The sequence below is a fragment of the Eleutherodactylus coqui genome, chromosome 13 (assembly GCF_035609145.1).
Source record: "Eleutherodactylus coqui strain aEleCoq1 chromosome 13, aEleCoq1.hap1, whole genome shotgun sequence".
Taxonomy (NCBI): Eukaryota; Metazoa; Chordata; class Amphibia; order Anura; family Eleutherodactylidae; genus Eleutherodactylus; species Eleutherodactylus coqui.
In genome coordinates this window covers 76,888,367-77,030,094 of record NC_089849.1, presented here as the reverse complement: position 1 = coordinate 77,030,094, position 141,728 = coordinate 76,888,367, and the positions used below count along the sequence as shown (strand labels likewise).

General features: G+C 44.2%; 1 protein-coding gene across 3 annotated transcripts; it reads left to right on the top strand.

Annotated features, from left to right (window-relative positions):
• Positions 1–45,516: 45,516 nt before the first annotated feature.
• On the top strand, positions 45,517–123,091 carry FASN (fatty acid synthase). Of its 3 annotated transcripts, none has more exons than XM_066587710.1 (44): positions 45,517–45,632; positions 57,510–57,643; positions 58,682–58,834; positions 59,859–60,032; positions 60,671–60,871; positions 61,628–61,750; positions 63,150–63,265; positions 64,679–64,813; positions 67,286–67,748; positions 68,187–68,374; positions 69,434–69,623; positions 73,661–73,755; positions 73,852–73,986; positions 75,556–75,759; positions 77,838–77,953; positions 78,529–78,704; positions 81,373–81,564; positions 82,109–82,189; positions 84,645–84,830; positions 85,567–85,746; positions 89,559–89,762; positions 90,571–90,893; positions 92,265–92,654; positions 92,835–92,999; positions 93,095–93,213; positions 95,592–95,725; positions 96,490–96,693; positions 98,225–98,375; positions 100,986–101,164; positions 101,987–102,106; positions 102,189–102,311; positions 102,703–102,926; positions 104,728–104,923; positions 105,017–105,168; positions 105,249–105,359; positions 107,931–108,022; positions 108,169–108,320; positions 109,634–109,879; positions 110,437–110,625; positions 112,690–112,914; positions 114,993–115,213; positions 116,382–116,480; positions 116,566–116,817; positions 121,680–123,091. In XM_066587710.1, the coding sequence occupies exons 2-44, from the start codon at positions 57,517–57,519 to the stop codon at positions 121,815–121,817; spliced, it is 7,644 nt and encodes a 2,547-aa protein (XP_066443807.1). In that variant the 5' UTR covers positions 45,517–45,632; positions 57,510–57,516; the 3' UTR covers positions 121,818–123,091. The 3 variants fall into 3 exon arrangements, with proteins under 3 accessions (XP_066443807.1, XP_066443806.1, XP_066443808.1); XM_066587709.1 differs by lacking the exon at positions 45,517–45,632 and adding an exon at positions 50,152–50,245; XM_066587711.1 differs by lacking the exons at positions 45,517–45,632; positions 105,249–105,359 and adding an exon at positions 50,152–50,245.
• The last annotated feature ends 18,637 nt before the right edge of the window (positions 123,092–141,728 follow it).

Sequence of the window (141,728 nt, the reverse complement as noted above, 5' to 3'; positions counted from 1 at the left end):
CGAGTTCAATGAGTCTGGAGATTGTGCAGGCCATTCCATTCTTTGAAGCCTGCTGGCTTCTTCTTGTCTTCTTAAATAGTTCTGACATAACTTGGAAGTATGTTTTGGATGATTGCCTTGCTGACCAGTTGGGTATACACAAGAGGGTATTGCATGGCATATCAAAATGCTGTGGTAGCCCTTTTTGTCCAGTATGCCAGTGACCCCGTGCAAGTTGCCAACTCTGGATCCAGCAAAAGGGTCCCAGACTATCACGCTTCATTTATGTTTGACAGTTAGGATGGTTCCTGAGTGTGTGATACCATCACCTACTCAACAGCGTACAAAGCCCCTGTGTGATGTACCAAACGTCAAATTTTGATTCATCAGTCCGTAAGACCTTCTTCCACTCTTCAGTAGTCCACCGTGGGCTGCTGCTTGGCCCAGGCAAGTCATTTTTTTTATTTTGCAACCTTAGAAGTGGCTTTCTTACTGATTCTCTACCTGTCAAACCTGCATATAAAATTCTCAACTCCACAGTTCAAAAGGAGATTTTTGCTGCATGAGGGCTCTTTCCCACGAGCGTATATCGGCCGGCCGTTGTCTTTGGATTCCAATGCATTAGAACACGTGGCCGTATTCCTGAGACGTAAAAGTGACCGGCCAGGCGTTTTTACATCAGGCCAAAAAGATCGTCCTGGAACTATCTTTTGGGCCGGAATACGTCGGCCGCTGCATGGACTCCTATGGGAGCCCATGGCAGTGGCCAGAGGTGGGAGGGAGTTTAGCAGTGTGGCTGCTAAACTCCCTCCCTCTGCTCTTCTTCCCCCGTGCAGGCTCATCTCTGCTCGCCTCCTTGCTCGTTGTTTGCAATGGGAAGGGGCACGATAGGGGCAGAGCTGAGCGCCGGCCTGTCCCGCCTCCTCCCATTGCTGGCTGCAGGCAAGGGTGGTGGGGGTTTGGAGGAGCTAAGTTCATGGCCATCAACCGGGAGGAGGAAAGATGGGCCGGCACTCAGCTCCACTCACCCCCACCCCCCCACCCCCATCATATTGCAAACAATGAGTGGGGAGGAAAGTGGAGGTGAGCCTGCGATGGGGAGGGAGGGGAAAGGGGCGGCGGCGTGGTGACCTCAACTCATATGCACCGGGGCCCATGCCATGTGAACGGGCGCACAAACGTTAGATTTGTGCGCCCGTTCACGAGCTTTTACGCCCCAGATGATAACGCCGGACAATATACGCTTGGGGGAAAGAGTCCTTAAGCTGTAATTGAAGATTTGATGTGAGACAACAATGATGCAAACTGTTGACTCTCAAATCTTGTCATTTGATTTTGTAGTGGCCTTTGGACTGCTAGACTTCTCCCTGTTTGTTTCCTCTAGTTTCCAATTGCCTTTTGACAGTATCGGAAACTGTACTGACTGCCACCTTGGCTTTCTGGCAATTAGTCTGTGGAACAGACCTATACTTCTGAGGCTTCTTTCACACGAGCGCATATCGGCCAGCCGTTTTCACGGCCGATATACGCTACATTGGGGGCGAAAAAGTTAGTGAATGGGTGCACAAATCAAACGTTTGTGCGTCCGTTCATATGGCCTGGTGAGACCGGCGCAAATGCGCCAACCTCACCAGGCCATCGCCCATTTCCCCTCCCACCCCATCGCAGGATAGCTATCTTCCTCCCCGCTCAGTCTGTGCAATGGGAAGGGGCGGAGCTAAGCACAGGTCCACCCTGCCCCTCCCATTGATGGCTATGAACAAAGGGCATGGACAAGGTGCCCGCTTAGCTCCACCCACATCCCGTCCCTTGTCCATAGCCATTAATAGGGGGCGGGGTGGATCGGCGCTTAGCTCCGCCCCTCCCATTGCACAGACCGAGCGGGGAGGAGAGGTAAGCCTGCACAGGAAAGCCAGGCTGCTAAACTCCCTCACACCTACGCCCGCAGCGCTATATTGGCCGGCCGGGCGTTTTTATGTCTCGCAAATATGCCCATTGTCTGCCTTCTTTGGTTAATTGCATTTTTCTTGCCATTATGATCGTAATTTGCTCTGTCCTGAAGAGCAAAACTGTCTAAATCCTGTCCTAAAGGATGTTGTAATGCAGTCTGTTCCAACACTGGTTTTATAGAATTAGAGGGTTTGAAAGTAAACTGCAAAGGTTGAGACACCTGTAGGAATAGTTTGCATCCAATTTCAAACCGTAATTTGCTTTCTGTGCTGTCCTTGATGCGTTCCCTTAGAAAAGCCCTTTGGCTAAAATCATAAATTTCAGATTATTGTTGTGCTTCATATTAAAATTTCGTAACACTTAATGGGTAAACGTTTGAACCATTTCATGTTATTTGCTGGACTTCAACTGTGTTAATGTAAAAAAAACTGGAAAAATTGAGATGTTCTAAAACTTGACCGGTAGTGTAGGTGAATCGACATTTATATTATTTCAACCTTAAGGGCTTATTCAGACCACCGTATATCAGCCGGATATTCACGCGCGGCCGATACACGGTGTCCCACTCTGCAGGGGATGGAGGCTGGAAGACCCGGGAGCACTGCACTGAGCTCCCGCCCCCTCGGCACTATTTGCAATGAGAGCGGGTGGGATGGGGGTGGCGCTAAGTTTCCCTACTCAGCTCTGCCCCTGTCCTGCCCCTCCTATTGCAAATAGAGCCAAGGGTCGGAGAGAGGGCGGGAGCTCAGTTCCTGCTCCCGGCTCTTCCAGCCTCCTCCCCTGCAGAGAGGGACACCGTATATCGGCCGGGCGTGAAAACCCGGCCGATATACGGTCATCTGAATAAGCCCTCAGATAGATGGCACACGGTTGCAGGTGTATTTTGTTGCATTTTTTTCAGTAAAAAAAAAACCTGCAACCAGATTTCAACTATAAGTCATTATTATACTTAAAAGCCCAACAAAAATTGCATTTTTTTGTGGTATTGTTCCTCACTTTCCTCATTTGTTTTTTGGTATATTCCATTTTTTTCTAAATAGCAGCATGCTTTGGCATTTTTATTGCCTCTTTTTCCAGAGGCTTCCATATAGTAAAAAACGCAGGGAGCGTCAAAAAACTGGGAAAAAAATCCAGGAAAAGACTGTGCAGGAAGCCTTACAAATAACAAAGTAAAAATTGGTCTGAGAAGCCACTAAAAAGCAACAACAAATGAGGCTGTGGATCCGGGTGTCACAATTGCAAAAATAGCAGTCACTATGGAGTACAAAAATGTCAATATGCCTGTAAGTTTAAAAAATAAAATAAAAAAAGGAATAAACTTTTGCTGTTTCTCAAACATCATACATATTACATGGCTCTTGGCTACAAATCTATTGATGGATCTGTTGCAGTGATCAAAGCTACAGCTAGATGGCGACATGGGATGTAATGTAGTCATATAGTTTACATCCCAGACAGGGTAGATGCAATGTACAGCTGTAATCAAAATTATTGAACCCTCCATTGCAAATTAGTTTTTATTTGCCAAATTTACCAACTTTCAGCTGTCCACAAAAGACAATCAAACAAGAACGATTTAAACATCTCAACTAATATTACAAGTGGTTTCTCCACATTCAACACAAAATGCAACTTTAATGACTACTGCAGTCCCAGCATTATTTAACCCTCTAAATAGAATCCCTCGTAGTAGCACACATTTGCAAATTGTGTATTTTTTTTCTCAAGCACACGTGATGCAACTAATCAAGGTCTTCCTTAGTTGTATCAGGTGTGCTTGAGATAAAACACATTAAGTACCTGGGGTTTTGTTGACTGATGTAATTCTATATGGGACCATTAGACCACTGGATTGTTCTAATTTGAGTGATAATTTGTTCACAAAAGGGAAGTTGTTCACTTATCATTCATTTCATGCAAGCACCGATCTTCATTTTCATTCACTGGTACCCACCTCTACTGACCCAACAGCCCAAGAAAAGTCAGTTTCTCGTATGCTGCAAACCATATAAACAAACCACAGAAGTTCTGAGATTCTGTTCTGTGCAGCGATGAAACAAACCTGGAACCTTTCAGGCTTATGGATCAGCGGCATGTCTGATGGAGGAGGAAAGAAGCATATGCTGAAAAGTCTGCAGCGAAGCATGGTGGTGGCTCAAGGATGCTCTGGGGCTACTTTACTTCATCTGGCACTGGAAACCTGCAGTGTGTGGAAGACAAGATGAATTCAAGTTTGGGCATCATTAGACCTTCCAACAGGACAATGATCCCAAGCCTACTGCAAAGTCCAGCAAGAATTGGTTCCAGAACTCCTGACAGATTCTGGAGTGATTGTCACAGTGTGCAGTTTGTAAATACAATGCAAATCATTCTAAGTCTTTTCCCACACATTAGGGTAATCATGTTGCAATCACAGTGTTTACTAATTGTAGAATGAGGTATGTTCATTGTATTCAGTGTATCATTTGTAACATCACATACATTGGGTGCATGATCCGTATGAAGATCAGAATATCAGAACATTTATTATATATCCAGAAATATTCTACAACCAGTGCACATCATTTTATACACTTGCATGCACAGTATATAAAGTCATTCTTTTTTTTTTTTTTATCTTGAAAGGGTTAATAATAGAGATGAGCGAGCACCAAAATGCTCGGGTGTTCGTTGCTAGAGTCGAACTTTTCGCAATGCTTGAGAGCTCGTTTCGAGTTACGAACCCCATTGAAGTCAATGGGCGACTCGAGCATTTTTGTATATGACCGATGCTCCGGATAGGTCTTCACTTGTGAAAAACCAAAAAACATCCGAAATCCATGGGAACACCACAGAAACGGACAGGGCAGGGGCAGCATGCAGGGCTGCATCTCAGGCTCCCAGGTCCCACTATTAAGCCACAATAGGGGCAAGAGTCTGCCCCCACCCCACCCCCTAACATTTTTACTTTGGACAAACCCTCATTAGCCAGGCACACCTTAGCAAAGCACCACACTACCTGCAACCAAGGACAATCACTGCCTGCGGGTCACACCGCTGCCTCTTCTCCTGGGTTACATGCTGCCCAATCCCCCGCACGACCCTGCGTCCACAGCGCACACAAAAGTTTCCCTGCCCAGCCTTCAGCTGCCCTCATGCCACATGCTCACTTCATAGCTACACTACCCTTATGTCTATTTCCAAGTTCGTGTGCGATGAGGAGGAACTGGAGGCACACACTGCAGAGGGTTGGCAGGGCCAGGCAGCGACACTCTTCAAAAGGGGTGGGGGATAGCCCACAATGCTGTTGAGAATCAATGAGAAATTGACGTTCGATCTTCACGTGAGCGGGCCCAGGGTCAAGCTCGTTCCCAGCCTTCATCTTGTGTGACCCAAGGTGCCGCGAGTTACATAGCAATGGGGAATCCATGTGCACACACACGATTTATTCTGTGTTGGTGTCGGATAGCTCAATCGACACCGCAAGGGGAAAGCCATCTGCACTCTGCCCCCTACCCAAGTCAGTCAGTGTCTTTGTGCCAGACAGGTTAATCACCGCAATGGGAAGTCTGTGTGCACCCACAGCATAGGTGGGTCCTAGGCGAACCAAGACATGAACCATGAAGAAATCAGAGTGCCCAAACATGGCAGACTTTCACTGCGCCGAGGACATAGGCCTCTGCACCAACCCTCAGCAATCGCGGGCATGAAGCAGACTTTGATGCTAGTTCAGCTGCGAAGGTCTCAGTAAATCAGTTACGTTTTCTTTCACCGCTCCAATGACTGGATTAGCCAGGAAAAAGTTCCACAGGCCCAACCTGGCGCAGTTGCAGTTCCCCCGGGACATAGGCCTCAGCCCACACACTCAGCAATCGCGGGCATGAAGCGGACTTTAATGCTAGTACAGCATTGAACGTCTCATTAATGCAGTAACGCTCCTCTTCTTTGGCCCAAACCAGTGTATCAGATAACTGTGGTAACACGACAGCAAATACATGATGCCCAGTGCTGATCCCCTGACCCCAAGCAGGAGGAGGAGGTGGCCTTACAGGGCCAAGAAAGTATGACCAAGACCCGCTGTAGCCTGTGTGGGAAGTATTTGACTGGGCCCTTGGTCCGGCTCGGTCCCAGCAAACACACTCTGGTACCCAAGGTGCCGCGAGTTTCATAGCAATGGGGAATCCGGGTCCCCTCACACTATTCATTCTGTGTTGGTGTCGGATAGCTCAATTGACACCGCAAGGGGAAAGCCATCTGCACTCTGCACCCTACCCAAGTCAGTCAGTGACTTTGTGCCAGACAGGTAAAACACCGCTATGGGAAGTCTGTGTGCACCCACAGCATAGGTGGGTCCTAGGTGACCCAAGACATGAACCAAGAAGAAATCAGAGTGCCCGAATAGGGCAGACTTTCACTGCGATGAGGACATAGGCGTCTGCACAAACCCTCAGCAATCGTGGGCATGAAGCGGACTTCAATGCTAGTTCAGCTGTGAACGTCTTATTAAGGCAGTAACGCTCCTCTTCTGTGGCCCAAACGACTTTCTCGGATAACTGTGGTAACACGAGAGAAAATACATATTGGCCTCGGCCCACAATTGATGCCCTAGTCAGTGAGTGTTTTTGGGCCAGATAGCTAAAACACTGCAATGGGAAGTCTGTGTGCACCCATAGTATAAACAGACCCCTGTAACATTCCAGTAGAAAAGATAAAGGCAGACCCCAGTAACATTTCGGTTGCAGTAGTATAGGCAGACCCCAGTACCATTTCTGTAGTAGAAGTATAGGCAGACCCCTGTAACATTTTGGTAGCAGGAGTATAGGCAGACCCCTGTAACATTTCGGTAGCAGGAGTATAGGCGGACCCCAGTACCATTTCTGTTGTAGAAGTATAGGCAGACCCCTGTAACATTTAAGTGGCAGCAGTATAGGCAGACCCCTGTAACATTTACGTGGCAGAAATATAGGCAGACCCCAGTAACATTTGTGTAGCAGCAGTACAGGCAGACCCCAGTATAATTTCTGTAGCAGCAGTATAGGCAGACCCCAGCACCATTTCTGTAGTAGAAGTATAGGCAGACCCCAGTAACATTTCTGTAGTAGAAGTATAGGCAGACCCCTGTAACATTTATGGAGCAGCAGTATAGGCAGACCTCTGTAACATTTACATGGCAGAAGTATAGGCAGACCCCTGTAACATTTAAGTGGCAGCAGTATAAGCAGACCCCAGCACCATTTCTGCAGTAGAAGTATAGGCAGACCCCAGTAACATTTCTGTAGCAGCAGTATAGGCAGACCCCTGTAACATTTACATGGCAGCAGTATGGCAGACCCCTGTAACATTTCTGTAGCAGCAGTATAGGCAGACCCCTGTAACATTAACGTGGCAGCAGTATAGGCAGACCCCTGTAACATTTATGTCGCAGAAGTATAGGCAGACCCCTGTAACATTTTTGTAGCAGCAGTGTAGGCAGACCCCTGTAACATTTACGTGGCAGAAGTATAGGCAGACCCCAGTAACAATCTTACAGCAGAAGTATAGGCAGACCCTAGTAAAATTTCTGTAGTAATAGTATAGGCCAACCTCTGAAACATTGGGGTACCATGAGTGTAGGCGAAGGCCGGAAAAATAAGTTGGATAAGAGTGTAGGCGTGGGCCCAAAAAATTAGTGTACCAAGAGTACAAGTGTACCTCTGAAAAATTTATCAACCAAGAGGGCAGGTAAAACCCATAAATATTTTTTGAAAGATACAGCTGTCTGTTGCTTAATTTGTAACAGAGCCTGGAGGCAGCCCTGTGAAAAAAAGTGGTTCATGTTAAAGTATCAATACTTTTGAAACTTTGAAAAATTGTAAAAACATTGTTAGATGTAGATGAGCCTTTTGGGCCGCAGAAAAATTGGCAGTTCAGCGCAATTACATGTTTCTGGAGGAGGAGTAGCAGGAGGAGGACTAATATCAGACTTAGATTGATAAAGCTAAATGCCGCGTTTTTCCGGTGATAGAGAAGAGTGCTTTTATCTGCGGTTGCATCGAAAAGAATCTTTAGGTTCCGCTGCTCTCCACCAGTGGAGAAGAGAAGTCTGGGGAAATCCAGGCTTTGTTCATCTTTATGAGTGCAAGCATGTCAGCACTGGCAGTTGACAGGCAGGTACGCTTATCCGTGATGATTCCCCCAGCTGCACTAAACACCCTCACTGACAAGAAGCTAGCGGCAGGGCAAGCCAGCACCTCCAGGGCATACAGCGTAAGTTCGTGCCACGTGTTCCGCTTTGACACCCTATAGTTGTATGGAGCAGAGGCATCACGGAGGACGGTGGTACGATCGGCTACGTACTCCCTCACCATCTTTTTACAGTGCTCCCTCCGACTCAGCCTTGACTGGGGAGTCGTGACGCAGTCTTGCTGGGAAGCCATAAAGCTGGCAAAGGCCTTGGAGAGTGTTCCCCTGCCTGCGCTGAACATGCTGCCTGAGCTCTGCGCCTCCCCTGCTCCTTGGCCCTCGGAACTGCGCCTTCTGCCGCTAACGCTGTCAGATGGGAAGTTTAGCATCAGTTTGTTACCAGGGCCCTGTGGTATTGCATCACTCTCGTACCCCTTTCCTCTTCTGGAATGAGAGTGGAAAGGTTCTCCTTGTACTGTGGGTCGAGAAGGATGTACACCCAGTAATCCGTGTTGGCCAGAATGTGTCTAACGCGAGGGTCACGAGAAAGGCAGCCTAACATGAAGTCAGCCATGTGTGCCAGGGTGCCAGTACGCAAGACATGGCTGTCCTCGCTAGCAAGATGACTTTTAGGATCCTCCGCCTCCACACCCCATACATGCTGAACAGATGAGAGGCAAGCAGCATGGGTACCCTCTGCAGGGTGCCCAGCTGTCTCTTCCCCCTTCTCCTGCTCCCCCTCCTCCTCCTCCTCCTCCTCCAAAATGCGCTGAGATATAGACATGGGGGGGGGGGGGGTCTGGCAATTAAGCGACATACTGTCATCCCCCAGTAGAGAAGCAAATGGCAGCATCAATGGTGTAGCAAAAGAATATAAAGTTTTATTGCTCCATACAGCAGGCTGTATGGAGCAATAAAACTTTATATTCTTTTGCTACCCCATTGATGCTGCCATTTGCTTCTCTACTGGATGTACTACGCTGGGGACTAAGGATCCGTGGTCCCTTGAAGGGGTTGTCCCACGATAGCAAGTGGGGTTAAGCACTTCTGTATGGCCATATTAATGCACTTTTGTAATATACATCGTGCATTAAATATTGGCCATACAGAAGTTATACACTTACCCCCTCCGGTGCTGGCGTCCCCGTCTTCATGGCGCGGACCAAAGCTGCCTTCTCCCTGGATTAGACGCGCTTGCGCTGTCTGCCCTCTACTGTCCGGCTGCGGCGCGAGCACGTCTAATCCAGGGAGAAGGCAGCTTTGGTCGGCGCCATGGAGACGGGGACGCCAGCACCGGAGGGGGTAAGTGTATAACTTCTGTATGGCCAATATTTAATGCACAATGTATATTACAAAGTACATTAATATGGCCATACAGAAGTGCTTAACCCCACTTGCTATCGCGGGACAACCCCTTTAAGTGGCTGTTGCATCACGTATCTACCGTGGCCTCTGCACTTTTTTGTGCATACGGAGGTGTGCTGTTGGACTCTCCTTTTGTTATACTGTCATCCCCCGTCTCCTGTTCCAACCGCAAAGCGTCGGCCTTTATGCCCTGCAGCGAACTTCGTTGGAGGCTCAGCCGCGAAAGCCAGAGGTCGGTCTGCTCTGTCAGACCCTGCAACAGTTTGGGGGCCGTGTGCCTCTTGTCACCTAGGCTGAGTAGTTTCAGCACGGCCTGCTGACGCTTGCCCACCGCTGTGCTGCCGCACTACACCGACTGCTGGCGACGTGCTGCTCACGTTTCTTAATTGAGAGGTAGAGGTTGTGTAGGAGGGGGAGGGTTTAGAGGAGGTGGCATAGACCGCCGCAGATACCAGAACCGAGGAAGGACCCGCTATTCTGGGTGTGGGTAGGTTGTGTGCGGTCCCAGGCTCTGACTCGGTCCCAGCCTCCACCAAATTCACCCAATATGCCATCAGGGAGATACAGTGGCCCTGCCCGCCAGTACTTGTCCACGTGTCCGTGGTTAAGTGGACCTTCCCAGTAACTGCGTTGGTGAGGGCACGATTGATGTTGCAGGAGACGTGGTGTGGCTGGGACAGCACATCGGGAAAAATAGTGGCGACTGGGGAGCGAGTAGCGTGGGACCGCCGCCGTCATCATGTTTTTGAAAATCTCTGTTTCCACAAGCCTGTACGCCAGCATCTCCAGGCTGATTAATTTGGCAATGTGCACGTTTAAAGCTTGAGCATGTGGGTGCGTGGCGGCATATTTGCGCTTTCGCTCCAACACTTGTGCTAGCGACAGCTTGACGCTGCACTGAGAGACATTGCTGGATGGGGTCGAGGACAGCGGAGGTGAGGGCGTGGGTGCAGGCCGGGAGGCGCTCATGCCTGCGTCCTGAGAGGGGGGTTGGATCTGAGTGGCAGGTTGGGGCACAAGGGAAGAGGCAGTGGTGCGACCCGGAGGCGGTGAACGGCCTTCGTCCCACCTTGTGGGGTGCTTGGCCATCATATGCCTGCGCATGCTGGTGGTGGTGAGGCTGGTAGTGGTGGTGGCTCCCCGGCTGATCTTGGCGCGACACAGGTTGCACACCGCTATTCGTCGGTCGTCCGCGCTCTCACTGAAAAACATCCACACCCTTGAACACCTAGGCCTCTGCACGGTGGCTTGGCACGAGGGGGTGCTTTGGGAAACAATTGGGTGATTCTTCGCTCTGGCCCTGCCTCTACCTCTGGCCACCCCACTGCCTTCCAACCTGTCCTGCTGCTGCACTTGCCTCCCCCTCTGAAGACCTGTCCTCAGTTGGCTTAGCAAACCAAATAGGGTCAGTCACCTCATCGTCCAGCTGCTCTTCCTCCTAATCCTCTGTGCGCTCCTCCCTCGGACTTACTGCCCTTACTACTATCTCGCTGATAGACAACTGTGTCTCATCATTATCGTCCTCCTCACCCACTGAAATCTCTTGAGACTGTTGCCGGAAGTCCCCAGCCTCATCACCCGGACCCGGGAACTTTCCAAAGGTTGGGCATCGGTCACGACAAACTCCTCAGGTGAGAGAGGAACCATTTTTTCCCAATCAAGGCAGGGAACCAAGAACAGTGCCTGCTCATCAGAATGTGTCATTTTCATGGAGTGAGGAGGCTGGTAGAAAGGAGGAGCAGCAGCCAGAGGATTCAGAGTTGCAGCAGTGGACTGCGCAGAAGACTGGGTGGTCGATACATTGTTGGATGCATTTTCTGCCATCCACGACAGGACCTGCTCACACTGCTCTGTTTGTAATAAAGGTCTACGACGTGGACCCATAAATTGTGATATGAAGCTGGGGACGCCAGAAACTTGCCTCTCTCCTAATCCTGCAGCAGCCGGCTGTGATTCACCTGGACCAGCAACTCGGCCTGTGCCCACACCCTCACTTGGAACTCTGCGTCCTCGCCCGTGTCCACGTCCACGTCCTCGACCCCTACCCCTCAGCATGGTGGATTACGAATAGAGCAGACACAGAGTGGTGTAAATAATTATGGAATTATTTACGTACACTTTTACGCTGACAGTGGTATTGTAACGCTAACTCCAGACTGCAAACCGTCCTAACTGTGCAATAGTGATGCACTACAACTCCCACCAGACACCCTGTAAATTTCAGACGGTCAGAGCTTGCGCAACGATGGAGTTTTTTTTTCTTTTTGAAAAAGAATACAAGCTATATAGCGTGTATATGACTTTCCCTCTATCAGTGGCTGTGGCCGTACGCTGTGTGTCAAGTTCACTGCAGACACAGACCGGTGTAAATAATTATGGAATTATTGTCGTACAGTTTGAGGCTGAGAGCGGTATTGTAACACTAACTGTAGCCAGAAAAAAATTATACGGAAGGCTGCAAACAGGCCTAGCTGTGCAATAGTGATGCACTACAACTCCCAACAGACACCTTGTAAATTTCGGACGGTCAGAGGTAGCGCAACGATGGAGTTTTTTTTTCTTTTTGAAAAAGGATACAGGCTTTATAGTGTGTATATGACTTTCCCTCTATCAGTGGCTGTGGCCTTATGCTGTGCGTTAAGTTCACTGCAGACACAGCCCGGTGTAAAAAATTATCGAATTATTGGCGTATAGTTTGACGCTGAGAGCGGTATTGTAACGCAAACTGCAGCCAGAAAAAAATTATACAGAAGGCTGCTGTGCAATAGTGATGCACTACAACTCCCACCAGACACCCTGTAAAATACAGATGGTCAGAGTTAGCCCTAAGAGGGACTGTTGGGGTTCCTCTAGACAGGATCCTACACTACCACTGTCCCTATCTCAGCAGCACTTTCCCTATACTCTGTATTACAGACTGCAGACTTAGAACGCTATAGCTGTAATAGCCTGCAGAGCCCGAGATTTTAAAAAAAATTGTGCAAAACTGCTCCCAGCCAGCCACACAGTTATGCACACGGTCAGATGTGGCCCTAAGAAGGCCCGTTGGGGTTCTTGAGGACAGGATCCTACACTACCACTATCCCTGAATAAGCAGCAGCACTTTCCCTATGCTCTCCCAGTGTGTGTCTGAGGCGAGCCGCGGGCGGGACCGCTTTAAGTACTCGGTGGTCACTTGATCTCGCCAGCCACTCACTGCTGGGGGGTGGGATAGGGCTGGCACGTCACAGGAGGAAGTGGTAATGCCTTCCCTGCATGTCTATTGGCTAAAAAATGGCGCTAAACATGCGGGGAAGGAAATGGAATTGACTTGAGTGCCTCGTGGTGCTCGTCTCGAGTAACGAGCATCTCGAACACCCTAATGCTAGAACAAGCATCAAGCTTGGACGAGTATGCTCCCTCAGCTATAGTTATTAAGCCCAAAGGAAGAGTTGATTTGCAACCCCAGTTGTATTCCTGCGAGGCATACTGGATCTTGCATTGCAATACTAAAGCATCTAACGGAATTAATTGGAAGCAAGAGTTATTACATATTCATTTATTCTTCCATATCAACATTGACATGTTTTTAAGGGGTATTACCTTTGCAATCATTTTATCTGATGCTCATGTATATTGTATGGTAAGCTAATTATGATGGCGTTTTATGGGTTAAAGGGGTTGTCTCGCGGCGAAAGCGATTTTTTTTTTTTTAAATGGACCCCTGCATTCTGCCCTGTGAAAAAGAAAGCATGTGTTAGTTTTTAACAAGCACATTGCACTTACCTGCATCAGCGTTCTGCAGCTTCTTCATTTCTTCTTTTAAAGATGGCGCCGCTGGTCTTCTCCCACGGTGCACCGCGGGTCTTCCCATGGTGCACCGTGGAGTTTCTTCTTCTGTCTTCCGCGTTCCACTGCCGATACAGCCACCTCATTGGCTGATCAGCACCACGTGACAGAGGCGGAGCTACGATGACGACGCTGTGACCAGCTCTCCGGCACGAGCGGCCCCATTCACCAGGCAGAAGACCGCACAGCGTAAGCGCGTCTAAAAAAGCAAGAAACCAGCGAAATTAGACGGATTCATGGAGACGGGGACGCTAGCAACGGAGCAGGTAAGTGAATAACTTCTGTATGGCTCATATTTAATGCACGATGTATATTACAAAGTGCATTAATATGGCCATACAGAAGTGTATAACCCCACTTGCTGCCACGAGACAACCCCTTTAACTTCTGTATTTCTTTATGTTCATGCTTTGAGTTCAAAACTGGTTGGAATTGGGATCTGCATGCCACATAATATGGTTTTATTTGTAATTTGAATAAAGTAGTGGATTGTATTCCTTGGCTGGGATATCATCGTCCCATTACATTCTGCAAACCGCTAGAGCTGACGAATCATCAGTGAGGACAATATGACCAAGGACTGACTACATATAAGGCATTATGGGTGAGAAGTTTGTCTTTTTGATTGGTTGGGATAGAAACAGAAAGTCAGTGAGGCCGTCTTCGGCTAGCAAGCAGACACAGCTCTCACCCAGCTCTTCTGCTGCTTTGTTCTAGCGATCGGTGGGCGTCTTGCCACTTTGGACCCCACTAATCAAACTTTGACATTTCCCTATAACACAGCAGTAGTTTAAATGGTAAATAGTAGGAGGGTGCCCTGGTACAGATTCTGTATTGAGGCTCATGCTATAAATGATGTATTTGTATGTAACGTAGGATACAAGGTTATAAACTCTGATCTTCCTGATCTGAAAAACTCTCACTAATGTTTAATGACATTCAGATACATAAATTTGATATCAATGGAAACAGAAACTGAAAACGTTTTGTTGCACAATATCAAAAATGTTTTCCACATCAGAGAAGTTCAATGTGAGCCGCCTTTGTTACTCTACACACCTCGAGACGTAGTCAGGTTCCTCCTATACATGTTGTAGCGTATCATGATTGACTGATGCAATGACTGCTGTGATGCCTCCTCACAGATCATGCATGGTGGGTGGTAAGGGGGGCATGTAGACTCACTAGATGGAAGGTCTGGGGCATGTGGAGGCCAAGGAAGAAGTTCACCATCTTCACGACCTGCGCAGGTTATCCATCTGGTTGGGAGTCACCTATTGAGCTCACTTCTGACTTGATTGTGAAAATGGGGGGTTGCCCTGTCCTGTTGGAAGATGAAACCTGGGATTTCCTATTCCAGCCTTATCCATAGCTTCCAGGTACAAAATCCCTGAGATTGTTTCCTCATGGGAACGATTTTTGAGCGTTAGCACAGCTTTTTCTCCCCAAAAAATAGCTGCCACTTGTGATTTTCTTTTGTGTTTTTTCACGCAATTTTGGCACGCGAAAGTCAATAGGACCTTCTAATGTTAAAACGCATCGCATCACAAAAAAATCGCAAGTTTGTGCTTTGCGATGCGATTAAAAAGGAGGCTCCATAGGGAAACATGGGAGATTTCAAAAAAAGGCAAAATGCATAAAGATAGGACATGCTGCGATTTTTTTTTCCTCGCAACATCGCATGAGTGAAAACATCGCAAATATTTAATCATGTGAATGAAGAAAAGATGCGCTCAAAGTACCAAGCTTAATTAGCTTTTTCTCGTCCATTCACACAGCATTGATTTCAATGAGAGCCGAGTCTGCCCAGAACCTTCCTCAATCAGCTGTTCACCAAGCCGACACACTTGTGCACTGAGCTGATTTCTGCAGGAATCAGACGGCTCCATCCTTACTGCAGTGGCGAGGCTTGATACTGCAGGCCAAGTTCCCATTCAATTCAGTGCCTACAATACAGTAAACCCTTGAGTAGCATTGCTCTTAAGTAAAGCTGTTTTCAACTTAAGTCCATGTGTCAGGGCAGCAGCGGTCCCTTAAATAAAGTTGCATTCCTCAGATAAGGGCGCCGACCGCTCCATGACCCCAGGCGCCGCTCAGTGAGCCGGCGCGCAGCTGATGCCGGTCACTTCCTGCTTCTCCTGCATCAGCGCGCGCCTACTCCTCCCCCTCCCCTCTCCACAGTGCACAGTGCTGGCTAAACGTTGCTGTGTCTGCCTGCCTCCTGACACAGTACAGCAGCTGAATCCCCAAAGTGCCGGCTGAACGCTGCCTGCCTCCTGAATCCCCACTGTACTGCAAAATGTAAGTACTGTACAGATGAGTACAGTACAGTAAAGAAACGTTTGCAAATAAATACTGCAGTCCTATGTCAAAGCACAGATAACTCAGTGATGCAGACTGCTAATGATGTTCCTGCAGTCCTATGTCAAAGCACAGATAACACAGTGATATGTACTGCTATAATGATGTCCCTGCAGTCCTATGTCAAAGCATAGATAACACAGTGATACGTACTGCTATAATGATGTCCCTGCAATGTTAATTTATTCTTTACAGTTGTGCTTTATATTCATTCAGTATTGTTATTGTTTTTGGTATTAAAGACCAGAGTTATTCTCTATTAAATGGGGATTGGTGTGTTTTTTGGAACATCTAGAACTAATTAATTGGATTTACATTAATTCCTATGGAAATAATGTCCTCAACTAACATTGACTTCTACTTAAAGGAGATGTCTCGAGGCAGGAGTGGATTTTTTTTTATTGCCCAGTCCCCCTTCTTAAGCATATATAGCAATGCACACGTGTAAATGAGTTTTAAAGCTGGTATGTACTCACAGTTCTTGTCTTTCAGCAACTTATATCATGTTTCCCAAAGATGGCCGCCGGTTCTTTTCCCTTCGCTTGCTGTAGCCCGACGTGTGCACTCCCGAGACGCTACCAGCTGTGTCTCCCTGACAACCAGACGCCACGCAGCCGCCGACCGGACCCCTGGATTCAACGCGGCCGACCACGGCACACAGTCACCCACCGCCAGGCAGCAGGTAACCGGCGCAGCCCCCCCGGCCCAGCGACAGCCCCCCCCCCAGCCCAGCGACAGTTCCCCCCAGCCCAGCGACAGTTCCCCCGGCCCAGCGACAGTTCCCCCGGCCCAGCGACAGCCCCCCCCCGGCCCAGCGACAGTTCCCCCGGCCCAGCGACAGCCCCCCCCCTGGCCCAGCGACAGCCCCCCCCAGCCCAGCGACAGTTCCCCCCGGCGCAGCGACAGTTCCCCCCGGCCCAGCGACAGTTCCCCCGGCCCAGCGACAGTTCCCCCGGCCCAGCGACAGCACCCCCCGACCCAGCGACAGCCCCCCCCCGGCCCAGCGACAGCCCCCCCCCGGCCCAGCGACAGTTCCCCCGACCCAGCGACAGCCCCCCCCCGGCCCAGCGACAGTTCCCCCGGCACAGCGGCAGCCCCCCCCCGGCCCAGCGACAGTTCCCCCGGCACAGCGGACCTGTGAGGGGAGCGCAGCATGCAGCCAATGACAAACCGGGGGCATCACCTGGCTATCAAACAGCCTTTCCATTGTGCACACCCACCAGTTCCGGTGGCGTCAAGGTACCAGTCCAGTGTGTTACATACGTTTTCTAACAGATACGTCCTCTTTTTTTCTCTTTTGGCAGAGCGGGTGGGGGTGATGCCTGTTTTTCAGGGCTTGTGTACATAATCTTATAAAACTCTAGCAATGTCCCTTGCGGTTAGTACTGCATCACTGACCCAGCGATGCAGCAGAATGTTTCAGGCAGACCACAGCCAGCAGCCATTTAAAGGGAGGGCGGAACTTCTTGCATATGGGCCCATGAACCTTTATGTATGCCCCTGCTCGGATAGTTTACAGAGCACCCTCCCCAAAAAGGCGACCCTGTTCAGAACCTAACTTTAGGGGGATGCAATGCTAAATTCAGGATTTGGCTAGCAGCAATTAAATATAGTACCCATAGAGAAGTAACATGTCTTATATTATAGTCAAAACAATAACACAAATCAGACTACTATATATTGGTTATCCTAATTGATTTAAAATCCTATGCCTTTCAATTCCAAAGGCTCAACAGGGAACTCAGCAACTCTGTGTCATGGCAATAAAAATAGTAATATATTTCAGGGAGTATTTATATGTGTTAGCTATTCCAAATACTAAAGAAACACATAATGATGTACCCACTGCAATGCCAAATAATCAATACCTATAATGGATATATCACACAAAGATGAGTTCACGGTTGGAGCAATAGTCTATTCCCAGCAAATCTTAATTATCACAAAAATCCCTGAAAAGCTCACCTCCCTAATTATGGAGGTGCTAGTTCCACATATAAGCACATCCTTCCTTGTTTATGGTAAAGACACAGATCAGGAGTAAAACAGCATGTCTGGAGGGGGTTTCTGAGTTCTGATGAGCCATTGAAATTGAAAGGTGAAACGTGTAGGTTTTCAATCAATCGAGATAACCTATATATAGTAGAGCTACTTGGTGTTTTTGTTTTTAACTGTAATATAAGGCGTGCTCCTCTATAGGTATTATATTTAATTGGTGCTAACTAAATCCCATATATAGCCTTGTCCCCCCCCCACCTTATATAGGGTGTAATAGGGGAAGTTAGGGTTAGGTTCTGGACAAGGTCACCCTTTTCAGGGCGGGTGCTCTGTAAACTATCTAAGGCAGCAGTTCCCAAACTGTGCTCCGTGGAGCCCCGAGTGACAGTCAGGGCCTCCGACTGAGGGTCTCCGTAGTGAGCAGTCGACGGCTGCTCACCACTGTAGTGGTTACCGGTGGGGTGCCACACTCTGATGTGAGTGTGCACCCGGGATCCTCCTCCCCTGAGTCCTCTCCTCCTCAGTTCCGCAGAAGAGAACTCCGGGAGGAAGCGTTCCGGGCGCCCACCCTGCTATCAGTGTGCACTGGGATCAGCGCTGAGCAGAGGAAGAGCAGCTCTGACTACAAGGAGAAGGTAAGTATATGGGTTGGGGGGCTATTATTACTGGAGCTACCGACTGTGGGGTTAATATTATTAATGTGGCTACTGTGGGGTTCTTATTTTTACTGGGGACACTGGGGGGTCACTATTATTACTGGGGCGAGTGGGGGGGGGTCACTATTACTACTGAGGTCACTGTGGGCGTCACTATTACTATTGAGGCCACTGTGGGGGATGCTATTACTACTGGGGCCACTGTGGGGGTCACTATTACTACTGAGGCCACCAATATAGGGGGTCACTATTACATCTTGGGCCACTGTGGGGGTCGCTATTACTACTGGGACCACCAATATAGGGGGTCACTATTACTACGCGGCGTGGATTTGCTGCAGAATTTACAGTAGCTGTAGCATCAAAGTGGATGGGATTTGCGGACGTGGAAAAAATTTACACAAAACCCGTGAGGATACTGACATGTGGTGCGGGATTTAATTCTGCAGCATGTTAATTTAAATATAACGTATAGCAATAGCCCATCCAGTGCTTCAGCGTTACTCCCTGTTTTCTTTTTAAATAGCCCTGTCCTTTTTATAATTAAGGAGGTAAAAATTATATGTTGTGATAAGCCACGCCCTTAACCCCTCCCCTGACAACACTTTGGGGCTCCACAAGAAACTTTTGCTTCAAAAGGGGTTCCATGGCTGAAAAAGTTTGGAAACCACTAATCTGAGATTAGTATATAGGGTCTGTTAGGGTTTAATAGTTTTTAAAAAATTAAAAAAGGTTATGTTTTAAAAGAAAGCCATTTTTCTGTGAGATTGCGTTCTTCCTAAGTTTGTGGGGTGATATGGGAGTTGAACTGGGGCTCTTACACCCAGGTTTGTCTGTGAGAAATGTAAGATTTTTTGCAGAGATGTATGATCCTACTTTTATAGCTAAACCTCCAAAATAATGAACCTTGAATAGGGGTGCACCGTCACTGAGAGGAGCTGAGAACTTTGGTCAGGCAGTTCCCTTCCAGAACTGCAGAGGGCGTCTTTTTTTTAAAGCCTACATTTAAGGGTGTTTTCCAGTGAAATACTACTGAGGATCTATCATCAGGATAGGTCATCAATAGAGATAAGCGAACGTACTCGTCCGAGCTTGATGCTCGCTCAAGTATTAGGGAACTCAAGATGCTTGTTACTCGAGACGAGCACCACTCGGTACTCGAGTCAATTCCATTTTCTTCCCTGCATGTTTTGCGCCATTTTCTGGCCAATAGATATGCAGGGAAGACATTACCACTTCCTCCTGTGACGCTCCAGCCCTATCCCACCCCCCTGCAGTGAGTGGCTGGTGAGATCAAGTGACTGCCGAGTATTTAAAGCAGTCCCGCCCGCGGCTCGCCTCACACACACGCTGGCAGAGATTAGGGAGAGTGCTGTTCCTGCTATAGGGAGAGTGCTAGGCTACTGTTTGCGTCTTCAAGAACCCCAACGGTCCTTTTTAGGGCCACATCTGACTGTGTGCATTACTGTTGTGGCTGCTGGGAGCAGTTTTGCACCAATTTTTTTTTTTCATCTTGGGCTGGGCAGACTATTGCGTTCTCAGTCTGCAGTCAATTATACAGAGTATAGGGGCAGTACTGGTGAGGCAGGGACAGTGCTAGTGTAGAATCCTGTCAACAAGTACCCTAACGGTCCTTCTTTGGGCTACCTGTGATCGTGTGCATTTTACTGCGTGGCTGCTGGGAGTTGTAGTGGCTCACTATTAGCCAGCTAGGCCTTTTTGCAGCCTAGCGTATAATTTTTTCGGCCTGCAGTGTGCGTTACATAACCGCTGTGATCCTCCAAGTGCAGGCCAATAATTGCCTAATTTTTTACACCGCTCTGTGCGTCCTGTCAACTTCACACACAGCGTACAGCCACAGCCGCTGATAAAGGGAAAGACATATACATGCTATCTAGGCTGTTGGCTCTTTCAAAAAAATCTGAAAAAAAACTCCTTCTTAGGGCTACCTGTGACTGTGTGCATTTTACTGCGTGGCTACTGGGAGTTGTAGTGGCTCACTATTAGCCAGCTAGGCCTTTTTGCAGCCCAGCGTATAATTTTTTACGGACTGCAGTGTATGTAACATAACCGCTGTCAGCCTCCAACTGCACGCCACTAATTGCATAATTATTCAGACCGCTCTGTGTCTGCTCTATTTGTAATACACCATGCTGAGGGGTAGGGTAGGCCTAGAGGAGGTGGCCGTGGACGCGGACGAGGACGCAGAGGTCCAAGTGAGGGTGTGGGCACAGGCCGAGTTCCTGGTCCAGGTGAATCGCAGCCGGCTGATGCGGGATTAGGAGAGAGGCAAGTTTCTGGGGTCCCCAGCTTCATATCACAATTTTTGGGTCCACGTGGTAGACCTTTATTACAAAATGAGCAGTGTGAGCAGGTCCTGTCGTAAATGGCAGAAAATGCATCCAGCAATGTATCGACCACCCAGTCTTCTACGCAGTCCACTGCTGCAACTCTCGCTGCTGCTCCTCCTTTCTCCCAGCCTCCTCACTCCATGAAAATGACACATTCTGATGAGCAGACAGACTCCTAGGAACTGTTCTCGGGCCCCTGCCTTGATTGGGAAAAAATGGTTCCTCTCCCACCTGAGGAGTTTGTCGTGACCGATGCCCAACCTTTGGAAAGTTCCCGGGGTCCGGGTGATGAGGCAGGGGACTTCCGGCAACTGTCTCAAGAGCTTTTAGTGGGTGAGGAGGTCGATGATGATGAGACACAGTTGTCTATCTGTGAGGTAGTAGTAAGGGCAGTAAGTCCGAGGGAGGAGCGCACAGAGGATTCGGAGGAAGAGCCGCTGGACGATGAGGTGACTGACCACACCTGGTTCGCTAAGCCAACTGAGGAGAGGTCTTCAGAGGGGGAGGCAAGTGCAGCAGCAGGACAGGTTGGAAGAGGCAGTGGGGTGGCCAGGGGTAGAGGCAGGGCCAGAGCGAAGACCCCCCCCCCAAATGTTTCCCAAAGCACCCCCTCACGCCAAGCCACCCTGCAGATGCCTAGGTCTTCAAAGGTGTGGATGTTTTTCAGTGAGAGCGCGGACGACCGACGAACAGTGGTGTGCAACCTGTGTCGCGCCAAGATCAGCCGGGGAGCCACCACTACCAGCCTCACCACCACCAGCATGCGCAGGCATATGATGGCCAAGCACCCCACAAGGTGGGACGAAGGCCGTTCACCGCCTCCGGGTCGCACCACTGCCTCCCCCCCTGTGCCCCAACCTGCCACTCAGATCCAACCCCCCTCTCAGGACACAGACACGAGCGCCTCCCAGCCTGCACCTACACCCTCACCTCCGCTGTCCTCGGCCCCATCCAGCAACGTCTCTCAGTGCAGCATCCAGCTGTCACTAGCGCAAGCGCAAATACGCCGCTCAAGCTTTGAACGTGCACATTGCCAAATTGATTAGCCTGGAGATGCTGCTGTACAGGCTTGTGGAAACGGAGGCTTTCAAAAACATGATGGCGGCGGCGGTCCCACGCTACTCGGTCCCCAGTCGCCACTATTTTTCACGGTGTGCCGTCCCAGCCCTACACCAGCACGTCTCCCGCAACATCAATCGTGCCCTCACCACGGACACATGGACCACGGACACATGGACAAGTACTGGCGGGCAGGGCCACTATATCTCCCTGACGGCACATTGGGTGAATTTGGTGGAGGCTGGGACCGAGTCAGAGCCTGGGACCGCACACGTCCTACCCACACCCAGAATTGCGGGTACTTCATCGGTTCTGGTATCTGCGACGGTCTATGCCACCTCCTCTAAACCCTCCCCCTCCTCCTCCTATGCAACCTCTACCTCTCAATTAAGAAATGTGAGCAGCACGTCGCCAGCAGTCGGTGTGGCGCGGCAGCCCAGCGGTGGGCAAGTGTCAGCAGGCCGTGCTGAAACTACTCAGCCTAGGTGACAAGAGGCACACGGCCCCCGAGCTGTTGCAGGGTCTGACTGAGCAGACCGACCTCTGGCTTTCGCCACTGAGCCTCCAACCAGGCATGGTCGTGTGTGACAACGGCCGTAACCTGGTGGTGGCTCGGCAGCCTCACACACGTGCCATGCCTGGCCCACGTCTTCAATCTGGTGGTTCAGCGGTTTTTGAAAAACTACCCGCACTTGTCAGACCTGCTCGGCAAGGTGCGCCGCGTCTGCGCACATTTCCGCAAGTCCAGCACGGACGCTGCCACCCTGCGGACCCTGCAACATCGGTTTCATCTGCCAGAGCACCGGCTGCTGTGCGACGTGCCCACACGGTGGAATTCTACGCTCCACATGTTGGCCAGGCTGTATGAGCAGCGTAGTGCAATAGTGGAATACCAACTCCAACATGGGCGGCATAGTGGGAGTCAGCCTCCCCAATTCTTTACCGAGGAGTGGGCCTGGATGGCAGACATCTGCCAGGTCCTCGGAAACTTTGAGAAGTCTACCCAGATGGTGAGCGGCGATGCTGCAATCATCAGCGTCACCGTTCCTCTGCTATGCCTGCTGAGAAGTTCACTGCAAAGCATAAAGGCTGACGCTTTGCGTTCAAACAGGAGACGGGGAAAGAGAGTATGTCGATTGATAGTCAGAGCACCCTCATATCTATATCTCAGCGCGTTTTGGGTCGGGAGGAGGAGGAGCAGGAGGAGGGGGAGAAGCAAGAGGAGGAGGGGGAAGAGACAGCTGGGCCCACTGCTGAGGGTACCCATGCTGCTTGCCTCCCATCTGTTCAGCGTGTATGGCCTGTGGACGAGGAGGAGGAGGATCCGGAAAGTGATCTTCCTAGTACTGACAGCGATGTGTTGCATAGTGGTACTCTGGCACACATCGCTGACTTCATGTTAGGCTGCCTTTCTCGTGACTCTTGCGTTAGACGCATTCTGGCCACTACAGATTACTGGATGTACACCCTTCTCGAGACCCGGTATAAGGAGAACCTTTCCACTCTCATTCCCGAAGGGGAAAGGTGTTCGAGAGTGATGCAATACCACAAGGCCCTGGTTGACAAACTGATGGTAAACTTCCCATCTGACAGCGCTAGCGGCAGAAGGCGCAGTTCCGAGGGCCAAGTAGCAGGGGAAGCGCGGAGATCAGGCAGCATGTTCAGCGCAGGCAGGGGAACACTCTCCTAGGCCTTTGCCAGCTTTATGGCTCCCCAGCAAGACTGCGTCACCACTCCCCAGTCAAGGCTGAGTCGGAGGGAGCACTGTAAAAAGATGGTGAGGGAGTACGTAGCCGATCGTACCACCGTCCTCCGTGATGCCTCTGCTCCATACAACTATTGGGTGTCAAAGCTGGACACGTGGTACGAACTTGCACTGTATGGCCTGGGGGTGCTAGCTTGCCCTGCCGCTAGCGTCTTGTCAGAGAGGGTGTTTAGTTCAGCTGGGGGAATCATCACAGACAAGCATACCCGCCTGTCAACTGCCAGTGCCGACATGCTTACACTTATAAAGATGAACAAAGCCTGGACTTCCCCAGACTTCTCTTCTCGACCGGCGGAGAGCAGCGGAACCTAAAGATTCTTTTCGCTGCAACCACAGATAAAAGCACTCTTCTCTATCATCAGTAAAACGGGGCATTTAGCTTTGTCAATCTGTCTCTGACATTAGTCCTCCTCCTGCTACTCCTCCTGCAGAAACAACATGTCATCGTGCTGAACGGCCAATTTTTCTGCGGCCCAAAAGGCTCATCTACATCTACCAATGTTTTTACAATTTTTCTAAGTTTCAAAAGTATTGAGACTGTAACATGAACCAATTTTTTCAACAGGGCTGCCTCCAGGCTCTGTTACAAATTAAGCAACAGTGAGCTGTATCTTTAAAAAAATGTTTATGGGTTTCACCTGCCCTCTCGGTTGATAAATTTTTCAGAGGTACACTTGTACTCTTGGTACACTAATTTTTGGGGCCCTACACTCTTATCCAACTAATATTTCCGGCCTTTGCCTAAGCTCATGGTATCCCAATGTTTCAGAGGTTGGCCTATACTATTACTACAGAAATTTTACTGGGGTCTGCCGATACTGGTGCTACATAACTATTACTGGGGTCTGCCTATACTTCTGCCACATAAATGTTAAAGGGGTCTGCCTATACTTCTGCTACAAGAATGTTACTGGGGTCTGCCTATACTTCTGCCACGTAAATGTTACAGGGGGTCTGCATATACTTCTGCTACAAAAATGGTACTGGGGTCTGCCTATACTTCTGCTACATAAATGTTACAGGGGGTCTGCCTATACTGCTGCTACAGAAATGTTACTGGGGTCTGCCTATACTTCTACTACAGACATGTTACAGTGGTCTGCCTATGCTTCTGCAACAAAAATGTTACAGGAGTCTGCTTATACTGCTGCTACAGAAATGTTACAGGGGTCTGCCTATACTGCTACATAAATGTTACTGTGGTCTGCCTATACTGTTACTACAGAAATGTTACTGGGGTCTGTCTATACTGTTACTACTGAAATGTTACAAATACTGGGCTCTGCCTGTACTGCTGCTACTGAAATGTTACAGGGGTCTGCATATACTGCTGCTACACAAATGTTACAGGGGTCTGCCAATACTGCTGCTACATAAATGTTAGAGGGGTCTGCCTATACTTCCGCTAATGAAATGTTAATGGGGTCTCCCTAGACTTCTGCAACATAACTGTTACTGGGGTCTGTGTATACTATGGGTGCACTAAGTCTTCCCATTGCGGTGTTCTACCTATCTGGCCCAGAGAAAACCCCCAACTGACTAGGGCATGGATTGTGGGCCGAGGCCAACATGTATTTTCTCTCACGTTACCACAGTTATCCAGGGCACTGGCAATGGGATTTCTGTGTGTTCCTGCTAGCCACCCATGCTGTGGGTGCACACAGACTTGCCATAGCGGAGTTGTACCTGCCTGGCACTTTTAAAAAAAAACACGAATGTCTAGGGCATGGACTGTGGGCCGCAGCCAACATGTATTTCCTCTCAGGTAACCTCAGCTATCCGGGGCACTGCAATGGGATTTTTTTATGTACTGTTTGTGGGTTCCTGCTAGCCACCCATGCTGTGGGTGCACACAGACTTCCCATTGAGGTGTTTTACCTGTCTGTCCCCAAAACACTGATAGACTTGGGTAGGGTGCAGAGTGCAGATGGTTAACCTCTTGCGTTGTCGATGAGGTATCCGACACCCAAACAGATTGAGTAGTGTGTGGACACATGAAGTCCTCATTGGACACGGGGTCATGCGGGGGGTTGGGCAGCATGTAACACAGGAGAAGAGGCAGTGGTGGGTCCCGCAGGCAGTGATTGTGCTTGGTTGGAGGTAGTGTGGTGCTTAGCTAAGGTATGCCTTGCTAATGAGGGTTTGTCCGAAGTAAAAATTGTTGGGGGGGGGGGGGGCACTCTTGCCACTATTGTGGCTTAATAGTGGGACCTGGGAACCTGAGATGCAGGCCTGCATGTTGCCCCTCGCCTGCCCTATCTGTTTCTGTGTCGTTTCCATCACTTTCGTAGGTTTTGCAGATTTGCACCAATGAAAACCTTAGCGAGCATCGGTCATATACAAAAATGCTTGAGTCGCCCATTGACTTCAATGGGGTTCGTTACTTGAAACGAACTCTCGAGCATTGCGGAAAGCTCGACTCGAGCAACGAGCACCCAAGCATTTCGGTGCTCGCTCATCTCTAGTCATCAATAATTGATCGGCCGGGGTCCTATCAGCTGAGTGGGCACATGCTGTCAGCGCCACAAATACAGAGGTCGGAGCGAAACCCTCAGCGCCGACCTCTGTGTAGTGGCCGGCGCTTGTAACTGCAGGCATGGCTGTCATTGAAATCAACGCCCCTTTAATTTCTGTACTTCTCTCACCTCCAATCTGGGAGGAGGTTTATTACTCTCAGGTATATCTTCCAGTATTTAAAAATACTAAAAAGCATACATCCAGCAGTTTTAGCCCCGGTGATTCATTCTGTGAGATATCCCCTGAGCTGCTTATCTACACAGACATATAATGCGCCGATACTCTATTTATTTATTTTTTGTTTGTTTTACAGAGAAATTGCTAATAACCCGTACAATCACCATTTAACAACAAAAAAGTGCAGCGGATGGAAATGATCTCCTTGCTTGTTTAATGTATGCGTAGCAGAAAAACCTATTATGTGGCAGAAATGTAGCAAAAGGGGCTTATGTGTAAAAACTGTGCAGTAGACCTATTACCCCATCATAAATGAAGGGGGGCATATTAATATGCAATGCCTCAACCGTGCTGCGAGCCGGCCACTAACGAGATAACGGTTCATTCTACTGCACAATGCCACACTGTATGCCCTTCTCTCCTGGCAGTACTAATGCCACTCCGTAGATGTACTTTAGAAGCAAACGCCACACAATCATCTGATATTGTGTAATATGACCAGCAATCCAACTTTTTAGTAAATGTGAACTGCAGTAACCCTACGAGGCAGCGACACCGATGAGGTGAATGACCTGGAATAAGCCTCGGTGGTGAGAGGCTGGCGTTGCATCACTGCTGGCATCATTTCTGTAGCAAAGCCAGCCCACATTGGAGTCATCACATCACCCTATCTCCTAGCAACACCCACACATTCCGCTCATTGGCTGGGTACACCCACCGCCGCACACCTCACGTCTGAATGGACCGCATTTTCATTAACAAAATGACTAAAATAATAGATTTTACATCTCAGCCAGGAGAGCTGGATACATATATACCCCAGATAGAGAGGGAGAGACAATGGGCTGGGACATTCTTGCAGAGCTAGTCCTGACTGTGGTCTGCACAGGTGACTGCGGAGGTGTAAGGGTTAATGCTAAACAGGATGAGAGTTCCTGGACATAGGACAAGTGACGCTAAATATTTAAATTTGTTAGGAGACACCGCGGCAGATGATTGGCTGAGAGGAGCAGCATGATCCGAGGGAGAAGTCAGTGACTCAGGGCTACCCCGGTTCAGCATCGGGTGGCAAACAGAAATGTCTATGTTGATATAGCAACTGAATGCTTCGGGTTAAGGACTGGGTCACGCGAGCGTATTTGCGCAACATACGAAGTGAATATGGATTAGTTCACTTAAGCGTATTTTGGGTGTATGTTTCATTTGCGCAAATTTTCCTGCGCTTTTGTACATATTGGACTAGTTAACTAACCCGCCTATTTTAAGGAAAGGGAGCGCGCTTGCGTGTTTTTTTGCGCATGCAAATTTACACGATTTGCACAGTAAAACACACGCATGCGTGCGCAAACACGTAATGCGTAAATAGTACATTTACACTCGTGTGACACCAGCCTTAGGCCGGTGTCAGATTAGCATATTTGCATAGTGTTTTGCACATCAAGTAAAACCAATTTATTTCAATGGGTTCATTCACATAAACGAATTTCGCCCACGCATTTCGTTCGCTTGCGGCCGTGTGACAGCGAACTTACTGGTTCAATGATTTTCCTATAAACTCACATTCTTCTATAAAGTTGAAAAAAAATATTACATCTGATCCAGGTAAGGCACGGTGAATTGCCCACAATGACGTAACATCCTAGAGACGTTCACACAGCTTTCCCAGACTCCTGAATGGTAAGTTTTTCTAGAAGCGCAATGATGAGCACTTGCAAATAGTTCATGCTCTCGGGCATCCTCTTGGGAGCCGATCACTGATGGACCCGTGCCAACATGTGCCAGTCCTTTCTCCTGAGAGGTCTCCCTCGCCAAGTAGTCCAGGCAGAGTGATGCAGATATGATATTTTATACCCAGCTTTCCAAAAGACTGGAAAAGCCGATTTGCCTGCTTGTACTGTGATACCCCTCTGCCTCTGTGGGGTATCACAGCACAAGTATGATTTTTTTGACCGTTTCGTTTGTCAATGCTATGACAGCCATGGTGGTCCCATTAGTGCTAGCTGGGGTACCATGAGCAGGCATCACATCTCTGATTTTCAAGATGTTTGCTCATGGTAGTGTGGGGGGTCAATCAAGTCTTGACCGTAGAGCGGATGCTGTCTGCCTCCAGATTAGCCTCTTAGATATGGGTACCCATAGACGACACAAATGGACAACCACATGCTGGATGAGTTGTCAGAGTGAAGTGCGTTTATTCAGGGTATTACAGAAGTTATAGGAAAAAGTTTGCTGACGTATGATTTGATTACTGCGCATGCCCCAGGCATGCTCAAGGCTACATAACATCTGCAGATTTTTAATTGAACAATATATCTTTCAAAGACATTTCTTACATCAATGTCCGGAGACAACTGTATCAAAACATAACGTCCTTGGACACACTTCTCGGAACATGAACAAGAAAACAGGATAACATATATGGGAGGATGGTTAGTAAAAGTTCAGGGTCGTATAGCAGGAACAGAACAGATAAGGAGTGAGCTTGTAAGAAGAAGAAATTAAATGTACTTTCTTATTTTTATTAAAAGGGGAAGAAAGTCTAGAATTAACCCCTTACACATGTATTTAGCAAAGGCAAAGAATACAAAATGGAGTCGCTGTAGTCAATAAGGCATAAACGTGAATTAACCCCTCACATTCCCCCGTTTTGGACATGGGGTCAAGACAAGTATGACTCCTAGTCCATAAACACGTGATTCATATCGGCGAAGAGAAAGCTTTTTTCAGTACATTTAGAAATACATGAAATTATAACCTTAATTGCTCTATAAATGCATAATAAAATCATCACAACTTGTAATATACTTTGTAGGATCCCCATAAACCAACCTCCTAAACCAGAAAACCAATTGGCAGGGTTCAAAGCACTAAATGTGTTACCCCACCAGCTATCTCTGGTTTCTGAGTTTTCATTTGTCCATGCAAACAGTTCTTTTGACGGAACAGGAACAGCCAAGAAAGGAAAACCAGTGGCACTAGGTGTGTGTACAAGTCCAACAGTACTTGGTGGTGCCTAACAAGGTGGTTTTGGGCATTGTCCCCTTGCACCCTCTCACAAGGGCGAAGCATGGAGTGAAGAGTCCAAAAGTCCATCAATAAACAAAATGTCCTTCATTTTCCTTCTCATGGGGGGAACAAAGGTAGGGCGTGAAAAGTCCATTAGTCCTAAAACAAACAACAGTTCTTTCAACTTTACTAAAGTAGGTGTGGTCAGCAGGACTTGACAGGGCCCTTTGACTCTGGGCCCTAGGGATTTCCGGACACGTCTCTTTACGACCACCCAATCTCCAGGTAGTAGGGAATGAGATCCCTCTAGGTTGTCTGGGCCTGGAATGGGAGAAAAAGACTAGATTCTGGGTTACCATTAGTTGGTCACACAGGCGCTTTACATATCCGGCTACTATGTCATAGCCCTGCTGCAGGGCTTGTGGATGATACAACCCCAATCTTGGCATAAAGCCAAACAACACTTTCTTTAACTTAAGCGTTTAGTCTGTTAACTTTGTCTAAACTCTGCAGGTGTGAAGTGTGTACCTTTGTTTGAGTCAATCACTTCCGGTACCTCGTATCTGCGGATTACCTCATTCATCAGCTCCTGTACGATTACCTGCTTATTTACCTTGATAACAGGGTAGGTCTCCAACCTGGAAAGACATCAACAACAACAAGCACGTGGTCATACTTCCCAATAAGTGGGAGCTGAGTGTAGTCAAATTGCAATCCCTGAAATGGGTAGAGTGGTCTAGGCAAGTGTTATGTGGCAAATTTACTTCTGCCCTGTTGCTTACGGCAAAGGTCATGCAAAATTGGACAAGTAATGATGCAGCAACTACAGGAAACCCAGGAGCCACCCGTCCGTGTTCAAGCGTCGATCTCATTGCTGCTTGGAACGGAGTGCTGGATGAGGCAAGCATCGCCACCATGCTGAAGGAGGTGCTAGAAGGCCTGGAGTACCTGCATAAGAACGGCCAGATCCTCAGGGATGTTAAGGCTGGAAACATCCTTCTGGGTGAAGACGGCTCCGTGCAGATCGCAGATTTCGGCGTCAGTGCGTTTCTAGCCACAGGAGGCAACATTGTCAGGAATAAAGTCAGAAAGACCCTTGTGGGCACGTCATGCCGGACGGCACCGGAGGCGACGGAGCAGGCCAGAGGACACGACCTCAAGGCGGACTTCTGGACCCCCGGTAGGTGTGTCTTTCTGTGCATTTGCTGGGCCATCATGGGGCACAGGGACCTTGGTGGGCAAGTTCTGTTGACTGTTCGCCATCCACCGTCCCATTTCTGCTGCTTGTAACTGTAAAGTCTTTTAGCATATCAAAGTCCAATGTTTGTATCAAAGTAATTCAAAGTCCAAGTTCATATTGAAAGTCCAAAATTATTGTTAAATTCTTCTTTTCTTCTTTTCTTCCACGGCTTAAGGGCCGCTGCCTTTGCTGTGTGGCCTGTGATGGCGTTGCCTCTTGTTTCTCTGCTGTAGGAATTGGTGTGAGCTTTCCACTTTGTCACCGCTGCACCATTCTTAACAAGCTGTCTGGCCTTCCATGTTAGGCCGTAGTCATGAGCTATGCCAAATGCATACTGGGAGTCAGTGTAAATGTTTGCCGTCTTACCTTTTACCACTCCACATGCCTCAGCGAGGGCCTGTAACTCCGCTTCCTGTCCTGGGACATGCGGAGGCATTCTGCTTTTAGGACATCTTGTTGCGTGATCACTGCATATCCAGCGTGGAGTCATCAATTACCCTGGTACCATCTACAAAAACAACTCAGAATATACATTATTAACAAAAACTTTCAGTTGACATAAAGAAGAGACAGTGTCTACAATTGCATCTTCCTGGACATGTGCCAGGGGGTACTGACGGACCAAGGGGGCTAAGAGCTTGTTCCTCTGCGTACGTAAAAGTGAGGACGGGTAGAGGTGTCGCTTGGTCTGCTGCCATCCGACAGAAGGTCGGGTGACTTTCAGACCCGGGGTGTATACAAGCCTCACCGGACAGGTGAAGTTTGATACAACCTCCCAAGGGTCCCATCACGCAATTCTCAATATGCTTTCAGGACCTTCCAGCATAAGGAAGCGAGTGAGGTATCGTGACCCTTTAAACATTACCTCAAGCGGTTCAGTTTCTGCCAGCTGAATTGGCACTTCTGAAGCCCCTTGCACCGATTATCGCTAGACAATCAGGCTGGTATTCTATTTCAAATAGATCATAACCTTGTTGTAAAAAGGAAAAAGAAAAAAATTAAAAATTAAAAAAAATAGCTTTAAAAATAGCTGACCTGCAATACCTAGATCACCTATATCTTCTCTCCCCCCCTTTTGAACTAGGGTACTTAATTGGAAGGGTAACCGAGTTCAAAGTAGTAGAAGAATGATAAGAGCACATTGTAGCTGGATTTGATGGGCCAGAAATAAGTGCTTGGGTTGCACTTGCGTGTATATGCTCCGGGTGTCATGGGGGGGTGAGGACCACTAGGGGGAGTTGGTTCAAGACCAACTCCGAAGATTTGTTAACCATTGCCTGTACTGCTGCCACCGCACAAACACATGAGGGAGCTCCTCGAGCCACTGGATTCTGAGTAGCATCCAGGTGGCCGTGGTCGTCCCCTGTGCTTTTGTGTCGATACTGTCACCTGGTCAGAAAATTCAGTACAGAAAAGAACGGATGAAGTATAAAAGGGTGAGAGAAAAGAATAAGTAGTTGTATAAGAGCGAAAACAAAGTGGACCAATGGGGGCAGTATGAAAACAAGGCCCAGAAAGGTGCGGAATTTGGCAGCAGGTGTAAGTACAGGTTTGGCCGTCCGTACGTTTCTTCTATAGAGCATTCTCAGAAACAGTATAATTATGACTTGTTGGCAGGCTGCCAAATTATCAGCACACAGCGCCTACATCACACACATTATGCATACATTACAGTCTGAACACGGGTCATTAATTCTCATCCGTTCATGCGGTCAAGTCTCATTCAAATATTAGTAAGAGTTCACACAGGACGTAACGGTATGATTCAACTGTAACACACATTTAGCAATTATGCACACGTCCGACCAGTTACAAAACTGACATTTACACAAAGAACAGCAAAAACAGCAAGATTCACTGGATTCATTACGGGTTTCATTCTATTCAAGCAAGCAGGGTTACTCGGTCAGTGTTCTCCACTCTAATCTTTTTGGCCTTTAGAGGCACGCATTCCTCTATCTCTCTGGAACAGAACTAAGATTTTTGGAAAACAGCCAGAATATCCAGGCTCCAAACCACACCAATCAAACCTGGACGGCAGAGGAATAGTTAAACGCTCACACAAAAAAAGGACAAAAGACTAAACGTATGACAAAAAAATTAGATTACATAACATGAAGACACACAATATTGGTTATTTGACACATAATTATTCACAGATTCTGCATGAACTTGCTTTATGTCCCTAGGGACACAAACTATAAAAGAATTCTCTTTCTCTGATAACTACCGTATCTACACGTATCTTACTCCTTCTATTAACATACGTTTATCCAACTTTTTTTTTTTTTTTTGTTTTTTTTGTTTTGCTTATCTCTGAATCTTTGAGACTTTGTGGTTCTCAAGATTCCCAAACTTCTAACTTGCTTTGTCTGTCCTTTGTTATTTCTCTAACTTGCTTTTCCATATAGGCATACTCTTTGCCTTAAACATTTCTACTATTTCACATGAATTTTTGAGACAGGATTTGTAGCCCCAGTATCTATAAGGAAGGGCACTTCCTCACTTCATATGGAAACAGGCTCGAGAGTCTGAGTGCCTCTATCCTCTGTTTCCACGGTAGGGATACTGGGGCTGGATCGCCGGGACTTCATTGGGACGGATTCGGGCGACGCGGCGTTGTTGCTGGGAGTGGCGCCCTGATCTGTCTCCTGGTTACAAGGTTTCTTGGGACAGTGGCAATGCTTGGCCAGGTGGCCTACCTTGCCGCAGTTGTAACACTTGCGTGTTTTGTTTTTGGATTTGTCTTGGGGCTGCACCTCCCCCCCCTGGTTGCTATAGTATTTGACCGCCACTGCAGGGCGCTTCTCATCCATAGCAAACCCTACTGCCTTTTTATACAAGTCTCTGGGCTTGGCTTGTCGCCAATCAGGGGTGCATGCTTTTATTTTATTTGCCAAAATAGCATTCAACGGTTTCATTCTTTTCCTGTTTACACATAGTTAAAGCTGTTTGTTCGTAAAGGGTGTCGTTGTCCGCATCTGGGACAATGCCAATAAGGTTTTTTTTCTCTTTGGGGCTCTTGTGGTGGAGTTGCAGCGGTACAACTCTGATACTCAGAAAGAATCTCAGAGCTGCTTGCGGTTTGTGAAATCGGGTGCATTCTGGTCGGATCACGCACCGGGGGTGCATACACAAGTTATGCCCTCAAACCACGGCTCACAATCCCACCGTTCTACATTTGCCTTTCTACTATATTTGATTATGGCCTCTACTCCTTTATCTAGACCGGCGTCTTTGATAGCTTTCTTGTGTTTTATTCCGTACTGCCGCCAGAACTCATAGTTGAAAGTTCCTGCCTTTTTAAGCCCTATCAGCTGGTAAACTTTACGGGCTTGTTTATAACTGTCCTCCCCCTCTCTCTCCCTAATTATCTCAATAGGGGTCAAGAACTGAGACCCCATACTAATAATTGGACTTGCCATTTTTGATTTACCCAATCACGGAGTAGTGAGGATGTACAAAACGTCCTCTGGGTAAATCTGGCGGTCGCGATGACCTTTTAAGTCCCTTCTGCCAGGTCGCGGCTGGCAGGACACAAATGTGTACTATGTGCAGGACACAAATGTGTGTTATGGACTTTGATGTCCGCTGTCTCTACCTCAGTCCTTCGGGTAGATCAGGACAGTCCCTTCTGCCAAGCCTACGGCTGGCAGGGTATGAATATTTAATATTCACTTATTAGTATTATGGACTTGGTGTCCGCTGTCTCTACCTCAGTCCTTCGGGTAGATCAGGACACAGTCCCTTCTGCCAAGCCTACGGCTGGCAGGGTACGGATGTTTACTAGTAGACTTTTTATGGAGAGAGAGGAAACCACCTCTCACCTTTATACGCGGCCTCTGTGATCTTATAACAAATGACAGCTAGGAAAATGAGTGCGGCAGTCAGAGTACAACAGAAAGTTATCAATTCAATGGTTCCAGCAGACAGCATGGCAATATACACATGTGGGTTCTTTTCCGTCTAACACGGTTACTAAGAACACCGTAAGTTACACAGGCAGAAGTATCCTATAAACATGCAGCAACAAACCTTTCTGTCGACACGTGGCTTTTGGAGACAGGGGGGCTCAGATCTTTGAGTGATAAGTCAATGGCTTACCTTACACCGGTGTTTTGTAGATCTGAGGTCCCGTGTCCCCTAGTCCGGATGGTCGGCAGGCAGGGTTGTCAGATATTGGCTGCAGGTAAGGAGTTAAATTCTGGCCCTCGTTGGTTGCGCCAAGTAATGTGGGGGGTCAATCAAGTCTTGACCGTAGAGCGGATGCTGTCTGCCTCCAGATTAGCCTCTTAGATATGGGTACCCATAGACGACACAAATGGACAACCACATGCTGGATGAGTTGTCAGAGTGAAGTGCGTTTATTCAGGGTATTACAGAAGTTATAGGAAAAAGTTTGCTGACGTATGATTTGATTACTGCGCATGCCCCAGGCATGCTCAAGGCTACATAACATCTGCAGATTTTTAATTGAACAATATATCTTTCAAAGACATTTCTTACATCAATGTCCGGAGACAACTGTATCAAAACATAACGTCCTTGGACACACTTCTCGGAACATGAACAAGAAAACAGGATAACATATATGGGAGGATGGTTAGTAAAAGTTCAGGGTCGTATAGCAGGAACAGAACAGATAAGGAGTGAGCTTGTAAGAAGAAGAAATTAAATGTACTTTCTTATTTTTATTAAAAGGGGAAGAAAGTCTAGAATTAACCCCTTACACATGTATTTAGCAAAGGCAAAGAATACAAAATGGAGTCGCTGTAGTCAATAAGGCATAAACGTGAATTAACCCCTCACAGTAGATATTTGGTGAAATAAACTGGGTTTTCTAAGTATAATGGCTCTTTCACTCGGGCACTGCGATTTTCGTCCACCCACATCGCAGCTGAAAATCATGTGAACGAAAGGCAGCCATGACCAAGTTGCGGCTGCATCTCCCATTTTCATACAGACTCAGACAGACGGGCTGCGGTAGCTCTCATACGGGATGACCATGGGTATTCCCGCAAAAGATAGAACAAGTCAGATCTTTTCTGGGCACACATAAAATCGGCTGGCCGAAATGCGCATCTTTTCCGGCCGGAATTCACAGCGTTCTTCAAAAATGCTGCAGATTCATTGTGGAAAATTCCCGCACCCTGTGAAAAAAACGCAGCGATATCGCAGCGTTAAAATAACGCAAGTGTGTGGGAGCCCTCAGGCAGAGAGTTCCATAGTCTCACTTCTCTTACAGTTAGACCGGGAGGCCCGCAGTGGATTCTGGCTGTGGGCCCGGCTGGCAGCACTGCATACCTGTGGTTTCTGTATTGCGGTTGACCGCAGCAGTTCGCCGTTGGCCATGCGCATTACTGTTTTTTTCTCAATATTTATATTTCCTTCGTCATTGCTTAGTGCAATCTTAATTGCATAAGGGCTGCAGTTTGGACGGCCTCCAATGACGTCAATGAAGGCTGTCCGCGCGGAGTCCGCAGCAAAATAGAACGGGCTGTGATTTTTCCTCTGCTTGCGGAATATGCAACTTGTATCCATGCGTGTGAGCAAAAAAGCGAAAGTACATGCCTTTGAACGGCTGTGCTTTGCTGCAGATCCTCCACGCGGACGCTGATGGCGGATTCCGCGATTGGAGTCCGGCAGTGTGAGCTCGGCCTAAAGAACCTTGTTCTATGTTGGTGTAGCAAAACTGTCTTTCTTCTAGACAAAGAGGATGCCCCTTTGTTACAGGGGTGGTAGGTTCAAACAATGGAATCCAACATGGAGTTTTCCGCAACGGTTTCACCTTTAAAAACTGCAGCAGACATCCATGGCTGAGCCGTGAATTTCTGCTCCATATTTTATACCCTGACTCCTATGTGGATTTAACCCTGTCAGTAGGCAACATGTCACTTCTTGATGCAGATCCACGTGGCACCATGCTGGAAACAATTTAGCGTCCAGGAAGCGCTGTCTGCGAGTGGTTCTAGTGCGCCGTGGCTCAGCCAATCACTGCAGCGCTCGATGAAGCAATCAGAGCCCTCACATTGAATGAACCAATCACAGCCAGCGTTTCCTGGAGGCGGGATTTTTGAATCCCCTGACTACAAGCAAGTGTTGCGGAACTGCCAGAAGAGAAGTGCAGCGGAGCGGACAGCGCCTGTTAGATAATGTATTGTTTTTTTTATTTTTTTTTATGCAGTCAGGGCTTATGTTTGGGGAAGGGCTTATATTTCAAGCCCCCCAAAAAATCCAGGCAAAAGAGCACTACAAAGTCGGGCCACTTTGTAGCGCCACAAAATCGCAATACCACAGCAAGGAAATGTAGCGATATCGAACAGAAGACAGCTGCAATATCACTGCGATTTTCCTGCGGCGATATTGCTGTCGCCCGTGTGAAAGAGGCCTCCACTGATCTTGGGAGAGATCGCTTTATGGACCGCTGATACATCTATACATATAGGAGTTATTAGGTTGTCCATAGCTGTTTTTTTTTCTAGACTATATAACCCCAATTTTGATCACCCCTCTGGGTATTGGAGTCCTCCCATTCCATGTACCCCTTTAGTTGCCCTTCTTTGTACCCACTCAAGCTCTGATATGTCCTCCGTGTGCACCTCTGATATGTCCTCCGATACCCCAAACTGTACACAATATTCCAGGTGTGGTCAGACCGGTGGTTCCCTCCTTTCATTGATCAGTGTTCCCAGCTTCGGTCCTCCGGACCCCCAACAGGTTGTATCTTAAGGATTTCCGGGTAATTATTGTCAGCATCTCAGAACGTACCGCAGGTGTTCCCTTGTAGGATATCCTGCTGGGGGTCTTGGGGACTGTATTTGGGAAACACTCATCTATATCCCCCCACTGATTTCTATGGATATATCCTAAATATTCAGTCTATAGAGACGATTTATATGGTGTGTAAGTTGTCCATTCCTATGCAAACTCCGTAGCGAGGCTCTCCTAACCGTATAGCATAGCGGAGGCATCCGTCTCTGGCTCCCCACAGGCACCAGGGCTCAGGCAGCAACCAATCACAGCGCAGCTTTCATTTTACCTCAGCAGTATAAGAATTAACAACCAATCACAGCACAGCTTTCATTTTACCTCAGCAGGATAAGAAATAGCAACCAATCACAGCACAGCTTTCATTTTACCTCAGCAGTATAAGAAATAACAACCAATCACAGCGCAGCTTTCATTTTACCTCAGCAGTATAAGAAATAACAACTAGAGATGAGCGAACCTACTCGTTTCGAGTAATTACTCGATTGAGCACCGCGATTTTCGAGTACTTCCGTACTCGGGTGAAAAGATACAGGGGGCGGGGGAGGCGTGGCGGAGCGGGGGGTAGCAGCGGGGAACAGGAGGGAGCTCTCTCTCCCTCTCCCCCCCCCCCCACTCCCCGCTGCAACCCCCCACTCACCCACAGCGCCGCCCGAATCTTTTCACCCAAGTACGGAAGTACTCGAAAATCGCGGCGCTCGGGCAACAAAGGGGCGTGTCCGCGTAGGTTCGCTCATCTCTAATAACAACCAATCACAGCACAGCTTTCATTTTACCTCAGCTGTGTAAGAAAAAACAACCAATCACAGCGCAGCTTTCATTTGACCTCAGCAGTATAAGAAATAACAACCAATCACAGCATAGCTTTCATTTTACCTCAGCAGTACAAGCAATGGCAACCAATCACAGCGCAGTTTTCATTTTACCTCAGCAGTAGAAGAAATGAAAGCTGTGCTGTGATTGGTTGCTACGGGCAACCAAGACAGATTTTCTTTTAGACAGTTTTCAAAAGAGAGGTGTCGGCCTACTTTTCCGTGGCTCACCTGTACAAAATGGCTGAATCTGATGAGAAATATGATGGTGCCACATAAGTAGCAGGAAATTAATATTTAGGTTGGGGAACACATAAGTGCTTTCTATAAGTTGATATAAAGAGGACTAATTTGGCGGCGCACAAGTAGTAATTGTAATGCACATTGGTGTTATCTAAAGGAGCACAAAGACAAAGTGGCGCGGTTGTCTTCAGCAACCAATCAGATTCCAAATATCATTTTTTAAGCTGGTTTCAGAAAGTGAAAGCAGCAATCTGGTTGGTTGTCATGGGCATCCGATTTGCTTTCCCTTTAGCCCTGGTTGTTGCCTTAAAACATGGAGTGGCAGTGACATGGCTGTGGGGGATCTCTTGCTGTGGGGAAGTATGACTTTGTCTAGTCCACAGGCCCACCTACAATGTGCCCATGACAACACATAAGACTTCTGGGGGACATTCACATTGTCTTTTTTTTTTATTTCACACCTTTCACTATAACTGGGGCATCTATAGGATCAGCATTCACAGGAGCCCTAGTTATAGGGGAAAACATTCCCCTGTAGTGACAGTAGTCACTAACAGAGCTGATCTGGGTCTGCTATGACCCGGCAGCTCTGCCATAGCAGGGGGCACTCAGTGATCACCTGAATATTCGAAGTGGCACTTCAGCTTTCTCTGTTCACTACATAGAGTTTATTGAAGGCTACGTAACTTTCAAGAGAGAAGGAAGAAGCAATTAAAAACTCCTTCGGCCGTCTCCTCTGTGTCCTTGGCTGTGAATTACAACTGAGGACCCGACCTGCTCCTATTACACTGCAGAAGCAGGAGCTTTAATCCCACATTGTATTTTTACTATCGACCTAAATTTAGGCCACTCTCACACATGGATTTTACTTTCGTTTTCAGCCGACAGCGTGTTTTAGCGCACCCCATCATTGTGATGGGTGAGATGGGGTATGCTAAACGCTAAAAAAAATAGAGCAGACAGTGTCCAAAATGCGCTGTAAATCGCCGTCCAGTACTGCGATCAAACGCATGTCTGCGAAGCACCATTGAAATCAATGGAAGCGTTATACTGCGATTACTGCGGGGTTCAAAATGCTGCGGTAATCATGGTAGACAAAAGGTCTGTGTGAGAGAGACTTAAGGCCTGCTTCACGAAGGCGACAAAGTCGTGCGATTTTGTCGCGTTATTACAATGCTACAAATCGCATGTATGTGAAGCCCATGCTTTCCTATGGGTTCCTTCAAGCATGCAACAGCCTGACACAAAAACCTTGCGGGTCCCACAATATGCCCGTGACATACGAGGTTTTGTAACCCATGTTTCCCCATGGAGCCTTCCTCCCTGTTGCATGGCATCGCACAAAAATGCGATTTTCGTGCAGTTTTATGCCACTTTGACAGTAGGAAATCCTACTATCAAAGCCTAATCTAAGCCCTAACTGCAGAAATTTTTTTTTAAAAAAACCTTACATCACCTTAGAAGCGCTCTCCACTGCAGCTTCTCCCCAGGTCCCGCAACTGCTTCTCTTCTTCATCTTCTGGCCGGGAATTGAAAAATCCCCGCCTGCTGGAAGCGCTGGCTGTGATTGGCTGATGCTTCGCCAACCACAGCAATTGCTCGATGAATGGTAGTGACTGAACCAATCACAGCCACTCATCGAGCACTGGCTGTGATTGGCTAAGCCTCAGCCAATCACAGCCAGCCAGGGATTTTTCAATCCCCGGCCAGAAGATGAAGAAGATGATCAGTGCCGGGACCCGGGGAGAAGCTGCTGCGGCGCCCCAGACAGCGCGGGAGAGGTGATGTATACTTTTTTTTTTTTCTCAAGTTACAGCTTATTTTCAGTGTGGGGCTTATATTTCAAGCCCCCCACCGAAAATACTTGCATGTGATGCTACAAAGTCGCGCAACTTTATAGTGTCACATGCAACTTTATAGCGCTACAAAATCGCGGTATTGCCGCGACAAGACGCAGCGATGCGATATCTCTGCAATTTTCTCACGACGATGCCGTGTCGCCCGTGTGAAGGAGGCCTAAGGCTCAGGACGAAGTGCTGTAAATTTACGACACTTGGTCCGGGTGAAAGCAGTATCTGTAGCTTACACATTGTTTCCGCTGTATCATTCTCTGTGGCAGCCACATCATCATCCTTAGCCTGTTGCTTATGCAGGAACTTTGAGCCACTCATAGGTAGCACTCATTAGCACATTATAGTGGAATCTGAGGCTAGTGTTATGTGATAAATTATGTTATATGACTAAATCATATAATATATGTCGCTTTCAACATCACAGCTGGCTTATCATCATTAAAGGGCCATTTGTGGCTGGTACACCAGTGTACGAACATCTATGGCAGTCATTGGCACATTATTTATTGTATGGGCATCTTTGGCTGGCATATTGCTATAGGAGCATCTTTGGCAGGAACATCATCACTGGGGTACCTGTAGATTGTCCTTTATAAGGAAACTTTGGGTCACACATAGGTGACACTGGCTTGAACACTACAGAGACATCTGTGGCTAGTGTTATAATACCCTCTTTGTCAAAAAAATAAAGCACCTAAAAGGAATTATGGCTTTGTTACAAAACTTGGCATACAGTTGCAGATATGAAAATGATGAGAGTTGTGGTGTGGTTAGATGAACGGTCTCGCCAGCTGAGGCCCTATAAGTGGTTCCCCCCTTGGCGTATAAAAGACTCTCAGAGGCTCCTTGTGTGTAGTGACCTCATTTTCTGCTTGTGTTGAGCTTCTTGATCACTAGACGCCTCTACAACACACTTGAAGAGATTTCTCCTAGTTAATCAGAATTTGAGAAGGGTTGCATTATTGGAATGCGAGAAGGTTGATGGTCATATCAATGAATTGCTTCCATCTGGGCCGTTCTGACCAGATTGTGAGGGCACGCACACAAGGCTACTAGGCTCAGGATGCCCTCAACAAACCACCAGTAGAGAGGATCGATTATCCAATAAGCACAAGCAGCTCCAACTGTTTTGTTGTCCGCCATCCAGGACAGGTGGTGCCATCGTCACACCCCTGTGTCTGTAGGAACCATTTTCAGGCGCTTGGCTGAAGGACAGCTTGTCTCAAGTAGCCCAATATATGTACTGCCTTTGACAGCTAGTGTCACCTGCATTCGCAGTGGTGTCATGACCAACAAAACTAGATTACTACGGAGTGGAACTGGGTTGTCTTCAGGGAGGAATCCAGGTTTAGTTTCTGCACTGACGACGGCCTTGTTCATGTCTGGAGACCTGGGTATGAGCACCTCAATCCTGCCCTTGCTGTCAAGCGGCACACTGACCCACTGCTGGTGTGATGGTCTGGGGGGTTATCGCATATGACAGTCGGTCACCAATAGTAGTGGTACGAGGGACAATGACAGCTCAGCGATATGTTCAGGACATCCTGCAGCCACATGTGTTCCTCTCATGGTGGCTTCCAAGAGGCAGCAGGATAATGCTCAGCCGCACACACAAGGGGTCACAGGAATGTCCCCACAATATTGCTACACCTCCATGGCTCCCCGGTCACCAGATTTATCGCCAATAGAACATGTATGAGACCATTTGGGATGCCAACTTTGACAGCCTACGAGTATGCACGATCTAGAGGCCACTATAGTAAATGTTGACCAATATGCTGCAGGATACCATACAGAACTTGTCTGCCTCCATGCCTGCCTGTATCACATCTTGTATCCAAGCTAGAGGTGGTATAACAGGATACTAGAGCCTCCATGCCCCCCTGTATCACATCTTGTATCCAAGCTTGAGGCAGTACAACAGGGTACTAGAGCCTCCATGGCTGCCTGTATCACATCTTGTATCCAAGCTAGAGGCGGCCAACAGGGTACTAGAGCCTCAATGCTGCCTGTATCACCTTACATCCAAGCTAGAGGCGGTACAACAGGGTACTAGAGCCTCTCTTCAAGGGAACAGTTTTCGGTAATAAATGATCCTTCTGCTCTGATATTGTAATCACTTATAACAATCTTACAATCACACAAAGAAGGTTTCATTCCATTCCGACAGCTCCTAGGAGATGGATTATTTTGACAATGGGTGTATGATACATATGATGTTATATGATTACATGAAACAAGAAAAGAAAAATTGTTTAGAGAGACACAGCACTCAAATAAATAATCAAATATTTAAGTAAGGCCTCCTGTCCACGGGTGTTTTTGCATCGCGTTCCCCATGGCGATAATCCGTCCGCAGGGAACACAGTGAACGCTATCCATAGCGTTGCTATGAAAAGCGCAGCCCCCCTGTCCACGAGCGGAGAATCATAGCGATTCTCCGCTTGCGGCCGGCAAATCGCAGCATGCTGCGAACTGCCTCGATTCTCCGCGGTGAGCCTATCTGTCAGATAGGCTCACAGCGGAGATCTGTCAGCTGGGTCCTGCTCCATTCAGTGAGCTTGTGGGAAAGCAGAGGAGTGATATTGTAGGGATGACTGTCAGGTGCTTCAGAGCTTGTCAGTGGTCCCACGTAAAGTACCGTAACACAAAAAAAATCTTTAACGTATATATCCAGATGGGGTAAAATTTGCTGCGGAAACTCTGCAGCAGACATTCCGCATTCCAAAATACGCATCAAAAATGGTGCGGATTTTGATGCAGTTTTTGACATGAAATTTTGGCGCTGAGTTCAGCCCCATTTGAAGAGGTGGAATGCGCATCAAAAATCCGATGATATAATAAAAATACTGCGGATTTATATTCTGCATTGTATGTCCATTTCCACAGTGAATTTTTTTCCCCAGCATGAGAGCGGGCTTTTTAAAATCTCATTCACTTTGCTGATACTGTAAATGCCATGGATTTTCCGTGCGGCTGCTGCAAATCCACCCCTTCTGGATATACCCGAAATAAAGATTTTTTTGCGCTATTTTGTTTATTTGATTACTTATTTGATTGCAGTGAATCTCTACACAATTTTGCTTTTCTTGTTATGTTTTTTGCTTGTACATCTGTTGTTGTTCTTATTGTTGGTTGTGCCTGCCTATGTATTGCTTACCATACGATTATGTGATAAGGTCTTATTTACACAAGCACATTTGCGCAGCGTATTACGCGTGCAGAATTTGCACCCGCAATATGCAGGTAATAGAACCCGTTGCTCAGTGGTTTTGGTCACGTGTGTTTTTTTGCACGCACATTTTGGTCACGCATCAAAAACAGCAGGTGTGTATTGCACACAAAAATATTGTTATAATAAACTAATTTAAAACTTAATTGCCCATTGAAATCAATGGGAGCATGTTTACGTGTTTTCTTTTAGCACGCAAATATGTGGGGCATGCGCACGCAAAAAAAATACAGTAAAATATGTACAGAAAAGTGCAATGTGCATTGCGCAAAATGCAGCAGATGCGTACGCGCACCTACTCTTACGCCCGTGTGAAGCCTAACACAATAATGTACCTGACTGAAAATCTTACAACTGGCACATCATTATAGGGGCATCCGTAGCAGGTACATCACCATAGGGGTATCAATGGCTGGTACATGAGCTTAGGGGTATCGGGGGGTGGTACATCACCATAGGGGCATCAGTGGCTGGTATATAATCTTAGGGGCATCAGGGGCTGGTACATCATCATAGGGGTATCAATGGCTGGTACATGACCATATGGGCATAAGTGGCTGGTATATAATCTTAGGGGCATCAGGGGCTGGTACATCATCATAAGGGTATCAATGGCTGGTACATGATCTTAGGGGTATCGGGGGTTTGTACATCACCATAGGGGCATCAGTGGCTGGTACATGATTTTAGGGGTATCAGGGGCTGGTACATCATCATAGGAGCGTTAGTAGTTGGCATCTCAGTATAGCATCATATGTGGCTGGTATATCAGTATAGGAGTATCTGTGGCACTGAGTGGTATATTGTTATAGCGACATCTGTGGTAGATACATCATCATCGTAGGGGCATCAGTGGCTGGTACATGATCTTAGGGGTATCAGGGGTTGGTTCATCACCATAGGGGCATCAGTGGCTGGTACATAATTTTAGGGGTATCAGGGGCTGGTACATCACCATAGGGGTATCAATGGCTGGTACATGAGCTTAGGGGTATCAGGGGTTGGTACATCACCATAGGGGCATCAGTGGCTGGTACATAATCCTAGGAGTATCAGGGGCAGGTACATCACCATAGGGGCATCGGTGGCTGGTACATAATCTTAGGGGTATCAGGGGCTGGTACATGATCTTAGGGGTATCAGTGGCTGGTAAATAATCATAGGGGCATTAGTGGCTGTCATCTCAGTATAGCATCATATGTGGCTGGTATATCAGTATAGGAGCATCTGTGGCACTCAGTGGTATATTGTTATAGAGACATCTGTGGTAGGTAAATCATCATAGGGGTAACAGAGGTTGATACATCATGATAGGGGCATCAGTGGCTGGCATGGCTGTATAGTGCCATATGTGGCTAGTATATCAGTATAGGAGTATCGGTGCCACTGACTTGCATATTATTATAGAAACAGCTGTGGTACATCATTTTAGGGGCATCAGTGGCTTGTAGATCAACATTGGGGCATCAGTGGCTGGCATGGCAGTATAGTGCCATATGTGGCTAGTATATCAGTATAGGAGTATCTGTGGCACTGAGGAGCATATTGTTATAGCGGCATCTGTGGTAGATACATCATCATCATAGGGGCATCAGTGGCTGGCACATCATCATAGGGGCATCAGTGGCTGGTACATCATCATAGGGGTATCAGTGGCAGTACTCATCATCATACATCGGGGCATCAGCAGTAGATACATCATCATCATAGGGGCATCAGGGGCTGGTACATCATCATAGGGGTATCAGTGACAAACTCATCATCATACATAGGGGCATCAGCAGTAGATACATCATTACTGGGGTACTTGTGGCTCGCCCCTTATGCATAAACTTTGGGGTCACTCCTAGGTGGCATATGAGGTGAATGTGCGTGTGCCCCCGCAGTGTCCGGGTCATGCCAAGTGAGTGTCAGCTCCTGGGATCAGCGCTGCTTTATTAGTTCACCAGACATTAGACATAAGCGGCTCCTCTGAGTGTGATGGCACACGGGTCTGCTCGGGTTGTGGCTGCCCATCGTCTGCCTTTCCTCCCCTCTTTGCGGAGGTTTCACGGTTGGGGTGGGGATGGGGAGGCTGGGATCACCCCGGAGCCCGGCCTCCCCTCTCATTGGACGGCGGCGAGGAAAAGCTGTCAGCCCATGTGGCGTGGCCGCCAGAGGATGTCTGTCATTTAAATAGACGGTGCCGCTCCGAGAGAGAGGCTGAGAGCTCCGAGACATCCCAGAGACTGCACCAGCAGGGAGGGGGCAACGGAGGAAGGAGACATCTGCTGCTGCATCACCTGCTCAGTCATTACAGGGAGACAGACACATCCTCAGTGCCAGGCAGAGGTAAGTGCCCATCATGCCACTCAGCAGATCTAGGGCACCAAGCAACCTGGAGACAGTAAAAAATGGAAGCAGAGGGAGGGACAACAGTGAGCTGTTCTGCAAAACCTACCCAATATCTGCTGGCAGGGTTAGCATTGCCTGGCTGCTGCTCTGCCAGGCATGTTACCCACAGCCTGGTATAACTGAGGTAGTGGCGTTGGTAGGTTCTGCTGATACGACTGCTGCAATATCAGTACAGTAGATGATGAATGAGGTTTTATCTCATTTCTATGCATAAATTATGGTTAGTTTTCTCACTGGACCCATAATCATGCCTCGTAAATGGGCCTTTACCCAGGAATGCAGATTAATGATTATTGTTCATGTTATCATTTATTATGTTATTTAAGAAAATAGTCCTGAAATATTTTAAATCAAGGGTGCACATATATTAGGACAGGTGATAAGGGTGCCCTGTGTAGTCATGTTTGGGTCCCCTTTATATTAGGACAAGTACTAAGGGTGTCCTGTGTAGTCATGTCTGTGCCCCTATATATTAGAACAAGTACTATTGGTACACTGTGTAGTCATGTCTGGTCTCCTATATATTAGGACAAGTACTAAGGGTGCCCTGTGTAGCCATGTCTGGGTCCCCTATACATTAGGACAAGTACTAAGGGTGCACTGTGTAGCCATGTCTGGGTCCCTTATATATTAGGACAAGTACTAAGGGTGCACTGTGTAGTCATGTCTGGGAACTCTATATATTAGGACAAGTACTAAGGGTGCCCTGTGTAGTCATTTCTGTGTCCCTATATATTAGGACAAGTACTAAGGGTGCACTGTGTAGCCATGTCTGGTCCCCTATATATAAGGACAAGTACTAAGGGTGCACTGTGTAGCCATGTCTGTGTCCCTATATATAAGGACAAGTACTAAGGGTGCACTGTGCAGTCATGTCTGGGTCTCCTTTATATTAGGACAAGTACTAAGGGTGCACTGTGTAGTCATCTCTGGGTCCCCTATATATTAGGACAAGTGCTAAGGGTGCACTGTGTAGTCATGTCTGGATCCCCTATATATTAGGACAAGTACTAAGGGTGCCCTGTGTAGTCATGTCTGGTCCCCTATATATTAGGACAAGTACTAAGGGTGCACTGTATAGCCTTGTCTGGGTCCCCTGTATATTAGGAGAATAAAGTCTCTTGACCCGTTTGGCGCTCCAGAAATGAGTATATAAGTTGGAGGCATCGTATATGTATGCAACTCTCTCTTTATTATAGATTATAGGACTTATGAAATGCTAGGCCGTTACCCCGACATCCATCATATACAATGGAGAGAGCCACGTGGATTGTCTCCTCCTCTCTGGAGTGCTGATTGGGTAGGAAGGTGACCCCCATTCTCCCAATAGGTGGGAGTCCTGGAAGATTTCAATTTATTATGGCATATACTTAGGATATACCATATGTCTCAGATGGGAATTCCCTTGTGGCCCTTGGAAGTGGTTCAGTATGGCAATGTGGCCCACAACCTAGTTGTGTCAGATATGTTCATTCATTCATTCATTCATTCATTCATTCATTCATTCATTCATTCATTCATACTAATAATGGCCAACTAATCTCTTCCACACAGCTTTCAGGTTAAAAATGGATCTTCAATAATAAGAATGAGCATATCTCTACACTAATCTGATTGACATTTGATAAATGTTATTATTGAAATACCCCTTTATTGTTCAATCCGTTTTATTTAAAAAAAAATTCTGATAAAATAAACATTTCAAGAAGGTCCCGCAGGATGTTGTGAAAAGAAAATTAACATATCGTAATAGCACAAAATAGAACAATTTGGGCCAACTCCTACTACATCTCACTCTGAACTTTCATGGTGTCTAATACCTTTGGATGAGGATATAGATTAAAGGGCTTTTGCAGGGAAATACTATTGATGGCCTATCATCATGAGAGGTCATCCATAGCTGATCGGGCCCCCGACCAATCAGCTAAGTGGGCACATGCTGTCAGCGCCGCAAATACATAGAGGTCGGGGCAATCTATTTGACATTTCGATGAGAGCCATGCCTGCAGTTACAATCGTTGGCCACTATAAGGAGGTCGGCGCGGAGGCTTCCACTCTGACCTCTGTTTATTGCGGCAATGCCAGCATGTGCCCGTTTAGCTGATCAGTCAGGGTCCTGAGCGGCAGACCCTGGCTGATCAACTATTGATGACCTATCCGCAGGATAGGTCATCAATAGCATCTCCCTGGAAAACCCCTTTAAGTACCTTAGGTCTGGAATACCCCTTTAAATCTAAGTGCTATGTATAGTTTTGCACAGCAATAGGCGAAAGAGAAGGCTGGCAGCAGATTTCCTCTTTAAATGTATGTACTTCTTTCCTGATCCAATAAGGGAATCTTTTCATGTCCTTGATGAAATCTGGGCCTGACATCACATAACCAGGCTTTGTAGGGCATGATTAATCCCGTCTGAATCCTGCATAGCATCCTTGCTGATAGCTTCACAGAGGAGGCATTTTCCTAGCTTCATCTAGAAACATGCATGTGTTAAGATGGTGCTCAGCTCCTTAGGCACAAAATGCCTTCTCTGACAGTAGCTGCTACAATGTAGCAGGCTCCCCATCCTATGGGGCTAAGTGTCATTGTAATGCACAGGTAAGAGTGAAGCAGGCCAAGTATTACCGTGGGAAGAAGAGCTCCTTTACCAATTCATCACCGCTTTGTGTTTGTTTTGAAGGGAATAATTCCCTCCCTCCCCTGCTGTATTACCGCCTGATGGCGAGCGTTCTCTGTAGCACTTATACAATGTGAAATAATAGGATATAATATATGAATTTACAGTGTCAGAAAATGTCAAGTAAGTTACTATGATATTGGGTATAATACAATATATTACATAGGGAGAGACAGGGGGCTACTGTAGATAATATCCATATCAGCTGAGAATCAGATATTATTTGTTATGTAAACTAGAGTTTATTTACTATCCTCTCACTTGTTTAGTTTCTAGAAACTGTATGTAGCTGTTTCTTGGTTAAATCTTTCAAGGAAAGCTGCATGACAACCAATCTAGCAGTCATTGCTGGCCTAGATATGCATTCACCCTCCTCATCACATCAGTGCGTAGCTAAGTTTATATGACATTGGGACAATTATTTAAGAATCCCCTTGGGGGCTGTAATGGCCATAATATTGTTTGTCACTGAGCTTTCTCAATCCAGGAGCGTGGTAGTGTGTAAGTGATTTAGTTCCTATTGCTTAAATAGCATTAACATATTCAGCAGGACTGTACAAAGATTGTCATCATTGGAAAACTCTTTCTCCCAAGTGGGGCTATCAATCTAAAGTTCGATAAAAATGGTACCGCTCACCATATCCGCTCCATGGTAGTTAGTTCCCAGGGGTGCTAGGCAAACCCATGTGAACAGCGTTAATCAGGGGTGTAACTATAGAGGGTGCAGGGGATGCGGTTGCACCCGGGCCCAGGAGCCTTAGGGGGCCCATAAGGCCTCTCTTCTCCATATAGGGAGCCCAGTACTATGAATAAAGCATTATAGTTGGGGGCCCTGTTACAGGTTTTGCATTGGGGCCCAGAAGCTTCAAGTTATGCCTCTGTGCAGCATGGTTTAGGTATGGGTACGGGTACAGATACAGATAGAGGGGGGGCCCTGCTCACCTTTTGCATCAGGGCCCCTGAGCCTTTAGCTACGCCCCTGGCTTTAATCCTGGTTAGAGAAACACCTGCACTTGAACTGGATAAAGATGTACTGTTACTTATGCATTTCTTACTCATGGCATGTCCGGAATATGCTGATTTTGTGATTATTTAGACTCCTTTTTGTTTCTTTCAGCCATGTATAAACTTTGAGTTACTTTTTTGTATTGGGTTGAGAGCCAAAGTGAAGAGTTATGCTCATTGAATGTCTGGGATGAGAACTAGCATTAAGGCCACCTGTCCATGGGTGTTGCTTTTTCCCGCAGCGGATTTCCGCCGTAAGAGAACCCTAAAGTCACCGCTGTGTTCCGCGATTAACCTATCATTAATGATAGGTTCAGTGTGGAAAATCGCGGCATGCTGCGATTTTTATACGCGAGCAGAAAATCGAGGCGGATTTCTGTTCGTGTACATCGGGATGCGCTTTCCGTATTTATCCTATGGAAAGCATTCATTGCGTTACCCATGTGCGGATTATCACCGCGGGTAATGCAATGATATATCATATCGCCTGTGGACAGGAGGCCCAACAAGGCATAGATTATATGTTTTAAATAAAGTTTGCAAACAATGTATTTGCTTTCTACCTCATCACAAGACAATATTGATGGTTGTTTAACATTGTGTTAATGTGTATGTTTTACACAAAGTTCGCACACAATGTGTTTGCTTTATACCTCATGACATAACAGGCTGGTGTCATTCTGTCCTGCCAATCATGAAACAACCCTTTAGGCATATGTGCTAGAATAGTATAGAAGCTTTTACTTTCTTGAGCTACGAAAGAAGCTCTTCAGACCAGTGAGGTGACAACCTACCTGTCGGTCCAGTTGAAAAGTGGGCTTCCCAGCTGCTGTCATACAAGTCAGATAATGCTGACTCCCAGTGATGTGATGTAAGTTGCAACCTTTATCATTTGTATATAGATATTATCCTTTGCATATAGATATATTTTACAAACGTAGGACAGTTATTCATCACTATGCCCGATTATCCAATTATGACTTAATTTTAATAAACTATTATTGTTAAACCTTCCATATTGTCTGACTCTCTTTAAAGCTGTATCTGAACCTAAGTCTTGCTCCTTGTAGCAAAACATGGCATGACATGTATAACACTGAATTGCCATTAAATAAAGAAAGAACACACTTCTTATTTTATACATATTTATCTGATGTGAGTGCAGGACTTTTTCTACCTTGAATTAAGGCCTGCAATTTAAATTCTCTATGTCAGACACCCATACTGTACACACCTGGGCCAATTTCATAGGGAAACAATTTAAGGGGTTCTAGAAGCAGTTCAGAATGGTGGCAAAACATAAAAAAGTCATAGTCACATCACCCAATCCCTTGAATCCAAGACACCAATGCTATAAGGCACTGTAAGACACTGAGTTACCTTGTAATATACTTCAAATCATTGTGGTACTGGCTAAAGTCTGCTGGAACTTCCTGACTATTGTGAGACGGTGACCAGCAAGGTGCTGGAGGGCAGGTATGTGTCGCCTAGGATGCTCTCCTATGCTGCCTTGGGGAGCGCTTGGGCAGATGCGTGCCACCGAGCAGCCTGGGCTCGGTGGAGGAAGCTGGCAGTATAGTGTTAGTAGCATTAAGCCACTAACACGTTGTAGTATGTAAGTGGCTCCAAGCCACATAATCTGGGCCGGCTTTTCCTGGAGTGACCAAAGTGAAGGGTGGGATGGTCACTCCCACGTACCAGGTGAGGCTGGTACCAGGCCTTATAAAGCCTGGGCCTACAGGGCCAGGAGGAGAGCTGAGACCTCTGCAGGTCTGAGAGTCCTGGCTGGCTGTGTGCAGGAGCCATTTGTTTACCAGTACGTAGACAGGGATGCTACATGTATAGTAAGTGCTCAGACGAGCAGGATTTACGTTATGTTTGCCTGATGTTAAGGCCTGTATTTTGCTTTGGTTTGCTTGGAAATAAACCCAGGCAAAGCCTGGACTAAAGACTTTATCCTATGTGTCACTGTCTCTGACTGCTTCTGCCCAGGTTGCTACCGATCCTAAACGCTAATCCCTCACACTATGTAATGTGATTTTTAAACAAGAACTTTGTGGATTATTGACTATAACATACAGCTCTACTTTTTAAAGAGTATTAGTATAATGTATCATAGATGTAGAGGCGTAGCTAAAGGTTCATGGGCCCATGTGCAAAAGTTTATCTTGGGGCCCCCAACTTCTGGTAACCCCTGATAGATGTGACAATACAGTCATAAGCAATGATTGTTAACTACTGTATAATTGTAATGCCTATGCTTCAAGAACAATGGCTTCCCACTGATTAAAATAAATATCTATTTGTGTACACATTCTGTTCATATTTTTTAATAAGCTTTTAGATTAAAAAAAAAACAACATTTGGAAGTAACTTGCAAAATTATGGCTATGACTGATATCTTTCCACGTATGCCACTTCACCGATCAGTGCCTGATATCAGGCTACTATTTGAATCGGAGATAAATCTTTCCAGCTATAGCCACCATTAAATGGCTGTAGATGATTAGATTCAACTGTGGACAAAATCTCTGAAATCTTACAGTCTGGTATTTGACAATGTTAGGAAAAAACAAGTGTGCCTTTGAGTTTAGTCTGTAGAGTAGGAATATTATGTAACTGTTGAGTGGAGTAGACACAGGTCTAATTCGGGTTGCAGTCTGACTCCATCCTATGGGTTACAATAGTCTTGAACTTTGTTCATAAAGACATTTGTACACTTATCCCATTTGACTTCAACTCAAGACAAATGGATGTAGCAATGCAGTTGAGTAACTTATGTGTATATCATTACAAGTTAAGCTATTATTGTGCCAGTATACGTCTGTTAATATTTACCCCATGGATAAAACCATGGTGAGAGCTGAAGATCCATTTAAGATCCTCACCTTTTCCCCATTTGAATTTGGTCGCCCGTCTCTTCCCAAAGGTCTGGGATTAGGGATGAGCGAGTATACTCGCTAAGGCACTACTCGCTCGAGTAATGTGCCTTAGACGAGTATCTCCCTGCTCGTCCCGAAAGATTTGTGTGCCGCCGCGGGGTGGGGAGCTGCGGGGGAGAGCAGGGAGGAACGGAGGGGAGCTCACTCTCTCCCTCTCTCCCGCCCACTCTGCCCCGCTCCCCGCCGCAACTCACCTGTCAGCTGCGGCGGCCCCCGAATCTTTAGGGACGAGCACAGCGATACTCGGATAAAGCAAATTACTCGAGCGAGTAGTGCCTTAGCGAGTATACTCGCTCATCCCTATCTAGGGTCTCTCCCTGTCCTGTTTAAATTAGGTTAGCATATATTTCTTGGAAAAGAGACTGTCACTTCAATTTTCTTTTTTTTAATCATAATTTAGCTTCAAACTATGGATTTTTAGACATTAGAATGTGAATACGAGAAGAATTCCTTTGTTCTGTTCTCCACATTATTAACTATTGCATCCTCAAGTACCGCAATAAGTTAGGGATGAGTTAATAGAAAGCATAATGTAAAGTAAGTGTACAGAGCATTTGCAATTAGAAAATTGTATTTCCTAGAGATTTATATACATCCTTTGGGAATTCTTGGCCTGGAAAAACAAAGCAGTGAATCTTCTGCTGAAGATCTGGTGGGCACAAAATGTATGTGAAAGACTGCCAGCTTAGACGCTATAGTTTATTTCCATGTATATGTCTCAGGAGTTACCTGAAACTTCTCTTGGGAAGGCTCTATGAGGTCTTGGTAGGTCTATGTTCCTTCCTTGCTCTCTGGACACATTTTTTCGTTTTTTGCTTTGGTGCTATTGCCATTGTGCCATTCATTATGTAGCTATCCCCCAAGTATATGTAAATGAACTAATGTTACATTGCTTAGTTACTTCTCTCTATCTGAAACGTTCTCTTCAGATAGTAATGTGACCTCGGTTCTGATCAGCTCAGATCTACTTGAGTTTATGTGTGAAGTTTCTAGTCAATTTGACAGTCTGTATTATGCTGTTGCATGAATCCTACCACAGAAACTACTTAAAGAAGGACATAGACACTCCTATCACAGTTACCGATGGTATTCACACAGCTCCTGTCACACAGTTATAGTAGAGGAGATCACAGCTCATCCTCCTAACTGTATATGTATTATCTGTAGCTTACTTAGGTGAATATAGAAGGTCAATGTTAATTAAACTCCCCTCCCCCAGCAGGCAGAAATGCTATAGCTCTATTACTATTGCTGTTCTGATACATTATGGGATTCATTGAAAGTGAAAGTGTTCACGTTTCACTAAGTGACAAAAGGTAAATTGTTTAATATTAACCCTTTCCAATCCACTGTCTGCCATCTTCAGACATTCTGATTGAAGGCTGTACAGCTCCGATGTCAAAAGACATCCGGCAGGGTATTCCTACTGTATATTGCCAGCCGCTCTGTTGTCGGGGACTTCTCTAGCATGTCCCATACCGCAGTACTGACTCTAGCCAGCAGATGGCGCCATTGTATAATGGTAAAGAGAGAAAACCCACTAGGAAACCCTAAATCCAAAATTGGATCGCAAAGGGTTAATATTTCTTACTCCCTCTGTATTTACATGTTATACTGTATATAGGCTATTGCAGGATGAGAGACACATAGTGTATAATACACATGGGTGTAAGTCCTCTACTTAAAACCGGTGTATTGGTGAAATTTAAACCATTTGCTAGAAAGTAACAAAGCCGTCTTAGAGAACATCCACAAGTAAAACTTCATTTTTATTAGATCTTGTTAATAATATATTGTCTTAACCAAACTAAGGAGTTAAAACCGTGAGATCACTGCTCTATATAATATTACTCTCCTGTATATAGGAGAAAAATAGTGGCGCCCAGTCATTGCTGACACTCGCTACTGGTGAAACTTGTTGGGTTGGGATGGGGGAGTCTGAATTTTACATAACGCAGCAATCTCTGCGCAGTTTGACATGTAGGAGATTATTGTGGACAGCGTTATTCTCCCATATATAGGAGAAAAACTATAGTAAACATAAATAAGTATGGAAATGATGCCATTAGGGCAAACCGTATGCGTAAAAAAATGTGCGGGACTGAAGCGTGCGTCACACTGAAAAAAACGCACTTGGCTGCGTTTCACCACCGGCAAACATTGCAATGCGTGTATCAGCCTTCGCCAGGGGAGGCGCAGGCAATGCAAAGCTTCTTTAAATGCCTCCATTCACACGACCCCTTTGCCCAGATGTTACACAGAACCCCCAATAATGGGAACATCGTCGGCATTTGCAATTGATTTCCCTTTCACATAGAAGCCTACGCACTCGTTCACATGATCGGAGTACAATGGAACACAATAGCAGGCAATGGCAAGTCCTGTGTTTTTGAGAAAATTATTTGCGAACCCAGATAGCCGCGTTTTAAAATACAGTGTCCTATAATTTGCATCGCGGAATTTTTTGCACATGTAAAAATTGGACATCTGACCGCTGCCATTGAAAAGCCTTGGTTATAATAGACGCGAATCGCAAACGCAGAAGACATGCGCAGCAAAAAAACGTCCGTCTGACTGAGGGCTCTTTCTTTCAAAAATATTTAATTTTTTTAAATTATTGTCTGCCGCCATCTTCTGCGCGCAATACCTTTTTTTTTTCCCCGTCAACATAGTTGTGCGAGGGATAATTTTTTGCGGGACGTCCTGTAGTTTGCAATGGTACCACTTTGGAGTACGTATGACTTTTGATCACTTTTTCAGCATTTTTTCTTGGAGACAGGGTTGACCAAAAAAGTGCATTTCTGGCGTTTCTTTTTTTTATTCTGACGATGTTCATCGTGCGGGGTAAATGCATTATTTTGATAGATTTGACTTTTACAGACACAGCGATACCAAATATATATTTTTGTTTTATGATTTAGAATCATTATAAATATGGCAAAAGGGGGGTGATATAAACTTTTTTATTCCATTTTTTTGCAATTAGTAAAACTTTATTGAACTTGTTTTTACTTTTTTTAAGTCCCCTTAGAGGACAACAACTTGCGATATTTTGATCGCTCCAGCAGTATAATGTAATGCCATAGCATTACATCATACTGCAATCTGACAGGCAGTCTTTCAAGCCACCCCACGCAGACGGCTTGATAGACAGTCTGCCATGACAGACCTGGGGCCTTTCAGAAGATTGTGGGGAGCCATATGGGACCCCCAAACATTGTTCAGAGGATTTAAATGCCGCTTTCAGAATTGACAGCGGCATTTAAAGGGTTAACACTAACACTCATGGTTTCGGGAAGAGCAGATCCAAGGAATGTTTTGGAGGTGGAGACAGTAAGAGCTATCTATCTACCGTATCTATCTATCTACCGTATCTATCTATCTATCTATCTATCTATCTATCTATCTATCTATCTATCTATCTATCTATCTATCTATCTATCTATCTAATATGTGTGTGTATATATATAATATCTATCTTTCTACAGTTGCATACAGAGCAAATAGTAGTTAGTCACTAGAGATGAGCGAATGTACTCGTTTAGGGCGATTTCGCAATCGAGCACCGCTTTTTTTGAGTAACTGACTACTCGAGCGAAAAGATTCGGGGGGCGCCGGGGGTGAGCGGGGGGTTGCAGAGGGGAGTGGGGGGGGGGAGAGAGAGAGAGAGCTCCCCCCTGTTCCCCACTGCTACCCCCCGCTTCACCATGCCGCCCCCCACCCCCCGACGCCCCCCGAATCTTTTCGCCCGAGTAGTCAGTTACTCGAAAAAAGCGGTGCTCGATTGCAAAATCGCCCTATACGAGTACGCTCGCTCATCTCTATTAGTCACCCATTCCTTGCCGTGACATATTTAACAGATATCTACTTTTTAGACATTGGACAGCTCTTGTAAAAGTGATTATTTGGTGAGATCCGAGTGTACTGTTCACATATATGTTCAGCTTGGTCAAACATTCATGACCTATCATTAGAGCATGTGAGGATACGTAGTTGCACATACCTCTGTGGCCACCTTTCTCTTAGGGGACCAACTTGTCCAACCTATGCTTCCTTCAACATAGTTCAGACAGTCCACCGACTAACATCTAATATATCTATGTCCAACTTGATTCTTCCCATACCAGATCACAACACATCATTTCAATAGGACTGATGTCAGAACTCATTTTTATGTTCAGGTCTTAATTTCTGCATAGACAAAAAGGTCCTTTAGCATTTGGTTTTCTTCATAATTGTTGAATTCTTCTTGGATTGCTTGCTTTTGATACCAACGGTGGTATTATTTTAACAATGTGTGTGTGACATTAGTTGGGAACTATATTGTACTGCTGTGTTACATAGGCACTGTAGGGGACTCTTCCTTGGGTAATTTGTATGAGTGGTTATAGCTTGCCTAGTGGTCCCTATAGACCATGATCTGGCCCTAGTGATCTTGGATAAACAGTGTACATATTATACCTTGAGACAATCACAGGGGTCTCACGTAGTAAGCTAAGTAGACAGCTCTGAGCTTCCATTCTGAGATGTGTCGGAGAAAGGAGACAGAACATTTTGACTTTTAGCTGACAGGTGATTAAACCAGTTTCTATTTCCTGCCTGTTACTGAGCCTATTACTGGGGATAAAGGCCCAAGCGCAATGAGTCATTCATGATCAGAAAAGAATATAAACAATTAAAATTACATTTGGGGGTATAGAAATTGAGGATGTAGTGTTGGACCTATGGCCGATTACATTGTAACATGAAGTCGGGTAACATTAAATATTTAAAGCAACGTGAAGTGTGAATCAGGGAGCCGCAGACTGGGGTGCATCATTCTGAAATAACCCAAAACAAGTCGAAACCCCAATAACAGGAAGTTATACGTCTGTGGACACCAGGGGCCCCATTAACATGAGGTCCCCCCAGTAAATCTTAAGGTCCTGTGGTGGTCCTAATTCTGTGGTGGACCATAATTGTTAATGGTTTTGGTGCCAAAAAGTCCTAACATCTCACATCTTTTATTAGAGACAACTTTAAACGAGTGTATGGATAGATGTAGATTGCACTAAGCAATGTCTAATAATTAGCAGATAATAAATCTACAGTGGTGCAGTGAATCATTGCCAGCCTATAGACTTATTATGATATTAAGAGATCTGAAGCCAAAATGTGTTATTCCAAATCTCAAAATGTACTTTCTATCCACAGAACAAATATGGAGGACATTGTGATAGCTGGAATAGCGGGTAGACTCCCAGAATCAGACAATCTGCAGGAATTCTGGGAAAACCTTATAGGAGGAGTGGATATGATAACAGAGGATGACAGAAGGTGGAAACCAGGTAACTCATAACATCTATGATGCTCTGCTAAGCTGTAGCTGAGAATATACTGTATATGCAATGTATGATCTATGGAGAGATGTGGGAACATAGTAACATACATAGGATGTTAGGCCAAATTAAGACAATGTCCATCTAGTTCAGCCTGTTTTAACCCCCCCCCCCCTTCCCCTCTCTTGTTGATCCAGAGGAAGGCAGTTCCTACCTGACTCCAAGACCTGGATCAACAACCCCATTGGTTATTTAATGTCTATATCTTGTAATATCATAGCACTCTAAAAAGACATCTAGTCCCCTCTTAAACTCCTTTATTGATTTTGCCATGACCAGATCCTCAGGAAAAGAGTTCCACATTTTCACTGCTCTTACAGTAAAGAACCCCATTTTGTGTTGCTGATGAAACCTGCTTTCCTCTAGACTTAGCGATTGCCCTCTTGTTACCGTTGTAGTCCTGGGTATAAACAGATCATGGGAAAGATCCTTGTATTGTCCCCTCATGTATTTGTCAGTTATCTTTCTCTTCAGCAGTTAAAGCGGTTGTCAAGTTGTAAACTTTTGATGGCTATCCTTAAGGTAGGTCATAAGTAGTAGATCGGTAGCAGTCTGCTGTCTGGACCTCTGCTGATCAGCTGTTCGGACAGCGCGCTTGTGCGCTGACCTGAGTTCGGCAGGCAGTAGACAACTCTGTTTACTCTACATTGACAGGTTTGACATAACTTCCATTCCCTTCAGTGGGAACTTGGCCTGCAATACCAAGCCTGGTCACTGTAGTGAGAAAGATACTGTCTGCTTCCTGCAGAAATCAGCTCAATGTACAGGCACACTTGTCCAGAGAACAGCTTATTGGTAGGGGTCCCGGGCAGCAGACCACCACTGATCTACTACTGATGGTCTATCCTAAGGATAGGCCATCAACAGTTTACAACTGGATAACCCCTTTAACAGAATATGAAAAGAGGGGTCTACATAATTTTTCCATATCTCAATGATGGCCACAAACTAATATTATTACTATATCATTTTATATTAATTTTCCAGGACTGTATGGATTACCAACCAGAAATGGAAAACTCAAAGAAATCAACAAATTTGATGCCTCATTTTTCGGAGTTCACCCTAAGCAAGCTCATACCATGGACCCACAATTGCGGTTACTTTTGGAAGTTTCCTATGAAGCCATAGTAGATGGAGGTGAGTTCTAGATTTAATTTTTTTTTTCTAGAGCTTTCAAACATGTAAATAAGTAGCCGCTAGAGATGAGCGAGCATACTCGCTAAGGCAAACTACTTGAGCGAGTAGTGCCTTATGCGAGTACCTGCCCGCTCGTCTCAAAAGATTCCGGTGTCGGCGCGGGTGAGCAACGGGGGAGAGCGGGGAGGAACGGGGGGGGGGAGGGGGAATCTCTCTCTCACTCTCTCCCCCCTGCTCACTCCCGCAACTCACCGCTCTCCCCCGCCGGCACCTGAATCTTTTGAGACGAGCGGGCAGGTACTCGCATAAGGCAGTACTCGCTCGAGTAGTTTTCCTTAGCGAGTACGCTCGCTCATCTCTAGTAGCCGCCATTAATTTATTTTTACCAACAGATGTTAATTAATGCCTGGGGGAAAAAAAACCACAGTGCTTATATTACAATTTCAGAAGTTATGTAGTTGATGTTATGCAACACTGTAGATAGATGATGATGGGCTTCTTTAGAAAGTGAAGTAGATGGAGGCCTTGTAGATATTTCTCATGTATAAAAGAAGGGTATTTTGACCTTCAGAACTATTTTATGACTTATATTTCCAAAGTTTCAGTGCCTAATCAGCTTAAAAAAGGGGGATGGAACTAAACTGAGTTGAGCTCACCGTTCTAGAACGTCTTAGCAACTAGTATACCCTCCCTTTCATTCCACCAGCACTTAGTCTATATGTGTTGAGTTCCAACAATGGGTCAATGATGAATCTTTTTGGTGCAATCCTGATGTTTTGCAAAATATATATTTTCGAGAAAATAAATGAATAAAATAAAAAATGTATTTGTGGAATGAGCATTTTTAACATTGTGGCATTAAAACCAAATTAGTAATGAAAATATATTATCAAATATTTACTTTAGCCTTCCGTTGTCTGATCCCTGAAGATGCTCAGAAAATGAACATTATATTTTAGTTTCAATTTATCCCTACAAATTATGCTTGTAGAATTGTTTCACACCCCCATTTCTTGTCATTCAGGTATAAACCCATCAGATTTACGTGACACAAACACTGGCGTCTGGATAGGTGTTAGCGGGTCAGAAGCGGGAGAGGCCTTCAGCCGCGATCCAGAAGAGCTGCTTGGCTACAGCATGACTGGATGCCAACGTGCCATGTTTGCCAACCGTATATCATACTTCTTTGATTTTAAAGGTGAGACTCGACTATTATAATAACTAAGGGTTTTTATTTTCATGTATTCCTTTTATTACATTTTTTTTCAATCAATTTTTAATTAGCATCACAGATTGATTTTGCAAAGACTAACAGCAAATTTCAAAAGCGGAAGTTCTTTTATGGGGGGGGGAGGGAGAAGGGAGGGATAAACAGGTGAATTCAAACCAGATCCCAAGGTTGAAGACATCATGGCGAAAAAATGGTATGCCATTAATTCCACACAGGGCTGTATTTTAAGATGGCGTTGTTTCAAAGAGCCAAAATATTTCATATATCCTATATTCAGATATCATTTGTATCAATTCCCCTATAGATGGTACTGCGACTGTTCGTTTCTGTCTAGCCATATGAAGTTTTGCTGCCAGCAGGATATGGCCTACCAGTGGTCTGGCCGAGGGTTTAATTGATTCTAAATCTAAAAGTAAAAGAGCCGTTCCAGGGTACTTTGGGGTGTAGACTTCATTCCAGAAGGACAAGAGTAGCGGACACTACCAGAATATGTGCAAAAGGGAGCCCTCCTGCCCACAACCTCTCCAGCATAAAGCGTCAGGGATAAGGCGTCTGGCCCTGAGTTGAGATATTTTTTAACATATTGCATGTTTTACTTATTTTAGGACCCAGTTTGGCTATTGACACTGCTTGCTCATCCAGCTTATTGGCATTAGAAAATGCATACAAGGCGATCCACCATGGGCAATGCAATGCTGCACTCGTCGGTGGAGTCAATTTGCTATTCAAACCAAACACATCAGTGCAATTTATGAAATTGGGCATGCTGAGCCCGGATGGAACATGCAAGTCTTTTGATGCCTCAGGTGAGTGTATTGTGACTTCTTATAAGACTTTGGTCCTTCAGGCTGATGAATATCATAAAACTGTTGCTGTCGTATAGAGATGAGCGAGCGTACTCGGAAAAGCACTACTCGCTCGAGTAATTTGCTTTATCCGAGTATCGCTGTGCTCGTCCCTGAAGATTCGGGTGCCGCTGCGGCTGACAGGTGAGTCGCAGCGGGGAGCAGGGGAGAGCGGGCGGGAAAGAGGGAGAGAAAGATCTCCCCTCCGTTCCTCCCCGCTCTCCCCTGCAGCTCCCTGCTCCGTGCCGGCACCCGAATCTTCAGGGACGAGCACAGCGATACTCGGATAAAGCAAATTACTCGAGCGAGTAGTGCTTTTCCGAGTACGCTCGCTCATCTCTACTGTCGTACTATCTACAAAACAGATCAAATGTTAAGGCTTTCTTAAGCATGGCATCTAAGAGATTGTTGGTTTTTCTGCTAAACTGACATAATAAGAGGCGACCACAAAAAATGACATACCCAAATAGAGGATTGAAAGATTTTGTGAAGATCCTAAATGAGTAAGATTAAGCAATGTATTTACGGCCCGCAGCTAATGGGCATGTATGAGACATCCAACTTTGTCTCGATACAAAAGAAATTTCCTGTCCCTCCCCATTGACAAACACTTCAATAGTTCAAGTTGAAACAAGTGAAGAACAGTAGAATTGGGTCTAGATCTGCGCTTGTTGCTTAACTCACATCATTCATGCTTGTTTTACGTTTCTGCTTTAGGAAATGGGTATTGTCGTTCTGAAGCTGTTTGCGCCGTCCTGGTCACTAAGAAGTCTCTGGCAAAACGAGTGTATGCCACCATTGTGAATGCCGGGAGCAATACGGATGGCTATAAAGAGCAAGGTGTGTTTCTTTGAGGGGATCAATGTTCTCTTCTCAGTTTTCCAGGCTGGTGGTTTAGTGTTATCTGGATCCTTATGTCACAGAGCCTTTCATGTGAACCTAATACTGATGTGAAGTGATAAAAGCAGCCATCCAGATTCCCCATTAATGAGGCTCATTTGGGTCTCAGGTGATGATTATCTAATGGCATTCTATGTCATTGCTGCTTTATGTAGTTGCTTGCAGTTTATAATGATTCCATGTTTGCCCTAAAAGAAATCTTAACATCCACTGACTTTCAGATTAGTTTGAGTTGAGTTTATGCTTATAAACTGCAGTCATTCTAGGCATACAGATTGCAGTGTAATATCTAGGAAGGGATAGAGCATAGACCTGAGCCACTAGTAAGACATGAAGTATGCTTCAGACCACCTCAGACTGCCTCTAAGGCGTAAGCTGTCATGCAGGTAAGTTGTGCTCCCAATCAGTTAGCTAAAGGCTCATGTGCCCAGATGCAAAAGTTTATCTTGGGGCCCCCCAACTTCTCTTTACCCCTTAACGCAGAGGCTTAACTTGAAGCTCCTGGGCCCCGATGCAAAGGCTGTAACAGGGCCCCCCAACTATAATGCTTTATTCATAGTACTAGGCTCCCTATAGAGAGAAGAGAGGCCTTGTGGGCCCCTAAGGTTCCTGGACCCAGGTGCAACAGCATCCCCTATAGTTATGCTAGTGCGCAGAGGCGTAACTTGAAGCTGCTGGGTCCCAGTGCAAAATCTGAAACTTGGGCCCCAACTATAAAGCTTAATTGATAGTATTGGTTTACAATATGGGGAAGACAGACTATATGGGCCCTATAGGGCTCCTGGGCCCATGTGCGACCGTACCCTCTGTACCCCCTATACTTACACCCCTGCCCCCATGATCACTACTACGTTTTGGCACTAAAAGCTACTTAGTTGCTTGTCTGTCCCCTAAAAAAAAATCAATAAATAAAGGCACTTTAGGCCAGATTTAGATGTTCTAAATAGTTTACATAGTTAGGTACTGCCACTGGTACACTAGCTTAGGGCTTGTAGGGTCTCTCCATAGTTTTGGATGACAAGTGTCCAAGCATAACATAACATGCCACATCAATAATAAGCAAATGTTTATTTCCATATTTTGTAAACATATTTCAATAAAAATCAAATGTTCAAAAACCCCATATATTTAGATCCTGTGAAACAATGAAAATTCTTAATTTTGTCAAATTAATAGATACCACAAAGGAAACAGGGTAGCGGCCTTTGTGTAAATGTGCTCATTTTACAGTCCAGTGTTCTCAGAGAGACAATGGCCTCCACCTCATCTGTAGTCTATGGAGCTGCTTATTTCTGGTTAGTTTATATGTTGAAAAGACTTCTCTGTCTTCTGCCAACAGGAGTGACCTTCCCGTCTGGTGAAGTGCAGCAGCAGTTACTGAACACTTTGTACCAAGAGGCTGGCATCCAGACCAGTGAGGTGGAATACGTGGAAGCCCATGGCACCGGCACTAAGGTAGTAGGACATAACAGTTGTGAAGCTATAGTATACAATAGGCACTGTGAAAAAATGGCTGTAGGACCGACTGAATGTTCTACCAGAAAATGTTGTAATGTATATATCTCTAAATGGGAAGGATTCACGATTGTAGCTTGCTCCAGTATAATCATGACTATGTCACTCTTCTTGCCATGCACTGTAGAGGTAACCGTATGGGTCCTCGAGGAACCATTTGTCATGTTCTCACTGCTGTTGCTTACATGTAAAATATATTCTTCTGGACAGTGTATACTTTACTGCAACCATTTTTGGTCGCTTTGAGTTCTTGGATGGAGATACCCTGTTCATCCATTAGCCACAATACAGGGCAGCTACCATTAGTGTCTCTTGATGTGGAGGACCTGGCAGATCCTTGCATTGTTTCAAAAATGCTTTGATGTCAATGGAAACTGTGTAATACTTCATTTTTCCTTTGATGGGCTGCAGTGGAATTAACCACCTGCTTTTTGGCTTCTTTTTAATACAGTATAAATGGACTATCTACTGGTGATTTTTATTTGTTTTAGGTACCGTGTTTCCTCAAGAATAAAACCCTGTCTTATATTAATTTTTGCCCCAAAAGAGGTACTGGGTCTTATTTTTGGGGGAGGCCTTATTATACTTATCTTGCAAGCTCAATCCATGTCCCTCCCGCTGCTCTCCACAACTCCGACGTGCTTCCTGCAGTCCTCGCCGCTCATACAACATCACTTTTTGGTTATGGTATTCATAAATCCCGCCTCCAGGAATGATGGCTGTGATTGGTTCTTCGACCGCTGCTCAGCCAATCAATGCAGCGCTGGATGAACCAATGCGATGTCTGTCATTGGTCATAGCTTAGCCAATTCATAAATGCTGCCTGTACAACACGATGGCTGTTGATTGGCTAAGAGGCGGTGGAAGAACCAATCAGTGCAGTGCTGGATAAACCAATCAACAGCCATCGCGTTATAGAGGCTTTATCAATTGGCTGAGCCATGGCCAATCACAGCCATTGCATTCGTTCATCCAGTGTTGAATTGATTGGCTGAGCAGTGGTCAAAGAACCAATCACAGCAATCGCTTCTTGGAGGTGGGATTTATGAAACCCATAACCAGGAAATGATGGTGTACAAGCAGCTCCTCGCTCAAAGTAGCAAACGTAAACCAATCACATTCTATGACATGTACAGGTAGATTGCTATAAAGTCAGTGGTTTAATTTTAGATTGATGTGTTTGATACCTTTTGCGCCAATATTTATCATCAATTAATTCTTTATTTGATGTAGCCATATTTCACCGAATCTAAAAATACTAATGTCTCACCTACTACTGCTCCACATATCTAGAAGATGATAAACACAGGAATGCCTTGAACATGTTAAATAGCTTAATCTTGTGTTCTGCAGGTTGGAGATCCACAAGAAGTAAATGGGATTGTTAGCGTTTTCTGCAAGTCAGAAAGAGAACCATTGTTAATTGGATCCACTAAGTCAAATATGGGGCATCCAGAACCTGCCTCTGGTCTGGCTGCACTGTGCAAGGTGAGATGGGAAGCATATCTTGAGTAATAGATTGAGTTAATTTTGGGAAAATATAGTACAACCACTATAGAATATAGTGCAACCAGAAGCGGGTAAAGTGATGATAAGATGGACATACATTCACTTCATTATTGTTTCCAGAACATACAAATAACAGCCTTGTAGACCTAAGTGATGATATAGTGCTGCATGGTTGGTCCAAATGAAGGTCTTTTGTAAGCCTTTCATACTCATTGCGTTCAGTCTTTCCAATTTTGGTTAGTTTGGCTTTGTATAGAAATTGCAGTGGTGCCTTGGGTTAAGAGTTTAATTTGTTCTGTGATGGAGCTCTTAACCCAAAACACTCGTAAGTCAAATCAATTTTCCCCATTAAAATGAATGGAAAAGCCATTAATCCGTTCCGGATCGCAAAGCTCTCCCACTGATTTCAATGGGGATTGTATTGCCCCATTGAAAGCAATAGGACGCCGGCACCTCCGTAGGGATTTTCAGAGAAGGGCTTTAAATATAAGCCCTTCCCTGAAAAATCATCCCTAGCTGTAGTAAAAAAATATATACTCACCTGTCTGCCGGGGCTCAAGCGCGTCTAACCGCCCCTTGCTCTCCCTGCACTGCTCTGAAGCTTTTCAGCAGGCGGGGATTAAAACTGCAGGGAGAATAAGTGACAGCTAGACACGCCTAAGCCCTGGGAGCTGAGAACAGGTGAGTATATATCTTTTACTACGTCTAGGAAAGATTTTTAGAGACAGACTTATATTTAAAGCCCTCCCCTGAAAATCACTGCATGGGTTGACCACAGGCCATTACTTTCACTGGGGCCACCGGCAGCAGCAGTGGCTCCATTGAGAGCAAGGCTCTTAACCCAAGTTTTTGCTCTTAAATCAGAGCAAAAATTCGGGAGAGAGCCTGCTCTCAAGTCAAAAAGCTTGTAAGCTGAGGCACTCTTAACCCAAGGTATCACTGTACTTAAAATATAGGACATTTATTGGTAGTGGAACGTGGTGGCACAATATTTTGATGAGCGATATCGTAAACACGAAGGAATTTTGTACATTCATGCTGTAGTGTCAGCAATTCAATAATAGAATAGAAGAAGCCTTGGAGAAATATTCCCTGGGGTTCTCCTGTACAACCTACAGCACAATAATAGATTCCAATTATAGCATCTTCTATTCTGCCTGTGGATCAAGAGACATGAGTTGCTTGGTCTGCTGACAGCAAAGCTACAGAGAATTCGATTTCCCCAGCTCTGCTCTATTTTGAGTTCATTCTCAGATAAATGTATACAGTAAAGTCTAACTCCAATGCATTTGTAATGGTTAATGATGACCCGCGGGCAAAGAGTTTGGGGGGGATCCTCCAGTCCTCCTATCGGTGTCATTCAGCAGAAGCTAATTGACTTCCACTCTGGTTGACCACCATTTCCCCTGTATCCGAAGTTTGAGTATTTATAGTAATATATTGTAGTTTTATGATAGGTAGCCTGTATTAAGTTCTTCCCACTCAGGCAACAGGAAATAAGAAAATACAAAACAGGAGGAGGAATTACAGGAACATGAACATTTGCATGCTATGTTCTATTTGTCTACTAACAAAACGCCTTCAGGGAGACACTGAGGCAAGTGGAAAAAGAAAATGTTAGTATTGCCTGTTTGCTCAAATGTCAGCCACCCTCAAGCTATTTACTTTATTCAAATGACTATTTGAGGATAATAATTACACAAACTTTTGGAAAAGTAAATAGCTACATCTGAAGTTACTGAGATCTGTTGGGTTGTCCACATCTGGACTCATGGGAGAGTGTACAGTATAAAATTCTATGATATCACTTCAGCTGACTATGGGGTCATAGATTCTGAAAGTGACATTAATCGTTAATTCATTTTAAGCAGTCATAAAAATCATGGTTTAGCTCATTCACTTATCGTTCGGTGTAACCAGCGCTTGTCCAGTCCTCTCAGTCACTTATACAACGAATGTGAAAGACTGAACAATTCTCATTAAAACGAGCCAACGATGTATCTGCCTGTCTAAACAGTGATGATGTCTCTCTCTCATTCAAATGATATCGGCTCATCTAAAAGGACCCTAAATTTAAAAAAAATATTTTTTACATTTCAGCCATCATCAGGCCACCAAGCCTAGTAACAGATTACCAGCTTTGTAGTTGCTGTGCAGATTGTCAAGTCTCATTTACTGCTATTACTATGTCACACAGGTTAATATCTGAGTATATGGTTTTAACCAGCACACTTTTTAGGGCAAGCTTCTCCTTAGCCCACCACATTCAATGAATTGTTAGTCTGTATATATCATCATAGAATCTAGTTAAACAATCTCATTTGTTCCAAAAATGGGGTTCAGTGCAGGAGTAGAATTGTCATGCTAGGATACAATTATGTGCACATTCTGTATTGAAGGTATAGTTTGATTCTAAGCATTACTACTCATTGTTTCAATATGTCAAAATAGGTCATCCTGTCTCTTGAACATGGTGTTTGGGCGCCGAATCTCCATTACAAGAATCCAAACCAAGATATTCCGGCTTTGCAAGATGGAAGAATCCAAGTAGTGACTGAACCCCTTCCAGTAAAAGGTGGTATTGTTGGCATCAACTCTTTTGGATTTGGTGGTTCCAATGTTCATGTGATCTTGAGACCAAACCAAAAAAGATTATCCTCTAGTGAGGGCTCTCTTCGTCTTCCTCGCCTGGTACAGATATGTGGAAGGACACAGGAGACGGTTGAGGCGCTAATAGAGAAAAGTTGTCAACTTGCCTCCAATACCGCTTTTTTGAACTTGCTGAACAACATCTCCGGAATTCCGTCTTCATCCATGCCATACCGGGGATACACACTTGTGGGAACAGAAAGTGATGTAAAAGAAGTCCAACAGACACAGGCATCTGGCAGACCTCTCTGGTACATTTGTTCAGGTCAGAATTGCCATCCAACTTCATTCTCTGAAAGGAAGATTACCAAATTAATGTGGATTTTCTGGGAATGTTCTGTATAGATATTGGTTTCATTTTGCTTAGTGCATATAATGACTGCACAGACCTATTACAGTGTTCAGTAAGGACTATGATTACTAAAATACAGTATCTTCTTGACCAAAACTAACACACACAAGAGTTAATATCATAGAAAGCCAGTCGATCTAGTTCAAGGAAAAATAGGGAATATACATTGTAAATAAGAACTCTAAGGATTGGTGGAGGATAGGTGGGTGACGGACAGCAATTAGATGTATGATTGCCCATCCAACAGATATCATGCTGAAGCTCAGGGACTGGAGCGGGGGGTTAGGGTGGGACAAAAGTGCTTGCCCCATCCTTGAGATGACTTATCAGTATCCTCTATGTTGTATACAGGAATGGGAACACAGTGGAAAGGAATGGGCCACAGCCTTATGAACTTGGACTTTTTCCGAGAGTCTATTTTAAGATCTGATGAAGCTCTAAAAGGAACCGGATTGAAAGTGTCAGAACTTCTACTTCATGCCAATGACAGCACATTTGAGGACACTATCCATGCATTTGTTGGGCTGGCTGCCATTCAGGTAGGACCTCAGTATGGTACATCCTTCATTCCTTGAACATGCCAACATTGGTATGTAGGTTAGCGTATACTATACTATCCTACCAAAAGTATTTGGACATCTAAGCAAGGATCAAAAATAGTATTTATATATGTTAATACTTAGTTGGGCCTCCTTTGGCCCTAATGACATCAGATACTCTCCATGTCATACTTTCTACTAAAGTCCTATACACGTCAGCTGGTATGTCACTCCATTCATCCCGCAAACATCTAGCGCGTTGGACACTGCTCGTTCCTGATCTGACGTTCCAGTTCCTCCCAAAGATGTTCTATAGGGTTCAGGTTGGGACTCTGGGCAAGCCAGTCCAACCATGGAACATCCATATCCACAACAAGCGTAAAACGGTGTTGGATTTCTGAAAGGTGCGTTGTCTTGTTGGAAGTATTGCTGTCCCTTCCAAGGGTATTGCCACATTGCTGGCAGCACATTACTGTCAAGGTTCACTCTGTGTTCATGGTTCTTGCCATTGCAACCAACGGACTGCGAGCATGCCAAGTAACACATCCGCAGACCATAAGGGAACCTCTACCGTACTTAAATGTTAGCACAACATACTCAGGCAAAAGGCGTTCCCCAAGCATCCTTCACACCCAGGCACATCCATCTGATCTGAAGCTAGAATAATGTGATTCGTCAGTCCATTAAACGTTTTTCCATTGCGCCACTGTCCAATGACAATGCTCTTTGCACCATTGTATATAGGCCAATGCATCTTCTTAGAGAGAACTCACCAGATCTTTGCAGGATGAATGGAGGAAATGCGAGCTGAAGCATATTAGTAGAAAGTATGCCACAGAGCGTATCTGATGTCACTAGGGCCAAAGGAGGCCCCAATAAGAATGAACCTGTTAATTAATACTACTTTTGATTCTTACTCAGATGTCAAATTACTTTTGGTAGCATAGTGTATAACTCACATGCACCTACTGCTCCCTAAATCATATAAATCATTACATGTAATACTTAGAGTAGTATGGCACATGTTTTGTCAAATTGACCTTTCTTTCTACTTTCCAGATTGCTCAGATTGATATGCTCAAAGCAATGAAGCTGGAACCTGATGGTATCATTGGACACTCAGTTGGAGAATTAGCTTGTGGGTATGCAGATAATTCACTTAGCCAGACAGAAGTCATGCTTGCTGCTTACTGGAGGGGACGGAGCGTCAAAGAGGCAAAACTCCCTCCAGGTGGAATGGCTGCAGTAGGTATGTTAAATGTTGTCCTCCAGGTGAAGGTGGCTCTACACGGAACGATTATTGTTCAAAAAAATCGCTGGGACGTTCGAATTGAAATGATAATCGTTAGTGTTAACGATTGATCGATGAACGATAGTTCGTTTGCTTATCGTTCATTTTATGCAAGCATGAAAATCATCATTGGTTCATTTGCTAATTATTTGGCTTAAATGCCGATTGTTCAGTCATTTTCATTTACTGAGCAATCCTGTTAAAAAAAATAAACGATTTATCTTCTGTGTCATCGTTCAGATGTACGATTTATTGCTACATGTAAAAGTACCCTAAGGCTGCATTCACACGAACGTATATTGGCTCGGTTTTCACGCCGAACCGATATACGTCCTCCTCATGTGCAGGAGGGGGAGGATGGAAGAGCCAGGAGCAGGAACTGAGCTCCCGCCTCCTCTCTGCCTCCTCTCCGCCCCTCTGCACTATTTGCAATGGGGAGAGGAGGCAGAGAGGGGGCGGGAGCTCAGTTCCTGCTCCTGGCTCTTCCATCCTCCGCCTCCCTGCACACGAGGACAACGTATATCGGCTCGGCGTGAAAACCGAGCCGATATACAGTCGTCGGAATGCACCCTAAGTGTCCCAATAGTTCATGGCTCTAATTCCAGGTGGTTTCTTTTCTGGATAATTATAATTGACTTAACTTGAGTTAAATGATTGCCCTTATCTTAACCAAAGCATAAAGGGGTTGTCCAATATCAGTAACCCCTATCAGTTTACCTTATGGAGGCATATGAATGTAGTAGAGAAGGGTTGGGGATTTGGGATGCCCCTGAATTAGTCAGAGAGGGGAGTTTCTGCAAAATGCAGTTCTCCTCTTGGCGGACCTGCAATGTTCTTTTCACATTGTTTTCAATTGGCATTGCGTTATATATTCTTCATTTCTCCTACAACTGCTCATTTTCTTAGGCGATAACACCTTATCATGATGAGGAGGGGCAGCACCTACTGAGACCAAATCATTAGTGGGAGAAACTGGTAGTGAAAAAAGGTTGTCCAAACTGGTTGTCATAGCTTTAAAAAACATTGATCAGTAATTTTAGAACTTATTATTTCCTGTCAAGAGTCTTAGGAAACTTCTTCATCTATTTCTTAGATATGTTTCTAGGAAAGCTGTTGTATGGATTCTGGCTTGGCTTTCAATTCCCAGTCATTGTTACAAGGCTTGTACAAAGAGTCTAACATTGACTTGCAGGAATGCTGCCTTCCAATAGGTAGCACTGTGGAGGTATTGCTCCATCTCCTTTATTTGCATATTACCCAGAGGAGCATGAATAGCCTCATAAGTCTCCTCACTCACTCATCTTCTAGGTGCTCTCCATAAGGTGAAAAGATAGCGTTCCTAACCTATGTCAAAGGCCTCTCGCTAGCCAAGCCAGAAACCTACTGCACACTGATGAGGCCCAAACCCCCCGAAACAGCTGTCTGTGTATGGATTCCGGCTTGGCTTTCAATCCCCAGTCATTGTTACAAGGATTGTATATAGAGTCTAACATTGACTAGCAGGAATACTGCCTTCCAATAGGTGGCACTGCAGACGTATTGTTCCATTTACCTTATAAGAAAAGCTCTGGAACACGAATATGGGCAGTACAGTTCCAATAAAGCATGTCCTATGGCACACAGAGTCCCTATAGTCTATATTAAGGAGCCTTAGACATTCCATTGCCTCCGTATGACACTGTATTTCCCCTAGGAGTAATGCCTGTACAATATGTATGCCCTGTATAGTAGTCTATGGGCAACCTATTACCGATCTGTACCACACAAATCCATAATACTACTGTATGCATGAGCCCTTGTAGTTACAAGTCCATGTCAGTGGGAAAACTTTCTCATCACAAGTTTTCATGATTTGTATGTTAATTTCCCATAGATCCTAAGGGGAGAAAAACATGGCAGCAGGGTTACCTAAGCCCAATCTTTTGTTTTTTTTGGATTTTTTATAATTCTCTTAATCTCTGTTAATTGGTTTAATAATATTGTTCTGCTCAGATCGCCAGGGATAATCAGATGCTTGGTTTCTCCATAAATCTGTTGTTTTCGGGAACTGTGGCTGATTTTCATAATAAATAAATATCTTCACTGAATAAGATTATTGTCAAGTTTCTAATCCTGGTCAAGGACAAGAGACTTTTTTTTTACAAAGTAGTCAGTTTTGACAAGTGATCCAATGAAGTTATTTTCCGCGAGACCTCTTAGGCCTTCTTTGCTTAAGCGCCATTCATTAAGAATGAGCTGCACCAGTGGCTGCAATTTGGCTAGTATGGTAAGAACAACCCGAAGGGATGTGATGTGACACAAGGAACTGTCTGCTGGCACCGTTAGTGAAGATTTAATATAAGTACATTGAATTACATATGTTGTACTGATTCGGTATTATCATTTTCTGACTGAGGAATTGAAGTTCGATCTGGTGAAACCATAGACATACAAATCTTTCAGGACTGAGGACAAGTGCTTGACCACCAATTCTGGAGCATCTCTTCTACGAGGCTTTGGATATTAGTAAGGGAGGGGAGAGATCGTTTGACTGGTGTCAAATTGCCTATTGCCCATTTGATTCTGACATCCGACTTGCTGATGTCTGTGTCAGACCCCTTCTGACTCTACAGTATAATATCACATAGTCCCTGCATTATTGCTGATATTGAGTTGTAGGAGCGGGTGGTTGGTTCACACTGCAGTTCGCATCGTCTTAGGCTACTTTTAGATCGGCTGATTGTTGGGTGCTCAGGTGCCCAGCAGCTGTCCCAATGACCATCACTCCTGTGCTTTCACATAGGAGTGGTAGTCATTCAGTGAATGAAGGTGGAGCGCAACAAAGATTTCTTCCAGCCTCCTACCTCTATTCACTGTGAACAGGCAGTGACTCATAGATGAACGACTGCCTGTTCATACTGAGCAAAAAGTTGCTCACTAGTTGTTTTGTGTCAGCTGAACGGAAGCGACTAATAAGCAATTTCTCGCTGAGTAGCCTGTCGGGTCCTGTGTTTACACAGGAAAACTATGATCAGAATTGCTCATTTGAGCAATTTTTCAGCCAATACTTGGCCCATGTAGAAGTAGAAGTCAGTCTTTGATTTTTACAGTATGGCTAGCTCAGGTTTGATTTGATTAAGTTGTGATGTGGTGTCTGTTTTGCATCTACTATATCAAAGCAGACCTGTCAGCTGTTCTGTATGGTTAAGTAAAGATGACCTATCAGTAGGGGAATAATGATAGGGAATGCAAAGGTAACAATCACACATTGGCCCTGGAGCCTGAGGAAGCCCAAAGCCCTCTCTGCCACAAAAGAAGGCACCAGTATTATAAATGGCACATGGTATGAGCAAATCCTACTACGGATCTTGCATTGAGGCTCAGGAGATTCAGGTTAGGGCCCAGCTGCCTGTTATTTGGATAGAACAGCACAATCTAGAGTTCTAAGAAAAATGACCCATAATTGTTACTTAAAGGAGTATTCACGTAAGATTAAGTTATTCCCTATCTACACGATAGGGGATAGCTAACTAGCTGATCGATGGTGGTCCAACTGCTGGGATCTCCACCAAATTCATGTTTGCAGCCCAGAAGTGTCACCGCATGAATGAAGCTGTGGTCACAGATACGCACCACCGCTGCATTCATTTCAACGGGAACACCAAAGATAGCATCATTTAGCAACCTCCGGTGATCTCACTGAGATGACCGGGAGTGCCAGAGATAGCCAAGAGATTGAACTCCATTATCTTTGGTAGTCCTCTTGATATGAATGGAGCGACGGTGTGCAGCCATTGCTTCATTCATGCGGGGCTGAAAACTCAAGAAGTCAGACCCCCACTGATCAGCTAGTTATGCCTTACCAGAATATCCCCTTAATGCAGAACTTAAGTGTTTACTAATTTTCCTGCCTACAGTTATTGATTCTTGTTAATTTGAAGAACTTTTCTGCTTGTTTGAGTAGATATGGTGGCTCCGCAGCTGTGAAATGTTATAACATTGCCTTATTTACTCAGGTCTGACTTGGGAGGAATGTAAAATGCAGTGTCCAGAGGGAGTGGTGCCGGCTTGCCATAACTCTGAGGATACAGTCACCATATCTGGCCCACGGGTAACGCTTCTGTCTCCATTCTCTTCTAATGAAGACTCCTTAACTTTGTTATGGTACTTGTAGAATTAAAGGTGCCCTTTTTTATCGTTGTCTTAGGATTCTGTGCGAGACTTTGTTGCAAAACTCAAGAAAGATGGCGTGTTTGCCAAAGAAGTGCAGAGTGCCGGAGTGGCCTTTCACTCCTATTACATGGCATCTATTGCTCCATCCCTTCTCAGTGCCCTGAAGAAAGTAAGTCATGCACTTATTTGTTATTTCCTATGTCATTACTGATACCAGGCCGGTCATCCTCATCATTGAGATATATGGGGTTAGAAGATGTTGACTCCTGAACAATTCGAGCCATGCAGTCTTCTTATCAGCCTTGTGTGGCGCAGAGTGTTAAGGCATAGGCTATAAGTAGGTAATCAGCAGCATAATTGGATCCAGGAGTCTTCCTCCGGTATTCTCACCTTCACTAGGCAGGGAGGGGGATGCACAGCCAGACCAGATCCGGATCAGGACCAACAAAGATATCCACCAAAGAATAAGGTCACGGCAGCATCAGAAGAAATTTGTAAAAAAGAGTATCTCTATTCCTCCATGATAAAACAGCTGGTGATGTTTCGACCAGCTTGATAAAGACCTGTTCAGGTCGAAACGTCGCCAGCTGTTTTATCATGGACAAATAAAGATACGCTTTTTTACAAATTTCTTCTGATGCTACCGTGACCTTATTCTTTGGCAGAGTGTTAAGGCAGCAGAAATGCAGTCCTAAGATCTGGCTCATGACCTTAAGGTTGCAAGTTCAATCTCCGCATGGTTCAGGTAGCCGGCTCAAGGTTGACTCAGCATCCTTTCAAAGTCGGTAAAATGAGTACCCAGCTTGGGGGGGGGGGGGGGGTAATTAATTACCTGAAAGCGCTGTGGAATAAGTTGGCACTATACAAAAAGCGAGGTTTATTTTTATTTTATCAGTCACCTCCTTTCCAACTGCCCATAATACAATTCTTTATTCAATGTAAACTGGCTTTACATTGGATGTGTGGGGGCGATATCTGTGTCCGAAGTGAAATCTTTTGTATGAATGCTATGTCTGATCAAGGAAGGAAAACCAGGGATCACAGGCGCTGCTGATGGAAGGAGAGTAATGATCTAACGAAGTGAAGAATAAGATTGGTTTATTGAGGTACAGTTACGTGTTTCAGCACTGGATGGGCCCCTTCATCAGAATAATCATAGAATCTGAAGGCGCCCATCCGGCACTGAACTACGATATTGTGCCTCCAAAAACGGTCCTGTGCTTCACTTCCTTGGACCATTACTCTTCTTCTATGTGCAGTGTCTGGGATCCCTGGTTTTCTTCCTTTATCTCACTGTACGGAGGTCATCCTGCCTGTCCATTTCAGGGAGGCAGCAGCTGATATACGCTATTTTTTGGTGTTGTGCCCGGTTTGCACAACCCATTTGGGTGAACATTTTTGTACCACAACACTGTATTTAGTGATGCTGCATTATGGAAGTGCTTATTTTCTCTTCTAGTAAAGCTATACCTGCTACTGCAGCTTAAATCTGTTTAGTTGAATGAGGCTGAGTTGCATTACCGCACACAGCAGACATTTATTCTTATCTCCTACTACCTCTTTAAGAAAAACTAGAATTTTTTAAACTACAATAAGTCCATATAGAAAACTTGAACCAGTCCTATTCCTGATTCCAGAATGTTATTATAAGCCTATACAATCCCCTTGTTATTATAATCGTATATAATCCTCGTTATAATGGTGTTTGACCCTAGATTTGTATTGATATTGCTTTTAGGTCATTACAGTTCCTAAGCGGCGTTCTCATCGCTGGATCAGCACATCCATCCCCGAGGCTCAGTGGCAAAGTGACCTCGCTCAGTTCTCATCAGCAGAATACCATGTTAATAATTTAGTCAGCCCGGTTTTATTCCAGGAGGGCTTGCAGAGCATCCCAGAAAATGCAGTGGTGGTAGAGATTGCCCCCCATGCCCTCCTACAGGTTGGTACTACTAGTTTAACTATTGGACTGTAGATATTTGCTCCTCATTACCAGGTCTCTTTTTATTCCCCACTTTCATTGTTTTCTTTTGGGTATTGGTAGGCAGATTGCAGCTAATGTTATAATATGGGGCACATTATGCATCCAGTATTACCAAATTAGCTCACTAAGGCCAGACTCACACCGGCGTTTATAAAATGCACGCGTTTTACAGCAATTTTAGTGGATGTTTCAAACACCGTGCTAAACGCTGTAAATAACGCTTGTGTGAGAGCGGCCTAAGGGCTGTCTGCAATTGAGCTGATGAGAGCAGCAGTGGCCACCTGATCGGAACTACTGATAGAGTTAGCGGAATGCTTGTTGGGTCGTTGCCAGCTGGAGCTTCACTATGGGGCATTATTACTACTGGGGCCACTATGGGAGTTACTATTGCTACTGGGGCCACCAGCTGGAGGTCCCCTATAGGGCACTACTACTACCAGGGCAACTGTGGGGGGTTACTATTACTACTGGGGCCACTATGGGGGTCACTATTATTACTAAGACTAGTATGAGGGTCACTATTACTACTGGAGCCCACTAACAGGATCACTACTGTGGCCACTATGTGGGTCAATAACTACTGGGGTTACTAACAAGGTCACTGTTGGTACTTGGGCCACTAACGGGGTCACTATTACTACTGGAGCCCACTAACGGGATCACTGGGGCTAGGGCCACCAGCTGGAAGTCCACTATGGGGCACTATTACTACTGGAGCCCACTATGGGGCACTATTACTACTGGAGCCATTATAGTGGTTACTATTACTATGGGAATTACTATTACTACTGGGGCCACAATGGGGGTTACTATTAATAATGGGACCACTATAGTGGATATTGTTACTACAGGGGTCACTATTACTACTGTGGCCACTATGTGGGTCAATAACTACTGGGGTTACTAAGAAGGTAACTATTACTACTTGGACTACTATTGGATACACTATTACTATTGGAACCACTATGGTGGTTACTATTACTACTGAGGCCACTATGGGAATTACTAATACTACTGGGGCCACTATGGGGGTTACTATTACTACTGGGTCACTATGGGATAAATAATACTACTGGGGCCACTATGGTGGATATTATTACTACAGGGGTCACTATTACTACTGTGGCCACTATGTGGGTCGATAACTACTGCGGTTACTAACAAGGTCAGTATTACTACTGTGGCCACTAACAGGGTCACTATTACTTTTGGGGCCAGTACTGGGTACACTTCAGATAAGTCGCAATGGTTCAAATATGTGTTGGATGTCATGTGTATCGGTACTTTCAGTGCTTGTAAAAAGCATGTGTTTTTGTGGGGGCATTTCACACTTTGTGCCAGGCATCATAAAGGCTTGGGGCACTCATGCATGCAGGTAACATCCGTGTTTGCTGCTTTTTGTTTCTTTTGACTCCCATAAATTTCATGGGTGATTTTGGTCCATGAATACGGACAAAAATAGAACATGCTGCCATTTGTTTTAAGCCTGTGTAAAAACAATGCATGTTTGAATTCACCAATTTACTTTAACGGGTCTGTGTGCCGTCCATTTTCAGTCAGTAACAAATCCGAATAATGCATGGATGGGAAGAACGCCCGTGTGAATAAGCCCTATTACTTCTCTGTGAGCTAGATATCCACCAGGCAGGAAGGAGATTTGTGCTGGTTACTACTGAAGGAAACACTCAGTTTAGTGAGAAATAGTAGGCTCAACTGCTGGAAAGTAATAAGAATGTTTCCGCTATGTGACAGAAAGCATAAACATCTTGAAAATGATGAGGAAGTGTATAGGAAAGTGGTAATTCTTTCATATTATACAGTAGTGACCTCTAGTGGCTCAAGTACTACATTACACTCATACAGTATACGACATAACTGAATTGCTGTTTTGTTTTACACTGACATCTATTGGTAACTATGAGGTACTGCAATATATAAATCTTTTAACTTTAAAATTTTGTACGGCACTTGTTAAAGTCATTTGGTCCTGATGGCCTGTCCTTATTTATAATATCCCATGTCCTCATCCTCACCAGGCAATCTTGAAGAGAAGTTTGAAGCCAACCAGCACAATCCTCCCATTAATGAAAAGAGGACATAGTAACAATCTGGAATTTTTCCTTACAAATATTGGAAAAGCCTATTTGAATGGGTATGAAAAGTTCACTTTATTTCCTGATGTAGTTTTCTGTAACTTTGACAGTTTGAGAATAATTATTATAAGAATCTCGGAGAGCGGGTACAATAGCAAAAATAAAATTGTAGTCCTCCGGCAGGTGCTGATCACACCAATATGTCCTCCTCTCTTGGTACGGGATTTTAATTTAGAGGAATCTGTCCCCTATTTTTAGCCCTATAAGTTAAGCTAACCGTCGTTCCCCCGGTGTGAGCGCAGAAAGCTGTTCTAATGGGTGGACTACTTGGCAGCGCCGCATAATGCACTGAGCGGCGGCTTTCAGCACTCAGATCAGGAGAACGAAGGGGGAGGTAAGTACAGTATAACACTTACATCCATGGATTTAGCGGGTCAACTACTTTCAGCCCATAAGCTTATCTTATAGGACTCCCCAAGTTGTTATCCCTCCTTGGAGCCAGTCTGTAGGGGATAAAAGGAATCCCATTAGTAGACCCAGGCTACTGGCACATGGTCCATTGATGAAGCTGCAGTATGTTCTTTCCCATGTTTTACCACTGCTGTACTATCTTCTATCTGCTTCTTCTCGACAGAATCAACGTTCACAGTAATAAACTCTACCCTCCAGCTGAGTATCCTGTTTCTGCAGGAACACCCCTCATCTCCCCTCTCATTCAGTGGGATCATAGCCTGACATGGGATGTCCCCAAACCTGAAGACTTCCCTGCTGGTTCAGGGGGGTCTACGTCATCTACCATCTATAACATTGGTAAAGTACACAGACTTATTTTTATTAGTATGCACTGGATTTAATAGCTGTGTCTGGCTTAAAGCTAAGATCTGTAGTCATTTTAAAGATTATTTTAGGGGATTCATTAATAATATTGTATTAATCTGCTATATTACAGAGAATTCTCCATTTAACTACAGGAGTTTTCCCATAGCGGTCTTCAGATTGGGGGGATTTCAAATATCATGTTGCCCTGCAGGGCTTGTCAGTGTGATATATATATGCTGTATTCGATTACCTGCGTCTGCATCGCACTTATACCGGGTGTTTCAAAAAGCAGTATATGTCATGATGGCAGCATGGTACAATTGCACAAAAAGTTGCAAACAATATAATGAGTTATCAAGTTTGAGCAACCATTTTATAAATGCTCCATGTGCCCCCCACATGCTGTACGGATAACATTGAGTTAACAGTTAAAAGGGTTGTCCAAGTTGTAACATTTCGGTACAACCCCTTCTCCATGCAATAACATAAATTAGCATATACTCACCCCTCCCGCTATCCCCTGCACTGCTGCTCGATCCCATGCTCTGCTCTGTGTTTATAGCTACAGTCCTGCCCAGTTTACAGGATGTCGCAAGGGCTAAAGCCAATAACAGAGATCACTATTTGATTGACTCTGTGACATCCCATAAACCGAACAAGACTGCAGGTGTAAACACAGAACGGAGCATGAGACCGAGCCCCGGCGGGGGACACAGCGGAGAAAGGTGAGTATATGTTTATTTTTCATGTTAGTGCATAGGGAAGGGGTTGTACCAAGAGGTTACAACCTGCACAAATCCTTTAAATTCAACCCAAATGCCTCTCAAAGTGTCTCCTTCCACTGGGGTCACCGCTGCTGGGATTCTGTTTTTAGGTCATCCAGGTTAGTCACTAATGGTGGCACAAAAACACGGTCTTTAACGTATCCTCACAAGAAAAAGTCGCAGGGTGTAATGTCTGGGGATCTTGGGGGCCGAGAGAGTAGGCCCAAGTCTTGGGGTCCTGTGTGACCTATCCAAAGTTGAGACAGTGTGTCATTTAGGAAACCTTGAACCTGCCAATGTAGCAATGCTCCATCTTGCTGGAAAATGAAGTCGTTGGAATCTTCAATAGGTTGTGGAAAAAGCCCGTTCTGCAGCATTACTAAGGGCCATAAACCTTTCTTTGAGAATCGGCACATAACGCGTTCACTGTTGAAAAATAGGCTGCCTGTCCACGGGCGTTGTAGTATGCCACGGTGGAGGTCCCAGGAGCAGGAGCCTGCAGATAGGCTGACTGGGGAGAATTGCGGCAATTCGCAGCATGCTGCAAATTGCTGGCCGCGAGTGGAGAATCGCTATGATTCTCCATTTGTGGACAGGAGGGCTGCTCTTTTCATAGCAACGCAATGTAAAAACGCCCGTGGACAGACAGCCTTACTCATGCTCTACAGCTTTATGGGGATTTCCTAATCCCCATATGACACATTGTGATAGTTAACTTTACCGCTTAGATGAAACCTTGTTGCTTCATCGTTAAAGATCAAACACGGTAAGAAGCTGTTGTGCTCCGTGTTCTGTAACGTCGCATCACTAAATACTACACGCTTACCTTTGTCACATGCATGAAGAGCCTGTACTAGTTGCAATAAGTACGCAATAAGTATGGCCTCATGATGAAACTTCGCCTTAACACCCACCAGACAGTCATATCTGGGACTGCAAGTTCCTGGCTGGCATGACGAATGGATTTGTGCAGGCTACGCAAGAAAATCTCTTGAGTTCTTCTCTGAAATGCGTGGTCACTCTGCGCTCTTCCTGTCTGTTTCCTCAAATTGTTGGTGCCAATAATGAATGCTCTTGACATTGGCGGACCAATCCCAAACCATTATTGAAATGCATGCTGCATCGCTATTACAGATTCAGTCTCGCCGAAATACGCAACGCAAAACACCATGTGTTGCGGGGTCACCATCCTGTGAATGACTGACTTTAGGGACTGTCCGTACGCTGGGAGAGACATCGGGCTGTAATCATATGAAACTCTATCCCTGCCCTTTCAGGTGGTAAGAGGTTCATTGATGGGCGGTTTGTGGTTACAGAGATATAGCGAATTCAAATTGGGTCCATCTTTTTGAAACACCCTGTAGAATATTCCGCTGATAGCTTCTGCAGGTCAACTGCTGGGAATGCGCAATTTACTGGACACTTTCAGGTTTCTGTCAGAACTTTCTTCAGTTAGATGGACTTTTTGGGCTTTAAACAATATGGGGCCTATTTACTAATACTGTCTGAACGTTAGTGCAGACTTAGACTGTACAGTCTTAAAATGCACCACATTTATCCCTGAATGATAAATCTATCAACTTTTAAGACATTGTAGTCTACGTTTAGACCGCCTATTAGTTGGCTTAAGTTTTTGCACAATTCGGTGCAATTTTTCTAGCACAGTTTAGACCACGCCCCTTTTTGGGCGGCTTGGAAAAGCTGTCCAAAAGTGTCTAAAATCACCTGACAAATGTGGTGTAAGCATGAAAGACAGTTTTCTGGCGTAATATGTGCCAGAAGAGTATTGTATTTTGACTAGCAAATAAGCAGTTTTTTTTATTTTCTTGTTGGTATTTTTGTCTTATTGTCTTGTGTTCTTTTCTGCTCTTATGTTATGTTTGTATTTCTTTCAGATATGAGCCCGGACTCTCCAGATATTTTCATGAGTGGACATTGCATTGATGGTCGGGTTCTGTACCCGGCTACTGGGTATTTAGTTTTGGCATGGAGAACATTAGCCAGATCTTTGGGGGTAGTTATGGAACAGACACCGGTCCTTCTTGAAGATATTACAATCCACAGAGCTACGATTCTCCCTAAAACAGGTGACCACTATGTAGCATCACCTTCTGTAGATACAGTAATGCTGCTGTGTATACTCTATGCATACATCTGCTATAATTTGATAGTGCTGTCCTCTTATGTCAGGTTTTTACAAATTCTTCTCAGCGGTTTCTTCATTTTATCCATTTCTGGGAAAGCGCGGTATGACAACCAAGGGTTTTTTCGCCTTACTCTGGATCAACAATGGAGGGTGAAAACAGGCTGAATTAAATGGACATTGTCTCCCTTCAGCCCAACATACTATGACTACTGAGGGCATAAACGCCAATCCACACAAATATACCCCCCCCCCGACACACACACACTCCCATGTTAATTCTGGCAAATTTGTCCTTCCCAGCAAGTGATGTAACTAAGAAACTGCCATATTCACAGCTATTTTATTGTATCTCTGGTTATATAGATATAGTGCCATATGTTGTGTTCGAGGCGTATCCCACTTCCCTAGAGTATTGCTGCTTTCCAGGTAAATAATAATACTTCTTATCATGTTTATCTCAACTTTTCTTTGCCTTGTATCTGCAGCAATTGTCCAATTGGAGGTTCGTCTCATGCCAGCATCAAAGCAATTCGAAGTCTCTGAAAATGGCAATCTGATAGCAAGTGGTAGGTTGGCTGGTTAAACATTGACAACATTGAGATTCAAGTGTAGATTCATGTTTCCTTACATACCGCAGATTATTATCTAATAATGTATTTTTATTTAATAAATGACTACTTAAACAAACATAAGTCTTTTACCCAGGGGCGTAGCTAAAGGTGCATGGGCCCGGGTGCAAATCTTTATCTTGGGCCCCCCCCCCCCCCCCCAACTTCTCTTAACCCCTTAACGCAGAAGCGTAACTTGAAGCTTCTGGGCCCCAATACAAAACCTGTAACAGGGCCCCCAACTATAATGCTTTATTTATAGTACTGGGCTCCCTATATGGAGAAGAGAGGCCTTATGGGCCCCCTAAGACCGCCTGCACATGGGCGGAAATCCCGCGGCGGGATTATCCGTGGGATTTCCGCCACTGAAAGCCTGCATAGGAGTGCATTACAATACGCACTCCTATGCAGATGGCCGCGGTTTGGCCACGCGAAATGTCGCGCGGCAAACAAACCGCGGCATGTCCTATTTCTGTGCGGGGCTCGCAGAGCCTCGCACAGAAACGTCACTCACCCGGCCACCGGCTCCGGTCTGCGCGTGCGCCGGCTGCCCGGCAGCCGGCACATGAAAGATCCGGGGCCGCCAGGCGCGGGTGAGTACGCGCTCCTCCCTACAGGCGCTGGGGTCGGGTCCCGCGGCGAGAATTCTCGCCGCCGGATCCGACCCGCCCGTCTGCAGGCGGCCTTAGGCTCCTGGGCCTGGGTGCAACCGCATCCCCTGCATACTCTATAGTTCCACTAGTGCTTTTACCAAAGGGTATGCAGGTTCTGCACTCTGAATCCAGCAAAATATGGGCTCTTATGTACTGTGTGTTTGGACCTGAAGACACAGGGCCATGTAAAGCAGCCTATGTCTAATGAAGGCTCTTGCAAGAACTATTGGGACTTTGAATTCTCTGCTTATTTTTGGAACACTTCCACCGCTAAAGTTATTGTTTCATGTAATATATTATGAAATTATTTGTGAATCTGCTTGATACACTTACATTTTATATACATATATGTGTGCGTGTATACATATGTATATATGTGTGTGTATATATATATATATATATATATATATATATATATATATAGTGTGTGTGTGTATGTATATACACACACACACAATATTCTTGTGTGTGTTGGAAACTAACCCCAGGGCCCAAGTATGGTACCAGCAGTCATATTTATCATATAAGGAGGCTGTGAGTTTCTCTGTCCACTGAATTTCCTCCACCTTGTGGACCCAATAAAGCCAAGGAGGGTGGTGAAGAGGACTTCCTAAAGGCTGGGATACACAAGCGGGACACATTAATAAAATGTTTAAGTATAGATTTGCAGTATGTGCGTAAAGGGAGATCCCAGAGATGTAATAGGAATAGGGTTGGAAATAGAGATGGGCAAGCGTACTCGCTAAGGGCAAATACTCGAGCAAGTATTGCCTTTTGCGAGTACCTGTCCGCTTGTCTTAAAAGATTCGGATGCCGGCGGGGAGGAACGGGGGGAGATCTCTCTCTCTCTCACTCCCCCTCGCTTCCCCCTGCTCACTCCCGCAACTCACCACTCACCCCCGCTGGCACCCGAATCTTTTGAAACGAGCGGGCAGGTACTCGCAAAAGGCAATCCTCGCTCAAGTATTGGCCCTTAGCGAGTACGCTCGCTCATCTCTAGTTTAAAACTTAGGAACTTGCAGTTTTAAAATTTTACTAGTAATAGAGTAGTGGCAATCCCAGAAGACCTGTAAAAGGATGCCTACTTCTGTATCAGCGCCAGCATGTCACAGATGAGGAAGGGAAAATTTTGTGTGATTTAGAGGGCACCACATACCAACACGAAAGGACCTTAAAGCCTGCCTCTTGATATCTATTGCCGATTGATGATCTATGCGTGAACTCATAAATCCTATCCACCTAGGACGGGGAGAGAGACAGTCCGAGCTCTCGCTCCCATTTGATCAAATAAGGGGCTTTATAGTCTTGTGGATGCAAGATCAGGAGAGACTAAATGTCCCAGACAGGCATTTTTAAATATCGTGAGTGGTCTGCAAAAGTCTCTCGCCGGTGGGAGGGGCTCAGGAAATGTGCTATCCGAATGGTTCTCCAAAAGCCCAGAGAGACAGGATCTTAGGCGGACAACAGATCAATTCTAGAAAATCACTCTGAACTTGCTAGGAAATATATTTACTGGCGGAGTGGCAAGTTTGGACCAGAGGAGAGACCTGTGGGAAATTGTGGACTTCCTAAAATAGGGAAAGCAGGAGAGGAGAAGGGTGATAAATCTTCCCAGGTAACAGTCTCCAGCCGAAGGAAAGCGTAGGTCCAATCAACATGATATATATGTGAACACATCTTAGTAAAAGACAATGCATACTAGAAGAGAAGACTGGTACAGTAGTGATACTGCTAATACACTTCATTATTTTTGTTTCCAGGGAAGATCTCTATCATGGAAGAAAATGTTTTAAGCGACTTCCAAAAGCAGCTAACAAACACTGTGATCGAAAAGACAGAGACGGAGGATTTCTTGTTGTCAGACAGGGATGTGTACAAAGAGTTACGGCTGAGAGGATACGACTATGGACCAACCTTCCAAGGAATTGTGGAGTGCAATAGCAGTGGTGGGTTATTGGCAGGGGTGGATTTACTATTCGTCATACTAAAAATCGGTTATCTGAGTGGATAGTGTGAGTGCTTTCTGCCACCATAGTCAGTACAGATCTCAGCGGCTCTAGTTCCTAGGATTAAAAAGAATTATTAAAGTGAAATTCCTGATAATCCAGTATAATGATAATGAATCTGGGTGAAGCCTGCAGCCTTTCAATTAAGTCATCTTTAACCAGTCACATGTTCCAAAATCCTGGTGGTTGGCATGGCAATTTAAAGGGATTGTCCACCTCAACACTATTGGTGATCCTCAGGATAGCTCATCAGTAGTTGATCTGCAGTAGTCCGCAATTGGGACCCCAGCTGATTAGCTGTTTGCCCATTGAATATCAGTGTGTATGGCACAGGAAGTAGATAGTTCTGTACACGTTGAGATGAGAATAGTGAAAACAGTGCCTGCATTACCAACCTGGGCCACTGCAGTATGTACAAAGCTATCTGCTTCCTGCCTCGTACTCACTGACAGCTGCCGAGAGAACAACTGATCAGCCAGTATCCTGAGCTGGGACCCCTACCGATCAATTGATGATCTATGCTGAGGATAGGTCATCAGTAGTACAAAGGTGGATAACCCATTTCATGGATATTAGTTTGATAAATATTCTCTAAATGTGCTCATACTGGAATACATTTTTGCTTAGGCATTTTTTGGCTTTAGGTTTCTTTGTGTTCATTTATTTTCTTTCATAGGTAATAAAGGGAAGTTGCTGTGGACTGAGAACTGGGTGACTTTCTTGGACACTATGCTACAGATGCTGGTTTTCGGAACACGTGGTCGCAACCTCCGCTTACCTACAAGGATCCAATCGGTTTACATTGACCCAGAAACACATGAGAAAAGTGTATGCTTTTGTTCAGAAAACAAAACAGGTAAAATGCTGAAATGTTTCTTTTTTGCTTCAATAATATTTATTGGGTTTCCTTTTTCATAAAAAAAACAATAACAAATTAACACAATGACAGAGAAATACTATAATAACATTCCAATAGACATAGGGTACATATATCATTAATTAGGTGAGTTAAGGGGTAAATGTAACATCTATCGGTTTGAACAAAAGAGTCAAAGGGAAAGCTGAGTAAATAACTGGTACCGGGTAAAACAAAAAAAAAGTGTTGTGGCTATGGCTCCTGTAGATTGTCAATTATTTGGCAAAGGCGCAAAACTCTACCAGATAGGAAATTATGACATTGATCCAGATACACACTGATTGCAAGAAATCCATGATCTCCATATGTGTCGAAATTTCATAAATGTAAAAATGTTATTTGCAGATATTTTTTCATATACATGTTTGATTGGCCAGATTGATCAGATCTCCTATAGTTGGAATGTCACCATTTTTCCAATGTCTAGGAATAACCAAGTTTGATAATACCAATATTTTGCCTCCAAGAATCCTAAATTTCGGTGGGATTAGTTGAGAGTTAATGTTCGATAGAGCTAGAGAGGGGGATTTCTGGACAGTGTGACCAACCAAGGAAGACAGTAGTTGGAACATTGAGTATCAATACTGCTGGAGAGAAGGGCAGCTCTATAATATATATGTAGTAATGATCCCTTGTCGCCAGATTCTCTTCAGCAGTTGGCCAAGCAATCAGTGTGTATCTTGAACAGATGGATTGGCGTATAGTACCATCTTAGTGCGATTTTTATTAATATTTCTACTCGAGTGCTTTGTGGGTCAGATAGAGGGTTTACTTCCACTCTCAATCGTGGAATAAGTATAGCAGTTTTGGCAATAAAAGCATTTTGAAGGTAGCGATTCTTCCCATCCATCATATTTCAAATTAGATTTTTGGGAATCTTCTTGCAATGTTTTCAACAAAGGATCAAAATTAAATTGATACAGTTTTTTTACTTAGAGTTCTTGTTGTTATGCCTAGGTATTGTATACTTTCATTTTGCTAATCAAAAGGGCATTTATGTTGTAAATAGCATAGCAGATCATTGGGGATATTTATAGGCAAGATTTGATATTTTGTACATTTGTTTTATAGTACGATATCAATCCAAATTCTTTTATGATCCCCAAAGCATTAGCAAGAGATGGTATGGGGTCTGTTAATGCCAGCATAATATCATCTGCATATAAGGATATTACGTGGTTATCGTCTCCAATCTGTATTCCTTTGATTAAGGTATTTTCTCTAAGGGCTTGGGCTAAAGATTCTAAGGATTTTAGTGAATACTCATGTCAAGGGTTTGAATACAGTGTGGATAGGGCCTTGAGAAAAGGAACGCCCAAACCCATTTTGTCTAGAACTGCAAACGCGTACAGGCAATCTATATGGTCCAATGCCTTTTTGACATCCGGAGCAAAAAAAAATGCAGAGACGTTTGTGGGCTCGATAAAGTGTGCAAGATTTAAGACCCTTTTTGTACTTTCTGAAGCCTGTCGACCCAAAGCCAACTTGATCTTCTTCGATCAAATATGGTAATATAGATGTCAATCTGGAAGCCAAGAGTTTTACCTACATTTTGATATCAGTATTATGATATAGGTCTAAAGTTTTTAGGGGCTGTTTCCCTGGTTTTGAAAGGGTAAAAATTGGGCCTGGTTTTGCAACTTTAAGGTGGTATCAATGTTATTAGATACTGCACTGCAGTCACAGCAGATGAGTAGTTTGCCTTTTTTATATTTAGAAAGGTTAGGTACAATTTTATACATGAAGTTTATTTGTTTTTTGTTAGGGGCATAGATTGAAGCTAGCATGTATGTTGTGTTGTTCATAGAACAGATTAACACAACCAATCTGTTTTATGGACCTATTATCTCTTGGATAAGCTGAAATGCACAGGGTTTTTTATCGCAATTAGAACACCTCTTGATTTAGTGGTAAAGTGAGATTGAAAAATTGTGGGATATCTGGGATGTTTTATGCGGAAGCCATCTTTCGATATTATGTGTGCTTCTCGTGCACAAAAAATATCCAGGCATAACCTTTTGACATTTTCACACATGAATGCACATTTTTTGTGGGCTATTTAGCCCCTAAAGGTTCCCTGTCCACGGGCGTTGCGAAGTCCTGCAGCAGATCTCCGCCACGGAAGCCGCCGCCCGGGAGCAGGAGCCACACACGAATCTCCTTCGGTCAGCCTAATCCAATAGATAGGCTGACTGCGGAGAATCGGGGCAATGCTGATAACCCACAACAACATTACTTCGGTTATCAGTGGATGCACAGGGAATCTCCATTTGTATATAATTTTATTGGCTCTAAGCGTTATGTTGATAGGGAGCAATTGACTTCTTTGCGCCGGAGTTGCTTCGGACAAATCCTAAATAGATATAGTGCTTGATAGAGCGCAGGTAATGGTTCCATTGTCCTGGCCGCCTCTAGGAGCATCTCCTTAACATGAAAAAAGTGAATATGGGCCAAGACATCTCTGTGTCTGTGTCCTGCCAGATGTTTGAGACTGGGTAGTCTGTGTGCTGCGTCAATTATGAGATTCTACAAAGAACAGTTTGGTAGCAGTGATTTCATGAGGTTTTGCAATTAATACATCAGACGGTTTCTGGAATCCCTCTAAACGTGATATTACTGTGATGCGACTTGTCCTCCAGGTGCACCACTTTATTGCAAAATTTCTAAAGTTCTGATTCTAGGTTATAGTGTGAGTCTATCAAATTGTTGTGTGATTATGCAAATTTTATTCTCCATATGGGAAATTCTATTTTAGGCTTCAGCAATTGCTGAGTTAAGGGGTTGAATAAATTGGGCAAAATTAGATTGCAGGTTGTAAGGCTTTCAGCATCTCTTTGATGGCAGAACCAGTCACTGATATGTCATTAACAGGAATATCATCAAAAACATCTATGATGGTGGGTGATATAGCTTAAGAAGAAGTTTGGTCCCTCACCACTGCATCTGGCTGTTCCCTTAGAGAGCTCAGCTTTTGTATCTGTTTAGTTGGATTGACCAAGCGAGGAAAGACCGTATCTACCTTGCAGTCGGGGAGTTGATAACGATGACCGAGTTGTTTTGGGAACTCTCGCCCAGTTTTCGTGGGATTTTTCTTTGAGTTATAGAGCAAATTTGCAAGGTTTTGTTGAAAGCCCTCATCAGCCAGTGGTTCGGAGCTAGATCCTTGCCTTGACCTTCGATGATTTTGCAAGCTTGGGCGTGTGTTTGGTAGGTTCACATGGTCAATTGATTACTGGAGTGGATTTATTCTAAGGTTCTAAGGAGGAGTTGGCCAGATGGGACCCCTTCTAAAGGGTATCCCAGCTAGAAGCATTTATCACCTATCTGCTTGCTGTTGTCCAACCCAGTCACTTGCTGCAGGAAACGTGGTTTGGTTCCATTGTCAAGCACATCGCACTTATCTCTCTGTTAGCACTCTGATGTCTGCCCATAGGACTCGCTTGCACTCCCACTCTCTTTCTTACAGGGTCAGTATGCTCCTTAATTCTATCCCTATCCAATCCTGTTCTACCTCTGGCTGTATTAGGCATCCTTTCCACATGGAGGATGCCTAAGCAATTGGTTTCATATCCACTTGCGACAAAACCCCTGTTTGTGTCTATTACGGGTCTAACCTTTGCCTGTTCCTCGACCTGTCTGACTTCTTTGCTCACACTTAGTGGATTGTGAGGTATAATTTAGAGCATTAACATTTACCATTCTCCTTAGTGCAGAATATTTTTTGCTTAACACGTAGTATCTTATTATTTCAGCTATTCCTGTTGGTGTCAACAAATGCCTAGGAAAAATTACATCTGGAGGGGTACAGATATCCGGTCTCCACGCCGTCAATGCTCCCCGACGCCAACAACAGCAAACTCCACCAACCCTGGAGAGTTTTGTCTTTACTCCTTACTTTGAAGATGATTGTCTACAAGATGCTAATGACTTACATTCTCTTCTAGAACAATGCACAGGTACAGACCCCTGCAGTTATTAGAGTTTATAGATTGTATAAACGCTCATTAAAATATTTGGTCTTGTAAATGATAGTTAAAGGGGTTGTCCCGCGGCAGCAAGTGGGGTTAAGCACTTCTGTATGGCCATATTAATGCACTTTGTAATATACATCATACATTAAATATGAGCCATACAGAAGTTATACACTTACCCCCTCCGGTGCTGGCGTCCCTGTCTCCATGGCGCCGACCAAAACCGGCTTCTCCCTGGATTAGACGCGCTTGCGCTGAAGGGGCCGCTCCGGCGTGCTCGCGCCGCGCAGGTCTTCTGCGCATGCGCAGAAGACCTCTGCGGCGTGAGCACGCTGGAGCCGGACAGAAGAGGGCAGACAGCGCAAGCGTGTCTAATCCAGGCAGAAGAAGGCTTTGGTCGGCGCCATGGAGACGGGGACGCCAGTATCGGAGGGGGTAAGTGTATAACTCCTGTATGGCCAATATTTAATGCACGATGTATATTACAAAGTGCATTAATATGGCCATACAGAAGTGCTTTACCCCACTTGCTGCCGCGGGACAACCCCTTTAATATGTCATTACCCAACAGATCATAGTTTCTAGTTAAACACAGATTAACACTTTCTGACATGTGGCTAACTAGGATTCCAGTAACACGAGATCAATTTCCTAGGGGTCCCTACCAATAATCTGAGTGACGTGACCCTGACAGTCCTTGGTTTATTCCTTAGGAGTAAAGTAAAATGAGTCGTAGAAATTCCAAATGAATTCAATGGAAATATCTCCACATATTCATCTTGTTGCCTTGCAGATAAGATCTGTGAACTAGAGTCAAAGGTGGCCCTGCATGGATTACAACTAAACATTCCTGGAATTAAAACTGCAGGAAGAGCACAGAGGAAGAAGAAGTCAAGCACTTCCCCAAACCATGGTCTCCTACATGTGCTTACAGAGATCTGTAACCTTGAGTTAAATGGCAACTTGCACTCTGAACTGGAAGAAACTCTGACACAGAACAACAATCAACTCCAAAATGACCCTCTTCTGAGTGGATTGCTTACTTCACCCAATCTGAAAACATGTCTGGATACAGTTCTGGAAAACAGTAATCCCCATAAAATGAAGATTATTGAAGTAAGTTCTTTAAATATTTAGGATACAAATTTGTTAGCAGGATAGTTTTCTGGGACTTTAATATTGATGGTCATTCTTTACCAAGTACTACTTTGTACGTTTGGCAACGGCCATGCCTAATACTGCATCTTAACTGTATCTCACTCCCAATGAGGTTAATGTGACTCAGCTGCAATACCAGGCACAGGCACTACCAAATGTATGGAGCTGTGCCTGCTAAACAATAAAGAGGCTCAAGTGTCACAGCCCCTTCAATTATCTGATCAGTAGGGGATTTGAGAGGCTGACCCTCACTAGGCTGATATTGTTGGCCTATCATAAGCATAGACAATCAGTATTAAATTCCAGGAAAATTCCTTGGAATGCAGCTTCGGATATGAATGAGCTATAATACAAGAAATCAGGGTTGTTACAGTGCAGTAGATACATAAAACAGTTTGTGTACAAAGCTAATTAAAATTAGGCGTCAATTATACTAATATAATAGTGACAAAAGATGTCAAAAGATCTTCGTTATAGGAAAATAAAGCTTGATCATTTTATAATAACACTTTGTGTATTAAAGGGGTTTTCCAAATAGTTATTAAACACTGGTTACGGGGAGGGAAATTGTAATTAAAAAAGCAATACTCATTTCTTCAGCTTCTGCGGGTCTTTGTTTCCATTGGCTCTACCGGTGACGTGTTTGTATAAACGTCACCACTGCGGCCAGTGCCCTCTCGATGGAACATGATCAGTGATGTCCTGCTTACAGGGCTAGGAGTATGGTATAGGGGACATCACTGGGCCAATAGTAAGCCGTGATATCCTAGGTCAGGTGATGTACCGCTGGAATGAAGAAGAGGACCATCATCGGACAGGTAAGTATATTCTGAAAGGGTTGTAGGCAGTGTAAGGTGGCTAATGGAATTTTTTTTAAATATTGTGGACGACCTCTTTAATTCCTCGTTTTTGAAATCTTTGAGTGGAAACACTCAGTGGCGGAAGACCTTGATTTGCTCATTCAGCTACACAGCCTGTTAAGTGTATCAGAGCTCTATCATTCTATATCTCGAACAGCAGATTGCAAGGATCTCATGATCTGGATTGATTTTCAGTCACTGCATGTAAGTTATTGACAGCAAGCTGAGATCTTCAAAGTGCTGAGGAATTGGAAAACAAAGTATATTGGAAAGTTGCATAACTTTTCATTATCCGTTGAATTAGTTTTATTTAGGGCCAATAGATATCTGGACATGCTAAAAGTTGTGGTTTTGCAACAGCTTGAGACATTAACATGAATAATATCTAGGGCCATAATAGAAGATTATCCTTGGTGTGATATGAACAAAGTGACTCGGTCATGTTAGTTCTTACTTTTATTCTCCATAGGCCCTAACAGGAAATGGGAATTTGTTTTCTTCTGTCCTGAGTGTGCTGAATACTCAGCCAATGCTGCAGATAGACTACATTGCCACTGACCGGACTCTGGAAATCCTCTCTACAACAGAGGACGATCTAAAAGAAGCTGGAATTTCCATAGAGCAATGGGACCCATACATGGCACCACCTAATAGTGTAACTGGTGCTGATCTGTTGGTGTGCAATAGCTCTGCACATCTCCTACGGGATCCTAGACAAGTTATTCCCAATATGGCAGCCACCGTGAAAGATGGAGGATTCCTTTTGCTTCATACACTTCTTAAAGGAGATATTCTCGGAGAGACCATTGCCTTTCTGAGGACTCAGAATCTCCAGCAGAAAGACGGTCTCCTTTCTCAGGTATGTAAAAACTATATATCTTAGTTCATGATAATGATGACTGATAATTGAACTTGATTTTATTGATGTAATTTAGTGTAAACGTTATGATGGCTTTATGTATGCCGACATGCCTATACCGTTATACATATTGTTGCATATACATGCACTAAGCTATATGAAATGCTTTATCTTTGGCAGTTTGAATGGGAGGAGGTGTTTGACAGTGCCGGTATGGATGTGGTTGCCATGAAAAAGTCCTTCTACAACTCAGTGATTTTCTTATGCCGCCGCCGTATCCCAGAGAAGAAACATGTTCTCCTCTCAGTTGAAGACATGGACTGTACATGGGTGGAATCACTGAAGGTGCATTGTTTTAAATTTATCATGAATACAACTTCACTCATAGTATCTAAATACAGGACTATATTCTTCATCATCATATTTTCCATTGAAAACAGGAAGCTATGGCAGATTCATCAGACCACCATACTTGGCTAACAGTCATGAATGAGCCAAATTCTGGTATTGTTGGAATGATAAACTGTCTGCGCCAGGAACCAGGAGGGAACAGAATTAGGTAAGTCAGACCTCATGCGATAGAAAGGACTTCTGGACAGAGGGAACCTCTAGCAGGAGTTTCTCTAGACTCAACATGGGGGAGACGGCATGGTTGGTCGGCTCCTTTCTTTGGACCACCACTAGGAAACGCTTGTAGAAGGCCCTGTCATAGGCCTGCCTTGGCACCCTACGGGGATTTGTTACATATACCTGGACAAACCACGTACTCACTTGCCCAATGTAGTTTCATCAGTTTACTTCAACGGGAAGAATCACTAGTAGTACTTTCCCATCACTACAATCACCCAGTGCTGAGCTTCGTTAGCAGATCATGCAGGATTTCGTCAACAAAAGCTGCTCCTATTTCTCTGATTCTCTTATGGTTCAGGAACGCTCAGTCTCAATCGCTCATGGCAGCTGTTAGGACATTATTGTACTGCCTTCTGCCCAGACCAAAAACGTTTGAGTCACACCAACTTCTATTTCCCTGTGGAGCCTTATCACTTTTGGGGCACCTAGCGTTGAGCGGTACCTTCCCTTACACATGCCCTGTACTTACTGAAGAGCACAACATACTGAGAGAACCTCAAACCACATAGTGAACATATTCGTAGACAGTGCTTCATGCCATTTGCCTCCAGAGAACCTATCCAGGATCTCTGCATTGTATAGACTGCTCTTGGGGAGCGACATGGGAATGGGAGGCAGGACGTTGGAACAGAGCTGGGCAGGGGATCTTGTTGGCGAACTTTCGAAGGAGTTGTGGAGGAAGGCATATGTACTGACCCATAAAATGAACATGCTCAGTAGGGCACAAGAACTTAATTATAAAATTTTGAGTAGATGGTACAAGACACCAGTGGGGTTAGCCAGAATTTACCCTCAGTATTCGGATACATGCTGGAAGTGCCTCCAAAAGAGAGGGACCTTTATTCAGCTGTGGTAGTCCTGTTCTTTGATCCGGCCCCTGTGGCAGGAGATTGGTGCTCTTTACACCTCAGTATGTAAGAACCCGATAAGTATCACCCCCAAGATTGCCTTGTTGTCAATGATTTCAGGCTCTCTGGCCTAAACCAAGATATCTCTGCTAAGATTCTTTTTACTTGTCATGAGGCAAATCATTCCTAGGAAGTGGAAGTCCATCGTTGTTTCCTCGAGGCTGTTGTAGCTGGAGTCCTTAGACAATTTGAAATATATGGAGGAGCTCTGTGCTAGAGATGAGATGCGACACACTAAATTTTATGCAACATGGGCTATCTGGATTCAGTTTCGGGCCTCAACAGGATTAGATTTGTGGCTAGCTAATAGGATTGTTCCGTACCTGATCCTCATGTCATCGTATGACTCTCCTGTTGACCCTATAGGGTAATAACATGTTTAGTGAACCCCAGTGCCTGACGGAAAACATAACTAGTTTCCCCCATCTCCCTCACCTGCTCTTCCCCCTTTCCTTACCACCCACCTGCCCCCTTTCCTCTCTTCCTCCTGTTCTTTCTTCCCTCCTCTTTTAATCTCTTCTTCTTCTTTTTTTCACTTTCTTTAGTTTAGGAGTTTCTAGTTATGTTGAATTTATGGATAAAATAATTGGCTGGGTAGTCAAGGTGCTATAGATTATGTCACACTAGAAGCGGTCTGTATGATACCCATTTATTAATGTAATCTTATACATGTTGTTTGAAGAATTTGCAGCTGAATAAAATTCTTTTGAACCATAAAAGGTATCATATCTACAAGATTACTTGGTTTCTCGTGCTGAGAACAATTACACATCAAGTAGTGATGGTGCAAAACATCCATTATAGTGCAAGGCCTATTAAAACACCTTTTACATGATGATCACTACATGGACAAGATTAAGAACTATGTTTTGTATGTATGTATAAATGCTGTAAAGGTCTGTGACGTTTTCCAATAATATATTGAAATACCCTTTGATGTTTCCATTGTAGAGTAGGACCTTAAACGCATTCATTTTACATTAGAGAGGCATGAACAAAGTCAAGTACCATATAAGATATGAGATAACGTGTCATCCTGATCTTTTAAAGTGCGATTTCCATCTTATAATGTTATGGCATATCTCTTGGATATGGCATAACATTACGATCTGTGGTCCCTTTGACATCTGTTCAAGTGAATGAAGTTGTCTTGCAGTCCCTGCACAGGATGGATCGGACAGCGTCTGCGCCTGGAAATTCTTGTGCTGTGGCCCTGTTATTATAAGGAGCATGGGCCCCTTGCACTTAGGCACTTATCAGGAAGTAATGCTATATCCTGCCATCTAAAACCCATTTAAATGTGTTGCAAGAAAAAAACTTTATTTAGCCGAATTGCATAAGAATAATTATTAATCTTTCACACTGCATGCATCGTTACATCTTGGCATTTTATTTCCAGGTGCATCTTTAACTATGATTACTCATATGAAGTGTCTGAGAAACAGATTCAACAGCTGCAAGGCAAGGACCTGGTGATGAATGTCTGCAAGGATGGAAGGTGGGGAGCCTTTCGTCACACACCTTTTCAGAAAGGTGAGTAAATAACTTTTCATGGGATTAAGGCTGGGGTTAATTGGAGACTTTTAAGGGCTCTTTCACACTGGCATTAGATTTTCCTGCGATGCGAGAGTCAGTGAAAACGCATGATTTTGAAACCAATGATTTTCAATGGTTTCATTGTCATTTGCGATGTTTTTACTCACTCCAAGTTGTGATTTCAAAAATCTGTGATATCGCCCACTGCTTTCAATGGGGCCGGCGGCAGCAGTGCCAGCCCTATTGAACTCAATGAAAGAAGATCACGAAAGATCTTTGGAATCCCCCATAGTGAGGAGAGATCTACAGGGGATCTCTTACATATCTGCCCATATTTGGAGAGATAGGGGGCAGGGTTAGAGGGCTTTCTTTTTCCCAGGGCTTCCCCGAAAGTGGGGACAAGATGGCGGGGCCAGAGAGGGGTGGGGCCCTATAGCCCCACCCCCTCTCTCAGTTAGAGAAGAATCAGTAGGAGAACCCCTCTAACCCCACCCCCCTCACCCTTGCTCTTGCATTTATTGTTAGCACATACATAAGTAGTCCACAGTATAAGAGTGACATTGACTGAGTGCCCCAGGTCTTATGAGCCCATAACTTTATTTTATAGAGTTCATAACAAGTGATACACTCCCTTTAGATTCAACCACTTTGGAGAAGCTCTTTGAGAATTGTTGATGGATTAAACGATAATTTGTGTGTAATTTCTGAAGCAATAGCATCTAGACAGACTACTCTTACCCTACTCTTCTCTTTACTTGCAGAACACACTCAGGATCAAACATCCTACGCATTCGTGAATGTGTTGACCGTAGGAGATCTCTCTACCTTAAGTTGGATTGCATCTCCTCTATGCAATTTTCAGCCTACCAATCCCAATGTGAAACTGTGCAAAGTCTACTATTCATCACTCAATTTTCGTGACGTAATGTTGGCAACTGGGAAACTGCCCCCTGATGCTATACCTGGTATGAAACAATATCATTACATATTTTATTACTGTACCTTGTAGAAACATAGCATTTCCCAGACCAGAAATGTTATAGGTGAGGCCATTAATTGCATTGTCACATATAAGGCTTCTAACATCTTCATACATTGTACTCCTCTCCTTTTGTTTGATTCGGGAAATCTAGTTAGGGTAGTTTTGTAGCAAATCTTTATCATCTGGAAATGACTTTGATTAAAAGGGTTCTCCCACTGTTTTCAAGCAGCTCTATACATTGCACAGTGGCCTTGGTAGGTACTGCAGGCTGAATCCTATTGAAGTGAATGGGACTCAGCCTACAGTACCAGCCTGAACCATTGTGCAATGTATGGATCTGTTTAAAAATAGTTAGAAGTGGAAGAACCCCTTTAAGCATGGAAACCTGTTGTTGGGGTGGTAGCATTTCCCTCTTAGGTTGTCAGGATTTTGCTAAATCCAAAGTTACAGTCAATGGCTTAAATATTAACAGTAAATCTTAAACTCTGGATAGCACAAACAGGAATTTTGTGCAAGAATTGTAGGGATTTAATAAACAACTCTTGATTAGCACAGAATGGCAAAAAAGAAAATTGTACTGTGCATGACCACTGGCAAGCTGCCGCTGTCATCCACAATACAGAAAAATCAGGAACACAGGTTGACTGGCCGGGCTTACAGCCAGAATCCGCTGTGGGCCTCCCACATGTGGAATTCGACCCGTTCGTGTGAGCTCAGTCTAAGTCAAACTTTCCTGGCTAACACTGTGATTGGCTGTCTCTAATGACATCATCAGTACCTGAACCACTCAACTCCCGGACGTAATGTAGTCACATCTGTAGGTGATTAGCTGGTGGCTATTTACCTGGGCTGGACATTGAGCTAGGTGCTGTGAATTGTCAGTTGCTCGCTGTCTGAGCTGGCAGTAGTGGCTTCTGTGGACAGCGTGGTACCCGCTGTGACTTAACTCCGGACGGCTCAGTGTGCTGAGGCTTCACCATCAGCTAAGTGTGGTGTTTTATTTAGTTTTCCTTTTGGGGTTTGCTTTGTCCTTTATTTTTTGTTGGCCTAGTACGGTTACTTAGGTCACAGGTACAAGTGCAGGCCGCATCTTTCAAAGCGATCAGTCTGCCGTGTTAGGCAGGGCCCTCTCCCTCGTCGTTATGTATTTAGGGAAAGACTTCCCATTTATTTTGTGTTGTTTGTATTGGCTGCCGCACGTTGGGTTGTTATTTGTGCATACCTGTAGGTGCAGGTCCAGCACGTCATTGGTGGCCAATTTGGGTATATCATTGGTTTTCTGGATAGTTGGAGGCCCTATATTATACCTACATGCTCGATAGTTTGGCATTACTCTGGTATTGTAGATTATAACTATTGGAATTTGGCAGTATATATGTATGTTAGTGACAAGTAATAATTCTTAGCCACTTTTTTGCTGGAAGCTAATATTCACTCATGGTCATTCAAATGGCATTAAGCATGTGTTGAAATGTACACTTGGACATTTTACTAATCTTTCAATTGTTTTTTAGGAGATGTGGCCCTACAGCAATGTGTGTTGGGAATTGAGTTTTCAGGACGTGACCCTACAGGAAAAAGGGTCATGGGACTTCTTCCAGCAAAAGGCCTTGCCACTTTTGTGGATGCTAATCACCGCTTCTTGTGGGATGTACCAGAAAACTGGTAAGTATCCAATTCAGTCCTTAAAATTAGTTGCCTGAAGTGAGAGTTTAATTGAATGCTAATTATAAGTTGCAAGTTAATAGCAGGGTTTGAGATAAACTTTCCTTCACCTGGGGCAAAGACTCAGCTATTGTCCTATTCCTGCAACTAAATATCCTTACCAAGGCAGGGTGATTTACTAGATTCTCCTTTAGGAACCCAGGAGCACATGTCCTAACAGCATCTACTAGGCCTGGCGTCTGTCCTAGCTATTCTGTTCTCATGTAGATGCTGTTCTAGTAGGCCACAAGGTTAACATGTATAAGAGAACATTCTACTTATCATGACAGCAGCTCAGAGATGGAAATATGATATCATTTTCTGTGTCCTTTTTTCAGTCTCAGGTCAAAAAACAAAATCTTATATCATGCTATAAAGAGGGCTTCCTACTTGTCTGCAGTCACCAAAGACCTCAGTTTACCAAACTGGGCAGGTGGAGACACGATGGGAGGCGTTTGGTCTGGCCCTTGTAGGAAAACCAGCATCAGCAGTATTCAAGGAGGGCTGCCGAAGCAGGGTGTCGTACCCACACTTCTTACAGTCCTTCTTTCTGAATCACAAAATTTGGCTTTATCTCACCTGACCAAAATCAAAACAGAAGACCATCAATATGTCTGAAGATTTGCCAATGGGACACGTTTTAGTTTAAGGCCTCAACAGTCACAATAAATTTGGAAAACCTTTCTAAAAATTGTCACTTTTGTTAATTGTAGATTTTGAATGTATGTCTCATGTAACTTGAAGCTCCCAGGGCCCGATGCAAAACCTGTAACAGGGCCGCCAACTATAATGCTTTACTTATAGTACTGGGTTTCCTATATGGAGAAGAGAGGCCTTATGGGCCCCCTAAGGCTCCTGGGCCCGGGTGCAACCGCATCCCCTGCATCCTCTATAGTTACGCCCCTGCATGTAACTATATTTGGCAAAGAACCCACCTTAAGTGCATTTTTAACCCTTTACATAAGTATTTTTAGCCTTAAAAATCAATACATTTTTTCCCCCTTTATGTTCCAGAGGTTATAACTTTGTTATTTTTTTGTCACTGTAGCTCTATGAGACCTTGTATTTTGTAGGACCAGTTCTAGTTTTTATAAGAACTAATTCCGGGTACATGTAATATAACTTTTATAATTTTTTTTTGCTGTGGGCAATTAAACAATGCAATTTCACTATTGTTTTTTGGGATTTATTTTTATGGCATTCACCATATGGTGTAAGCATTGTGTTAGCTTTATTTTACTGGTTATTACAATTCTGAAAACACCAAATTTATAGAGGTTTTATTATGTTTTACTACTTTTGCAGAATATACACATTTTTTATGTTACCACTTACCACATTTCAAGATCAGAGCATTTTAATTTTTTCTTCGACAGAGCTGTACAAGGGCTTATTTTTTGCAGGACCACTTATAGTTTTTATTGATACTATTTTGAAGTATATAGGACTTTTTGATTATTTTTTATTCCTGTTTTTGGGAAGCAGCCTGATCAGAAAACAGCTATTTTGGCTTTTTTTGTCACTTTGCCACTTTTTGTTTCTTTTGATGGAATTTATTGTGCTGGCTAAGTAATTTAATATTTTATAGTATGGGGTGATATGCATGTGGCGATACCAATTATGTATAGTCTTTTTTGTTCTTTTTTATTTTTTCAATATTCATAGCCTTGTGTAAGGGAAAAAAAATTTTCTGTAAAAACGTTTAGGTGCCACGGCCAGTAATTACTACAACATCTACAGGGTAAAGCAGTATAGAGGCGTGGTTACATGAGCAAGTCCTCGTCTTTTCTCTACTTTTCTTAGGACAAAAACATACGTGACAATAAGAGAGCAAATATGCTTTCTGATTGATGAGTGGGTGATCATATGAAGAAAAGTCTATATGCCTGGGATAGGAAGAGAGGCAGGAGAATGACAAGTCCTCAATGCTGCCTAATTGTTCCTCTTTCCCCTCCTCTCTGATTTGCACTGAAATGACAGCTGTAAATTCAGTACTCCCAACCCCACTTCAAACAGTTGTAGCTGTTCCCAGTTCTATAAAGGCTACCGACATGCAAAAATCTTGGCTTTAAAATAACACCAAAAGCATAGCAGTAGCACTGATAAAATTGGACATTCAGTCGTTTGAAGTAGAAAGAGCTCTGTTCCTTCAAAACTATAATGTCCTTTTCTTGCAGAACGAATAGAGCACATCCTAAACAGTAGGGGGTCATGGCTGGAGACCGACTATAAGCTTTGCTAAATTTGTGAGTGAGGGGATTTGTAATCATAGAATCATAGACTGGTAGAGTTGGAAGGGACCTCCAGGGTCATCGGGTCCAACCCCCTGCTCAGTGCAGGATTCACTAAATCATCCCAGACAGATGTCTGTCCAGCTTTTGTTTGAACACTTCAATTGAAGGAGAACCCACCACCTCCCGTGGTAACCTGTTCCACTCATTCATCACCCTCACTGTCAGAAAGTTTTTTTCTAGTATCCAATTTGTGTCTCCTCGCTTTCAGTTTCATCCCATTGCTTCTAGTTATCATTAAAATGTTTACACAAGTATAATCTATCCTTTCCATTTGTAGGTCTTTAGCCGATGCTGCCTCAGTTCCTGTGGTCTACGCTACAGCGTACTATGCCCTAATTGCACGTGGACGTATGAGGAAGGGTGAGAGCGTTCTGATCCACTCTGGATCAGGTGGTGTTGGCCAAGCAGCAATAGCCATTTGTCTTAGTATGGGTTGCCGGGTTTTCACAACAGTAGGTAGGTTGTCCTCAAGAATGTTTATGGTATTTATTCCAGTCCTTGCCACTAAAACTCGAACACTTATAAAACTGGGTGATAGATCTGATTCTTTCTATTTATATCTGCTGCGCTTTTTATTCTTTGCACCATATATTTTGGGGTCTAATTGGCAAAACTTTGTTATAACATCACTTTTTGTTACTTTTTTAGCTCCTGTGAGATATGTAACTTAACACCTGAGCTCTAAGGTCACGTTCAGATGTGTATTTGTTGCAGGTTTTTGATGAATATTCTGCCCTAAAAATATGCAGTAAATTGAAGTACAATGCATGTTTTCAAATCTCCATCCACACGTAGTAGCAAAATTCAGGGCAGATTTTAAGACATCCTGCAGATTATTCTATGTTTTTTGCTGTATCAGAACCAATTGTTGTCCGAGATCCCATAAGGCACTTCTTTCTTGAAGCAGAGCACCAGCAGAATGTTAAATGTAGTGTTAGCAGATCCTAGTGTATCCCATTGCTTCAGTGTTAGAAATAACAAAACTTCAAGTTTCCACTTTCGTTGGGCAGTATAGGGTAGGCTCGCTTAGTAGGCTATGTTACCCTCGGCACCCACGATGGAAACTTGGCGGAACGGAGGCTGATGCCACTGTCCATTTGCAAAATCTTATTGAAATCAATGAGTCTGTTTACAGAAAAGTCTCTCTGTGATTTTTTAAAAAAAACTGAACCGAATAAAGTAGAGAAAACCAATAGTTGAATAGATTCTTATGTAAGTAAAGCAAAGTATCTGTCAAGGTTATACAATGTTTTATGTTGGTATTGATTTATTGCTTAGGATCTCATGAAAAGAAGCAATATCTCCAGAGCAAATTCCCACAGCTTGACGACAGCTGTTTTGCAAATTCCCGAGATACATCTTTTGAACAACATGTTCTCACTGTTACGGGAGGAAGAGGTAAGTTCAAGCTAAGATTTATCTTTAGTTATGAAGATTGAACAAACACAAGCAAACTATTGTGCTCTTTCTTTCACTACAGGAGTGGACCTTATCTTAAACTCGCTAGCAGAGGAAAAATTGCAGGCTAGTCTTCGCTGTCTGGCCCGCCATGGACGCTTCTTGGAAATTGGCAAATATGATCTGTCAAACAATTCTCCATTAGGTTAGTTTAAAAACAGTATAGATTCTAAAATTTAAAATAAAAAATGTCTTCTGTTTCAAGTTTCAAGCCATGAACTGAAAACTACATTAATAAGGTTGTATGGAAGAAATACAGGAGGGTCCTCCATTGGGGTTCCACCTCTAACAGCCAGAGAACTGTTCTATAAACAGTCTAGTTATGGTCGCATAAGGAGAATATAATACATACATTGAGTATTTGGTGAAGTCACCATTTTATGAGCTGGTTCGAGCTCTGGTATACATGTTTGCTTAAGAGGGTCAGTATTAGGTGTGGTGGTTCAGGGGAGATACAAATAGAAATCTAGGAACTTTTTCTGTCAAAACAGTTTATAATTGTCCATGACTCTCTTCTTCATGGTGTCATCATGTAGGAATGGCTATTTTCCTGAAGAGTGTGGCATTCCATGGAATTCTGCTTGATGGCCTTTTTGAAGAAGGAAACAAAGAATGGGAGGAAGTTTATGATCTTCTGCAGTCTGGAATTAGAGATGGAGTCGTGAAGCCACTAAAATGCACTATCTTCACTCGTGATGAGGTGGAGCCAGCCTTCAGGTTCATGGGTCAAGGAAAGCACATAGGCAAAGTCCTGATAAAGGTCAGATTAATTGACTGTAAAATATTGATGAATGAACTTTTCAAAAGTTTGATTAGTTCGCTGAATTTTGGAGGAGGAAGGGGGATGAGGGGAGAAGGTGTACAGTCCCTACATGAGAGTTGTCCCAAAAATTTGGTCAGCCAGTATTGGCAATCCAATATTTAATGATTATTTCCAATTTCACAGAAGGCTTTATTATTAGAAAGAATTAAATACTATTATATCTGATAGATAGAAATATAAGATTTTTGTCATATAGACCCTTGGAAAACTTTGATTCTGAGCTTATTCCTCCCTCTACTGCTTAGTGGTAAGAGGCAAAACACACCGATGGACAATGATTTTGGCAATTTACTTTATAAGGCCTTAGTCAGATGGGCGTTTTTAGCCGCGATTTGCGCATGCGCATGCGTCCGGCGATTTTATAAAACCATTGCTTTGCAATGGTATCGGACACATGAGCGCTTTTTATGCGCTCGTCCGATAAATTATAGAACAGAAATCGCAGATCGCACCTATCTGCAATCTGCGATTCCTGTTCTCTTCTCTATATGCGCTCAATGGGGCCGGTGGCAGCAGCGCCGACCCCATTGAGAACATATAGAAGACAAATCATTCTTCTCTGCCACAGCTGTAACAGCTGTGACAGAGAAGAACGATGTTTGCCCATTGAATTCAATGGAGTCGGCAATACAGCCGCTCCATTGAAAGCAATGGGCTGCCGGCGTGCGCGGGGTGAATTGTCGGGAAGGGCTTAAATATATAAGCCCTTCCCTGCAATTCATCCTAAAATGTGTTAAAATAAAAAAAAATTGTATACTCACCTTTCCGCTGCAGCCGGAGTCCAGCCGCGGCCGCTGTCAGTTCTCCTGAACTGCTTCTCGGCACTATTCAGCCGGCGGGGCTTTAAAATCCCCGCCTGCTGAATGATCTGCCTCTGATTGTTCACAGCCCTGACCAATCAGAGGCAGGTTTCACTCACACACCCATTCATGAATTCATGAATGGGTGTGAGTGAGACATGCCTCTGATTGGCTCAGCGCTGAGCCAATCAGGGGGCAGGTCTGACTCACACCCCCTTCACACCCACTGCAGGACGGCCGCGCGGAGCTCCGGCTGCCGGGAGAAGGTGAGTATATGTATATTTTTTATTTTTACACATTTTAGGATGAATTGCAGGTAAGGGCTTATATATTTAAGCCCTTCCCGACAATTCATCCCGGGCTGGCCCGCAGCGCATTGCTTTAAATGGAGCCGGCTCTATTGCCGTCTCCATTGAATGCAATGCGCTGGACAGCTCCGGCCCGTTTTTAATGAAACGCGGCTAGGAGCAGATTTTCGGGCGATTTGCGGGCGACTTGCGCGCACCGGTCACGCGATTTGCGGATGCGCATCCGTCATGCGATCCGCAAATCGCGTGAAAAAACGCCCGTGTGACTAAGGCCTAATAAGGTTAAAGTGGTTTTCCCATTACTTAAAATTGCGTTACAGTCACTCAGTCCTTCCTGGTTACTGCTGACCAGGACTTATGACTGCTGCAGCCAATCAGTGGTGATTGGCTGCAGCAGTCACATGTACTGGTCAGCAGAATAAGTACAAACTACTAATAAAAAAGAGATAATTGCAACTGCTACACATCAAAAATAAGACTTCAAAAAGGAGCAATCCTGGAGATCTGCTTCAGTTATTCACATTTTCTGCTTCAAATAGAAATATTTTTAGCAATCACCCCCCCCCCCCCCCCAAAAAAAAAAAAAAAATCTTTATGCAGAATTTTGAGACTATTTTATTTCATGTATAGGTGCGTGATGAGGAGCTGGGGTCAACTCTTGAGTCTGAAACTCTTCTTACTGCTATCTCTCGAACATTTTTCCCCCCAACTAAATCCTACATCATAACTGGAGGACTTGGTGGATTTGGCTTGGAGTTGGCTCAGTGGTTAGTTGAGAGAGGTGCCCGAAACCTAATTTTAACGTCTCGATCTGGCATAAGGAATGGTAAGATACATTGTCAACATTTTCCAAACATTGATGTTTAGAGAAAAGTAATGATCCTACAGCAAGGTTTTGATCATATACTTGTACTTGTAGGTTATCAAGCCAAAAAGGTCCAGAGTTGGAAGAAAGAAGGAGTCACTGTGGTTGTTTCAACCAAAGATGCTGCTTCGATAGGTGGAGCTCGTCAATTAATAGATGCTGCATCACAGTTAGGACCAGTGGGTGGAATTTTTAACCTGGCCATGGTTAGTTCTAAACTTATGATTGATCAAATACGGTAAACAATACATACTAACATCCTAACAACTTTCATCTTTTATAATAGCATCCATTTTCTCTAACCCATCCCATTCAATATTTTCACCAACTCACAAAATATTTCTTAGTCTTGGAATCCCACGATTCTTTTTATCATCCTGACATTCATGGCTTTCAGGTAAGAAGGTTTTAGGAAATGGTAAAATGTTGAGAATCTACATTCTTGCTCCAAATTAGAGCTTTCAGTCTAAAAACAAGTTCAGTGCAAAATTGCTAAAAACACGTTACATCTACAGATGCTTTGCTTGTAGGCTGTTCGGTCAAATGGGAAAAAGTAGGGGAAAAGCATGATATCTTTGTGAAAACGAGTTCGATCCACATTCTTATGAAATAAAAAGTACTAATAACCACCTTTATTTATATGGCGCATACAGATTCAACACCACTTTATTCAACACCACTTTATATTATTGGTTCTGTCTCCATTGGGGCTCACAATTTTTTTCAATTCACCGATTAGAATGTTTTTGGAGTATAGGAGGAAACCCACACAAACACAGGGTGGAAATACAGACTCCGTGCTGATGTTGTCCATAGTCAGATTTGAACCTAGGACTCCCAGTGCTGCAAGGCAACAGTATTAACCATTAAGCCACCATACTAAGTTTCCTGGTTCTGAATGATTATACATATATTATAAAACATGACTAATGTACACAGCAGTCACAACCGATTGGTCAGCTCTCACACTAACCAGAGTAGATGAAAATGTATTCATTGGTTCTAATTAGTGATTACTTATTTTATATTTTATCCCTAACATAAGGGGGACAATCCGCTCAAAAACAAGTTCAGGCAATGGACTTGCGGTGTTCTTGTTAAGGGTCCATGCACACGGCCTTTTTATCCCTTATGATTTTTGGACCGAAAAAGCAGCCCAAAAATCAGATGGAAATAGCACCCATTCATTTGTGGCTGCTGCCGACGGCCCCATTGCAAGCAATGGGCTGCCAGCAACTTTTGCAGTGATTTTCGGGGAAAGGCTTTAAATATAACCCCTTCCTGCTTGTGTAAAAAAAAAAAAAAAAACTAAATATATATATATATATATATATATATATATATATATATATATATATTCACCTCTCAGCCACTGCCGTGTAAATATTCCCCACGGCAGTCCCCTTGTCACTGAACACTGTGACAGCACTGTCACAGTGATCAGTACCAAGAGGACTCCCCGTGGGGAGTAAAGAATCCCCTGCCACAGCTGTCACAGCTGTGGCAGAGGATTTCTTCATCTCTGTGAGGAGTAAAGAATCCCTCGTCACAGCTGTGGCAGAGGATTTCTTCATCCCTGTGGGGAGTAAAGAATCCCTCTTCACAGCTGTGGCAGAGGATTTCTTCATCCCTGTGGGGAGTAAAGAATCCCCTGTCATAGCTGTGACAGCTGTAACAGAGGATTGCGATGTTGTCCCACTGCTTTCAATGGGACCGGCACTTCTGCAGTCCCATTGAAAGCAATGGGCTGCTGGAAAGACCTGGAAGGGATTTTCGGAAAAGGTTTCTAAATACAAGCCCTTCCTTGAAAATCATCCCTAGAATGTGTTAAAAATAAAAAAAAATTATACTTACCTCTCCTCAGCTGCCGGAGCTCAGGCGCGTCTAGCCTGTCTTCTCCCTGCACTGCTCTGAAGCTCTTTCAGCAGGTGGGGGTTTAAAATCCCCGTCTGCTGAAAGGGCTGCTTCTGATTGGCTGAGCGCTCAGCCAATCACAGGCAGCTCTCAGCGTTTCATTGAATGACAGCTGAGTGCTGCCTGTGATTGGTCAAAGCACTCAGCCAATCACAGGCAGTGCTTGGCCATTCATTGGATTCTATCAGCTGTGACAGCTGTGGCATTGGATTCTTTACTCCCTGCAGGGAGTCCTCTTGGTACTGATCTATGTGACAGTGCTGTCACAGTGTTCAGTGACAAGGGAACTCCCCGCTGGGGAATATTGACATGCACCACAGACCTATAGTGCACGCATGTCCTATGTTTTGCAGGTACGTGTCTTTGCACGCCTATAAAACACGGACGTGTGAACACACCATAGGGAACCAATGTTTCTAATAGGAGCGTGTTTTAGTGCGCACAACTGTAAGCCCATAAACACACTCACCTGAATCCACCCTTAGGCTGAAACATTTTAGCACTCAATAGTAGACGCTCTACAAAGTCAAGATCTTGTCTTTGCAGCCTACTGAGACCTGTACAGGGCATAGTCAAAAAGACCGATCCAGCGCTATATTTCAATACTGGTATCCTGTATTGAAATAACAGTAGTGTACTTGAATAGGAAGGCATGGATCACTACCTGATGGTATGGTGCACGGACCCCTGTGGGCCCCCGGAATGTGGACTCCAATGTTTGTATTGTGGCCTCAGTAATAAATAGTGAATAAAACCCAATTGCAAAGTTGAAGAGCAGCAGGTGAGAAGGAGAAATTAGCTTTCTACGTCTCTCTAAGTCCCTTGGGACCGCTGCTATGACTGAAGTAAGGTAAGGGTACTGGAAGTTGATACAATATGGGCTGACCTTTATTTTAATCCCAATTATAGACAAACACAATCTAACTAACATATTAACACACAAGTAATTGTACTGTTCTGTTATTGAGCACTTTGAGTCCACACTACCTACAGCAGGTACTAGAAACTGACACACAAAGATATGATGAATTTGTATTCTTTTCACTTTTTAAAGGTTCTTAAAGATGCCATGATTGAAAACCTCTCCACAAAACTGTTTCAAGATGTGAACAAACCAAAGTATGATAGCACTCTTAATCTGGACAGGTAAGTGTCCACAGATACAAATGTACATTCTGATTGTACCTCTCTGGGTCCCTCTCCTTTTACATCATTCTGATAATAGTCACATATACCTCTATGGAGTTACACAATCCACAGACTGATATGAAGTCCTGATTGTCACTTCCCAGGGTGAGCAGACAGAAGTGTCCTGAGCTGGATCACTTTGTGGCATTTTCATCAGTGAGTTGCGGGAGGGGCAATGCCGGCCAAAGTAACTATGGATTTGCCAACTCAACAATGGAGCGTATTTGTGAAAAGCGACGTCAGGACCATCTGCCAGGTATAATACTGACACAAATATACACATTTTGCCCCTAGAGGGCTTATGATATCTTGGAATATAGGTGGTGCAGTCAAGGGAGTGTAAAGGCAGGTGTAATACGTATCATGCTTTAAAAGGAATGTGTTATCAGAAAAGTTTTTTATTAAACTTTTTTAAAAGAATTTTTGGTGATTTAGAAAAATTTTTGATGTCATGAAACATAAAAAAAATTTGGTACTCATCTCATTATTACAGACAGGATTACAATTAATATTAACACCTATAAACAAATAAAACTAGACCCACCATTCACAATAGGTAATGATCACAGCTTATCTACTCCCCCCTGCATAATGACCTCTACACATGTCACAGAGTGTTCCTACAAAACGTGACCATAGAATTCAATGACGCCATGCCTGACCATTGTGTCCATGGCTCACAAAGCTACTGCAAAACATATCTATAAATATTGAGGTTTCATTGGACTAGGATCGTGAGCTTATCCCGCTCCATATACCGATGATGTAAGGTGACACATTTACGCTTGTTAACTCTTTAAATGCCGCTTTCATTTTTAAGCTCACAAGGTGCAGTTAGGTTGTCACGGCAACCAGGAGCTTACCAGAGCTGCCATGTATTTTCTACCTATGCATAATGCTGGCCAAAATATCATATACTGCAATACTGAAGTATTAAAGTACATGGTATAAGCTGTCAAATGCTGGGAAGTTCAAGTTCCCTAAAGGGACTAAAAAAAAAAAAGAATAACTGAAAAAAAAAGTACTATTGTAAAAAATAAAGGATATTAAAAGTTAAAAAAAACTTTTTCCTGTATTTATAATTTTAAAAAATTATAACAATAAAAACCAAATATTTGATATAACCGCTTCTGTTAAAGTCCAATGTATCAAAGTAACACATTATTTAACCTGCAAGTCAACATTATCGAAAAAAAATACACAGTGCTGGAATTGTGATTTTTGGTCAATCTGTCTCCTATAAAAAATGTAATAAAAAGTCAATAAAAAGTTATATACACTCCAAAATCAATAGAAACTACAGGAGTTCCCACAAAGAAATCAGCCCCCACACAGCAGACGGAAAAACAAAGAAAATTATGGCTGGCAAAGATGGCGGCAAAAAACATTTTTTTTTCAAAGTCATTTTACTTTTTAAAAGTAGTATAGAACAAACTATATAAAGGACAAAATTTGGAAAATAATCAGACTTTTCTGTTTTCTGATCACCTGAAATTAACAAAAACATTTGCAATTAAAGATGACTAACAACACTTTGTTAACAAACACCTTACATACTTGTCTCCTCAGGCTTGGCTGTTCAGTGGGGAGCTATTGGTGATGTGGGTGTCGTGCTGGAGACTATGGGAAGTAATGACACTGTGATAGGCGGCACATTACCTCAGAGGATCATTTCCTGTCTGGAGGTTCTTGATCAATTCCTTAACCAGCCTCATCCTGTTATGTCCAGTTTTGTCTTGGCCGAGAAGACAATCTCTGTGAAGACCAAAGCAGCTGGACAGCAAGATTTGGTGGAAGCTGTAGCTCACATTTTAGGTAAGAACAACACTTTGTATTTCTTTGCCATTTTCGAAGGCCAAGACTTTCTATGTACAAGGAGTCATCATTCACATTGGAAATTTTACTCTTAATGTAATGTATATATATATGGGTTTATTTTTCGTAATATAGTGGGCAACACTAGTTGACCCTTAGATCTTTGCTGGAAATCGAGCTAACTCCAAGATCACATTGGTGGAGTCTATTATCCCTGATTTCCAGAATGAGCTGCTTGGCTCTATGGAGCTTCCCAATGCCTTTGTCATTGGTCAGTGATTTCAGTTATTTGAAATATTTGGAGAATCCTATGTTGCCATCATTGATTAAAACAGTTCATGCTATGGAAGCCTTCCAAAGTACTTGGAGTCCTCTATACTATAGTTTTGGAAATTTGGTGTCTGAGCTCTCTGACTCTTATCAGTGTGACCTTCTGATATATTTGTATGACATGTCAGTTTACTTTTGCCACTTTAAGTTCTACCTCAAATGAAGGAATTAAGGGATTTTTTTGGTTAGGACACTTGACCTTCATAATTGTGTTCTGATTTCTCTAGGTGTCCGAGATATGACCAGTTTAAATCCCGACACCACATTGGCTGACTTAGGCCTGGATTCTCTTATGGGGGTAGAGGTGCGACAGACACTGGAACGGGATTATGATATTGTCATGGCAATGAGGGAAGTTAGACAACTAACAATTAACAAATTACGAGAGCTCTCCTCCAAGCCTGGACATAATGAAGGTAGGATGACAACTGATACGTGGCATATTAGAACATTTCCTAGTATTTCCTAACTATCCAAAAGCGCCAACTTTTATTTTCTAAACCAATATGCCGCTTTGTTGAAGAATTATTCTGATGGGTGATGAGCTGCATTAATTGCAGCAAAATAGATCAGACAGCACTCAAAAAAATTGAGTGCATGTCTGCGAGGCCCCATTAAGATCAATGGGAGGCCTGTACCGCGATTACCGCAACGTTGCCTGAGAAGGGCTTTAGCTTTGATATACTCAGCCTGGTCACTCGTTCTGATAAATGATCACCAGGGATTGTAGAAGACAGACTCAGGATGATCAATTATCACTAAGACAAGCCATTTAGTAAAAAATAACAAAAATAGTAGAAAATAACATTGAAAAATTTCCAAAATGCTCAGCCTCTTGTAAAAAAAAGAAGAGATGTTTACCTTCCCCGATCCCTTTTCGTCGATGCCCGTCCCCTGCTATTCTTAATTTCCGGCAGAGGCATAACTTTAAGCTGCTGGGCCCCAATGCAAAACCTATAACAGGGCCCCCAACTATAATGCTTTATTTATAGTACTGGGCTCCCTATATGGAGGAGAGGCCTTATGGGCCCCCTAAGAGTCCTGGGCCCCGGGTGCAACCGCATCTCCTGCATCCCCTATAGTTACGCTAGTGATTTCTGGCTACAGTGGGCTAGCAGTGACATCATCGCCACCAGGGACGTCTGAATGCTGCAGGCAAGCACTGACTCACTTTGGCCAGTGATTAGTTGCCATGAACATATATCCCCTTGTTGGGACGTTATCGCTGCTACATCTCGAAGTGTAAGCCGACGAGAGACCAGACATCAGTGGAACCAGAGCGCTGGGAGATCAAATGAGGTGAGTATGACTTCTTCTTCGTCCCCACATAACCTCTTTAAATATCCTTGGAAAGAAAATATTCAAGCAGTGGCCTGAGGTTTCATTACATTAAGGCTTAATAAGAGTGACATTTCTTCAGGCTCTCATCCCTAATTAAATTATTGCACCTCTTCATAGTATAATCAAGAACATGGTTGTAGGTTATAAGCAGTAAAACTCATCACTTCCCAACTAAAATGTTTATATAGGAATTTAGACTTTTGGGTGCTCGGATACTTTGTCACTTGCAGAAGGCTAATTTGAAGCTCCTGGACCCTAATACAAAATGTATTTAAAAGACCCCCCAACAGTCATGCATCGTATATAGTATGGGCCTCTTCTTATAGGAAAGAGTGTTTGTGTAGTCTATATCCATGGAGACCCTTAGATCTGCATAGAAGCTGTATACACAAATGGTAGGATCAGAGGCGTAACTTAAAGCTTCTGGTCCCCCATGCAAAATCTGTAATGGGGCCCCCAAATACAATGCTTTATTCATAGTACTGTGCTCCCTATATGGGGAAGACGGGCCTTGTGGGCCCCTCAAGGCTGCTGGGCCCGGGTGCAACTGCATCCCCTGCATACTCTATAGTTACACCAAGGGGCGTAACTATAGAGGGTGCAGGCGATGCGGTTGCACCCGAGCCTTAGGGGGCCCATAAGGCCTCTCTTCTCCATATAGGGAGCCCAGTACTATGAATAAAGCATTATAGTTGGGGGCCCTGTTACAGGTTTTGCATTGGGGCCCAGAACCTTCAAGTTATGTCTGTGTGCAGCATGGTTTAGGTATGGGTACGGGTACAGATAGAGGGGGGGGCCCCAGCTCACATTTTGCATCAGGGCCCCTGAGCCTTTAGTTACGCCCCTGGTTACGCCAGTGGGTAGGATACTTTCAATGAAGACTACGCAACATTGCTTTATTTGAAATACAGTGGAGTAATTTAAGCAATTGCAAACCATCATTTAACTGCAGTAAGTCCATTAAGTTATAACCAGTGCAAAAAGTCGAATTATTTGTGTATCTGTGGTTAATGAAAATTCTGAACTTTAGATAAAACAATGAAAAATAAAAGCAGAATGAAAAAAGTATTTAGCGCCAGTTATGTAAATACAGCTGTTTGTTTTATGTAAGATATAATTGGCTAGTGTTAACTTTTCAGAATCCAAACCCTCTCAGAAAACCTCCGCGCAACCAGATCTCAGCTTCCTGGACCTTAATAATCTCCTGGTGAATCCTGATGCTTCCACTATCACTAAGCTGAACGATGTACACAGTAACGAGCATCATCTCTTCCTGGTGCACCCCATCGAAGGATCTATTTCAGCATTCCAAAATATGGCTTCAAAACTCAACATTTCCTGCTATGGACTTCAATGTACAAAAGGTAAATAAGGTGGTTGATAGAACATTGAGGTTGTTTTTACCACATCATTCATACTATCCTAGATACACTATATGGTAAAGGGATGCTATGTCATTTCTCATATTACAACTAGACTGATCTGGCTTATACCACTAAATCCAGATCTATCCAGAACCCTCAGATCCTCCTGATCCCACTAACAATCTTTGCAAAACATCACACAGCATGCTCTCTGCCTCATGGGAATATGCAAAGACAGTGAGGATTCGCATTGCAGTTTTACATCGACCCAAGCTGGAGACCAAGAGGATCTGACAACTCTTTTAGTAGGCTGATTCACTGCTGCACCAAACATTATGCTATAAATCATGGACACATATCTCCCCTAGCTCCCTCCAAAACACATATTGGCTCGGCTGAGAGCAGGCCTGTGCCTAGGGCAGCTGGTTTTGGGGGGTGGCTGTGGCACCTGCTAACAGGAAGTTTTTATCTATTTATTCAATCCCTTTTCTTCATCTTCCACCTTGGTAGGGTTTTTGTGGCATAAAGAGGAAGCAAAGGAAACAATGCTCCTCCACATATCTGTGGAGATAAGCTGATACTGTGACACTTCATGATGAGTTGGGGGGACAACATGAGAGGACTTTGGAGTAGGGGGGACATAAGAGGATACTGTGTGATGGAGGAACATGAGAGGACTCTGTGAGGCTGCAATGATACTGTGTGATGAGCAAGGGGGACATTCGAGGACACAGTGCGATGACATTCGGTGACACTCATAATAGTTTTATTGTTGGTTGTTAAAGGTAATCAGTCACCAGGTTCATGCCACTTGAAACGCAGGTAGTATGAACCCCGGACAGACATACCCCTTCAGCCCATATATGTTCTAATTCTGAAATGCTTCGTTTCAGAAAAAACATTCTTAAAAGTTTGACTCCCAAGTCCAAGAGGCGAGCTGTGCCAGACTATCACCAGCATCCAAAGTGACAGCTCTCTCCCTTCCTATGTGGAAGTAGAGGAGCTGTCCGTCTGCATGATGCTGGTGGCCGCCTCTTTGACTCGAGAGCTCCGAGAACTGAGCTCAAAGTTAAACTTCTAAGTATGTTTTTTTCTGAATCGCAGCAGCATTACAGAATAAAACACACATGAATAGAGATGAGTGAGTATACTCGCTAAGGCACATTACTCGAGCGAGTAGTGCCTTAGCCGAGTATCTCCCCGCTCGTCTCTAAAGATTCGGGGGCCGGCGCGGGTGACAGGTGAGTTGCAGCGGGGAGCGGGGGGGAGAGAGGGAGAGAGAGATCTCCCCTCCGTTCCTCCCCACTCTCCCCCGCCGCTCCCTGCCCCCCACCGCCCCCCGAATCTTTAGAGACGAGCGGGGAGATACTCGGCTAAGGCACTACTAGCTCGAGCAATGTGCCTTAGCGAGTATACTCGCTCATCTCTACACATGAACCAAATGGGCACATTTATTAGGTTTACTATTCTTCTAAGTCCCTATTCACACGAGTGTTTTCTCCATTAACCACTAGAAAACATCACCAGACAATCGCGCCCGTGTTAAGCATTGGATTCCATTGCATTCATTTACATTTGCAATTTTTAGCCGCGAGAAAAAAAATCGCTACTGAAAAATCGCTAAATCACGAGGCGATTTTTCAGCCACAATTTTTCCTTGCAGCGTCAAAAGATAGGCCATGACCTATCCTTTGACGAAAGTTGATGAGAGCTCCCATAGGTAGAGTGAGGGAGTTTACCTGCTACTGAGCTCGTTGAAGAAGACAGCTGGCTCTATTTAGTTGTTTAAGCCAGACTGCCGCTGCAGCGTCCTTTTCACGCAATGCTGCCGCATGGACCGAGGATCTAGTGTGTATTAAATGGGATTCACAAATGTTCTGACATTTCTAGTCTATATGCCATAAACATGGTGTCCAGCAATATTGTAACTAACACATTTTGGATCCTGCCACCAACTTTAATATAGTGCGCCATTTTACACTATTTTCTCAGTGATATTTTGATTATGTTTGTGCAAATATTGTATTTTTTATTCATAAGCAACCAGCGTGAACTCCACTTGATATTTTGTGTTTTAGCCGCTCCTTTGGACAGCATTCAGAATCTGTCAGCTTACTACATTCAGTGCATAAAGCAGGTGCAGCCAGAGGGGCCCTACTGGATAGGTGGTTACTCATTCGGAGCTTGTGTGGCCTTTGAGATGTGCTCCCAGCTGCAGGCTCAGCGGGACGGCACACACGCCCCAGACAGCTTGTTCCTGTTCGATGGGTCACATTCATACGTTGCTGCATATACTCAGGTAAGCGCATTTATTTTTTTCCATGAGTAGAGGAGGTGTAGTTAATTAAAAGGGTTGTCCATTTGTAAAGTATTAATGACTTATCAGCAGGATAGGCCATCAATAGTAGATCGGCGGGGGTTTGTCACCAGGGACCTCGCTGATCAGCTGTTCGCCGAGCCGATATACTTGAGCTGATTTCTGCAGACAGCTCCGTTCCCACTACAGTGGTCAGGCTTTGTATTGCAGGCCAGGTTGGGAAACTGCAGTGGGAATGGAGCTGTTAGTTTACTGCACAAATCGGCTTAGTGCACAAGCACATCAGCTCAGTGAACAGCTGATCAGTTTGGGACTCCAGGCGGCAGACCCCTGGTGAGCTACTATTGATGGCTGACCTAAGAATAGGCCATGAATCATTTACGACTGAAAGCCTTTAAATACAGAGCGGGAAGGCATAGTGAATACAAGTGGTTTCCTTGTACTTTTTGACTAATGACAATGGACAATCTAAGGGAAAAAACTCAAGGAGTATTTGTTCCCAGAGCCAGTCCATTAGAATCCGCCATTAAAACAAGTTTTCAGAACTTGCAATAAGATTTATATAGGCTTAAAATGCTAAAAAAAATTCATGATTCTTAGGCTAATTTCACATGTGAAACTCGGCCCGATATATATCGCGCTCGGAAATGTGTGATTTCCCCGCGGATGCGAGGCAAAAACACCTCGCATCACTTCAGGAAAATAGCAGTCCTCTGGTGTGGCTTGCAAGTTTTTCCCAATGTAACCAAGGTAACACCCATAGTTAGGATTTACCGAGGTTTTCTTCCCGCATCGCAAAGTTCAATTTTCTCACCCGTGTGAAAGCGGCCTTACAGTAGTGATTTTCCCTGGTTTCCATGCCGCCAACCTGCTCTGCTCTTTGCATACAGTCTTGTATGATGCATTCTCCATAGTGATGACACTACAGTAAGGTCACATAACATACATCACTATAGACGAAGGACCGTCAACATGCAGAAGTGTACAGAGAACCGAACAACTCAATATCCTTGTTTGCTGTCACAATGCTATTAACCGTCCCTGCTGTCAGCTACAGGAGCCATCCATATATAGTCAAGACAGCCAACGGTAATTTATGCCCCCCAACCACTTTATCTTGAATAATGGAATACCCTTCTGTGTTTTGTAGAGCTATCGCGCTAAATTAACTCCAGGCAGTGAAGCGGAGGCTGAAACGGAGGCTCTGTGTGCGTTCATCCAGCAATTCACTGGTACAGAATATAATAAGGTAAATAGGACATCAATATGACCTAGCAGGCTGCCTGCATATCCAGAAGTACATTGGTTTAATATCTTACCCACTCTTTCAACAGATCCTGGAAACTCTCCTGCCCCAGAAGGACTTAGAAGCCAGAGTCCGTGCTGCAGTAGATCTGATAAGACAAAGTCACAAGTCCATTGACCACGACGCCCTCCACTTTGCAGCTTCTTCATTCTACTACAAGCTCAAGGCTGCCGACCAGTATGTCCCAGTCTATAAGTATCATGGAAACATAACCCTACTGAGAGCAAAGACCAGGAATGAGTACGGAGAGGGGCTGGGTGCAGACTATAAATTGTCCGAGGTAAGTGGAGATTGCAGGAATCATTCTCTTTATGTCTGCACTACTTTTTATAGCTAAGGCCCAAAAGGAGGGATTTCTTAAAATCGGTGAAGAGGAAAAATGAAGTAGTTGCCCGTAGCAATTCTGGTTTTAATTTAGTGAAAGAGCTATCCTAATTGGTGGTTATGGACAACTATTCTACATTTCTTTTGCACCACTTTTAATAAACTACCCCAATGCGTGTTACAGCTCGGTTGGTTGTGTATTTGCTATGAGCGGAGTGACTTTGATACGTAATGATTCCAATCATTGTGCTACCCAAAGTTCAGAGAGGTCTATGTACTACACAACAGGTTGGTGCTCGATGGACATTTCCATCAGTAGATAGATTTCTGGTCAAAGCAAAATATATATTTAGAAAGCAGTCTATTTGGTAGACAGGATAGCGTAAATGACCTAGGGCCAAGAAGTTAAAGGGGTTTTCCAGGGAGAATTCTACTGATAACCTATCCTTAGGATAGGTAATCAATAAATGATTGGCTGGGGTCCATTGCTCGCATGCCGCAAATACACAGAGGTCAGAACGGAAGCAGCGGAAGTCTAATTGAAATCAATGAGAGCCATGCCTGCAGTTACAAGCACCAACCACTACACAGAGGTCGGCGTGGAGACTTCCGCTGCTTCAACTCCGTGTATTTGCGGCACTGACAGCATGTGCCCGCTCAGCTGATCGGTCAGGGTCCTGAGGATAGGTCATCAGTAGTATTCTCCCTGGAAAACTCCTTTAAGGAAGATAGATATAAGCCAGACAGAACAGAGAGACTGTAGAAATGTATAATATGTGTCCTTATTTTAATACAATTATAGTAGAATTAATATGCATAAAAAGTTCTGTAACTTTATCCTGAGTTGCTGACTGTATTATACTCATGAGCCGCATTCACAATCCCACCGGCTTCACAGCTGAATTCTCTCAGTATTTCTTCCTGGCTCAGTGGCTGCATAAATCCCGTTCTAGTAATTTATAGAAGTGTAGAATTTGCACCAGACACTGTACAGCAATATGATGCAAAAAGGAGATGTAGTCCTTTGGGAACCTTTCACAAGTGCGGAATATTTCTGTAATACGCACCGAAAGCTTAATCTGCTGTCGTGGATTTCTGCTGCATAATCCACATGTATACCGGAGGATTTTGGTTCAGAATTCTCTGCATCTGTGAGTGCATGTTGCAGAAATATTCCGCACATATGAAAAGTCCCATAGGGACTAGTGATGAGTGAGCACGTTGGTTTAAGGCTGATACTCAATCGAGCATCGGTCTTGTCAAGTAACTGATTACTCGACTAAGCACCATCCGGGGGGGCGGTGGGAGGGGGAGTGAGAGAGATCCTTAAATGAGCTTGCTCGCTCATCTCTAATAGGAACCAATCACACAGGACGTAATATGCCCTCCTGCAGAATATTCAGCACCAAAATCCACGTGGAATTGAAAATGGCAGAATTCTGTCAGCAATTCTGCATTAAAATGTGGATTGTGGTGCAGAACAACACTGTCGCGGAATAGTCTGTCCTGTGTGACAGGTCCCTTAGAGGAGTTCAGCTATTAGCGGTGAGCCTACTACAGGCTTGTTGACTGCTTTAAATAGCAAACAGTAGAACTGAAATTCTGTAAAGATTACTTAGCGTTTTATGTGGACAACATGGTATTTATAGGTGAAAAGAGAAGGGAATTCATCAAGGCATGAGAAAGTGTCAAAGTTTGGCGCATGCCTTTTTTGTGCACGAATGTGTGACTTTTTTCCTTTCTACGCTGCATTTGGCACTTTCCCAAAAAGTGAGTGGGGATTACCATGAGGAGTGTTGTCTCCTGCAACCCAACAGATTTGGTGCAGATGGCAGAAACAAGCGTAAATCAAAGCGCAAATCTATGTCAACTCATAGCTGGCGTAGATTTGCTTTTCTGTTGCACAGACAGGGATGAAATACACCAAATGTCTTAATAAATTAGGAGCATTTTACTCCAAAGGGCTTCATATAAAGACTGGAGTATGAAATGTCAGTATAAGGCCTCATTCAGACAGGTGATGTGATTCTACGCTGGCCGCATCGCAGGCAGAAAACGCATGAACGGAAAAAAGGCACGATCCAGACACGGCTAAAATTAGTGTTTTCTTGCCCATTCACATGGCTAGATGCGGAGAATATACGCCGCAGGCCATACATAATTCCTTCAGTCGGCATTAATCTTCGGAATTACTTCTAATGCCTAAATAGAGGAAGCTGTCATGTTTTCACAGTGTTGTCCACTGCTAAACTTCCTTCCCCTGCCTTTTTCGGCAGCTCCCATAGGAGTCTATGGGCGCCACCAGCCCATAGATTTCACCCCCCAATTTGAATTCAGTAGTATTACTGACATCTGCTGCACCAAGATCCATAACAAAGTGTGCGACAAATTAGCAATGTGTGAACACACCCTAAAGGGGTTTTCCCACTATTCCACAGGAGAGGAAATAAATGTCTGATTGCTCGTCATCTGACCTTTTGGACCCCCAGCGACCCCCAACATCTCTAAACACCAAATCCCCTCTTGTGAATGGAGCGGTGGTGTGCATGCATGATCATCGTTCCATTCAATTTTCAAGAGTAACCAGAGATCACTGCACTCACTAATCTTCCTCCATCCCATAAGAGTTAGGATCGCTGGAGTCCTAACAGTCAGACCCCCCATGATGATCCGCTATCTTGTGGATAGAGAATAAATGTAATTTGTGGGTAAACCCCTTTAATAAATCTGGTCTGTTTTCTTTATTTGTAACTGTGGCTTTTACCACCTTGATGACCTATGACGTAATTGTACGTCGTAGGTCACATGGAGAGGGTTTGCGAGGGCGCAGGAGTTGAGTCCACTTTATGACCAATAGCTGTCAGCCGTTTCCGACAACTCATAGCTGGCTGAATGGCCGCAATCAGAGGTAGCTTCAATTAATAACTCCTTAGATGCCGTTGCCAATGTTGTCCACAGAATCTAAGCAGCTGGTTGAGAGGGGGCCCTCTCCAGTATCCCATCAGTACCCCAGTTATGCGATTATAATGTGCCAGTGGAATCACGTGGCAGTGTGGAACCTTGCATAGGCTTCCATGGTTGCCATGTATTTCAGCCTAGTAAGCCCTGCCTGTGTCAGGGCTTAAAGCGACCCTTCAGTTGCAGGTCAAAATTCTGTCCCGGGACCAGAAGGGGGGATATATTACCTACATTTGTTCTTCTCTGCCAGTTCTCTGCTTTGCTGGTTCCAGGTCCCATTTTCATCTGTCCAAGATAGCGGTGCAATCTTCAGCCTACCTAATATACACAGCACATTAGTAGTGTTAGACTATGAATGCACTATACCTGCTCCCTGATTGGCCAGAGCTGTTCATGTAATCAGTACTGGCCAATCTGTGTAAAGCTGAATGCTCACGACCGGTTCGAATTCCGGTTGCGAGATCTCGTACCGGAATCCGACGCGGTGCCCCGGCGGTGACGCTTGTGTACCTGTTCAATGTCTTCTTCTCTGTGCTGTGGATGTGCTGGCTGGGGCGCCGCTGCACATGCGTAGTGCAAAGAATGACGTGCCGGCGATGACGCAGATCCACGGTGAATCCACGTCTTCCATTGACTGCAATGGAAGCCGTCTGTTCGAGGCCCGCACTATAATAGGACACACTGCAATCTTTTTTTTCCCAGCGAGCCGGAAAATCAGAGTTGATTTCCGCTCGTGGGCATGGAAAAGCAGAAAAGTTTAACTGCAGGTAATGTACCCCTCTCCTGCTTTATTTTCAGGAGAGAATTTTGTCATGAAAACAGAGAGTTGCTGCAATAGGCTGCTAGTAAGAGCAGTATTACAGTATATAGTAGAAGTGATGAGATGATCACAAGTTCAAATCTCCTATAGGGGCTTAAAAAAGTTTTATCAAAAAGGTATTTTTACTTTTTTTAACAATTAAAAAATAAAAATATTACACCTAAAAATCTTTTCCCAGAATATGCATAATTGCATTTTTTGAGCATTCCACTGTCAAAAGTGAATAACAAGTGCTCAAAAAGTTGTATGGACCAATAAACTACAGCTTGCTCTGGAACAAAGCACTCCTCCAGACGCCGTCCACAGAAACATAAAAAAATTGCAGATCTCAGAATATAGTGACAAAAAGCTATTTTTTTTAAACAAAGTTTTTTTTTGTATTTCAGAGAAGTAGCAAAACATTAAAAATTTTATATAAAATTGGTATTGCTGCAATCGTACTGACCCGCAAAATAAACTGAATGTGTCCTTTTTACTGCATCGTGCATGCCGTAAAGAGCAAACCCAAAATACAATAGTGCTATTGCGCTTTTTTCCATTTCAGTTTACTTAAAAGTTTGTAAAAGTTAGAACAGTAGATGTTATGGCACAATTAAACGGTACCCCAAAAAAATACAACTTGTCCCATAAAAAACAAGCCCTCATATGGCTATGTTGATGGGAAAATAAAATGTTATGGATCTTGAAAGGCAGGAATGAAAAAAACAAAAATGAAAAATGTCTGGTCTTCAAGAGGTTAATTCAACCTAAAATGGTATCCCACCATAATAAAGAATATAAGCAGAAAATCCATGCACCTCACTATTTCTGAATGGTTCCCACACCCCTAACATATTGTGTGCATATGGCGGTATTATTCTACACATTCAGCTATTTAATACATAGCTCAAGAACAGAAGTCCCAATCTCCAGCCGCATGGAGCTTCCTGCAGCTCATTCTTTTAGCAGGTCTTCTTGGATCTGAGCTTTAGAAATATTTAGTAATGCAGCTTCATGTACAATCATTTGATATAAGTTCTTTTTTCCTTCTTCTCTATCAGGTGTGTGACGGGAAGGTGTCCATTCATGTCATAGAAGGAGATCACCGCACATTTCTGGAAGGAACCGGTGTTGACTCTATCATCAGCATCATCCACAGTTCGCTAGCTGAACCTCGCACAAGTGTCCGTGAGGGTTAAGCAAAAACACCAATGCGTTGCATTGAATCTGTCATCTCCTTGCCAGGTTTATAGAAGTTCTGCTAACATGAAGGAGAAAATGGTTTCGTTTAACACACTGGACTGGGCATACAGTCCTTTTGAGCATGCTCATGACTTCACCCACATTGCCCAGTGCCATAATGGTATCTCCAGTGGCCAATAACCCTGGAAGACTCAGCTTTCATGTCCATTACCACTTTTCCTGATCTATGTGTACCACACACAAGATCCCATGCCTTTTGCATAGAGTAGGAGTAGAGTTCATTTTGTAGCATGTTGTTCTTATCAGTATTCCAAAGGCAAGACTTTAGCACTTAGAAAACCTTGCACACCACTTTTGAATGGCTAGTTCTCGTCCTCTGAGGCATCCCCATGCCTGTGAAGAGACTGACAAGTCTTATAATGACATAGGTCTTCGTACGGTGGAGTCCCTGTCAACCTTAATGTTTTGGTGGTTGCGTATTTTTGTAATTTTTTTATTTTAATGTTATGTAATTTATTGTTCTTGGGGTCACTCACTCATTGGAGATGCAGTCAACTCCATCTGCAAATGATTTGTGAAGTCTAATTGTTGATCTACACTTGTACAACTCTTCAAGTCTGAGGAAACCTATTTGTATTACAACCCTTAGGCATAAAATGCTATCCAGCAAAAGGCAGTTGTGCCCAATGGTTGCCTACTGACACCTAGTAAATGTATTAGCACCACACATTAGTGTCTAGAAGACTTGAGTGTGATGTACGTGATGGCACTTACTTCACATCTATATTATTTGTGGGTGGTTTAACCCTTTTATAGGGGCTAATACAATATGTAATGCTTGGATAAATTGCAACTCTCTGCAATGAGAGGTTGCAAACATGCATGCAATGGTCCACAATATTAGGCATGGGGTTTGAGCATCTTCTAGTGGGTGTGTTTTCCTTGAAGGAAATGAGACATTCTGTTGCACATATGACACAGTTGAGAGGTGAATACGGGCTTCATGTTCTCTCAGATGAAGGCTTAGGACCTAAAGTTGCATTAAGGATTGATTCCTTGCAGACATGCTGGGACTTTAGATGCCTGTTGAGATCCTCCCTCTGTTGACCACAACAGAACAACTTTTATGTAGGACTATATTTTAATAACAAGAAATAATTGTGATGGTTTGTTTTTCATACATTATTTTTCTCTCTCCTGGTAAATATTGCTGCTTTACGATAGTCTTGTGTATGTTGCACTCTCATATTATTAATAAAGAAGGAAATCGTTGATACTTGTGGTGTTTTTGTCCTTATTAGGGTTTACACGGGGCGGAGTTGCTGCAGAATTACTTTCCACACGGAAATTCTGCCGGCAATCTTAAGGCTACATTCCCACAAACGTATATCAGCTCGGTTTTCACGCCGAGCCGATATACATCCTCCTCATCTGCAGGGGGGGAGGATGGAAGAGCCAGGAGCAGGAACTGAGCTCCTGCCCCCTCTCTGCCTCCTCTCTGCCCCTCTGCACTATTTGCAATGAAAAGGGGCGGGGGCGGGGCTAAGTCACACGAATTAGCCCCACCCCCGTCCCACCCCTCCTCATTGCAAATAGTGCAGAGGGGCGGAGAGGAGGCAGAGAGGGGGCGGGAGCTCAGTTCCTGCTCCTGGCTCTTCCATCCTCCCCCCTCTGCAGATGAGGACGACGTATATTGGCTCGGCGTGAAAACCGAGCCGATATACGTTCGTGGGAATGCAGCCCACACCTGAGACTAAGCAGCAAAGTGGACAAGATTTGCAAAAATCTCATCCACACACTGTAGACAGTCCAAGCTGCACTGAAATTGACATGCCATGCAGAATTCAAAGCCGCAGCATTTCAATAGGTAATTTTTTATTACTCCCCACCAAGCTGGGTACTCATTTTACCAAGGATGGAAGGCTGAGTCACTCTGGAGCTGGCTACCTGAACCACACAGGGACTGAACCCACAACCTTCTGGTCATGAGCGAGAGCTTAGGACTATATACTGCTGCCTTAACATTCTGCACCATACAAGGTGTATTTTGTTATCCATCTGTTGTTCGAGCCTACAAGGGACTAGACTTTGACTGCAAACTGACCCATAGTACCAGTTGTGCTACTTCACACATCAGTTTTTTTCACACAGTCGTATGGCCCATGTGAAAAAGACTTCAGCATGCACTATTCATAACATTTCACATGGGATGGAATAGGCCGTACCAAAAGCCGCGGTAAATTCAAAATGGAAAAATGGCTTCACAACTGCCTGCAATTTCTCATTAAAACCCGCAGCTAAACCTGTGGATTTTGATGTGGAATGCCGCAGCTGTGGATTTGGCTGCATCCGTACGGCAGCGTAATTCCATCCCATGTAACAGGCCCCTTCTAGTCGGATTTGCGAACAAGACTTGCCCATTCAAGTCAATGGAGATGCGAAAATAATAGGACAGCACATAGACACCATCCTTGTGTCCTTTGGATTTCACATGTCTGTTGCTAAGAGACTAAAAAGGAATTAAGACCTGCTTCAGTTTTTTTTATGCAAAATGAACTAAATATGAAAGTTAAAAACAGACTGCATACAAACGTCATGGATGAAAAAATGTAGATTTTTGCAGACGCACCGCTGATGTCTTTTTAACCATTTATGTGAATTACCCCTTACATACAGTTTCTAACAGCTAGTATACAGCACTCTATGACAGCTGTATAATCGCCCTTTTACACAGACCAATTTTCTGTACATAATAACAAGTGTCAACCGAAAAGTAGTATGTTGATCGGTACTCGTTAATGCTGTTCACATGCATCAGATTATCAGTTGTATGGGGTGAAACAATAGTTAATACGATTCTTTGTCTCCATCCAGATAGCATTCATCTGCAGCACATTCCCCTGTTTATACATAGGGATGTGCTGCTGACCAATGAGCATTTTAATTCCAGCATAGAAGATCCAATCAGTCAGTAAATGAGCATTCGCATATTCAGACAGGCCAGTGATCAGGCAAATTAACATTTCATTTCATAATGCACCAAATGTTTCCTTCTGGTGAAAGGTCTGAACTGCAGGCAGGTTAGTTCAGCACCCGGACTCTTCTGTGATGGATGCAGTATGTGGTTTACCATTGTCGTACTGAAATATGCCAGGTCTTCGCTGAAAGAGACGTTGTCTGGACTGGAGCAGATGTTGTTCTACAACCTCTATATACTGCTCAGCATTGGTGGTGTCTTTCATGATGTGTAAGCTGCCTATACCATAGGCTCTAATGCAACCCAACCCCGTACCATTAGAGATGCAGCCTCTTGTACTGTGCGCTGATAACAAGCTGGATGGTCCCTTACCTCTTGAGTCTGCAGGACACGACGTCCGTGGTTTTCATAAAGAATTTCACATTTTGATTCATCTGGCCACAGAACAGTTTTCCATTTTGTCTTAGTCCATTTTAAATGAGCTTTGGCCCAGAAAAGATGCTGCCGTTTCTGGCTTATGTTGATATATGGCTTCTTCTTTGCATGCCATAACAATTTTCTGAAATTGTTCCACAGTGTTTCATGGATTGGTGAACCTCTGACCATCTTTGCTTCTCAGAGTCTCTCTAACATGCTCTTTTTATACACAGTCATGTGACTTAGTAGATAATTGATGCTTTAGCTGTTTTTCATTAGTAGCTTTCTGTTATTCTGTCCTAATTTTTTGAGATGTGTTGCTGCCATCAATTTTTAAATTAGTTAATTTTTTTTAAATGAAATTGCAAAATATCTCAGTTTCACCTTCCGATATGTGTTCTGATATACACATATTCATCTTTATGGGAGGTGTGCATGTAGAAATACTCAAGCTGCTGCGCGTGATGTCTTTGCCGGTGGACACTACAGGAATGGAGAACCGAGTGAGTATGACATTCAGTTCCCTGAACTAATTCAGCTAAACTTCGAAGCATCATAATTTAGTGCAGGGGTGTAACTATAGGGGGTGCAGGGGATGTGGTTGCACCCGGGCCCAGGAGCCTTAGGGGGCCCATAAGGCCTCTCTTCTCCATATTGGGAGCCCAGTACTATGAAAAAAGCATTATAGTTGGGGGCCCTGTTACAGATTTTGCACCGGGGCCCAGAAGCTTCAAGTTACGCCTCTGATTTAGTGTATGGTGCTTATAATATTGACAGGTTCCATTTAAAGCTCCAAAAAATGTTTATATCTAAGTGACCTTTTAGACAAGCCAAGTTTTTGAGCCAATGCATGTCATTCAGTTCTTGTTTCATTTTCTATTACACAGGCCAAGAATCTGCTTATGGGGATAAATAATCCCTAGTATGATTGTTCATCCCTGTAGGCCAGCTGTATATTGATACGCAAATAAGTGAGCATTTTTATGCTGGCTGGAACTGAACCCTCACTTGATGAACCAGTGCTCAGTCATTCGTTGGTTTATTAGTCCCTTAGCATGGCCCATTTGTCGGGTAAAAAAAATGTTTCGGCCCAATAATTAATCAGCCAATTTAAAAGGACCTTAAAGCATATGGAAGCCTTTGTGCATAAAAAATCAATACACACATATCTTACTAAGTCCCGGCAGAAATAAATTATATAATTATTTGTTTTTTTGCTTTGAGTTTTCATTCTAATGCATATAGAAAGCCTCATACTTGCTTTGCCTCAAGTCCTCTACTGAGGGTTGGATCTGGGCACAGCATTCCTAGCAGTGATCAGCATAAACTCAGCTCCCCCTCCCTTCTTCTCTGTCAGAGACTGTGTAACCATACCCACTTGGTACTACACAATGCTATCTCTCCATTTACTATTGGGGGGATAGATTGGTGGTGGTGGAACAGATAAGCATGGTAGAGTTGATTACAACACAGATCAAGGTGATAGAAGGTGAGCTCCACTAAAAACTGAAACTAATTGTACTGTAGGCAGGTGGGAGGCAGATGATCTGGATGGAGAGCAGAGTATAAGAAATCAGTTGTACTAGAAGGTGCAGTATGCTAATGCAGAGGGGCTGATAAGATGATCAGTATCTCCCAGCACTGTTATACAATCTTCTGTATTAAGCTATCTTCCTCTAGACTTATCACAGTTTTTTTTCCCTTTTATACTACATATAACTTGGAGTGTAATAAACAATGACATATAAGCCTTCCATAGACTGAACTTCCCTGTGTGGAAGACTCTCATGAACTTACAAATGACAAATGTCACTGCAGAAAGCCCCTGAGTGGTCGTGTCTCATAAATCCCTTACTGTGTAATGTGCCGCCTGGTTTAGAAGAGCAGGCTAGTGAAGGGGCTAAGGAGTAGCATAAGTTTACTGTCACTGATGGATTTTGCTAATATGTCAGTCCTCCAATCTGCAGTGCCCTGGAAAACAATACAAGCATAGGAACCAAACAATTAGGAATTTTTAATGAAAACCAATTACAAAAAAAACTTTATTTCCCAAGAAACATTGATTTTGGCTGCCTGCAGACGGACGGAAATTCAGCGGCGGGATTTCCGCCGCTGGAAGCTGCCATAGGAGTGTGCCAACAAACGCAATCCTATGCAGACGGCTGCGATTTGGCCACGCAAAATCCCGCGCAGCAAACAAATCGCGGCATGCTCTATTTCTGTGTGGGGCTCACTCACCGGCCGCCGGCTCCGATCTGCGCATGCGCCGGCTGCCGGGCAGCCAGCGCATAAAAGAGCAGGGGCCGCAGGAGAGGTGAGTGCCCGCACTGCTCTCTGCGGACGCTCGGGTCGGGTCCCGCTGCGATAATTCTCCCAGCCGGATCCGACCCGGCCGTCTGCAGGCGGCCTAAAGAAAAAACAGGAGTGCAAAGGTGTTCAAAGCCTTTAACTCTACAGGCAGCAGCTGATTGAAAGAGAACAGATTAATTCAGTTCAGGGAATATAACCTAAAGAATAATTTTTAAGTAAAACTCAGGGAAGACAAGTGGGCGTTTCTGTATTTTCAACTGAGGCAGAAATGTTTAATTCATGTATAATGTCCTGAATAAGATATTTTTTTCTACTTTGATTTCTTATTAAAGGGGTATTCCGGGACTCAGTTATTGATGACCTGTCTTCAGGACAGGTCCTCGATATATGATCGGCAGGGTTCAGTTGATTGAAGAGGATGAGGCACTCAGGTAAATGTTACAGCCAGAGGTATAACTTGAAGCTCCTGGGCCCTAATGCAAAACCTGTAACAGGGCCCCCAAGTATAATGATTTATTCATAGTACTGGGCTCCCTATATGGAGAAGAGAGGCATTATGGGCCCCCTAAGGCTCCTGGGCCCGGGTGCAACCACATCCCCTATTGTTATGCCAGTGGCTGCAGCCTCTTCTCTCTGTAACATCACATTCATCAGTCACTTGGCCAAGTGAATGGGACTGAGCTGCAGTGCCAGTCGCTATACAATATATGATGCTTTGTCTGGTATCTATCACGTCAGTCAACTAATCGTTGGACCCCCGTCAATCAACTATTGATGACCTATCCTGAAGACAGATCATCAATAGTGTAATTTTGGGAAAACCCCTTTAAAGTTTAACTTTATATAAAATCCAGAATACAATATTCTTTAACAAGTCACTCAATTAAGGAAATGCGGAAAGGGAAACTAAAGTTTCTGATGTGAACAGGAAAATTGTGACATGATTAGACTGTGGATTAATGAACAAGCGGCACTTCAGGCTGTCTTCTTTTATGGTGGACTGTACATTGGAGTCTATACAAGCAGATTAACCCCTTGAGTGGCACGCCCAGAAAATCTCCGGGGTTTGCTGCACTGACCATGCAGTTAATCCCCGGAAGGTTTCTGTGGACAGCTGTAGTGCTGAAATGTGCAGAGCGGTTTTAACTGCAATAGGAGTAAAGGGGACTCCCTGCGGGGAGTAAAGAATAACCTCCCACAGCTGTCACAGCGGTGACAGCTATGGGAGAGGACCGCGAAGCCCTCTTATTGATTTCAATGGAGCTGCTGCTACCGGCGAACCCACTGAGGGCATTAGGATGCTGGAACCCCCCCCCCCCCCCCTCCCCAGTGATTTTCGGGGAAGGACTTGAAATATAAGCCCTTCCGTGAAAATCATTTCTTTCTGGTGTTAAAAAAAATACATACTTACCTCTCCGCCGCTGCCGTGGGTTCAGGCGCGTCTAGCCACTAGGGTCCCTGCACTGTAATTATGTTCTTTCAGCAGGTGGGGATTTAAAATCCCTGCCTGCTGAAAGGGCTGCATCTGATTGGCTGAGCGCTCAGCCAATCACAGGCAGACCTCGGTCCGTTCATTGAATTCTATGAATGGACCGAGGGCTGCCTGTGATTGGCTGGGCTAATCACAGGGAAGGGGTTAACTGCATGGTCAGTGCAGCAAGCCCCGGAGATTTTCCCAGCATGCCACTCAAGGGGTTAATAAATACTTAAATTGGATTTTAAAAAACCTGCCCTCTGAGGCACGACATGGTAATAAAAACCTGCGATTTAAGCGGTTAAAGGGGTATTCCAGAAGTATATTATTGATTATCTACTTTCAGGATAGGTGTTGGAACTGCACTAATCATCTGTTTGCCAGAGTCTCAGTCGGTCTTCAAATGTCTCCCAAACTCATGATATTTTTGCACTGAAGCAAGCAATATGGATGATTGTCATCTCATATTAACACGGGACCCAATAGGACATGTGGGAGAAAATCGCTCACTTGTTAGAGTTACTTGGTTTTTAGCTCATCTAAAAACCAAGCAACTGTCAGTCTGTGTAAATTGGCAACAGACGAGCGTTTATTTATTAAAAACTGGCTCTTTACTTTGAATGAAGGCAGCCGGGCAGCTGGAAGAGATCTCTGGCGTGCTCCACCTCCATTCATCGAACCACTAATGCTTCTGTGTGAAAGCACCGGAGCGATAAGCGTTGGGATGGCTGTCCTCCCATGTAAAAGACCTCTCGTCTTTACTACAATTAACTTCTGACCGCATGCAATGCAAATGCCTCTCCGACCCCTCCGAATCTCCTTTTGCTGTGGTAATTATGTACGTCTAGGCAATGCAAATGGTCCTATACCTTGGAGACATCATGTTGCTGCGAATATGTGAGTATAGCTGTGGGATTTGTTTTGTGTTGAAATATGTTTTAATGGTTATTTTCAGATCTTTCGCAGTATAATCACCAGAACCTCCGTGCGCACGTCTCAAGCCTTCAAACAAGTACAAGCACCGAAGAGTTTTCGCTATACCTGCAGCATATTAATTGGTGCCTGACTACCCAGGTCATGTTTAGTAGCAATCCGATCATCAGGATATAATATAACTTATGAAAGGTCGTTTGTCAGTGTAAGCTCTTCCATGTGGGGTTCCAAAATATTTCACAAATGCTAGTGGGAAGAGGCAGCTCTTAGGTCTGCCAGTGCCCAGGTAATGATGTGCATTCCCAGCCAGCTGACCCAGTAATGAAGAACACCAACCTTTCTATCTACCACCTGTTGGAGTGTATACAATGATGGCCTAATGATGGCCTACTCCATGTCCCTAGGTGCAGACTAAGAACTTTACCTCATAAAATTACTACATTTTTGTCTTTTCTGTAGTTTTTTCATACAATATCCTCCAGGAGCTTGAAAACACCCCCTAAAAATATAAAATGGAAAAGAAATATTCCCAAAAATTGTTTTGTTCTTTTTCCATTTTCGTTTTTTCCTCTCCCCTTTTAAAAAATCGTAACTCCTTTATTTATCCATCGACGTCGCTGTCCGAGGGCTTCTTTTTTGCGGGACAAGTTGTATTTTTCAGTGGTGCTATTTACTGTACCATATAATGTACTGAAAAACTTTTAAAAAATTCTAAGTGGAGAGTAATGTAAAAAAAAATGAAATTCCGCCATCTTTCAGTGCGTCCTGTTGTTGTACTACTTGTGATGCTTTGATCGCTCCTGCAGTATGATGTAATGCCATAACATTACATCATACTGCTATCAAGCAGGCAGTCTATCAAACCACCCCACAGGCATGGCTTGATAGGCATTCTGCCAGGACAGCCCTGGGGGCTTTCACAAGGCCCCTGGCTGCCATGACACCCACATGGTTCCCTGTGATCTCATTGCAGGAGGGCGTACGGGACCCCCGTACATTGTTTGGGGGATTTAAATGCTGCTGTCAGAATTGAGCTGTTGCCGCTGGGTGTTGGCCGCGCAATCTCCCTTCATACATAGACCACCGATACAGACCATCAAAAGGCATATCTGCGATCACTAAGGGGTTAATTAAAAGACAAAACTAAAAGAGCACAATCGTCCACCTGACTCCTGGAATCTGGAAATAACTTTAAATTCCTCAAAATATCCACTTTTTACCTGTATATCAGTTTTGCATACTCTCAATATTCGGTGATCAACATTTACATTTTCTATTAGGATTAGAGATGAGCGAGCGTACTCGGAAAAGCACTAGTCGCTCCAGTAATGTGCTTTATCCGAATATCACTGTGCTCGTCCCTGAAGATTCGGGTGCTGGCACGGAGCGGGGAGCTGCAGGGGAGAGCGGGCAGGAACGGAGGGGAGATCTTTCTGTCCCTCTCTCCCGCCCGCTCTTCCCTGCTCCCCGCTGCGACTCACCTGTCAGCCGCAGCGGCACCCGAATCTTCAGGGACGAGCACAGCGATACTCGGATAAAGCAAATTACTCGAGCGAGTAGTGCTTTTCCGAGTACGCTCGCTCATCTCTATTTAGGATACATTTTCATTTTTGGTCGAAAAGCTCCCAGAGAAGCTTCCGATTAATGATTTGCTGTTTAAAACATGGGGAGTTTCTAAACTTCTGGAGGGTACCGTAACTGTTTCTGTATATTTTATGTATGCTCTTTATTTCTTTATCGTTGTACATATTAAGTACTGTACCTTTCTATATGACAGCAAAAGCTTTAAGAGTTTTGCCTTGTTGCCCTAAAGAACTCCAAGCATCTCCATAGAATATAAATTGTGGCTCGTCTATTTTACCTGTTTCCTGCTTGAGTGCAAGTAGTACCAAAACATATTCAATAAGTGGTGGCAGCATCTATATTCTTGAGTGTGTAGACTGTTTGGAGGCATGTGTTGTGCCCCAGGACTATAAATCAGAACACAGCGTATCATGTATTAAAAGAATTGAACCAAGATTACACAGGATAGGGAATAACTTACTGATCAGTGGGGGTCTCACTGTTAAAACCCCTATTGATCTAAAAAATGGGGGTCCAGTGTTCCTTTCTGCCTGCCACTGATCACTTTTCCCCTTGCAGTGATGTCCGAATGAATGAAGCGCTGGCCGAGCATGTGCAGTCAGCTCTCTACTCATTTCAGTGGGACTGATGGAAATAGCCAAGCGCTTGCTGTAGACGATTACTAAACAACACTTATGGAAATATATAGAATTCTTATTTTGCATGCGGATCTAGTCTGATGGCACCGTGGATCAGGAGGAAAATTTTTCCTCCTTGGAGCAGATTGGTTCATGCGTTATGGTTTTACTTTACCCATCAGTATGGGAAACAAAGTTCTAAAGTTTATCCGTACCCCTTCTCTTCATTGATGTCCTCTCCCATGCTTTGGTTGAACTTGACAATCAATCTTTTTTTTGATAACTGTACTATGTAACTATATGAACTATGTAACTATATTATACATCCGGACAGTGTTCCTTGGGAACCTCACAAGAGATGGTCCTTGAAGTGTCCTATCTCAAGTGAGTCATAACAATATATTAGTTTTATTCTAATTTTCTTTCCCCCGAGCAAATGTGCAATTTATAATAAACATTGTGAACACTTCTCACATCGAAAGCCTTCCCGACTCTGAATGGCAAAACTACAGCTGTCCTCTTATAGCCTTGTGGACAAAAGCATAAACTGGTACTAGAGCTGGCTACTTACACTGAATCCTTTTTGTTAAAGGAGCAGATTAAGTTACAAAAATAACTTATGGTTTTCACATTGCATCTTGCCACAGATCAGAGGGTCTTCAGTGTCCCTTGCATCTATGTGATATAACTGGGCGCCATTGTTACCTACCAGAATTGAAAAGCAGTGGCGTTAAAAAGCCTAACATTGCTATATGTCCCAGTAAATTATACTTGATGTGCTGCAAGATTATTTTCACATGGAGCTGGGCTTGCGTCTGACAACAAAGTGGAGACAAAGTGGTCAATTGCCTTTTATCTCAGGCACAAGAATTTGAGAAAAGCTAGAAGTTAACATCGGGTATTTCTTCTCATAAGTGTTTAACCTATTGCTTATCCCTAGGATATACTAAAGTGAACATGTCTTATGAATAACAATCACAAAATCCTCCATTCAGGACACTAATTTATTAACAAGAATGTTTCGGACTGGGGGGTGGACCCTGACCGTGGAGAGAGATGGCCGCTTGATCTGCAAGCTCCATCTCTGTGACACGATTACAGGCACTCAGCAGCAGCAATCTAAAGCCAGAATGGGGAAACTAAGTAAGGAGAAAGGAGGAGAACACCTGGGGACGCCTCGGCCAGCTCGGGGACAGTCCGACTTGCAAAAATACCTTAAAGAACGGAGCACCCGCTCCCCCCCGCGCTCCAGGCAAGATGGTGCCGGCAGCTCCGACTGCAGCAGAAACAGAGCGGGAAGGGGAGTCCTCTTCAGAGAATGAAGACAGAGAACAAATCTCAAAAGGCTTTATGACGGCCCTTCTTTCCCAGGCTATGAGACCAGTGTTAGCCAACCTAGCAGAAATCAAAGAGGACGTTAGACACATGGGGAGATGAGTAAAAGATCTGGAGGGCTCATCTGCGACTATGGCAGCACATGCTCTGGGAATGGCACAGGCTCTTAAAGAGCAGCACCTCCAGTTAAACAGAACACTCCTCATGCAAGAGGATTTGGAAAATCGCAATCATCGCAGTAATGTTCGTATAAAAGGAATTCCAGAGTCGTGGGCGGCGGAGGCCCTCCCAAAAGTAATAACGGAAATCTTCTCCTCACTCCTGGGCCCAGATAGAACAGCCTCAATGATAATGGAACATGCCCATAGAGCTCTAAGGCCACAACCCGCCGCAACTGATTCGCCGAGAGACATTATATGCAAGCTACTCGCCTTCCCTGATGCGGTAGCTATCCTGGAAGCTGCTAGAAAATGCAGAGATTTTCAATACGCAGGGGCTCCAATCCAGCTCTTTCAGGATTTTGCTCCCACAACACTGGCTAAACGCCGACTCTTACGTCCACTACTGGATATACTAAAAGCCATAAATATCAAATACGCCTGGTTGTTCCCGTTTGGGCTTGGCATAACCTATAAAGGGAAAAGGCTCAATGTTCGTACTCTGGAAGACCTCCAAAACTGCTGGCAACATCTGAATTAGAACCAATCGAACTTCCTAATTGGCAACCTCTACCTGAGCTACCAAGCCTTCCTCACTTGCCAGCACCTGACAACTGGCGAGTAGTGAACCATTCAAAATCACCAAAAAATAAGCAGAGAAGGAAGAATAGAGAGGAAGATGCAACTGAGGATACCTGACTCAATTTCGTCAACACAACTGGATATATAGAGAATAACAAAATGGACACTGTCTCGCTCTATGAAGAGTAGGCGTGAACCAGAACTAAAAAATGTTACTCTATTTTCCCCTATCCTTTGTTTCTTCACTTCTTTGGTTACCGAATGTTACCGCTCCTCTCAACAGATGCACCAAAAATGTTTTTCACCCAACCCAAGATTAGAACTCTCCTCCAATTATCACCTGAGGACATTTCTTTATACGTCCCCCTGACAATTGGGGTGTCTGTCTGTGTTGTACCGATCAGGACTTGAAAGTTTAAATATTTACAGTTTTGTAGTTTAGTTCCTGCCTCAACTCTAGCAGACGCGCCTGGTAAACAATACTACGCTCGTCTGCTTTCCCCCCTCGACACGAGGGATATTTACCTTATCATTTCTAAATAACACTCTTTCATTTGTTAATTCCATATTAGTCCCTTCCTCCCCTTTTTGTGTCTTTCCTCCCCCCCTCCCCTTTTTCTCCCTAAGAATATTCTATTCTACGCTGACTATTCAAAAACAATCTTCTTCTGCCCGATAAGAATAGAGACAATCCAGAGGGCATAGATTTCCTAAGTGTTTGAATACATAATTTGTTTATTTTGACTCTCTTTTGTACTCCTTGATAGGGTCTAATTAGTGCTCATAATTGTCCATCTTGGTCCTCTGGAAATGACTACAGATGCAGTCCGATTTACTTCCTTCAATGTACGGGGCCTCAACACACCGCAGAAGAGGTTTAACACTCTCCAACTCCTGAAAAGGTATGACAACAAAATTGTGCTTTTACAGGAAACACATTATAAGGGAAACAAATGCTTGGCCCTTCCGGGGAAACCATTTACACAGTACTTCCACAATGCTCATCCCCTATCCGCTTCCAAGGGGGTATCTATATTAGTCCCCAGATCTATTAACTTTATTCCCACTGCTGAATACTCAGACTAGTTAGGGAGAGCTCTCTTCATAAAAGATTTTATCAATAATACCAAATTAACCATCGTCAACTTTTATGCTCCAAATACCAACCAAATCGACTGGCTGATTAAACAGATTAAAATCCTCAAAGAGTTTGCTGAAGGTCCAATTATTGTGGGAGGAGACTGGAATATAACCCTTAATCCCTTATTAGATTCCTCAAGAGGTAGGTCCCAGGTCTCTCAGGGGCGTTTAAATGCTTTAATCAAAACTCTTAGAGACCTGGATGTAGTGGACGTCTGGCATCTATTGAATCCCGCCACAAGGGACTACACCCACTTCTCTCTGCCACACACATCATACCAGAGGCTCAACTATCTATTCATTTCATCTATCCTCATAACAAATGTAGAAAGGGCTGATATTGATATAATTTCAATTCTGGATCATGCTCCCATACACATTAATATCAAAATTGGCAGGGGCGATCCCAAAGAATGGAGGTGGCGCCTCAATGATTCCCTCCTTGACCATCAAGAGGAGAAAGATAAACTTTCAGATATGATGGAGGAATACTTCAAATTTAACTGTAGAGGAGATCTTGAATTGCCTGTAATCTAGGCCGCTCATAAATCTTACATGAGAGGCCTCCTTATTGCACTAGGTTCCAGGATTAAGAAACAACAACAACAAGAGATAGATAGACTGCTATCGCAGATCGCAAAACTTGTACAAACAGCCAAACTCTCCACGGCAAATACGGTTCTGGAAGAATTTACTTCCAAAAGGAGAGAACTTAAATGTCTCCTTGAATCTAGATTCAATAAAAAGCATATATCACTGAAACAAACAGTATTTATTCAGGGAAACAAAGGAAGTAAGTTCATGTCAGCAATGCTCAAAAAATCCCGAACCAAAAATTTCATAAACTCAATCAAAGACCAGTCAGGAAAGCCGGTTTCCACCTCGCTAGAAATTGCGGAAGTTTTTTGTGAATTTTACACACAATTATACAATCTGAAAAAATCACTCAGAAACTGACGAAATGCCCTCACTGAGTAATAAAATAGACCTTTTCTTGAGTGGCCTGAATCTCGTGAAATTAGGGGAGGAGGCGGCACAGTCCCTAACAGACACCGTGACAGGAAGTCGAAGTCGAAGACTTGATTGACTCTATCCCCCCCGGTAAGAGTCCAGGGCCGGACGGGTTCTCCTCCGCCTACTATAAGACCTTTTATCCCCAAAACTAAGAGAGTATTTCAATGCATTATTACAGGGAGCAAACCTAACTAAATATTCTCAGGAAGCCCACATTACGTTTATTTACAAGGAAGGCAAAGATTCAGAACTATGTTCTAATTATAGACCTATTTCCCTTATAAATCTTGACACCAAACTGTGGGCTAAGCTGTTTGCAAAAAGAATGGAAGACTTCATCCCCGTTCTAATCAATAGCGAACAAACAGGTTTTATTAAGGGGAGGGAGGGAAGGGATAATTGTCTGAGACTGCTACACGCCATGAGATTCGCACAACTGCACAAAATCCCGGTAGTCTTGATAGGAACGGACGCAGAAAAACGTTTGATCGCATTAATTGGTTTTATATGAAGAGGGTTCTGCACCACTTTAACCTCCCTACACCATTTATCTCAGCAATCCTTTCTCTCTATGATGCTCCATTTGCGAGACTGAGGATTAATAACATCCTGTCTTCTACCTTTGAAATACGGATTGGAACCCGACAAGGATGCCCGCTTTCCCCGACTCTTTTTGTTCTGGCCCTGGAACCTCTTCTCCAGGGAGTGAGACAACATCCCGGAGTTAAGGGACTCACCTTTGGCCCCCACTCACTTTCCCTTGCCGCATTTGCTGACGATATTATGTTTATTGTTTCGGAACCAGAGAAGGGAGTACCAAATTTTACAGAATATCTAGAATTCTTTGGCCCCCTCTCTGGATTTAAAATCAATTTCACTAAATCCACTATTCTAAACATCTCCGTTTCCCGCTCTCATAGTGGAATATTAAGAACGCGTTCCCTCTTTGCATGGTTGGAGACGTCGATAGACTACCTGGGTGTGAGGATCACAAAGAAGACAGAGGACTTATACGCTACAAACTTCTTACCGCTTCTTCCACTTATTAAAAACCTACTTCGTACTTACGATCTTCCATACATTTCATGGTTTGGAAGGAAGAACATTTTAAAATCTTATGTCTTCCCAATTATATTATACAAATTTCGTATGCTACCGATCTTCATACCCAGATCGTTCTTCAATACGCTGCGATCACTGTCCTCAGGATACGTGTGGAGGCAGAGGATACCCCGTCTAACACATTGCCTGTTAATTAAAAGAAGGTGGGAGGGTGGAATAGTCATGCCATGTGCCCACAGCATATACCGAGCAACACAGCTCAGCTACTGGTTGGATTTAGTGAACCCAAAAAGGGATCCTTTACTTCAGCAACTCGCCACAAAGGCATATGCTGACACCCTACTGGAAGATCTATGGTTTCCCGCTAACACCGCATACAACTCAAATAAATTTAATCCACTGGTTAGAGGCCCCTGTGAGACCTGTGACAAAATGAAGAGTATCCTGGCCCCAGACCCATCCCCTGAGACTCCCATACGCACTTTATGCAAATTAGTAGACACTCCCACAGACTCTACAACGAGAAGCATTTGGAAAAAATTCTCAGGATCAATAGTAGGAGACATCCAGAAATTGTAACATATTAGGGCAGAGGATATCATACAGACATTACGACCTGAGTTACACTTATCCTTCCTACAAAAGGCCCATATTACTAAGGTATTTGACACCTTTATTAATTTACTTAGATCAACCAGACCAAGCACACCATTCGAAAAAATGATACATGAAGGAGCTCCGAAACATAAACTAATTACCCAACTACATAGGAAATTCGTATTCCCTCCGTTAACCCTCAAACCTGGATTCCTCAGCTCCTGGGAAAGGGAACTGGATATCTCCCTCTCCCCTGCAGAAACAAAACCAATTCAGATGGCATTTGGCTCGTCCCCATGCGTCTTGGCCCAAGAAAGCCATTATAAATTATTAGTTAGGTGGTATAATAAAACCCCACAATGGTTACATGCATATAAATTGGCCCCACATGATAGATGCTGGACATGTGATGTAGCGATTGGTTCTTATCGGCACATTTGGTGGGAGTGCTCTACACTCTCCACCTTTTGGAAAGAGGTGGAGAGAGTATTGAAAAATATAAAACCAGATTTCAATCTAACGGCAGACAAAATCTTCCTATGGAGACCCTCCAAGGATTTTCATCCGCTCAAAGATAAATTGATGGACTCCTTAATAGATACGGCTAAGGCATTGATCCCTTTTCTATGGCTCCAAAAAAACTCCCCCTTCACTCTCACAGTGGAAGGAAAGAGTAGACCTGCTATATAACTTAGAGGAACTATCTAGTTGGAAAATGGGCACACGCAATGCTTTTGTGCAGAGATGGACCCCTTGGAAGCAAATAGCTTAAACTACAATCCTACCAGGGTAAAGAGAACAACGAGTACTAAGTCAGTGGTACATATACAACTGGCACATTAGGAAGAAACCAACAGGACAAACCTAACCTGAAACGGCCAAACAATCCTGTAAGACAATCCCAGGGTTGGGACATTGGCGAGACCCCGGACATGGACAGGGACATAGACATGGTCATTGACATGATCATAGACACAGATGTGACTGTGGACAACAATGGACCATGCTAACTCCATCGCAAGAAGGAGACCTTGAGACCGAGATGGAAACAGAACCCCCTTTCAGCGTAGACTATGTCTCATTCTCACTCTTTCCCTACTCCCCTACCCGTCTTACCCTCCCTACCCCGCTCCCTCCTTTCCCCCCACCTTTTTCTTTTCTCTTTTAGATATTTTACTTATAGTTATTCTTTCAAAAACTGGAGTATCCCTGGACGATTTGGTTTGATAAACTCGAGTAGATCTATAATGAATAGATGGAAACAAATCAAACGCTATGTGATGTACCCATTTTGCAAACCAATGAGTATGATTGTACCGTCCATCTGAGACTCTCTTTTATTGTGTTTCTTGTTTGAAATATACAAAATTCCAATAAAAACTGAATGTTTCGGGCTGGAGGACTCCACCTGACTGAGCGTTAGAACAGTACATTGAGTTCATGCAAAGAGTATAATGTAGTACAATGCCTCACTTCCCTTGTGGTGGCATTGCAGGGAAATAAAAGGTTTGCTGCCAGCTTCCCCCAGCTGCATACTCTGTGCTCAGCTTTTCCTCCAGACCCTTCTAACAAAAATACATTTTATAAAGCGGTCAACTCTTTAAAATATCAGGAAAAGTTATAGCTCAGTTTGACTCGCTGTTCAAGGAACTGTGGCTTCTTAAATAAATGTTACTGAGATATGTTACATTTATAAGGTTAATCTGAAGCCATTCTATTCAGTACAGATCAGCTCCGTACCAGCTGGGAGTTTATCATGCCAAGATAGAAAATGGCAAGTTATTTCAAACTGATTCCATAAGTGTTTAATGAGGATTAGCACATTTGCTGAAAAGGTTAACATTGTCCATTTGACAGAGAGAAGACATAATTCAGGTTCAGGTTATTAAAAGGATTTTTTTAAAAATGTCTATACTCACAGTGAAAAACAACATTTATTTAAAGGGGTTGTCTGCGTTTGAATACACTATTCTAAATACCTTTAAATTCTAAGTAAGTAGAGGCAAATCTCCCTGACCCTCAGGCCTCGGTCACACGGATGTTTTTTGCTCCAATTTGCAGACGCGCTTGCAATCTGCAGATATATAGACCCAATGCATCGCAACGGGAGCAGGCACATGTCCGTTTTTTATGCGGATGTGCGATAAATTATAGGACACAACAATTCGGTGAATGACAGCTGAGAGCTGCCTCTGATTGGTCCCTGCGCTCAGCCAATCAGAGGCAGCACTCACTCACCCATTCATGAATTCATGAATGGGTGAGTGAGAGCTGCCTCTGATTGGCTGAGGGCTGTGACCAATCAGAGGCAGCCCATTCAGCAGGCGGGGATTTTAAATCCCCGCCTGCTGAATACTACAGAAAGCAGTTCAGGAGAACTGCCGGCCGGACGCAGCTGAACTCCGGCTGCAGCAAAAAGGTGAGTATACTTTTTTTTAATTATTTTTACACATTTTCAGGATGCTTTTCAGGGAAGGGCTTATATTTTAAGCCTTTCCCCGAAAATTTATACAGCGCTTGCCGGCAGCCCATTGCTTTCAATGGAGCCGGCTGTATTGCCGGCTCCATTGAATTCAATGGGCGAACATCGTTCTCCTCTGCCAGAGCTGTGCCACAGCTGTGGCATAGGATAGCGGGCAGCGCTCGTTTGATCAGGCCCTTTCACTGAAATCGCTGCTAGGTGCAGATTTTTCAGCGAATCGTCGGCCTCAGTCACGCGATTTGCGGATGCGCATCCGTTATGTGATCTGCAAATCGCGCGAAAAACGCCCATGTGACTGAGCCCTCATGTATTATTCAGAGTGCCTATAAGGAGTATATAAGAGAGTAGATCCGTACTTCACACGGACAGGCCAATGATTTCAACAGGAAAACATTGCAACTGATTTTTACGGGTCCCAGGAAAGTGACACCTTGTTAGTGGAGCCCTCTAAAAAAAGGGGGTTATTTAACCCCTTAATGCTATATCATGTAAGTTTACATCCAGGCAGATGGTACTTACCGCAACAAGATGCTAACTTACATTCTGTGGATAGCACAGTCTTAAATGTGAGGCTGCGCCATCCCTTAGCAGAAGCCAGCTGTGACTGACAGCAGGACTCCTCCTGCAACAGCGGGGATGAGAACACGAATCCCCACTGATAACCTTTTATATGCCATGATCAATGTAGTTTGAGACATGTAAAGGGTTCACAGAGGGAGCGCACACCCTCTATGACATCAGCAGCCCTCCGCTATATATTCACAGACGGCCAATGGGTTGCCATGGCAACCAGATGCCAGACAATTGCGTCTGCTCCTGCTCTGGGTTGCGGTCACTACAATGAGCGATCATGCAGTGCAGTAAAGAAGAAAATTTAAAAAAATTAAAAATACATATTTGGAATCATCAGATCCATAACAACCTGTACAATAAATTAAACACACTATTTATTCGACATGGCAAAACCTGTTAAAAAAATGGAGCCAAAATGTTTAGTTTGTTCATTTCATCTCCCCAAAAAATGCAATAAAAGTGATGAAAAAATTATATATACCCCAAAATAGTACCATTAAAAACTTAAGCTCATAGCGCAATAAAAAAGATATAGGGTTTTGAATAACATGGGCATTAAAATGAAAATAAAGATAAAAAAGAGTAATGAAAAGAAATTACAATGCCTGAGTAATAAAATAATGGAAGAATGGAGGGTATTTCAAGGTAATTA

Excerpts from the sequence above, each read along its gene's own strand:
- FASN (XM_066587709.1), top strand. The coding sequence starts at position 50,223 with ATGCTGACTCCCAGTGATGTGAT. Across the intron at positions 63,266-64,678 it reads CCCATGGCACCGGCACTAAG|GTTGGAGATCCACAAGAAGT; the intron begins GTAGTAGGACAT and ends TGTGTTCTGCAG. Across the intron at positions 93,000-93,094 it reads CATGGGTGGAATCACTGAAG|GAAGCTATGGCAGATTCATC; the intron begins GTGCATTGTTTT and ends CATTGAAAACAG.